This window comes from Pleurodeles waltl, chromosome 6, assembly GCF_031143425.1.
Source record: "Pleurodeles waltl isolate 20211129_DDA chromosome 6, aPleWal1.hap1.20221129, whole genome shotgun sequence".
Taxonomy (NCBI): Eukaryota; Metazoa; Chordata; class Amphibia; order Caudata; family Salamandridae; genus Pleurodeles; species Pleurodeles waltl.
Genome location: NC_090445.1, coordinates 784,877,252 through 785,021,430, shown reverse-complemented (window position 1 = coordinate 785,021,430; position 144,179 = coordinate 784,877,252).

Genomic DNA, 144,179 nt, shown 5'->3' with positions numbered 1-144,179 from the left:
ATGGGCGGTACATTGTCTGCCGCCTGCCTGTTGGCGGTGACCGCCGCGCTGTTTGTTTGTACCGCCGTGGCGGTCGGAGTGTTAAAGCGGCGGCCTGTGTTGGCGGTTCCCGCCAGGGTCAGAATTCATATTTTTGGGCCGCCAGCCTGTTGGCGGGTTGGCCGCCGCTTTAACACTGACCGCCAGGGTCAGAATGAGGGCCAAAGTCTCCTCCAGTGCTGCCACATCAAAGGGGCCCCCAAGCATCTCTGGCGGCTGCACTAGTCAGGGGTACCTGCACCCTCGAGAGGCCACAGCAGCCAGGGGCCACCTTCTCTGAGCCTGTTCGCCCCAGCCTCTGTCCAGCTCTCGGGGGAAGGTATGGACTGCCAGCACGTCCCAGCCACTCAGACCCCAACAGCCACCTCGCTGTAGTTGAGGGACCACTCCATTGCCAGTAAGGAAGAGCTAAGTGAAAAGAAAAAAAGGGAGGATTCAGTGTCCTCTTCTGGGACTCACCAAGGGCCCTCAGCAGACTCCAGATCTGCAATGCTGCAGTTGCCGAACTTGGGGAAGACTTCTGTTGCCCGTGGCCGCTCTTTTGCGGCCGTCTTCTCTGTTGGTAGAGAAAGGGGGGACATCTGCCTTGTGCCACCACCTCAGGTGGCTCAAAATGCCCTCACCACCTTCTGTCATATAGGTTGAATCTGTGCTGAGCTGCCACCCGCCTGGCACCACCACTACTCAGATTTCAGTCCCCAGCGGGGAATGGCGCCGCACTGTAAGCTCATTACACTGGGCCCACCATCACGCTGTTAACGTCTGGCCAAGGGGGATGAGAAAAGGGAAGCCGTGCGACCTGTTCACCTCACCTGCTCCCCGGCACTTGATGATCCCTGCTTCCGAAAAGTGGCTCGTCTCCCCATGGCCACCATCTTGACAGAAGCTGCACACTCTGCCACTTCAGGGGAGAATCTGTGCACCCCTCCTGGGCTGTCCGTCAGCTCAATTCCTTTCTCCACATAGTGCCAGGATGTTAGTTGCCAATGAGCCCCACAGCTGGGGCTCCGACTATTGCAATAAGGCATGGGTATTGCAGGATTTCAGTCAGACCTATTGGAGCCCAACGGAGATTCTACTACTCACCCATCTTGCTGGACATGCCCCTGATCACTTATAAACATAAGGCTAAGTACACTGCTTCACTCTACCGGTTAAAGCCCAAAAGCATTCTTAGACTTATATCTGGAAAACGTAGCATTAAAATATGATATAAGATGTTTCTCAGATCCACAAGGATAGCATAGCAAAATCAAAGGTGAAACTGTGTGTCTTCCCTCTTAACATGGATTTTTTTTAAAATAAAAAAATGTTTATGTTTTTAATAGTTTTATAGAAGCTTACAATCATAAGATGGGATAACAGAGCCACTGAGACATATCTCGGTCCGTGTAATCCTGGCCTGGATGTTAAGTACATAGAAGCTGACTTATAATTTTTGAGGTCAAGGTACTCTTTTGCAAACGTGACAGAGCACCATGCCCACCAAACTGATGCCTCTGCCCTATTTAGGATTGGGAGGTCTGCCAGCTTTCAGCCAATGGAGACCTCATTGACTCTGTCGAATGAAAGTTTCCTGCGATTAGGGTGTCCCTTACCACCAAGTAAACCGTGATGTCCATCACCATCCAACTATCTACATATCAGGCCCTTAGTCAAAGAAGGAAATTTGACATCAAGGGCCTTCTTGATGCTGATGGTTGCATGGTCAAAGCCTAGGTCAAAGAACGTGGTATGAAGGTTGAGACTGGGTATATTATAACTACGTTTTTGCAATATCAACAGATGTGGAGTGTCAGCCAGAGTTGTTCGTCAAAAGACTTTAATAACAATTTTAAATATATACACAGTAAAAAGAAAAACAAAACAGTGAAAATGAAACAGTAGAAAAACACATTCATATAGAGGATGCCAGTAACAGGGTATCTATCAGGTTTATGCAAATATCCCACCAGCCCTCCACTTAGTTTCCCTGACTCATTCAGAGTGTAAGGTATCAGAGTTTTTATAATACAAGTGCCAACATAGATTTTGTCATCAGGAAAACAATATAGCTGATCTGATGATTGCGAGAAAGGCATGATAGGGTCCATCCTATTTAAGGCAACTCTCCCTTCTTTCTCACCAGTGTCCATTCGGTTGTAGTCTGATATGGTAGTCTCTGACAAAAAAAGTTTAGGAACAGTCTTCCACATGCTGAAATATTATTTATGGTATTTCTCGAGAAAGGCATTGTCTTAGGAGTCTGCCTTTGGATTTATGCATGGCATGGTGGACCTATTTTCATAATTCTTTCTCCAGAATAAGGTTCGACTGTGCACACAGGAGCCACTTGAGGAAAAATATATTCAATAAACCGGTAGACATCTTTAAATTTACCAAACATAAAATTAAGCCTGAAGTAGTAACTCTCAATACAAAGTTTCAACAAAGGGTGTCCGAATTACAATCTAAATATGCGGTTTGTAACAAATAAAGTATTGCCATGGGGTGCTCAACAGTCAAGACTCATTTTATCTGCTCACATTAAACTGTTTTGGTCACTCCTCACCCTCAGCCAATTCCAGGTAAGAGGTTCCAGGTGACCATTTTTGTACTTCTTGAGCATCCTGGTGTTTTCCGCAAAGGCAAGATCAGCAGCAAGGTAGCCCAGCAGAGCATCAGTAGGTCCTCATTCTTAGCCAAGAGGGAAATGTACAGGCATAGCTGTTGATTCAGGAAGGCACTGTGAGAGGGCCCATCAGGTCTAGCTGAGGTAAAATCCTTCAGTGACCTTCCAGGTAGCTCTGTGTATTGCATTTGGGCAGTAGTGCCCTACAAATCACACAAAGTGCACATGTATGTTTGAAACTCCAACCACTATTGGACAAAGTTTTCCCGCGTTTAGTTATGGCCACCATAAAACAGTGTCAGAATGTTTTAGTCAGAAATATCATCTGACATAATCAGTGTGCCTTAAAGTTTACTTAAAATATTATACCAATTTCATATTGTCCCACTCAGTGTTTCTATTATTAACTCCAATTGAGTGATATTTTTGCAAACTATAGTTAGAGCACAATAGGCAATGTTAGGTGTTCTTCAAAATAGGGATTCATCACGCCATGCCAAAAAATTTAACAATAAAGGAGAACATCTGGAGATGAAAGAATTGCTGGATTGAACAGATGTGTATCTAGCATGTGACTTTCATCTTTACTCATACATAAATTAAGCATAATATACAAAGTTTCTAGAGTATGTAGTGAAGTGTAGTTGTACTTCCCTTACCAAACGAATGCCAACTGAATGCCAAATATGGTAGCCCTCCTTTTTAGTTGTAGTAGAAAAGATGTGTCTATTTTCCTTTTTGATAATGAAGTATCCCATCACTAGCCAGGAGGAGGGGAGAGATGCTGCAGACGTACCTATGTGTTTGCTGTCTCTGCTCCAGTGTTGGTAGTAATAGACACCTCAACCCATGCATAAGCAACCAACCTATTTAGCAACTCAGGCTATCAGCCTCACATAAATGTGATCATCTGCAGGGCACTGATACACCCCCTTTGTGCTGAGATTGCAACTCTGAGTTTCCATCCCATACCTATAATTGTTTTTCCAGCACCGCACACTAATTATAGCTCTCTGGGAAAGCTTCTCATCAGCAACTGGGTCCACCTGTGAGTTTTCTAGTTTATGTGCCTGAAGGTGAGTCAGGATGTTATGGCACAGATCCACAGTAATCAGAAGAGCCTTGTCATGTTCTGTAGTTTACCTTCCACCACACAGAGGGCATGTGAGAGCAATACTCCAAATTCAATTGACTATCTGAGGAAGGTAATTCTGGCAGTGGTCCTCAAACATCAGTGAATATCTGGAAGACGCACTTTGTATTGGTGCCCGTACACACACTAGATTTCTCATGAGGTGAACAATCATTTTGTCTGGAAATGAGGGCAGCCATTTTGAAGTTATCTGATATGTGTTTCATTGTGGTTCATTGCATATTAGTAGGTAATCGACATACATTGTTGCTGCAGCCAAGGACCGTGCTACCAGAACAATGAAAACCTTGGAGAATGTTTGTTTTGGTTTGAGAATGAATATGGAAGCAGGCAGCAGAATACATATATCTTAAAGATTTAGATCATCTTTGGAGTGAATGTTAATTATTCAAAGTAGTGAGTATTTTTGCTTCACTTAAAATGGATCCTAGTTTACACGAGGAAATGGGAAGGATCCACATCACTTTAAAAGACTGTAGCATTATTCACAGCACACTTATGTTACATTTATTGTATTAATGAGTTAATAGGGGGATGAATAATTGGCATCAATGCAAGCTATATAATTATGTTGAATGTTTATATCAGAATTTCTGAAAAGATCACTTGAAGATATATTAGTAGAGTGCAGGAAGCGTATTTCTCAAAAGAGTAAGTGTTAACGTGTCAGTCCTTATTTGGTCTTTATGTTAATAGATAAGGGGACGCGTTATAGGTCGATGAACCTTTTGACTATGCTTAGAGTGATTCCACCATAAGTCTCTAAACTCAATGCAAATACATCATCATAATCAATAAACAACATCAAGTACCTAAGGAGTCAGGAATCTTCACACACCATGACCCATAAGGCCACGAATAACCACACCTTTATGTAAAAGTTAGAAAGTGTATTTCCCTAAATTAACAAGGCTAATATCACGTAAATTAATTTTAAAACCATATAGTATACATACACAAACAACACTGGTTGACCAAATCTTCTAAAGAATCTCAATTTAGCTAGTGTATTGGCTATCAAAAACTCTAAAATCACCGTACAAATCAACAACAAGAATAACTGCAAATTTGAAATTACATGCATTTAGGGTCAGCCAATGACATCAACTCATTTGGTAATTAATCTGTGAGCATTTTCAGTGTTTCCCTCCCCACCTTCAGATTAGAATAGCTTGTCTGTGCTTCATGCAAAACAGTTTCAGCCAAACGTTTAGTTTGGAAAACATCTAACTATGGCTCTAGCAAAATAGCGGTTGGTACCTAGAAACAATGAACGTAACCTACAACAAGAACAATAGTATTTTGTTATACCTCCACTCATAAGGATCAGCAAGCTGCGATTATCTTCATCAGTTGGGCATCAGTCTGATCTTCTTCAGCAAAAGGACAATGAAAGGGAACGGTTCAGACACAGGGATTTCTACACAATCTGAACCATTTAAAAAACAAGATCTAAAGGCAGCATCAATTCCATTTAGCTATCAAGCTTCAAAGTTAAAGTTAAGAATAAAGTCATCAGGAACTGCTCAGCTCCCAAAAAGAAATAGAATAATCCTCTATGGAGGAAATCAAAATAGGAAAAGGCACACTCCCCTCCCTGCAGTTGGGCTAAGTTAAAATCGTCTAAAGAACTTCCCACGTTGTCTTTGGTCAAGAAATCATACATTTACAATTAGTCCAAGAGAAATAAAAGATCAAATCTAAGATATAACTAAACCGTCTTTCACACGTCGATGATTGGCTCCTCTTGTCCTCTTCTCACCCTCAGGCTCGTCAGGTAACATTTTTGTATCCATCCGTATTCCAGTCAGTGCATCCATTGTTAGCTCCTGGGAACATCGCTGTCCCACATATCAAGCTATACAGTGTAACAATGACTAATTCAAGATATTCTAGCAGTCAGTTCTTATGAGAAAGTTAAAGACATCTGCTAACATTTGGTCAACGCAGAGTGTACAATGCATGAATTGGTTTATCTGGACATATATTCCCATGATTTTATTAAACAGTGCAGCTTAATATGAGGCTGTGCAATACTAGGCCCAAACCTCACTAATTTATGGCCTACAGTAGTATAACACATTACTACAAAACATTTCAAGAAATATTCTTCGAATAAACATAAGTACGCGTTTGATAAAATGTTATGTATTCAACGTGGCCACTCAAATGGGCACGTTTTCCAAGTCGCACATTATTTTCTATATTCGTTAAATTCTATGCCAATTCATAACTCATACTACATGAAAATCATTAGTAATAAATTCAGCATTCACATAAGCAGGTACCTTGTTTATAGGAAGAGCGTGAGCTTATACCTAAAGACTTAAATAACTCTGATAAAGTTATATTTTGTTAAGTTTCAGTTTCGGGAGTATCAGTATTCCACTTTAACAAAGAGACTGACCCATAGAAATATTCTCAAGGAATATAATTTCTATATGTGTGCAGATGACTCTGCAACACAACAAGGTACTAAAGATATCTGTCTTGTCTTTAGATATCCATTATGACAAATAGATCTCAGAACAAGCAGAGTCATGATTCACAAAGGTGATATTCAGTGTCTCTGTTTTCTCTCATACCATTTGTCTTACCCCAATGATATTGCCATTATTTATGGTTGGCTATGGGGCGTGGCCGTGCGATCGAAGATGGCGCACGCATAAGTTACGAGCTCCGTAGGGGCCTACAAATAATCCTGTTAAATCTGCACCCATCCCTGGGGGCAAACCGCAATCGCAGTGCTGGAGAGCTGTGGATGACACTGCAAAACAGTGGAGCCCGAACGGAGCGAGGCTGAGAGGCCCCGATGCAAGTTGGTGAACTGTAGAGCTTTCTATTTGGTGGGCCCAACGCAACAGGAACAGGAGGAACCAGGAGCGGAGCGACTTTGCGAGTGACGGCGCTGGGGCCAGGGGGTACTCGCTGGACTGAGGGAGTACCGAGAGCGTGCTGCAGAGACCCGAGGAGCGTGCCCTAAAGAAACACAGTAGCAGGGAGCCGAGTGGAGCCAGTGGGCCCCGTTCGCCGCACCTACGCCCGGAGTCGGGGCAGTGAGAACGCGTGATCTGACCCTCTGGACACATAAGAAGTACGCGGGGCTGCACTGAGGAACAGAAGGGAGAAGGCGGAGGCCCGAAATCGGCGCACCGGAGTGGGGTGAGTGTTCCACGTGATTCCCCTGGCACCCCGGCGGAGCCCCACTGGAACATACCTGCGCCCCCAAAGATCAGATCAGCACCCTGAAGGGGGCCCTTAAATAAATAAATAAATATATAATAAACAGAGAGAGAGAAATCCCGGCGTACGGCGGCGGAACCTGGTCCGAACAGGAGAGACCGAGAGAGGGGCGTCCTAGCGGGTGACGGCGCTGGGCCGGGGGGCACTCGCTGGACCGAGGGAGTGCCGAGGGCGGGCAGCGGAGACCCGAGGTGCGGGCCCCAAAGAAACACAGCAGCAAGGAAGCGAACGAAGCCAGTGGGCCCGATCGCCGGACAATCGCCGAACAATCGACACCTACGCCCGAAGTCGGGGCAAAGAGAATACGGGACCTAACCCTTTGGACACATAGGAGGTCACTGTGCTGCACCAAGGAACAGAAAGGAGATGGCGGAGGCCCAAAATCGGCGCCCTAGAGGAGGGTGAGTGTTGCAATTGATTCCCCTGGCACTCCGGCGGAGCCCCACTGAAACACACCTGTGCCCCCAAAGATCAGCACCCTGAAAGGCACAAATAAATATAATAAACAGAGAGAGAGTAATCCCGGCGGGCGGTTTCGGAACCCGAACCAAAGAGAACTCCGGCCTCGGGCGGTGACGAGTAAAGAGACACTGACCATCTGAGCGACCCCGGCGGACCTGGTACGACAAGTGTCCGCGGGGTGCCGGAGACAGAGAAGGAAGTGAGAGGTCAAAAGGAAACCTGCGAGATCCCAGAACTCGGCCCAGCCTGAGTGGGTGGCCCTACCCGGGTGCCAGATGTCCCCTAAGAATCGCCACAAAGGCAAAATAATCGGCAATATGACACCCATTGAACGTAAAGAGGGAGAGCCGCTGGACCCTCCCCAGCTTAAAATGCAGGATACCTTAGATAAGATCTTGGGTGCAATTGAAGACACTAAAACTACTCTACAACGTGACATTACCCAGGTCGCAGTTGAAGTTGGCCTGCTGAGGGCGGATCACCACAAGTTAGTGGATAGAGTAAAAGACACGGAGAATGTCCTGGCTGAAATTGCGCCGCAACAAAAAGACCTAAAAGCCGAGGTGACGTGCCTTGTGGATAGGGTTGCACACCTAGAACAAAGAGCAGAGGATGCGGAAGGCAGAAGCCGCAGAAACAATGTGCGTGTGGTGGGGCTGCCGGAAGGGGCCGAAGGAGCGAACATGTTGAAGTTTCTAGAGGAATGGCTGCGGACGGTCGTGGCCCCGGAGTGCCTGACCCCATTCTACACCCTGGAGCGGGCGCACCGGGTGCCTTTGAGGCCCTTGGCGCCGGGCCGTCCTCCGCGTGTGGTGATCGCCAGACTCCTCCACTATAGAGACAGAGATATTCTTCTACAAAGAGCCAGAGAAGCGGGCCCTTTTAAAGTTGCGAACGGGGAGGTGACACTTTTCCCCGACTTCACACTGGATGTTCAAACCAAGCGAGCATCATACTTGACAGTCAAAAGGGCCTTGAGAGAGGAAGGAATCCAATACTCGCTCCTTTTCCCGGCAAAACTAAAGGTGACTATGGATGGTAAGACCACCTTTTTCCAGACTCCCGAGGAGGCGTGGGACTGGCTGGAGGCCAAAGGGACCCAAATGGTGTGACACGCAAACGAGGGAGTACGCTGGGGCTCGGGAAGACGACGAAACAGGATCTGACCCCGCTTGGCACCAACCCAGTCAAAAGGAAATGGGGAAAAAAGCGGCATTAGAGGCTGCTGCCTCCATGAGCAGAGAGGAATCGCCCCCCAGGGACTCAGGCGGAGAATCGGACAGCACGGTGATGTCCTCGGTGGACGGGTCGGGCTGCTCGGCGCAGGTACCAAAGTTGACCCCCCAGACGGCGGATGAGCTCAGGTAATCGAAAAAGCAGTGCAGCCCTGAGATGGAGGAGGACAGCGATCTGATGGCCCCTCCGGGCGTGGTCCCCCCAACAAGAATCTCGTCCATTCCGACAGTATAGTGAGAACTAGAGTTGACAGTTTGACTGAGTTGCACAGTTGCACAATATTTTGGGCAGCCTTCTGTTTAGGGGGCGCACTGGGGAAGGGGAGTTGGGGTTCAAGATTGTTAGTTCTGATGGCGCTCTGCAGTAGGTGGGTTGTTAGGATTAGACATACAGTCAGACACAGAAGGTTTCAGGCCAACGGGACGGGCCAAGAAGGAAATATAGTGAATGTCCTTCCAATATGGCAGAATATAATATGCTAACATGGAATGTGTGGGGGTTGGGGACACCAAACACACGACAAAAAACTCTGTCCTACCTAAAGAGGAGGGGTATCCAAGTGGCGTTGCTACAAGAGAACCACTTAGCATAGGGGGAAGCGGCAAAGATAAGGCGAAGATGGAGGGGTCAGGTGTATGCCACGGAATATTCTGCATATGCTAGGGGGGCGCTGATATGGATACGTGCTGGGGTTCCCTTTGCAGTAGAATCCACCAATATTGACCAGGAAGGCAGATACGTGGTGTTAGAGGGAAGGTTACACGGTGTACCAATTACCTTGAGTTGCATTTATGCCCCTAACAAGGACCAGATCCCCTTTATGACATGGCTATCTGGTCAACTCACGAGCCAGCGGGGGGAGGCCTCTTGATAGGGGGAGACTTTAACAGCGTGTTAGATATAGATCTTGACCGCTCCACCCCACCACTGTCGGGGGCAATGACAAGCAGAGTAGCCCAAAAACTTAGAGAATGGCTAGATGCATGGGAACTATTAGACGTATGGCGTGAGCAACATCCTGCTGAAAAAGATTATTCATACTACTCAGGACTCCACACGGTACACACAAGAATTGACAGGGTGGTTTGTACAGCAACACTAATGCAGGGGATGGTCCACTCTGAATACCTGGGACATACACTCTCTGACCATAATCCTCTTCTGCTGACCTGGAGAGTGAAGGAGGTTAGGCCCCCCATCCCGATGTGGCGATTGGCCCCTGGAGCCTTGGAGGACCAGGTGTACAGGGATGACCTTCGTCTCTTCCTGGCTGACCATATTAAAATTAACGAGGGATCCACTGACTCTAGATCTGTTGAGTGGAAGACCCTTAAGGTGACAACCAGAGGATACTGTATGGGACAGACGACGGGGTGAGACGAATGCTGGAACGTGAACTGACCAGACTCGAGAAAGAAATACATGAGGGGGAACGAAGACAGGGAACAGATGAGCAGGAAGGGGAAAAGTATGCCCAGGCACGGAGAGACCACTCCCAGGTTGAGGAACAGCTTAGATGCCATAGTGGCAAAAACTATATGGCCTCATTACACTCCGAGGAGGGGAGGTCAGGCAGAATGCTGGCGTGGCTGGTAAGACCTGGAGGGGAAGGAGAGCCTATAACCAAGGTGATAACCATGGAGGGAGAGGGAAGACACAGTCTGAACACTATAAATGACGCTTTTATGGAATAGTATGCTCATTTATATAGGAAACCCGGGGAGCTTGACGAACCGGCTCTTGAGGCGTATCTGCAGCATCTCTCATTGCCAACGCTGACTACTGAGGAACAGGAGGGGCTTGGGGCAGTTGTGACAGCAGATGAGATAAAGAATGCCATATCGCAATTAGCGCCCGGGAAGACACCGGGACGGCTTACCTATGGATTTCTATAAGAAGTACAAAACCTTACTGGCCCCCAGACTGGCGGTGGTGTACTCTGAGGCATTGAGCCGGGGTGTGTTGCCGGCCACGCTGAGGGAAGCATTGGTGGTCCCACTGCCCAAGTCTAAAGCCAGAGAGACATCTGTCGCTAATTTTCGCCCCTTGCCAATGCTGAACAATGATTTTAAAATACTCAGCAAAGTTCTGGCCAATCGGCTGCTCGGCCACATGCCCAAACTGATACACGAGGATCAGAACGGGTTTGTCCCGCACCGGAGCACGTCCCTTAACCTGAGACGACTATTTGCCATTCTACATATGCCCAGGGAAGCGAAACCTTTGACTGGGGTATTACTCGCCGTGGACTTCGAAAAAGCCTTTGATTCAGTTAGATGGGACTACCTGAGGATAGTGATGAGGAAGATGGGGTTGGGAGAGGGTTGGGTAAAGTGGGTGGACCTGCTATATGCATCCCCCCTGGCTAGAGTGAGGACAGGCAAGACGGTATCCGACACCTACCCAATTCACAGGGGCACTAGGCAGGGTTGCCCTCTATCGCCACTATTATTCGCACTGGCCATCGAGCCGCTGGCAGCCCAGCTACGAAAGGATGGCAGGGGCAGAGGGATACAATGGGGACAACCGGAGCACATCGTTTCCCTTTATGCAGATGATATACTCATCTACCTCGGGGACGGAGAGACGGGACTCCCCTGGGCTCTGGATGCCCTGGAGCAATTTGGGTCCTTATCGGGATTGCGTCTCAATAGGGGCAAAACATATGTTTTTCCCATACTGGCGGGATGTGACCGGCCCGCATCGTGCCCCGAGGATGTAGGCTGGGCACTGAGGACATTTAAGTACCTGGGGATACAGGTGTTCCACGAGGTGGGGGACCTCCGGGATGGCAATCTTGGGAGGGCACTCCGCTCCCTGTGTTCCTCAGTAAAGTTCTGGCGCTCTCTAAGGCTATCCATAATGGCCAGAGTTGCACTGTCCAAAATGATACTCCTGCCCTGGTTACTTTACTATTTCGCGAACATGCCGCTGCAGATCAATTTGGCGTGGTTCCGTGAACTTAAAACGCTGACCAGGGAGCTTATATGGGACGAAGGCCGTAGACGTACGGCTCTTTCGATTCTCTGCAGGCCGACACACATGGGGGGCCTGGGAGTCCCTGACTTTGAGTTTTATTATTTAGCATCACAACTGCAATGGATTGCGGCGTGGATGAGAGGAAAGGGACAATTGGATAGATACACTGTTCAAGGAGAAATTGGAATGGAAAGAACCATTGCGCAGATGGTGAACATGAGAGTGACCAAGCGCGCGGACAGTATGATGACGAGAGTAGCGGCAGCATGTCGGAAGAAAAGTGAGAGAAGAGTAGGGGTGGGACAGCCTTATTCCCGGGAGCTCCCACTCTCAGTACTGGGGGAAGGAACAGATGATAGGAATCTGGTGGGCTTTGGCCTCGGACCCTGGAGGAGAGCGGGAGTAGAGACAGTCGGAGCGCTGTTTCAAGAGGGGGTGCTGAGGTCCTTCTCGGACCTAATAGAAATGGGAGTCCCAAGGGGACAGTTCCTCCAGTACAGGAAACTAACACACATCCTCAAAGAGCACTGGGGAACGGTAAATGCAGAGCCCCCAACCCACAGAGTACTACACTTACTACTAACGTCTGGTGGGGAATCTCACTTAATAGCTAGGATCTACAGATCCCAAAATGAGGAATCACTGGACGCACTACAGCCCCGAAGAGAACAGTGGGAAAAGACAGTGAGCAGGGAATTAACAGATGCGGAGTGGAGCAGGGCATTAGCCTATCCTCGGACGGTATCCAGAAACACCCGGTTGAGATACATACAGTATAACTACATGCACAGAACATACCTCACCCCACACAGACTGACAAGAATCTATGGGGGAACCCCCAAGACATGCCCTAGATGTGGAAATGTAACTGCAGACTTTGACCATATGGTATGGAATTGCCCAGAGCTCCAGAGGGGTTGGGCTGTGGTTCTGACAGACCAGGAGTGGTTGCTAGGGGTGGAGATTGGGCTATCCCCGGCGTCATGCTTACTGGGTTTGAGAGCGCATGCGCCTCTAGGGAAAGTGAGGGGACACTTCCTGGACCTTGCACTTGCCCTCTATAGGAGACGAATCACGATAGGCTGGAAATCTCCCAGCTGCCCATCGGCGAGCGAATGGAGGCGGGATGTGTCAAGATGGGCCCGAGCAGAATTGCAAGTGCTGAAAAGTGAGGAGGCAAGTGGTATGCGCTAAACCCCCATTGCCCTGGCGTGGGAAGAAATACTCCTGAGATGGGATAGTCAGACTAAGGTAGGGGGGGTGGCAGTGGAAACCCAGAGTGACTAATAGGGTAGAGCACAGACAATGGGGCATGTTGGGGGAACCAAGAGAAAAGGAGTGGAAAGAGGGTGACCAGGACCAATCGGAACAGGCAATTAAGGGGATAAGATGACTGAACCCCAAGAGACAGAACATGGATGTTCCCGACCCCCAAGCACATCCGTCTCGGTATGAGGAAACAGAGACAATAAGCATAGGAAGGTACCGACCTGGTCTCAATTAATTGAAAGAAGGGAGGAAAAAAAAAAAGCGAAAAAAAATAATAATAATCTAGGCGCATTGCATCCCCAAGGAACCTATGCACGTCTAGGATAAGAAGAAATGTGGTGGGAGCATTAGAAAATGAAAGAGTGTGCTGTATATTTAATGTTCAATTATATGCACTAAATGGAAATCTGTCGATGCCATGAAAAATGTTGCAGATGTAATGCAGTGAAAGTTAATTAATAATAATAAAAATATATTTAAAAAACAAAATGTATGGTTGGCTATAAACACAGAGAATTGTGGAAATATTAATTGCTGTTGGACCATGAGCTTAGTGCTTTTTAACAAGCTATTACACATAACACGACCAATAACTACTGAAACAAAAGCCAAGACACAGCCCCCACTTGTGAGTTAGGAGTGTCAAAGAAAAAAACAAAACATTTTTAGCAGTTCATCAGATTATACCAGAAAACCCATTTATTTAGGTGAGTTAAGGTGGCATGTTAACTGACAAGGGCATCCACGTCAGCCATCTGACTCATCCTGAGGCTGAAAAACAGCCAGTATTTATAAAATCTCTATAGTCAGAGTTAATTTGGTTCTCTGTAAGTTGAGACCTGTACAAACATAGGGGGTCATTCTGACCTTGGCGGACGGCGGAGGCCGTCCGCCAAGGTACCGCCGTCAGAACACCGCACCGCGGTCGAAAGACCGCGGCGGTGATTCTGACATTTGCCCTGTGCTGGCGGGTGGCTGCCAAAAGACCGCCCGCCAGCCCAGGGCAAATCAACCTTCCCACTAGGATGCCGGCTCAGAATTGAGCCGGCGGAGTGGGAAGGTGCGACGGGTGCAGTTGCACCCGTCGCGTATTTCAGTGTCTGCTGGGCAGACACTGAAATACTTTTTGGGGCCCTCTTACGGGGGCCCCTGCCGTGCCCATGCCATTGGCATGGGCACGGCAGGGGCCCCCAGGGGCCCCGCGGCACCCCCTACCGCCATCCTGTTCATGGGGGAGAGCCGCCATGAACAGGATGGCGGTAGGGGGTGTCAGAATCCCCATGGCGGCGGAGCGCGCTCCGCCGCCATGGCGGTAATTACCGCCATGGTCAGAATGACCCCCATAGTGTTTTACAACTTGACAGGTGACCAACATACCTCAAACAAGGCTTCCTGCAATTAGTAAAATTAGTAAAATGTTTCTCTTTAGCCTTGTACAGTGATATAGAGCAAGCAATGTGCCCTGCTAGTCATGTCTCCAAGCAAGAGGCTTGCATTTTCTAGAATCAGCAAAGAAGGAAATATGACGTGCACAGATGTTCCAGGTGCCGTGCAGAGGGCCATGAGTCAGGAGGTTGCCGGACACAAGATTAGTTGTGCACATATGCGTTTTTCTCATCATGGGCACTTTTATTGTTTTTTTTATCTTCCACATAAGTAAATATATGTGCAGACTCTGAGAGGCAGGAATCGCCAAATACATATACTGATATCATGATTTAAAACCAATAGAATGGGGAATAACTGTGTGGACCTGTATATTCTCTCAAGACCGCATAAAGGGCCACATTCAGCAAAGTCCGATATTGCGACTCGGAAATTGCGAGTCGGTGTGACTCGCAATTTCTGAGTCGCAATATTGGATGCAGAACGGTGTCTCAGACACCATCTGCGACTCGCTATGGGGTCGCAAAGACCCACCTCATGAATATTAATGAGGTGGGTCGCATTTTGCGGCCCCATAGCGAGTCCCTGCACTCACAGGGATGGTGGCCTGCTGAAGTGAGCAGACCTCCATGTCTGTGACTGCTTTTTAAATAAAGCAGTATTTTTTTTCATTTTGCAGCCCGTTTTCCTTAAAGGAAAACGAGTTGCAAAATGAAAAAAACTACGAAACTATTTGGTTTCGTTTTTTCAGTGTAGGCAGTGGTCCATTGGACCACTGCCTGCTCTGAAAAAACCTTTTTGCCCACATTCAAAAAGGGGAAGGGGTCCCCTGAGGACCCCTTCCCTTTTGCGAATAAGTTACCACCAGTGTGACACTGGTGGTAACTGCGAATCCCCTTCCTATTTGCGAGTCGCATTCACAATTTGCATCATGTTAGGCTGTCTGCATGGCGCAAACTGCGATTTTCGCAGTTTGCACCATGCAAACGGCTTCCTACATCTGGCCCAATGTTCCCAACCCGGTGGAGCTTAATCCTTCCATTTAACTCCTGTTCAGAACAGGATTTACATTGGAGCAGGGCTTCTGTGTGGTGTGGGTGTGGAGAAAGTGGTGCCAGGAGAGTAGGGGAAGGAAGAGGAAGGTTAGTAGAGACAGAAGGGAGCATTGAATCAGGATTCATAATCCATTGCTTTCTCCTGTCAACCATCTAAATTATATTCTGTCTCATACCACTAACTCTACCCTAAAACGTCTTGGTTAATACATTTTTTTCAGTTTTGGGCTGGTGACTCCCAAACCATCGAATCAAAGCATTTTAGATGTAGATCTGCTGCTTTTCTTGCTCCCTCATCTAACTGTAGAATGGCCTCCCTCCCACTCAAATGAAAACAAGTACAGCAGATGCCTTCCCATTCTCCCAACGTCTGTATGGAACAAATTTGCACGTCAAAACTGGATGGCCAGGCAAAAACATCAGCATCAATCTTTTACTTTCCACTATCTTTTGGAGGCACTAGAGTGGGCAAGGATAAAATTACTACCAGCAAGATCTGGCACTACTTACTTTTGCTGCTTCTAATTTCATCTCCTTAAACTTGAGGGTATTCACTTGGTTAATTTGGTCTAATACTTTTTAAATTTTCTCCTCTTCTTTCTCCCTCTGACTTTTCTAATCTTCTCCATCTTATGTTGTTAATTTGAACGCTCCAACACCCTGCTCTGCAACCTTTGCAAAAAGGTGTGTAAACTTTACTTCCTCAGATTACTGAGGCCTCTTGAGTGGGACCTCAGAGACAATGGTTCCTGGTTAAGCGTGGACTACATACTGCAGTCGGGAGCAGCATCAGTGAAGCTACTGTTGGAGTATTCAGTGAGAGAACTGGAATACCCAGGGGCCTAGCTTCAGGCAGTACTAGGGGTGTGAGACAACCTGCCCCCCAAATAACTGCATTGTTTACTTTGTAGTTGAGTCTTGGGACACTGAGCTGGGTCTATTATATTTATGTTGGTTTCTCTTGTTCTCATTCCATTGAGCGGTTTTAATGTCTTCATTTGTATGGTCTGGCTTGACAGCGCTGCTGTCACTAGACAGTTATGTGATCATCACCAGACAGGGGATTTTGTTTTGCCCCCACCTGTTATGATTGGGCAGAAATTGTGCGCTTCCACAAAAAAGTGCTTGGCCTCCTCACAGCTGTGATCATTTTGTTTATGTATCCAGCTGCCTTAACTTGAACTTTCAGGGGCAGAGGCATGACATTGGAATGCTATTAGTGCCATAGATAGCTAGGTAATTTATGTTGTTTTTCTCTGACAGCACCACAAATAAGAGGAGGGCAGTCATTAATCTACATGGATAGCCATAGGTCTGCCGGGCAATTGTCACCATACTTTTTAACCTACACTAATAATATTCTGAATTCTTTACTTCTTCTCAATTGCATTTCCCTTGTTTCTGCTATTTCCTAGTAATACTTCACATTACCATACAGCATTCCTTTAAAGCTAGGCTTGGTTAGATTGGAAACTTAAATATATATATTATGAGTGGCTTATCAAAAACGTAGTAAATTTGTATCCATAGAAGTATATGTTGACTGGAGCATATTTATTGCTTTTTGGAACTCACAAACATATGCATTAGTAGCCTAGGAAAGCTACAACATTGTCCGGTTTCCTGACAATCAGACACCTAAAAAGAGATGAGACAAATGCTTGGAAATTGTCTAACCACTGTAAACTACTTGAGGTAGTATTCTAACTAGGCCAGAAAGAAAATTAAATTGCACTGGCATAATTTCGGGAATTTCCTGTCACTCTTGTTACACAAGATTCCAAAAATAATGCTGTTACACCAGTTTGCGTAATTATACACCATTTGCAGAAAATGTTTACAGCGAATGGTGCAAATGCAGCAAAAATTGATTGTGAACACATAGGAACAACAGAACTTGAGAGGCTGTGTTCATGGTGCTCTTATTTAAATGCATTGTGGCACCACAATTGACGTGATGATGCATTTTGCTCTAAATTACAGCACAAAATGATAGATGTGCATTTCAGATAATTATGCATCATTTCACTGTAATTTCATGCAATTGTGCAAAATCTAATTACAAAACTTTTGCACACCTCTCATTCCAACCTGTTGTTTTTCACCTACTATTCCACTTTAGACAGAGTTCCACCTAATGCAAATCAGTATTGACCCTGTTGCTCACTTGGACAGCCAATCCCGAACCTTGGTCATCTCGGCCCTTCGCCCTATGGCCCATCACTTTTTAGTTGGGACTTTAAGATTATCTGCTCCCATATCTCACTGACTAAGCTTCGCCCTGGGGAATACCACTAGTATCTGCATCTGAGGTGCCTGTGGTATTACCAGCCCATGTATACGAGGAACTTCCAACACCTGGCTGTGGTGTGAACAGGATGGTCTATCTAAGTGACTGAAGGTCCATACATTGGGTCTCACATAACATTTTCATCTCTTCCACAGTGGTGTTCCTCAGGGAAGAGTCAGTTAGTGGGGAGTGTTCGTTTTCAAAGAGGTGAATAGAACTAACTCAAGTGTACAACAAAAAGTATGTTATTGCCAAAAGAAAACATAAAATAGATTTGCCGAGGTGATGACTGGCTCTCCTAACTCCAACATGGTACATAGAGGTTAAGGGCTTTTTGTACAAAACACTTCCTGTCTGGTAATAGAGGCAGATTTGGAGGCATTGATTGTTGTTACTCGAACACAGTTGTGTCTCCTAAACCCATTACAAGACAATTTGAACTCAAACAGCCTTTGCTGTGAGAATAGAATACCCATACGAACTTCCTTCACAGAGATGAGTGCATCTTTTTTTGTTGAGCAAACCTTTGTTTACGTATCTGTTATCTGGTCATTTCCTAAAGTCTTGAATCCAGTGACTCCACCCCCTTCCTACCAATGAGAGGTGATTTAATTGGTTCTAGAGCAGTCAAGGGGGGTTGGGCAGTATTTATGCTTCGTACGTTCATGAACAGCGGGTTCCTCCTTCACAAGTACTAGAGCACACTAGCTCAAAGCCAAGTGAGAGCCATCACTTTAAAGAAGAAAAATTAATAAGCTACAGATAAATAAAATGGGTCAGTAAACATTAAGATATACACAAATGTTGATATTTCTATTACGTTCTGGGATCATGATACAACAGAGCCCAACTATTTTATTATATTTAGGCTCTAGTCATTTTTTACCTCAATCCTTATCGCCGAAAGTATTGTAAGCAGAAAGGTTTGGATGGTCTCAACAGCCTTTGGAGAACTTCATGTTTACTGCAAAGGTGCCACACAGAGACATAAACTGTATTTAGTTGAAACAGATCTGCGTGTCCTCTGCCACATTAGCATGTTATCTTCAGGGGAGGCTCCTCCATTAGGACGGAGGAGCGTCACCCCCGCCAGCAGCGACAGCTGCAAACCTGTTCCTAAAAAACAATAATAAACAGTGTTTATTATTGTTTTTTGGTAAAAGGGGTGGGGTCACGGGGGTGACGAGCAGTGAGGGGGGAGTGCACAGCAATCCCCCTCAGAGCACATGTGTGTTTGGCCTGCTGTCTCGGGTCGGCCAAGCACACATGTGCAGTAGGCTCTCTCCCATTCAGCAATACAGTTGCTGGGCTGAAGTGAGCCTGCACAGGCTCCCAGTCTGCCTGGGAGCGCCCTGGCTGGGCACTCCCAGCTAATCCTGACGCTGCTTTGAGCAGCATCATGATTGGCTGCAGGGCAGGGTGGGAGCCTGTGCCTGCAGCCTGGAACTACGAGAGAAAGAGGAGCGGTGCGGCATCCACAGAGGAGGTAAGTGATTTTTATTTTTTTGGGTTTCATTTTTATTTATCCTCCACGTGTGCCACCCCACCGATTCTGTTTGCTGCGAGCTGCGACTGGTTATCCTGTTAGTCCTGAATGTAAGGTAAGTCAACTCAGCATGTTTAAACTCATGTGCCTGAGCTTCACAGCAAAACAGACCTGGAATAAACAGCAAAAATCAATGCCTGCCACACAAGTCACACAGGTTACTTGGTGGTGATAAAGGTAAGGGCAGATTCTGTTGCTGATGGGATATCCACTGTCCCCAAAATTCCACAGAGAATGGGAGGTAAAGCTAGTATCCAGGTGCACCTATGAAGCATATTTCTAGAACTGTAATGCATATACAATGTGAGTAGTGGTCCCAGATTCAGAGTTACCAACTCTGGCAAATGGGCCCAGCCACAATCTGGCAGAGTGACTGGATAATTTGTGTTGTAGCTCTGGGGAATTAACAGATTACAGGACTCTAAAAGTCATGCTTATGGGTGGTGGCTCATGACTTCTCCAGCCCCTATTCCTTTCTGCGGTCCCACCCACTGTTCGTGTCTGACAGGCTGACCTGACATCACTTTCTGTGTGCCTGTCAGACTTCTGCTTTGTTCTGGCCCTCGTTTAGAACTGTTTGGAACCTGCTCCCTCAGTATGATGTAATTTCTGGAAGTTTCCCCTGGCTCAGAGCTCTCTGGATAGCCTCTATCAGCACTGTGCTATTGTGGAATTCTCCTTTCTACAATGGGTCTTCCTGTGTTTGTGTTGGTGGGCCAACACATAGGCAAGGTAATTGGAGGCCATATTTACAAGAAGGTAGCGCATCAGTTTTGGTGCGCCACTTTTCTTGCTCCCCCTTTGCCCCCCTGACAACATGTGTGCGCTGTATTTACAATACAGCGCACAATGGCTCACGTTAGGATCATAGTGTCAAAGATTTTTTACGCTATTGTCGTCCTTAGCACTATTAGCTCCACAAAGTGTGGCGCTAATCCTGCAAAGTAAAGGGAGGCCCGTTGAAAGTAATGGGTACGTCATTTTAACACCTGCCTTAGGCAGGTGTTAAAAATGACACTAAAAAGGGCACAGTAAAATGTTGTAAATTTCACTGCACCATTTTTACGGGCCTCCCTCCGTGGGAATGCTCTCTTGCATACATTATGTCTGGCACAGGCATAATGTGGTGCAACGGGTTACAAAGTAGCGCAATGTATGTATTGCACTACTTTGTAAATATGGCGAAGGAGAATGGCCTCTTTAATGCCACATTAGTCTAAAAAAAAATGCTGCTAGTGTGGTGCTAAGAGGCACTAGGGCTGTGTAAATCTGACCCTGAGTGCCTTGTTGCAGGTACACAATAGAACTGGCACCCTCTAATTTCTCCACATTCCCTTATCTCACGCTCTCAAGCCTGTATTGGAAAACATATTGTGCACTTGAGCCAGGGACAGCTCCTTCGCAATGGCGAAGGAGCGTTGCCCCACTGAGCCAGCAGCTGGAAAATAAAACAATATTTTACTATTATTTTATTTTTCAGCTGCTGGCTCAGCCAGTATGTGCATGGAGGGGCGGGGCTGGGAGGGGTGAGGAGGAGTGGAGTGCACTAAGTGCACGTCAGTTTGGCCAGCCGTCTTAGGCCAGTGAAACTGGCATATGAACTTAGGTGCAAAACAGCTGGGTTGGGGATACTGCACAGCCCCCAGTGCACTGTCTAAGTGGCAAGCCAAGACAGTCAGACCAATCCTGATGCTGCTATCATGCTAGACATAGCACAAAAGCAGCACCAGGATTCCATGGGGAGCCTGTGCTGGTGTCCCAGGGACCGCTGGGACACCAGGAGAGCAGAGGAGCGAGGCGGCAGGCAGCATCGGCGTTGGAACGCTAAGTTAAAAATTATTCTTTTATTTCCCCCTGCTCCTCCCCTTGAGATTTGCGGTGGCTGCTGCTGACATGAGCATAATTGTCGTGTTTGCCCTTGCAATCTTATTGGTTCTGGCAATTTGTTTGCTTGTGGCATGTTCCTATTCCTTCTTACCACGGTCCTTATGATAAAGTTCCAGTGGCCTTAACTGATACTTCTTCACACAGTTTGTTTTTTTGATTTAGAACTGTGCACCCATGTCTGGCCAAGGAATTACTTACAAATGGTGTGATCTATGGCTATCTGAAATAACCTATTACCTGAATGGTAGAGCACCTTCCCAGGAGGTCACTTCTCCTGTGGAATGACAAGCATTTTGTCTTTCATAAGGTGAGCTATCTTGGCTACTGACACCAGTTTCATTGTATTCATGGTACTAGTGGTGCAGCTAACAAAGGGTAGCTACTTGTAGAACTATTGTGCTCTATCTTGCTACAGTGGCATTTGCTGTATCTTTGAGCAATGTGTGGCAGGCAGCATCTGGTGTGTAGGTTAAGGTACTGTTGGTGCATGTACAGGGAAATGTGTGTCCTGGGATGTTACAGGGAGCAGTTGACTGCTGGAATCTATTGGAGCTGGAGGATTATCGATCAAGGTGGTGTTCAGATTTCTTAGAGCGCTTCTTTCCGCTCTCTGTGGAGCGGTGCATTTCAGAGCTTAATTTGTGAATAAAAAGGTGCCGGTGCCCAAAGCCCTCCTCTTAAACGTGCGGCTGCTGCAATTAAATGTGCGAACACAGAATACTGAGTTGCCGTAATCCTGAAGCCATCTCGGGCATCTTCAATCCATATAAAGCCACTCCCTGCTCCTTCAGCTCACTCTTGCAGATTACTACTTTCTCCCTTTGTGACGCTTTTTCGTTTTTCCTTTCCTCCGTCTTTCCCATATGTGTCTTTTGCTCGCAGCAAATGCTTGAGGCAGAAGAATAAGCCCCGGCCCTCAAAAATAAGTGCTGGTGCTCAGCACCGGAAACCACATGCACAAATTAAGCACTAGTGCATTTGGATGTATTACTGTTTTGGCCGTCTTGTCTTTTCATTAATGGCACTGCATGTATCCTTCATTAACTGATTATGCTTGGCTGCAGATGTGAGGGCATGGATGCAAGCAAGAAGTTGTGCTGGAGTCTGTGTTCACCATTTCTGAAATTCTTTGCCACTTGCACTTTGGAATATGATGGATATGGTCGCAAGCCATTCCTACATGCAATTCTACAGATAATTAGGCACTTTAAGGGGTGATTCTTGTATCTCAGTCGTTGAGTATAATTAAATAACCACAGACATTGATTGTATGGAGCTTTGTTAGTCGACAAGGAGTGATGATAAGGAGCAATCATTTACATCAAACGCCATGAACAGTGAAGTTCAATTGGGTCTTCACAAGACTTGACAAAGAGATTTGGTGTGATTCTAAAGGGTTTTAGTAACAAATTCATTCAAGTCAGTGTATTAAGTTGTTCATCGTTGTTACAAATTCAGATAATCCATATGATGATATTTTAATATCTATATTAGTAAGAATTACAAATAAATTAGAGAAAATGCAGCAGATATGTTCCATAAACGAAAGCCCCTAATCTAAATGAATGAAGTTTGGATATGAACAGGCAATTCATTTTGGCAAGCAAGATAAGGGGGCTCATTAAGAGTTTGGTGGACGGGAAAGGCCGTACGACCAGCAATCCCGTGTGCCCCATTACGAGTTTCCCGCTGGCCCACTGGGAAACAGCCCACAACTTTGACGCTGGCTCACAATTGAGTGCTGCTGTGCATACGGTGCACCAGCACCCGTCGCAGTGGTCAGTTTTTTCAGTTTGTTAGTTTGTTGCAATGTAATGAAATTGGAGTTGTTTTCAGAAAATTGATTTTGACGCAAAGTTGTTTGTGAGGAAGGTGGTAGGTTTGGTTTTTGCAGAAGAATATCTGATGTAGCTTCTGTATTTTGATGGAATAGTCATGTCCATTTACAGCATAGTGTGGTTGAGCAGGCCATTTGAATAAGTATTCTGATGAGTGTGTCATGCATCAGTAGTTCCTGCGATTAAATTAGTGTTTCCTTCACACTCATCGAATCTTCTAGCTCTGTGCTCGATTGCTAGACCTGAACTTTTGAACTTGGTCAATTTTTTTTGTAATTAACGGATGGTTTTGCTGATAGATTTAGTGACTGATCGAATATATCCATATAATTTAATGTCCATATTCCCACATGCTGAGGTCCAGAAAATGTTCTATGCAAGTTTAAGCTTTTAAAATGGTAGTTCACTACTCCAGAGTGGGGCTAACCAGCTCTGATTTAGAAAGCTTCTGAGTACATTAAGGCACATATTTATACTCTTTTTTGCTCCACATATGCATCATTATTTGACGCAAAAGCGGTGCAAACTTACAAAATACAATTATATTTTGTAAGTTTGTGCCGCTTTTGCGTAAAAAAATGATGGAAATGCGGCGCAAAAAAGTATAAATATGGGCCTAAGTTTTTATAAGTCCTTTGAAAGCGGTCTGCCTCTTAGTGCCACAACCTCCTACCGTGAACTGCCACCCTAAAAGCATCCAATTAAATTACATGTTGAAAACCCTGTGTATCTCTAAAAAGATCACGTACAAACTATTGTAAATGGCGACCTGGAATTTATATCCAACTCCCCGGCTCCCATTTATAGCTCTATCAACACAAAGGGAGGACTTTCGAATTAAAGAAATCCATCACTTAACAACTAACACTAAACGACATTGAAGCTGCTAAAGAAAACAATAAAAGGAAAGAAGTTCCCTGTTAAGCCCATGACTATCAGAAGTACCATGTGTGCCTTGGCACAGCACAGTGTGTTCTTAGCAGCTCCTTGGCGCGCGCCACTGTGCTAGGCAATGGGGCGCATATTCAGATATGAGCTTCCGCATGGAAGTTCCTTCCCATTATTGTTTGCCGTCACAATGGTGCTGTGAGGACAGGAGGCATTGACGTTTCCAAAACTGAGACTTAAATGCATTAGCTTTGGAGAGCTATCAGCCTCGGCCTCAAAATACACTGACTTTTGCAACATGTCCAGGCGGTGTTTGGAAGCAGACGCTAATTCACAGGATGTGCAACTCTGTATTGCTTGCCACTCTACAAGGCAATGGGGCGCATATTCAGATATGAGCTTCCGCATGGAAGTTCCTTCCCATTATTGTTTGCCGTCACAATGGTGCTGTGAGGACAGGAGGCATTGACGTTTCCAAAACTGAGACTTAAATGCATTAGCTTTGGAGAGCTATCAGCCTCGGCCTCAAAATACACTGACTTTTGCAACATGTCCAGGCGGTGTTTGGAAGCAGACGCTAATTCACAGGATGTGCAACTCTGTATTGCTTGCCACTCTACACCTTTCGGAAAAAGGCACTCTGTAGTCAGTAACAGTCTGCTGCAAAGATCTATGTTCATCCCAATGGGCGCAGGTGCGAACCACAATGGGTCAGGTTGATTCTTTCAATGGTCCAAGGCCAATATAATGTCATTTGGTAAAAATCTATATTGCAGTTTATAGCACAAGAAAGCAGCTCAATGGTTACAAAAACAGACTGGTGCTCTATCCTCTGCCATGATGTCACATAATGATGTGATGTTCTCCTTAGTATTCCATAGGTAAATCACTTTTGCTCACAGTGAAAAGCAAACGACAAATGTTCTTGATGTGCAAGGAGTTTTCTTGCCAGTAAAGGATATTTTCACATTTTACTTTCCAGGACTGTTATACCTTGCATTATGGTCCCAGGAAGGAAATATCAGTAGCCGTTGCCTGGCCCTAAATAGTCCAGGTGACCACCACTGTAAGCCTGCAGTCCAGAGGTGGCGGACCAGCAGGTCAAGCGTTTCTGTTTGCATATGCAGCTGAGGCCCCGCCAGAGACAACCCAGCAGTTGGCAATGCAGTAGGTCCACCATTTTATGGTGAAGTGCCTGCTCCACTGAACTCTAAATGACAGTAGTACTGCCAGCAAAGGGTAGGTGAAGGATGTTCCACAAGGAAGCTGTGCCTGGCCCTTGCAGATTCTTCCCGAGGACAGCTAACGCTCCCATTGGGTTATCTGAAACTCGGTCCCTCTACCTCTTGACCTCTTAAACCACTAACCCTCATTATCCTGCCTGTTCCCTCCACTGATTTCCTATTTTGACTCCCTGTCCCCAAGAAACCCTCACTGCCACCACTGCTCCAGATGCTCTAGCCCACTGCGGCACTACCCCGCCTCCACCTCTGTGGCCCATCCGCCACAGGAAGGGGTATGAGAGTGACTGGGTAGCCAAGCCTCCTCTGGGTTCACACAGGCTCTTGTTCAAAATATCAACTCCTCCACATACCCGCAGATAGCCTTATTGAGAACATGCACCTCAGTGCATAATTTGTGCCCGATTGTTTCCGGTGCTCAGCACCAGCACTTATTTTTGAGGGTCGGCACTTATTCTTCTGCCTCAAGCATTATCTGCGAGCAAAAGACACATATGGGAAAGATGGAGGAAGAGAAAAAACGAAAAAGCGTCATAAAGGGCGAAAGTAGAAAAAAGCAAGAGTGAGCTGAAGGGGCAGGGAGAGGCTTTATATGAATTGAAGAGGCCCCAGATGGCCTCGGGATTACGCCGCTTCAGTATTCCGTGTCCCCACATTTAAATGCAGCAGCTGTGTGTTTAAGAGGAGGGGTTTGGGCATCGGCACGTTTTCATTTACAAATTAAGCACTGATGCACCTTTGATTAATTCAAGTCTCTAATAATTTTCAAGTAGGTAAAAAATGCACCATTGACCGGATAAAGGCAGATGGCAGCGTGTTTACAACGAAAGGTCCTCTCCTGAACTGCCTTATGTAAAAATACAAGATTTAACTCTCAATTGCCTGAGTCAAATTTCATGAGGCGCTATCATTGTATCTAAACAATAGCTTGATGTACATTTTGGTAAAACGTATGTTCCTACACGCCCTCCTCCTGTAAGACAATGTTTTTAATAACACACTAAACCGAAGCAGCACTCACTAGCCTCCCTTTCAGAACCTGATATGCGCTGCATCACAGCTGTTACATCATCAGCAGGCCTTCGGAATAGCTTGACATGCAACTGTGCAGCACAGTGATGTCATCAGTAGAGAACTAGGTCCTGGGGAGGAGATTGTGTTCTCTAAAAAATAAGTCTTACTTTATTACTTAAATTTAAATATGTTTTGTCAGCAAAGGTGAGCATGTATTGTCACTGCACGAGTCATGAAAAGGTAGAAAGATGGGATCAAGCAACAGGTTTCTCTGTCTAATCCATTAATCAGAATGTATCTGTCTAAAAAAGGAACTTTATTGCTTGATAAATTAAAACAATTGTGAATATGTTAAGAAAGCGTCAATTGATATATTCATCAGTGGACTGAAAAACAGAAACTTAAAAAAACGTTAATAACACTGGGAAGACGAAAACATAAGAATAATAAACAACATGACTTAATAACACAAAATAATATTCTATTAAAAACCGTTTTTTGCGTCCATTTTTCAGACCACATGTGAACTTGCCAATTGACTCTTAACATTTTACAATGGTAATCAAGCAATAATATTCTTTCAATCATTCATTCATTCATTTAGTCATACCTCTGCATTTCCCATTTTGATTGTGCAGTATCAGAGTATATGTACTATTGCAATGCAAGCTTGAGGCTCACAAGCAATACCTGCTGCACACCACCTTCAAACCTGGTCCTAAGTTCAGTCCCAGATCCTAAGTGTACCTTTCCATAAGACACAAAACCCTGACCTACGTTCAGTGACAATGTCTCTCCTTAAGCGTATCTCCTGTAAGAGATGGAACCCTATTGTCTGTAGCCATTAAATGTTATGGATAGCTTAGTCTATGTGTAAAAGCAATTGTGAAGCTCACCGGTGTCCATGTAGGGTGTGGTCCATGGTTAAGGGAAAATGTAGTATAAGTAAATAGTTATCTGTAGTTATTGTCCAAATAGCTTTCTCAAGCAAAACGTTTATCAGTCAGGATTTATTATTGATTTATAGACCTGCTGCAGAAAACTGTGTGTACTGTAAATATGTGTTCTACCAAAATATTGAGTGTTTAACATGGAGCTACAAGAACATTCCACGCAAGATCTAAACTATAATGCTATGGTCAAGGTGCATTTATAGAACTAACTATAGATTTACTGTTCTTAAGACATCATTTATATACCTTGGCTATATATATATTTATATATATATATATATATATATATATAGCTTCAAGGTGCATAGATGTGGAGTTAAGACTACGAAATCTACGCCTACTTTTATATACTTACGTTGTTAACACAGTTGTAGTCGACAATCTGTACTCAATATTATTACAGGTTGATATATAGTCACTCGATATTACGACATCCAACCAGGTGAACTAGGGCTGAAAGAGCAAATAACCTGCTGGACTCAGCCTTACCTCCTTCTGAGGTTGAGACAAACTGTACCATTGAGTTTGTCAGTCACTGACAGGTTGAAACCCCTATTAGATAATCCCACACTTGTTTGGCATTGGCCCGTGACACTTTCAGCTTTGACTAGCCAGCCAGTAGCACTTTCCCGACTGAGACATGTAGTTCTGTTTTTTCTAATATAAATGTTGATCGAGTACTGTTGGCAAACAAATGGGACTGGATAACAGTGGGCCTGAAGCCAAGAGTCCTGTTGGCAGCTACAGCCTCATATAATTGCATTTTGCGTTTGTATTTGCCTTGGAAGAAGGCAGGTGTTATGCCTCTGAGGCAAGGTCTTGTGCCTTTGGTGTCACGTGGCCTTCCAGTATTTATTTTGAAGCATGTGTATCAAAAGCGGTGTGCATGGTGACACGGCCCAATATTAGGTTATTAACGGCTAAATGCTTACAGGAATCAGAGCTGAACTTGGCTGGTAGTGGGTATCAAACATTGATTTTTTAAATCTCAAAATCACAAACTGCATTTCGAAATCATTCGCGTGTTGGCCTCGTCGGCACATCAGTGAAAGAAGATTTCGTGCATTTTTGAAAAAATAGAAGCTAAAGTCGAGCCCGAATGAGACAACCTTGGATTGAAAAGTAGGAAGGAACAGTGCGGTTTAGAATCGGCGTTTAGCTGCCGCTCTTCATCCCAGAGATGGGATCTGTAATGATGGCGTCTGTCGTGATCGTCATTTCATTATACGGTCATTATATGCTGTCTGGAGACTGCAGCTTGAGTCACTGCCCCGCCACTGCCTGTGACTGTGATGAGGTGGGCGCCAGGAGGTGGAGAGACGGTCTCACAATGACCAGGCCGCGTGGCCCACTTCCCCGTAGATTCATCAGCTGGAATTGGGCCATAATTTGCTGAAGAAAAATGACGCACATACCGAAAATGCGTGTGTGACAGTACTCATCAGAGGGCCTATTTGCGAAAATCATGACGCTCCACACTTCCTGCGTTCAGTTTAGATGCCCACCTTTGGACGTCACGCTCATTTGAGCTGTGAGGTGTTGACAATTCTGACAGAGATCTCTGGCTTCGGAAGGTGAAGTGCGTGACTGAAAACGTGTCTGTTGAAAATGAAAAGGCATTTTATACGCTGCGCCTGTACGCTGAAGGCAGTGGATTTGACTTTAAAGAGTGTAACTATTCCAGCTGTCACATATTATGAGCTCATAACCATGCAGACGCGGTGCATTCAATGGCGAGTCTTGTAACCAAGTTTTAGGTCCTCATGTCAAATCCGGGTGTGCTTGCAAATTAAGATCCCACGTGCAACCAGCTAAGCAATTGCAAATTGGTACCTAGCAAACTCAAATCCATGTATTCCTGTGTAATTGCACAACTGCTTACAAATTAAACAAGAGCAGCCTCTATGCAAGAGATGGTCAATGGGAGAAGCAACTCATGATTTATATTGTGAGTTTATGAAAACTCACAAAAGTGAGTCGGAGGACTTTCCCCAAATGCCTGTCTGACTCTTTACCACACTAGTGTAATAGCGAAGAAACCACCTGGGAAACTAAGTGCTACAGTCAAAGTGTACTAAGTCCAAGGCCATTTTCAGCGCCCAACGGCTTTTATTAATATTGTCATACTATTCCGAATCCACAAGACTATGGCCTCTTTCTATAGGGTTATGAACCAGGCTCTGACTCCAAAGGGATAGTACGTAGGAGCCCACCTTAAAAACACAATACCATCTAAGACACCTTACTGCTCTACAATGCAAGCCAGTACACTGACATCCCTGAGAAATGCTCCCTAGCCCTAAAACTGGGCATTATTTGCACCATTAATCATGAACTAAAAAGGGATCACTAACTTTGTTGATATTGATCAGATATTTCTACAGCTTGGTGCACACGGCCCCGTGGACGGCAGAATTAACAGATTGGCTAGAAAAGAAAGCCCCAAGTTTAGCCCACTGGAACACAAAATCTGATTTTTTTACAATCTCTAGCAAGTACTAAGCCCAGCACCTGATTATACACAGCCCTTTCAGCTTTCAACTGGAACTTCAAACTAAAGTGCTGCGTTGTGAGAACAGTCACAGGACCAGGAAACACCTACTTTGTAAATCGCTTGTAAACTGCTGCCTGGTGAACAAGTCTATTCCAGCATATAGAAGGAGGGTAAGTAACTTTTTATACGCATCGTGTTATTTTTTGCATGTCGTTTAAATCTAGAAACAGATCATGTACATCTGGTTTGGAATATTTTGAATTAAAAAGGCTTAAACACAAGTCGAAGAGATGAGGTGGACTGTTCACGGCCTGTCAAACCTACACCTTCTATGTGGAACACCGAAGGAGGCTAGAACAAGCGAATGTGGGTTACTGCTCTTGGAGATTTTTCCCTTATGGGGAAGCTGCGTGCCAGGGAATGAAACATCATTAAGGTACAGAACCAAAAGCTGACCAAGGATCCAGAAAAACGTGTTTTTCATTCAGTCACTTCAGGTGAAGACTATTTATGCCTGACTAGAAGATCTTGTTTCTTTCACAGAATTTGTGGTGCGCACTCTAGGGTCATTTCGGACAACCAGTTTTGAAGAACACAGCAGCGGTAAAGAGACTCACTAGCATGAAATAATGTTGTGTAAGTCTTAGACAGTGGATGAGGCAGTGATGCAGAGAGGGAACATTTGACCCAGAGCATGGCCCCACAACCAGGCAGTGTCATGGACTCTAGCCTGGGCTACCGACAATGTTTTCAAAATAAGACAATGCCCTCTGCAAGGAGCTTCCTTCCAAATTACGCAACACCCTCCCATCTCCCCATAGGGAAATCATAAAGAGGGGCAAGGCTGTGATGATGTGCATTGTAATGTTTTAAATGATAGTTGATGTGCGCTGTTATACTTTGAAGTATGTTACCACACGTGTTGTGAACAGACAGTGGCGATCCCCCCACAACCATGATATGGCTGTTGGGATCCAGACTGGCAGGAAGTGCCACATTGTGGGTGCTATGAAGACACTGACGATAATTGGAAAGGAAGAAGATGTCTTTATTCCAAGAACTCCTCGCTCGCCATCCGCCACTTCACAACTCAGTCAACTCAACATTCTAAGGTAAGCTCCTGGTTGATCCATTCGTCTCTGCATTCTAAGGAGACACCAGGAGTGTACCCTTGATTGAGTGTTAATGCCTAAGAACTAAAGACTAGTTTTGTTAACTGTTATCAAACATTATAACTCATATAAATTATAGGAAAGGCCTATATACAAAAGTGAAGTTTGACAATTACGTTATACCTCAAAATAAAATAGAATTGCCTTTACATTTATTCACGCTTATAACATATCTCCCCTCCTTAATGTGGAAATACAAAGTCCTTGTGCCTTTATGGGCTTCTTTTGGTCCGGGTACTTCTGTTCCTGTTCTGTACATCTACTGGACCAGAGTCATTTCCTTCCACATTTGAGTTCCAACCCAGCTTAGCCACTGGTTCTTGGTGGTTTACAATACGGTCCATGCTCCAGATTCTACCATCCTCCAATTTAGCAACATTTTTGTAAACTTCTTTAATTCTAAGTGGTTTGGAAAACTTGCTGCAAGTATTTTGCGTGGGAACAGGGAGCTTGACCTTGACCCATTGCCGTACCTGCCATAATCTTTCCTTAGTACTATGTTTATCATTGTACCATCTTCTGTATTTTTCCTGATTTTGTCGAACATATTCAGCAATCACCTCCCTCTGCTCACACACTTGCTCCCCTCCCTTCAACCAGTTAGGATTTAGCTTGGTTCCAGGTTGCCTTCCCTTGAGGGACTGGAATGGCGACACCCCCATAACTGTATTAGGAGTGGTATCAATCAATCAATCAATCAGAGAACTTATTAAGCGCACTATGTACCCGTCAGGGTTTCGAGGCGCTGAAGGGGGGGGGGGGGGAGGGAGCTGCTAGCGTTCGAAGAGCCAAGTCTTGAGGAGTCTCTTGAAGGTGAGGAGGTCCTGGGTCTGGCGTAGCGAGGTGGGGAGAGAGTTCCAGGTCTTGGCGGCGAGGAAGGAGAAGGATCTGCCGCCAGAGGTCTTGCGCTGGATTCGGGGGACGATGGCGAGGGCGAGGTTGGCAGAGCGGAGTTGACGTGTGGGGACGTAAAAGTTGAGTCTGGTGTTGAGGTAAGTGGGTCCGGTGTCGTGTTGAGCCTTGTGAGCGTGGATGAGGAGTTTGAAGGTGATCCTTTTTTCCACGGGGAGCCAGTGGAGGTCTTTCAGGTGGGGGGAGATGTGGCATCGGCGGGGTATGTCGAGGATCAGGCGGGCGGATGCGTTCTGGATGCGCTGGAGTCGTTTGATGTCTTTTGTTGGGATGCCTGTGTAGAGTGCATTGCCGTAGTCAAGTCTGCTACTGACGAGGGCTTGAGTTACCGTCTTTCTGGTTCCTATTGGAATCCACTTGAAGATTCTGCAGAGCATTCGGAGGGTGTTGAAACAGGAAGAGGAGACGGCGTTGACCTGTTTGGACATGGTGAGAGCGGAGTCGAGGATGAATCTGAGGTTTCTTGCGTGGTTGGCTGGGGTGGGTGGGGGTCCGAGTGCAGTGGGCCACCAGGAGTCGTTCCAGGCCGAGGGGGAGCGTCCGAGGATGAGGACTTCCGTCTTGTCGGAGTTGAGCTTCAGGCGGCTGTTGTTCATCCACTCGGCGATGGATTTTAGTCCCTTGTGGAGGTTGGTTTTGGCGGTGAGAGGGTCTTTGGTCAGGGAGAGGACGAGCTGGGTGTCGTCGGCGTAGGAGATGATGCTGAGGTTGTGTTGACGGGCCACTTTTGCAAGGGGGGCCATGTAGACGTTGAACAACGTTGGACTGAGAGAGGAGCCTTGGGGGACGCCGCAGATGAGGTTGGTGGCTTTGGAGCGGAAGGGGGAGAGCCGGACTCTCTGGGTTCTGTCGGAGAGGAAGGATGAGATCCAGTTGAGGGCTTTGTCTTGGATGCCGGCTTCGTGGAGACGGGCCAGTAGGGTGCGGTGGCAGACTGTGTCGAAGGCGGCTGATAGGTCGAGGAGGATGAGGGCTGAGGTTTCGCCGTTGTCTATTTGTTGTCTGATGTCATCAGTGGCGGCGAGGAGTGCGGTCTCGGTACTGTGGTTTCGTCTGAATCCAGATTGAGAGGGGTCTAGGATGGAGTTGACTTCTAGGAAGTGGGCGAGCTGTGCGTTGACGATCTTCTCGATGACTTTCGCTGGAAAAGGGAGGAGAGAGATCGGTCGGAAGTTTTTGAGATCGTTGGGGTCAGCCTTGGGTTTCTTGAGGAGGGGTTGGATTTCTGCGTGCTTCCAGCTGTCCGGGAAGGTGGCGGTGTTGAACGAGAGGTTGATGATCTTGCGGAGTATGGGGGCGATGGTGGCGTCGGCTTTGTTGAATGCGTGATGTGGGCATGGGTCCGTGGGAGAGCCTGAGTGGATGGAATTCATGGTTGTTAGGGTTTCGGCGTCGTCCACTTGGGTCCAGGCGGTCAGGCGGTGAGGCGGCAGGCGTGGGCGTCGTCGTCAGGGGTGGGGTCTGGCGGAGGAGCGGTGTTGAAACTGTCGTGGATGGCTGCGATTTTCTGGTGGAAGAAGGTGGAGAGGTCGTCGCAGAGTTTCTGGGAGGGTGGGACGTCGTTGATGTTGGCGTTAGGGTTGGAGAGTTCCTTCACGATGCCGAAGAGTTCTTTGCAATCGTGGGCGTTGTTGTTGAGGCGTTCAGTGAAATGGGCGCGCTTGGCGAGTCGGATCCGTTGGTGGTGATCACGGTTGGCGTCTTTGAGGGTGGCAAGGTTGTCGGGAGTGCGCTCGAGGATCCATTTCTTCTTGAGCTTCTGGCAGGTGCGTTTTGAGGTGGTCAGTTCTTCTGTGAACCAGGCTGGTTTTTTCTTTCCTTGGTTGGTATGGTATGACCATAACATTTGTTTAAGTGCTGATTCCCCCGACACACCAGAAACCGATGCCATTTGAAGGCACTCCTTAATCATTCTGTTCACTCTCTCAACCAGACCATTCACACGGGGATTGTATAGAGGAGTTCTGAAATGACGAACACCCCACCTCTTAAGGAACTCCTTCATGGCATCAGAAGTGAATTGCACACCATTGCCAGTCACAAGCATACTGGGAACCCCTTCTCTCATGAATGTTTCTGATAAAAAGATTCCAGGGTTGTTATCTGGTTCACGATTTTGATCATTGTCCAATGCGAATGATAATCTACCAATGCAAAGATATAACGTCACCTGCCACTCAAATTGTTTACAGGTCCTAATATATCTAATCCTAGTTTATCCCAAGGTTTCACAGGGACACTCAGAGGTGACAAAGGCGTCCTATGTGTCAGATTTGTTTTATCGCTCATGGCGCATGTGACACAATCTCTCACCATGCATTCCACCAACCGATCCATTGTGGGAAACCAATATGTGTCTCGCAACTTGTTTTTCGTGAGACTACGTCCCAAATGTCCTTCATGCGCTAGCCCCACCAATTTATCCCACAACTTGCTAGGATGTACAATTCTCTCTCCTCTCATTACCAGTTCATTAGAAATGTGAAGTTCCGATCTGATATCCCAGTACCCCTTTAAATCTTCTTCTACATCCTTTAGTTTATTTGGCCACCCTTTGATGATTTTCTCCTTGAGCAATTGTAATACCCGGTCATTCCTGGTCTCTTCCACCCATTCCTCTTTCGTAAGACCTGCTAGTTCTACTAATAATACCGGTTCTAGTGCCTGCATCCCTGACTCACAATCCTGTACTTTCTTCTCTATCAGACCAATCCTTGGAGATCTGGACAGATAATCGGCTATAGTGTTCTTACTACCTGGGACTTACTCCACATCAAAATTGTAACCATCAAGGCCCATCATCCACTTAGCTAAGCATGGAGTGGCACGTTCTCTACCTTTGGTAGTAAATATTTTAATCAGAGGTTTGTGATCAGTCCTGATCGTAAAAGGTAAACCCCACAAAAAGAATTTAAAATGGGATATGGCTCCAAAACATGCTAGGGTTTCTCTTTCAATAGTGGAATAGTTTTCTTCTGCCCCCCACAATGATCTAGATGCAAATGCTACAATTCTTTCTTGTCCGTTCACACTCTGAGACAGCGTCACATCCAAACCTTAGCCACTGGCATCCGTTGTTACCCACGTTTTTTTTTTTGAGTCAAAGTTTCCTAAATGTGGGGACTGAACAATAGCTTCCTTCACCTTGCTGAACGCCAATTGGCATTCTGTATTCCATTCAAATGGAACATCCTTTTTTTAAAGTATCCTCTTAGGGGCCGTGACAGCAGCAAAATTCTGCTCAAACTTCGCCATGTATTCAGCTAAACCTAAAAATGATTTAAGTTCCTGTTTGTTAGTGGGTGCCAACGCCTCCTTCACTGCCACTACTAAATCATGTTTAGGTTGAACGCCATCTTTTGTGATTTTGTGTCCTGGATATTCTACCGATTCCAACAAATTTGACATTTCTCTCTTTTAATTGTCATACCGGCTTGTCTTAGTGCTTTGAATAAAAGGTATTGTCATGCTCCTCTTTACTAATACCATATATCAGTACATCGTCTTGAAAACATAATATTCGGTCAATGTCATGTAAAATGCTTTGCATAATACACTGGAACATGCCCGCTGCAGATGCTAGGCCAAATGGCATCCTGCAAAATCTGAAAGCCCCGAACGGTGTGATGAAAGAGGTGAGAGAACGTGAAGAGGGGTGCTATTCGACTTGGTGGTAGGCCGAGGATAAGTCTATGACGCTAAAAAACTTGGCTGGGCCCATGGTGCTTAACATTTCATTAATCCTAGGCAAAGGAAACCTCTCCACCCAAATATTGGCGTATAAATCACTCAAGTCCACGCACACACGTATACCCTTATCGCCGGGTTTCCTAGCTACCACAATGGGAGCCAGCCATAAGGAGCTTTCAATCGGTTCAATGGGCCCCAACTGTTCTAGTCTGTTTAATTCTTGTCTCAAGGGTTCCTGCATCAGGAACGGAATAGGTCTGACCTTGTGAGCCACTGGGACTGCCCCTTCCTTTACAATGATTTTATGTTGATAGGCTGTCAACCGACCCAATTTATTTTCAAATACTTCAGGGAACTCCTTACACACACCATACTCACAACCCAAAGCATCTACTAATAGAACCGGTTCCTCCAGGTTAGGGTCTAACCGTATGCCCAAATCTCGCTGATGTTTCCAACCTAACAGATTGGATCCCTTGCTGGTAAAATATACTTTGCCTGTGGTTTGCCTGCCCTTAAATGTTATTTGCATGCATAAAATCCCTTCAATGGTATGGGATCATTATTATACCCACCCGGAGAAATGCCCACAGGTTGTAACACATACCCTTTCTTCCGAAAACTGTTTTCATAAATGCTATAATTTATGAAGGTGAACGGGGAACCTGAATCTGCAAACACTCTTACATGCTCACCATCCAGAGTAATATCACAAGAAGGTTATGATTCATTTCCACACTTGATCTCACCACCCTCTTTTACTTGCAACACAAATTTGCCCTGTAGATCTTGGGAGTCTTACACTTTATGCACCACTTTCCTTACATTGCGTTCATTTTTGTCACCCTTACATACCCGAGCATAATGCCCCCTGGCTCCACATTTCCGGCATATGCAGTTACGAGCCGGGCACACTGGGTTGTTAGCTAGATGTCTACTATTACCACACCTGAAACACCTATTTTTTACGCCTTCAGGATTATTTTTTTTAGGTATGACTTCATGGACTCTAGCATCATCCTCTAGTTTAGGTTCTCTACACTACTGCTTGGAGCTAGATTTGATTTCCTTGACTTCTTCCTCAATGGAGACATTTTTGATTAACTTCATACACTCTGCTGTGTGTTCTATACTCTTGGCAACATCAACAGCCTCTTTTAAGGCAGGATTTAGGATCAATAATTGTTCCTGTACCTTAATATTATTGGTGCATCTTACCAATTGATCCCTAATTAAAGAGTCCTCTAGGTTTCCAAATTCATAAGTGATGGCTAACCCTTTCAAGCATGCAACATAGCTAGAAACTTTCTCATCTTTGCCTTGCGTTCTACTAAAGAACCTGTGCCTCTCTAAAACAACATTAACTCTTAAACCAAAGTGACATTCTAATTTCTTGAGTGTTTCTTCGTAATCATCTAATTCATCTCCCTCCTCCTCCTCCTCCTCCTCCTCCTCAGGAATCGATAAATTATCATAAACTTTCCATCCATGAATACCTAAGTTATGTAGGAGAATGTGTTGTTTTCTTAATGGTGATAATTTCTCTCCTCCAATAGCTATTAGATAAGATTCAAATATGTTTATCCAGCCTTTCCAGGGTAGACTAGGTTCCCCTACCTCATTTAGGAACAGAGGAGGTTGGGACATACTAGCAACTGCCATGCTATCAGTTATATACTTATACAGTAATACGTATGAAAATCCAAACTTACTGAATATAATTCCCTTGAACAATCTTGACGTGAAATTGTACTAAAGTATTAACTTATCCCCACATATGTGAACTAAACTCATCCAACCTGAAGTAAACATTTAAAACAAATGTCATACCCCCAATGGGACAGTTACAACGGAGATAGACCCCTCTTTCAAGTACTTAAAATTAATGGCAATTCTGGAAACAGCTCCACTTACTAGACTTCACCTAAAAATTGTCTTAAACTTTAATCAGGAGTTTGTACCGTACTAACTTGCTAGTGCGGTGACATCGCAACTCCCTTAGCCATAGGGAACATCACCAAAGTCCACCACGATGTCCGTTTATTACCAGATGCCGCTCAATCTGCCTTCATTTACAGGTCGCGTCCAACTTCAGCCGTCAGTTGAAAGCACGCCTGTATACGCCCAACAATAAACACAGAACACGAAGCAAGGAAATCAACCTCTCGCTGCTTGCGTCATGCGCAGGTGTTTTGGAAACACACCTTATCCACACGCCGCCCTGCTCTGCATCTGAAGTCCTTACCGTCCGCAACGAGCTGAAGACGTACACGGAGCAACAGCACCCATGTGACTTTCCAACACTGCCGTACCAGAGACAGATACCTTCTCCACACGTTAGGCTTTGAAATAAATGCTCTCAAATGCCCACTGGGGGAAACAACGCAAATTCTGACTTCAGCAGCTCTGTCCTTGATACTTGGGCTGCTGATACGACTCCAATTCTTCAGACGATGGCAAAGAATATCAGGGGCGAGGAGTTCAACTGCCCCCTGCGCAGTATCCCTTCCTCGTCGCCAATTTTCGTTGTTGTAAAGACACTGACGGTAATTAGAAAGGAAGAAGATGTCTTTATTCCAAGAACTCTTCGCTCGCCATTCGCCACTTCACAACCCAGTCAACTCAACATTCTAAGGTAAGCTCCCGGTTGATCCATTTGTCTCTGCATTCTAAGGAAACACCGGGAGTGTACCATTGATTGAGTGTTAATGCCTAAGAACTAAAGACTAGTTTTGTTAACTGTTATCAAACATTATAACTCATATAAATTATAGGAAAGGCCTATATACAAAAGTGAAGTTTGACAATTACGTTATACCTCGAAATAAAATAGAATTGCCTTTACATTTATTCACGCTTATAACAGGGGACAATCTACATTGCTTGGATTTAATAAACATTCATCTCTTACTTGATGGTTTGAATGTCCTTTCTCCTCCAAGAAGACACCACAAAGGCAAAGGGGGAAGGTATGGTGGTAGCACAACCCAAGGGAAGAGGGAGTTATAGCAGTCCCAAGAGGAGAAGGGTCTGGGCTGTATGTAATGCGGCTGTTAACACTCTAGCCCTGTCTTTTGCAAAGAGGACAGTCAGTGCATAAATGTGGAGAAATGTAAGGCATCCAGTTATGTCCTGTCTTTTGTGTTTCTGTACTATATCTTGAGGTCTTGTGAATGTTCTGTTTGAATAATGTAAGTTGGAACGCAAGGGTGAGGGGATTTGCCAGAGACTGTTGTGACTCTTAGAGGAGAAAGGGATCTTGTTGGGTTGCTGCATTTGTGCTTACAGATGTTCCTTACTTAAGCTTACTGAATAACTATTCATTTAGATACATTTTCTACATGGATTTTACATTGACTTAATACATCCTTGATGAAGGCATTTGTATCTTTCCATAATCTGTAGCACCATCGGAAACCAAAATAGAGAGACAAATAAAAAATTGGATAGAAGTTGGACTAGTCTAGACCCAGTAAGGGGGCATATAGCTCCTAGCTCTACTTCACTCATGTAAGCCCATCGTCCACCTTCTTAAACCCTCTTGTACAGGGAGGGATGTATACTGGAAGCAAGAGATATGGACACTGCAGTAGAGACAGAAAGACAATAGGATAGTGAAATAAATACACTGGGACAGGGAGACAAAACTATTGAGACATGATGGTAAGACCGCTGGGTCAAGAAGTCTCAGATATGAAAGCATAGGGGCACCTTCCTATCAATCAGTCACCCTCTCCTAACCACTCATCTGTTAGTGCCACTCACTCTATCCACACCGCCCACATCTCAACTCACCATGACAGCCGCCCATGCACTCATGCACCCCAACCCACACAATCGCTTCCCTCCTCCAGTGGCTGCCAGCGAAAATAAAACTGGAGGGGTGAATACTTAATCCACTGCCAGGCAATGAAAAAAACAGCAGTGCCTTTAACCTCAACGTTAAAGCTCTGAAGCGGGGTCTGTTTTAAACAGTGTTTATAAGGGGCCACAATTGAGAGCTCTGGAAATAAGGCTGAAGACACCGCAAGATTCTCACAGTGCCTGTCAGTGAGGTAAATTAATTTAAAATAAACAAAATAAAAGATTTACTTACCCACTGCCTCGTGCTCGTAGCTTTCATCTTGGCAGTTGGTGGTTGGAGCACAGGCTCCCACAGCCTCTTCCAAGTACCCTCTGCCAATCCAGGCACTGCTCTGATGATGCTTCAGGAGCATGATAGAAGCACCAGGATTGGCTGAAGTGGGCTAGATGATTCTTAAAGAACTGGTGGCCTGTGCTTGTTTTCCACACAGCTGTCTAAAACTTCTCGATTTGGAGTGTTTAAAGTGAGCATGTCAGGATGGCTGTTGCAAGTCAGCCAGCCAAAGTGACATGCGCACTTTAAACTAAAGTGCACAGTCGCCTCCTCTCCTTGCTGCTGACCCCGTCCTCAATCTCAGTTGCTGGCTGCCAGCATGAAAAATAAAATGGTAATAAACCTGTTTTATTTCCATCTTATTTTTCATGTTTCCTGCACTCAAAGTGGAGGGGTGATGTACCTCTGCCCTCATTGAGGCACCACCGCTGCTCACCTCACACATTAATGCCACACAACCTGCATACCTCTCAAATCCACATGTACCCTCATGTACCCTCATGTACCCACTACCCATCACTTCACCATCTACCTCACAAGCATATATGCTTTGGAAGATCGCTAATCAAAGCCCTCTGCAGGTTCCACCACAATAAAACACAGAACCAATAAACACATGACTCAATGAATGCACATATCTGTGTGTTAAGAAAGGTATCAAGAGCTACACCTCGGGGGGCATTCCCACAAAAAGCAAAAACTTTGCTTACAAAGAAGTGATCCACTAGGCATTCTTATGCAGCTGTTGTGATATTAAGTAGTCCCGATCGCCTCCCTTTTCATCCCACAACAGAAGTATCCAAAAGGAAACGCACCAGTAGAACATACAACTCTCTTATGCATGATAGCTGTCAACTTCAAGATTCTGTGACATATATTGAGAGTTAGAAAGGACGTGAATAAGAAAACATCAAGAGGACGAAACCATCCTAGATCTTAGAGTGCAAAGAAACGCAGACTGTGAGCCATGAAGTCAATCTGTGTAAACTTAGTTAAACTGAATCCAAAATACAGTGTAGAATTATATACTATACTGACAAATCCAATAAGTGTAGCTATAGAACGAAGCTGGAACAAAGAGTCACAGGACATATTGGCACGCATGCACACGTCACACACATACATGCACACATGCAGCCACACGGACCTACACTTACAGAAACCCCTGCACATACAGACCAACACATATAAATGCTCTTTGTTTCACTTTCTTTTCTGCTTCTTCACGCTTCTTGGACAGATCATTTAAGAAGAGAGGGAGTGCGCCAAGAGCATGCCACACAAAGCAGATTGCAGGAGAGCTCGTGAAAGTGAACTGAGACAGTATCATGGCAATGAGCGCCATTCACAACTTGCAAGCTCCAAAATCACGAAATGTAGAACCTTACCAACAAGAAGGTTTGGCATTAATCACTGTTAAATACATTTTATACATTTCCAATGGGAACAATGCATTTTGTTGTCGCTACCAACCTACCCTTTTACAGTATACTTTTGGTGTGAAACCTATCTGAAGAAACTGTTGAGATTAAACAAAAATACTGAGTTCTTCAGACAACGGTTTTCAGACACAGTAGAACAGGCTCAATAGTATTAAGCTACTGGTAGAGCATAGATATCTTGAATATCCCACACCAACAGACAGCCATAAACACTGTTTGCTAATAATTGTATTGTATTGTAGTGCAGCAATTATATAGTGATTACGACCCCTATGTGGGGCCTGAAGCACTTGCATACATGGGCAGCATGCTACAATGTGTAGGGTGTATGGTTGGAAGGATGTTGTCTTTGCTTTGATCCTACGTGGGAAGTGTTACCATGTTGTGCATGATGACCACCCGAGGTATGGCTACCATGTTTGGGGAAGCAGAGTGTTGTGGACTATGAAGTACGAGAGACAGGTGCTCAGTTTAGTGGTTTAAAGTTTGCTGGTAGTTTTGAACGGCTCTGCAGGTCCTTTTATGGTATTTCTCATGATCTAGGCCCTAATTACAAGTCTGGCGGACCTGGGACCGCCAGACTCGCGGTGGCGGTCTGGCACATTATGACAGTGGCAGTTCGGCCACGGTCGGACCGCCAGCACTGCCACTATTCACCCACATGAAGGACTGGCAGTGCTGGCGGTCCCAATCCGCCAGGGCAGGGCTGCATGCAGTGAGAGGACGGTTTGCAGTTTCTGTTGGTATGAAAGGTATGAGAAGTGCTGTAGTGTCTACATTGTAAAGTAGGTAATTTGCGGCATCAAGGAGACATCTGAATCCATGATTACTTCTAGGTTTCTAACTTCTCTTCAAGATGCATTAGCATTAGCATGCCCCCATGTTAAGAGTTAGGGTTATACATTTATCTTTGACCTCCGGTCAAATGCTTACAATCAAGCATTCCGGATTAGACTCTCTACATATAAGATATACCCAAATGTTTTACTATGGAAACAAAAATTCAAGCACAGGTACATTATCCTTGTTCTGGCAAGGATCATGTGGAGGCAGGCACGGCCTGTCCTTTAGGGCGGAGGGGCCACGCCCCCCACCTTTTGCGCCTCATGAAGAGGGTCTGTCAGGCTGAACAAAGGTCAGCCTGACAGACACTCTTCATGTTCAGGTCAGTCAGCCAGGAGCAGACATGCGTGATTTGCGCAGACTCCTGGCTGCCTGAGCTGAACTTTGCTGGTTTGAGGAGGTCACAGCTCCTATGGGCGTGACCTCCTTGGCTCAGCAAAGGTGCCTCGAGGCCCTCCCCTGGGTGACAAAGAAAGCGTCACCCATTGACTTCGACCTCAGCGCTTCCGGTTTGAGCCCTGAAACGCCCAGGGTGAGTGCCAATCAGTGACACTTTGTCAAAGAGTGGGGTGGGGTCAGCAGTCTCACTGACCCATCCCACTCTGTGACGAGGCTGGGACTGCTGCCTTCCCTCATTGGCTGATCTTAGGGAAGGCAGCAGTCCCAACCCTCCTGGGACCTCCGCGGCTGAAGGTAAGTGTGTGTGTGTGATGTTTTAAAATGAATGTTTGGTGCGTGCGTGCATGTTTGAATGTTATGAGTGTTGTTAATGAATGTACGTGCATGTGTGAAAGAATGAGTGTGTGATCTTTTAAAATGAATGTTTGGTGCGTGCGTGCATGTTTGAATGTTATGAGTGTTGTTAATGGATGTGCGTGCATGTGTGTGAAAGAATGAGTGTATGTGTGTGTGTGTGTGTGTGTGTGTGTGCTTACCGTCCGCTCCCCTCCCTCCTAAAGCTGCCGGCCGCCACTGTGTGGAGGTGCAAAGACTGCAATTCTCTAGCAGATAAATCACAACAATAACTGGCTACAACCTCAGCTTATTTTTGGGTGGGTTAAACTCATCTGTAAGTGTCCAGAACTCAGCAACCTAGAACCAGTCCATGATGTAAAAAAGTTAGGCAAATGCAAGATCTAAGATAAAAAACATTACAACTAAAACTAAAACAGATTTTATATTTTAGAAGATGTCTAGCTGGGAATAAAACATTTTATCAGTGTTAAATTTGGTACTGAGCTTGGTCAGCACATATGCATAAACACCATAAACAGTATGAATGTTTGACTTCCTGATCATGAATAGGAGACCATCCAAATTAACATATAACACACCGGCAGTCGACCAAGGCTCCTCTACAGTTTAGGAAAACTCCACAGGGCAGCTGTGTAGGCTGCACTATTTGTTTGTGACTAGCCAACCTGAATACACTGGATATTTCAGTTTTTCAGTAGGAATTTTTATGCACATTATACCACATATGTCCAGCAGAAAAGAAAAGAACGCTTTATGCTTAACTAAAACTCCAACTGCACCCATTACATAAAAGTAAGCAGTTCTAAGATTCATCTGGAAAAAACTGTAATTGTTTCCACAGAAGTTCATTACCTGCCCAAAAATACAGATGTCAGCAAATGGCTGCAGAAGAAAAAAACGTGTCCTATGGTCTAATAAAATTCAAACTCAAATCATTAAATACAGATACCTAGTTTCAATATTCACCTGAACTCAACTGGAATTTTCTCAACAGAAGTTCATTAACTGCCCAATAAAATATATTAGAAACTGGCTCCAGTAGAAACCATGTTAAACTGATTATCTGAAGAAGCAAGATGGGGCTTTGCATATATTCTTTCCCACAGTGTGCTAGTTGTCCTTCTACACACACTGTTAGTACAATCGCCCAAAGATTTTGTATCCACTCATTGGTAATTAGACAGCGTTTCAGAAAGGATATGCAAAAATGTATACTTGGTAAAATCGGGCTCTTGCTTGAAAATCAGAACTTTCTGGATGTTCTTCATCATAAAATCTTGAATTTCACCTACCACTGAAGCATGCAACAACGAAAAATGAAGCTAGTTCCATTAGACCCATTAGAGTTTTTGACAAGAGAACTGATGTGTTTATCCAACCATTTTCTGTAAGTAGTGAGAATTTTGCTCGCACAATGCAGGACTTGCACCATACGTTCAATTTCAACATTTCCATGAGGCATTTCTGATCCAACTAAATCTTGCATTGAAATACTTCCATTTTCTGTAAGGCGAATTTTCTGTAAGTCACATGAGAATACTCCTAAAACAATTAAATTCATGAGACATTCATCAAGTTTCATTGTTCCTGCAAGATGTTTCTGGCTCAGCAAAATCTCTCATCAGCAAAGCTATCCGGGAAGCACAAGTGTGAGAAAAACATGAAGTTATAATAAATATAGATGGACCAATAATTTGAATCTATCTGAAAATTTAAATTTTCCTGCATAACAAAATCCACACACCTGTCTAATTTTGAGGCAAAGTCGAAGAAACATTTCAATTTATAAAGCACGCCATACCCGCTGTAGATGTTTTAATCAATTTCACCCACAAATCAAGGCTTTGGGGAACGCTGTTCACAGACTATGGGAAATCTGCCTTCTCTGTATGGGCACCCTAGATTTTTCGGCTTTTGCTGGACCCTAAATTTTCGCTGGCTTTAAAACTCTGTCCACATTACCCTTGCTAACCAGTAGTAAAGTGCCTGTGCTCCCCCTTTAAACAAGGTTGAATTGGCATATTCCTAATTAGAATATTTAATTTGTTTATAAGCCCCTGGTATATGGTACAAAATGTACCCAGGGCCTAAAAATGTAGTGCCAGCCATAGACTGTAGCATTTGTTGTGCCATCTACTACAGTGGCAGTGCAAGAAGGCTTCAGGGCTACCTTATGTAGTCTTACTGTAGCAGTGTAAAAACTGCAATCAACCTGTCAAACTAAACCCTTTTGGCAGGTCAAAGCGTTGTTTTAAATATTATTAGCTAGAAAAAAAATTAAACAACTTTTTACTAGTTATTAATGATCCAATTGAATGGTAAAGTCAATTATTTTAAAAAACATATTAAAGAAAGGTAATTTTTAGAAAGCTACATTTTCCCTGCCTGAAGTTCCTGGAGGCTAATTTGCATTTGCTGTCCAAATTCTCTCAGCCAGGGATTAGTATTTGAGTAGGTGTGAAAAAGTTGTGAAATGCTTACCAGGAGTTACACAATAGGTCACTGTGACTGACAGGCAGGCCTGAATGCACAGGGGAGACTTCTTTGAACTCAGCAGAAGAGTGGGGCTGTGAGCATCCTTTTTGACACTACACCATCAATACTGCTCCAGTGTGCAAAGCCTGCTTGACAGGTCTGCTAGGTTTACCTATAACACTTTTGGTTGCAATTGAAAGGAGGAAAACAGGATACCAAGATAATTCTTGGGCATCTCTTGCCTGGTTGCTGGAAACTCCTATTTTTATCCTACTAGACTTCTGCCTCTGGGCTTTGTGGGGTGTACTGGCTGCTACCAACTGGAACTTGGTGTCACATGTAGGAGGGCACTTGGATTATATTAGTATACTTCCCATATACACCACCAGCCTTCAGAGTCCAAGTTTGGTGTGCTGAAAGACTTTCACTATCTTGAAAATTCCTGAAGTGGGTATGGTTGGCCCTGGGAACATTTTCCCCATTGTATAGGGTATGCCCAGGAGTCATTCCCACCCACTAGCTCGTGCCAGGCATAAATATGGCACCTCCAAGCACCCACTTCAGAACACTGCTGAACCTGAAGAAGAACAGACGAGGATTGGATCTGCTGTCTGTGACCTGAGAGGAGCCCTTAAGGGCTGGACTTGCTCCTTCTTGTACCAAGGACTAAGAAGTGGACTTCAAGGGTCAAAAACCTAACCTTCTGTTCACTTTTCGTGGATACAACAAGCTAAAGAGGCATGTCCTGAAACTTCTAAGCTGATCCATAAGAACTAGACCTGAACTGGATTCTACTGTTGTCCTCTCCCAGACACCCTGTGAGTCTCTAAGTGCCTACCCTTATGTTCTAGGGGGGTTTAGACGTGCACTCCTTTGGTGGAATGGCACTTAAAAGACTAAGAACCTGATTTAGAACTCTGCAGATGTGTTACTCTGTCACAAACGTGATGGATATCCTGTCCACCACATTATGATTTCCATAGGAAATAATGGAATCGTAATACAACAGATGGGATATCCGTCACTTTGTGATGGAGTAAACCCCTCCGCCAAACTCTAAATCAGGCTTTCTTTAGTTTATACTTTAAAATCATACAAAATACAACATCATCATACAAAACATTTGTCATTTAAAATAAACAAAAAAATGTCACTCAGTTCATAAAAGCCAATGCAAAAAAGTGGGTACAATTCATATTTCACCTAAAACTCTTCTTTCTCTCACTGCACCTGCAGACTTTCATGTCCAGTAAGAGCTGTAATTACAGGAGTGTTGGCCTCAGCTGTTTAAAGTTGAGCATCTTCAAAGTAGGGTGAATAAAACAGCTCCTTAGTGCACTTAATATTAGACAGAGCATTATGGTCTCTATGCTTTAAACGGGTTAGGTCAGCGCTCTTGTATTTACAGCTCTTACTGGGTATAAGATCTGTCACTCAATTGCCTTGTTTCTTGAGGGTGCACTGAGAGAGAGAAGAGTTTCAGGCGGTATATGAATTGTGCCCAATTTTTAATTTCATTTTGATGTATTGGCTTTTATAAACTGAGTGAGAATTTTAGATTTATTTTAAATGACAAACATTTTGTATGATGATGTTGTACTTTTATGGTTTCAAGGTATAAACTGACTAAAGTTTGATGTTGATGATGGTAACAAAAAACAAGTCAAAAGTTAAAATATTTGATCAGGACAAGCCAAGTGAGTGTATTTGGCCCATACTCCATTGCAGTGAGGTTCTGATCTAACACGTCCATTGACTACCATTAACACTTTGTGCTTTTCACTGCTAACTCAACTTAAAATGGTGAAAATTCAGATCTCCAGTTTTTCTAATTAGATGTTCATCATTTTGGTATGATTTTGTTTATTAAATTTTACTCTCTTTTTCTTATTAGGGTTAGGACTTTTATTGAGTTGCAAATTGACTTTATTAATGTTTCAGTATTGCATAAATACTTTACACATTGGCCTCATTTACGTCTTTCCACTCTGTGCCACAGCTACCAGGGGGTGAGCTCACCCTCAATTTAGTGACTTTGAAGGTTCACCCTGACAAGTGCTGTGATTATTCCTTGAAGTGAGTAGTTACTGACATCAAATAAATTAAACTTTGTCTGCCATGTACAGGCTTTCAAAGATTTTTTGTTAGTTAAAGACATATTTCACCCTGCTTGTGGCTCATTCTTATAATGCAGACTGTGAAACACAACCACCTCTTTCCCTTTCTCCACTTGTGACCCGGGCAACTTATCTCCTTTCGGTGGACCCTTTGTCATTGTTCTCTTAAGAGTCGAACTTGAACCTTCTCCTTGTTCTGTGGTGTTTTCTCTTGACGGACCTGCAACCGATTCAGGAGAAGTCAGATCACATTGACTTTGATCCACCTCAACTCCTTCCCCTTCTGGGTCTTTGCCTCTCAAGATCGTCTGCTTCTGGGAACGCCCTCCTCTGACTAGGTTCCCCTGCTTCCTCAGTTGAGATAGGCTGTCCGTCACTCTCTGGGAGGTCTTCTCCCTCGTCTCTTACAGGAGTGACTGAACCGTCCTCAACGGTCTCAGATTCGGACTCAGTTCCCCTTTGTTCTCTTTCCGGCCCTGAGACTTGTTTTGCTGTTGTCGGTACACTCAACAACTCTTCTCCTTCATTATCCAGTGGACATGCCACTTCCTTCATGTGATTCGCATGAATCCAGTTCGGAATCCCAACACACTTCACAGCTGTGGTAGTTGTCAAAACTACCTGATAAGGTCCCTTCCAATGAGGGTCCAAACACGTTTTCCTCACCCGCTTTTGAATCACAACCCAGTCCCCAGCTCTCAGGTTGTGTCCTGGGTCATGGATCTGTGGCAGTGTGGTAGCTTCCACCTGCTGAGAAAAAGAGCGAACCACATCAGCCAGACCCTTGCAGTAATCCAACACCATATCATCTGTAATGTTGACAGGTGCATTTACAGGTACCACTGGTAACCTCATTGCTCTGCCCATGAGGATCTCATGCGGCGACAATCCTGTCTTCTTGTCAGGTGTGATTCTCATTGACATCAATACTAAAGGCAATGCGTCAGGCCATTCAAATTTGTGGACGCACACATCTTTGCAACTCTTGACTTCAATGTACCATTCATCTGTTCCACTAGTCCTGATGCTTCAGGGCGCTAACTACAATGCAACATCTGCTCAATATTCAATGCTGCACACAGTAATTTAATTACTTTATTGTTGAAGTGACTTCCCCTATCGGATTCTAAAAAGAACAGAAACCTGAAACGCAGTATCAGTTCCGTAAGCAGTAGTTTTGCTACTGTAAGACTAGCATTCCTTTGTGTAGGGTAAGCTTCAGTCCAGTAACTAAAGATACAGACAATCACCAGCACGTCTCTCAAACCTCTACACACAGGCATTTCAATAAAATCAATCTGTATTCTGCTGAATGGACCTCCTGCTCTTCCAATATGGCTCAAATTAACCACTGTCCCTTTCCCTGCGTTTAGTTGTTGGCAAATGGCACATTGATGTCAAACTGTTTCAGCAACTTGTCTAAACTTTGGGTTGAACCAATCATGTTTAAACAAACAAACCATTGCATCCCTCTCAATATGTGCTTGACCATGATAGTACCTCGCCATTTGAGACAACAGGCTATTTGGTAACACCAATTGACCCTCTTCTGAAACCCACAATTCGTATTGTCTTTGCACACATTTCATTTTGCTCCATGAACATTTTTCCTCCCTGTCAACATTATTCTGCAACGCTTTTAATTCTTCCAAAGTGTCAATTATTTTCAATGCATAGCTTGTACATGTTTCATCTTCTTCAGGTAACAGTTCCCACTTGTCTTTGAATGATATACAGTTCAATGCGCAAAACCTTGCAACTTGATCTGCATATCCATTTCCCAATGACACATATTCCTGCGACTTCAGATATGCACTGCATTTCACCACGGCAATCTTTTCAGGCATTTGAATGGCATGTAACAATTCTTTAATTCTCTCACCATTTCTCACTGGTGAACCAGAAGAGGTCAGGAAACCTCTCTATGGCCACAACTGGCCAAAATCATGGACTATTCCAAATCCATACTGGCTATCCGTTTAGATTGTAACTTTCAGCTGAGCAGAAGCCTAGCACGCTTTAGTAAGGGCTACCAGTTCCGCTACTTGGGAAGAATACACTCCTCGTTGCCAAGAAGCTTCCAAGGTACCAGTAATTGTGCACACAGCATATCCTGCTCTCAGACTCCGTGTATTGTCTCTCAGACAAGAACCATTGACAAAGATAATTTGGTCATTTTCTTCCAATCGGGTATCTCTAATGTCAGGTCTCGGTTTTGTGCACAAATCAGTTACTTCAAGACAATCATGCTCAAAATCTTCCTCTTTTTCAAATTCAGCATTTTCACTCGGAAGTAAGGTTGCCGGGTTCAGCACTGTACATCTTTTCAATTATATATTTGGTGACCCTAGAATACTCATTTCACATCTGGTCAACCTCCCACCAGTCAAATATTGGGTTTTCGTCCTTGTGAGTAGAATCTCAATAGAGTGAGGGACCATTACAGTTAGGGGATGTCCCAACACAATGCCTTCACACTGGATAAGGCTCTGACCAACTGCGGCAACTGCGCGCAACCAACCCGGTAAGGCTGCTGCAACTGGGTCCAAAGTAGCTGAAAAATATGCTACGGGGCGATTTACACCTCCATGGACCTGTGTCAAGACAGCCAGAGAACATGCATCACACTCATGACAAAACAATGTGAAAGGTTTTGTGTAATCAGGCATATCTAATGCTAGAGCCCTACACAAACTCTCTCTCAATTCAGTGAACGCTTTAATTTCATCCTAGTCTTCTAACATTATGGGATCGGTGACTTCTTCATGAGTCAGGTTCTGCAATGGTCTTGAAATGACTGAGAAATTCGGAATCCATTGATGACAATAACATACCATTCCCAAAAACATTCTGACATCTCTCTGTGTAGTCAGGGGATTTATCTGCAATATGGTTGAAATCCTTTCTCCGGATCTCTTTCTTGAACCCTTTTAATCTGGTGACCCAATTATTTCACTACTTTCTGACAGTACTGCAGTTTAAGCAGAGACACTTTATGACCATCCTTCACCAAATGGTTCAACAGGGCAATCATATCATACTTGCACCCGTCCCTTGTTTTAGACGCAATTAGTAAGTCATCAATGTACTGCACCAAGGTCGATTGGAAAGGCAATTCCAACAACTCCAAATTGTTTTTCAAGATCTGATTGAATATGGACGGTGACTCTGAAAACCCTTGAGGAATTCTGCATCAGCAATAAACTCAATCAAGGTATTTGAAGCAAAAGAGACATTGACTATCCTCATGAAGAGGCACAGGAAACAATGCTTGTGTCAAATCGATGACAGTGAACCACTCGGCATCACATGGAATCTGGAACATTATCATAGCTGGATTTGGCAACAAAGGACAACATTTGACCACAATCTCATTTATTTTTCTCAAATCGTGAACAATCCGAACCTTCCGACAAGTATTCTTCAAACTCATTATTGGTGAATTACATGGGCTGCTCAATACTTCTTTCAGAGCCCCTTGCTTTACAAAGCCTGCAATCATCTGAGCTACTTTCATAAGGACATCTTGCAGCATGTGGTACTGCAGAAGTTGAGGAAAAACTGCATTTGGCTTCACAGTAACCTTAATTTTCTCCACTCCCTTCATCAAACCTACTTCTTTTCCTGTCAGATCCCACACCTTCTCTTTTACCATTCCCTGCAAATCAGGATGAAGCTCTTTCACTGTGAACATGGGGAAAAATTAAATCAAAGGGTAGTTTCACACTATCTCTTGGGCTTGTTTTTCTTCATCATCACTATTCATCTGAATCCCAATTCCATCATTTGAGCAAGTAATCAAACACCATGTTTTACACAACAAGTCTCTTCCCAGTAGGGATACCGGACTTGAATCGCAGACTACAAATTTATGTAATCCCTGAAAGTTGGCAATCTCAACTTGAACTGGATCTGTAATTGGGTTTGTCAAATACTGGTTCGCTACTCCCACAACTTGTACTGTTCTACCTGACAGGGGCAAATTTGGAACTTCTGCAACTTCTCACTGTAGAGCGTGTAGCTCCTGTGTCACCCAAGAATGAACCCTTGTGACCCATAACCTTTCTCTTCACATAGGGTCCTCTTTGATCCACGTCTAAGGAAGTCGCAAGCACACATGGCTCCACATCTGACCTGTTACTCATCCATTCATCATTTATTCCATTCTCACTGTGTAACGGGAATTGGTGCACTGTGTTACTACTTCTGTTATGCCTCTGACCTGTAACCTGTTGAGAAAGCATCATCTGTTGATGCTCCATCGCGGCTTGAGGTATTTGAATTTGCTGTCTAGGTACCATGGGAACCTGCTGTTGAAATGGATGCAACTGTGACATTTGTGCACGTGGTATTTGCACCTGCTGCATGGGCTGAAAAGTTTGCACTTGATTCACATTATTCTGAAAATTTGGATTGCGACCTCTCAGTCCTCTCACATTCTGGAATGAATTGATGTCATTACTCTGCTGAATAACACCTTCCTGCACCATCATTGGAAACTCCTGTTTCCAATGTACAATGGCTCCGCAAATGTGACATGGCATAGCTTCTTCATTCCCTGCACATCATTCTGAACCACTACAGTATTCAAGTTTGGACCAGGATTCATATTTCCTCCGTGATCTCTACCTCTCATCTGTGGCTGAAACATCTTGTTTCCCTGATGCTGCTGTGGCAATTGCTGTGAAAAATTCCCTTGCACTCTTGTTTGAGTGACTTTATTCTGCATCACCATCGCCTTCTCTTTCAACTTTTTCTGCTTCAACTCAATCTCATCACTACAGTATTTTGCATACTGCAACACCTCATCAATCGGCTTTGCTTGCCAGCAAATCAAATGACTCTTCATCATCTGGCTAATCTCAGGTCTCAACCCTTCCACAAATCTGAACACAAAGTGAAGCATGTCTTTCGCCTCAATTCTCTCTGTATCACTGTAATGCTTGAATGCTTGCAACAATCTATCATAATACGCATGTATCTACTCCTTTGCTTCCTGAGCTGTCCTATCAATCCTCTGCCAATCAATATTCTTGGGCGAAGTTCTTGATTTCAGAAATTCAGTCACCGTATAGTAATATTTCATTACCTCAGGATTCTTGTCTCTCTCTGGTTCACTTGTATGCCAATCTACACTCCTCTTACACTCGATCCACAGATCAGCTGGAACCACTATCTCTAGTAATGTGTTCAAGTCCTCCCACAAACACTTCGCAAGTTTCACAAACCTGTCTGTCTGCTGATACCACTCTACTGGCTTTTCTCTCAATTTTGGATAATCATTTGTAAATGACAGAATGTCACTTCTACTCCATTGGACATGAACAAAATTTTCCCCTGGAATCTCCATCATTGTAGAATCATTACTGGATCTTTATCCTGCTGCACATTTTAAGTCAGTTCCAAAGAATCCCTTTTTCTCTTGTCTCTTTTCTTTACCCATCTGCCTTCCCATTTGTCTAATGCTCCCCAGGTCTGAGCACTTTGAAGCACTTCCTTAAGGTGTGCCTTCATTCCGGCAGATCTCATGTGTTCAAAATCTTTAGCTTCAAAATCTAATCTGTAACTCCTTTTCAAATGCTTTGTTTTCTCTATTTCTATGCCGTACTTTTCTGCCAAGTCTGCTAATCTCTGATGCACATTGCTCACCTCTTTCATAATCTTTGGGCATAAGTATCTCAATTCTGCATCTGTGTAGGATTCCAACCTATTCACCCCCATCGTTCCTTCAATGAGTTTACCCGCTTCCATGCCTAGCCTAGTATAATTCAAATGCTCCTCTCCTTTAGGGGCACTTTGTGGGGTATTCAGCTTGTCTAACCATTCAGTTAATTGCTGAGCTGTCAAACCTTGTAATGAAATGTTACTCACTTGGACCGTTGGCACCTGCTGTGAAAGTGCATTCAGGATCTGCGGTGTCAATAATATTTGGCCCTGTCATTGTATCTGGAATTGCCACAAACGGACGAAGGTCTAGCAATGATCTTGATCCGTCAAAAGTCTGTCCCACAGGAGAGACTACTCAAGCATTTTCATTATGTCCTCCTCATTAGGTTCCGGGACATTGCTCCCTGTTCACCTACAGTCAGTTTCTTATGTGCAAATAATGGTATTGCTGGACCAACAGTAATAGGTAGTGATATAGCATCCAGGGCTGCTCTGGCTCCTACGCTCTGTGGGAGAGCAACTCCCATATTCTGTTTCATCATCAGAGTCAAATCTGACTGCGTCCCTGTCACTGGCGTAAATCTTGGCATTACCTGCAGCTGTACTTGGGGCAATAAAATCGGAGTTGGCTCAGTCTGAACCAGTATCTCGGGTAAACCTGTTCCGTTGGCACCACTAAGTTCAAAGTCATCGCCATAATGGGCACATCAGGATAAATTCTCTGCACCTGTGGGGGTTGCACCTGGGTCTGCACTACAAGAGTGGTAGGCACATTAAGACTACTTTGCACCATCTTCTGTGTCAGCATTAACCTGCACCGGACTCCCTGTCCCATTATCCTGTGTCGGGGCTGTCGAATCAACACTGGTACTTGGACCATTCTCATGTACTGTATATGGTGGTGGTCGATCTCTCAATAAATGTGTAATAAACTCCTCATAGTCCGAGTCCTCCTCTTAATTTGAAGACTTTCTAGCCTCCTTACTCTTGAACTGACTTTTACTAGTTTTCCTAGTAGCTTTCTTTCCTTCCTTCTCATTCTCCTGCGTAATTGCCGGAAACAACGTAATCCCTTGCAAAGTCTCTATTCTCCAGGCTTCCTGAACCCAGTCCCAGTCCCATCTAGCCTCTGATAGAGCCTTTTCTGCTTTTCTCATCCTCCTCTCAAATTTCAGTTGCTGTTGTTGTCTAGCTACTAGCTACCAAGTTGCAAATGCCTCAAACTGTGCTGGTCTCGGAAGGGGCTTCGACTCATATAGCACCATCCACAAATGTTCCAAAAAAAAAAAATTGAACGTCCCATTTGTAGGAAACGCTAAGTTCCCATCTTTTTCTGTCAATTTGCACCATTGCTTTAGCCAAAGACATGGTGCGACACCCTTCTCTCCCATTACAATGTAGACTGGTGTACCTTCTGGCGGTGTAGCCTCATCTACACTCATTGTAATATACGTATCTCCCCTTAGGGCACTTTTTAACGCTTTGAAAAACTTCATCTTTTCTACCTTTTGTTATTCCAAATCAAATCAGGAAGTGACTTTTAATCCCAAGATTCCTTTCACCTACATTCTCAACCAATTGCCTCTCACGGACAGCTGCCAATCCATGCGCGGCCCTTTCCACTAACCGGCCTTTCCCAGTGCGGCTCCAATGACGTCACACTCACACGTACTGCGGCTGACAAAAGTCTTGCGGCTCATCTTCCTTCACTCCGGTTCACACAAAACTAATGTCAATATTGCGAGCACTAATCAAAAAAACAAAAACAAATCTGCTGGTTTACTACAGGAAAGGTAACACAATCGCTTCAGAAAACGTAGGGATTTTTCACTCATGGCTCTTCCCGCACTTACAGCTGCTCCTTCTTTCTGGGTCTCCCAGATTCGCAAGGAAAATTCGACCTGCAAATTTTACTCTCAACTGATCAATGGGTCTGTCCTGGTGCACATAGGACTCGCCAAATCTCAGTTGAAACTTTTCTTTCACTCACTTTAATTCACACACTGACTTGTTGACCACACCCAATCAATCTACTAAACCAAACAGATTACAACCTAAAACCAAGTGTCTCATACACTTTTTCTATATACTCCGGAGTCTTATACCACTCAGGATCCGTACATCAACAACCACATGGACAATTTTTGAGCACAAAGCGCCACACGTATGAAGTTCGACGACTTCCCTACTCTCACATTGCGGAGTACACACACTCCTACTACAACTTCATTTGGAGTACGCAAACTTCCTAAAACCCTCACAAACCCCATAATTCACTTGCGATTTGCATAAGCTGTGCAAGCGCAACCTATTTCATTCACCCAGTCACTAGAACGCCAGGAACATCCTCAAACAACCATTAGCAGGATCCAGGATCTGGAAAAGTCATTTCTGGACTTAAGGGAACATTAATTTCTCTCCAATTATCTTCATTGAAAAACAAACTCCTAATCTCAATAATAATGAACGCTCAAAGGACCAACTCATCAAACTGCTACCACGTCTGTTTGTCTATTATTCTATACCGGACTTCTGTGGTAAGCTTTTAAGGAGACAAACCATCAGTCTGCTACCATGTCTATTAGCGCGTCTGACCTTAATAAGTAAACTTACAAGGGGACGCAAATAGGTTGATGAACCTTTTGACTCGCAATTAAGATGTTCTTACCATGGCTCCAGTACATAATCAATAACCAATACACAATAATCAATAATCATTAGCAGTCAATAACATCAATAATCAATTGATTCAGTAATTGTCACGCACCATGACCTTTCAGTCATGAATAACCACACCTTTTAGTAAAAGTTTAGAATGTTTATTTCCCTATATTAACAATGCTAAGGTCATGTAGATTAATCTCAAAATCAGATGAAACACCTACAAAAACAATACTAGTTGTCCAAAGCGGCGGAAGAAACGTAATCTAATCAAAGTTTGAACAACAACACATTCTAATGTTATAGTGAAAATCTATCAAAACAACGCAGTTGGTACCTAGAAAGAAAAAGCAAATATGCATAATAATTACAGTTTAGGTTATAGCAAGCCTCAGGGTGGATCAGCAAAGCAGAATCAGTCTTAGTCCTCAGGACATTAGTCGATCAGCAAGGCATCAGGCTTCAGCATCAGGATTTCAGGAAAGGCAAAATCTTTAAGCATTAAAGTTAAACACGTCTCTTGTCAAAGCACAATATGGGCAATATTAAGGACAGAATCTCTCAGAATGTCTAACGAGGAAAATGGGTAGTGGTCAGAATGCCTGTCTTCTCTCTGTGTACTCTTGTCAAATCAAAACTGTTAAAACGACCCCCAAATCCCTATTGGTAATTTCTTCGTATGTTCACACTTTGTCCAATAAAACTAAAATCCCATATCTATGAATTCTAATATTACTCTGTTCACATGTCGTTGATTGGTTTGTCTTGCAATGTCCTCATCATCCGACTTGTCAGGTAACAATAGTGTTGCAGCTTCTACTCTAGTCAGTATCTTCATTGTTCTTCTCCTGGGAAAGTCAGTTTCACACACATTACATATAAAATGTTGCATTGCCAAGAAAATCATCTCCTAGCAGTTGGTTCACACGAGCAGCTTCCGTTATGAGCACATTTAAACAATACAATAGAAATTCACAGTTTCACTTTCTTGATCGGCTATTTTATTAAACGCTAAGAAATACAGCTTTTACATGAGGGCTGGCAAGTAGACCAAGACACTCGCTAAGTTAAGGCCTACAATTAATAAGGCTAAAGCTTAATTCATAACCCATAATATGATGTATTACTACATTAGTCTAACATATATTCAACATTTCATAAGTATTAAATCATTGATTTAGTTAACATTGGTGGACATTCTTCGTGATCACATTTTCAAATGTGTGCATTATTTTTTATACATTATTTTATTTTCTACATAAACTTATTATTCAAAATACATAAACATTCATTAATAATTTTTATTAAGACACCTGCGCTATCAATAGTGTAGTCACATTATATTTAGGCTAATCATTTTGTTGGGGCTTGAAGTTGCCAACTGCAAAAGACTCCTTGATCTCATAAAGCAGACAGAGAGAAATGGATGCTAAACAAAAGTTAAAGATTGAGCCGCCCTCAATCGAAGACTTTTGTCCTTCTATGAAACCCCTTCACCCTGCCAGCAAGTCAAAGGCATCCATAGGCTGGGATGGGATCTCACTCCCAGCCAACCAGCAGCATTCTTCAAACAAAGCTGTAGCCATTGGCTTCCATGGAATTTTGTGAATAGTTTCTAGGTTTTGACAGTTTCAGGGCTGGGCTCCTGTCGTTTGAGTATATGCGTTCCACTTGATAACATAGGATAATATTGAGTAGTTCAGGGTAGTGGTTGCATGATGGACATGGAGTCCAATGCCTGCACATCATGTTTTTATGATTGTCCAGAATAGTCCATAGCTCAGTAGTATCCTCATGGAAAAGTGTAGAAAGAGTGTGACTCAATGCCCTTCTGTTCTCCTTCTTCAGTTCTTCTTTCTTTTGAATCTCTTTTGACAGCTCAGCATGAATGACTGGAATGCAAGTTCGTATTACAATGAGGCAAAGTCTTAGAATTTAGGACATCTGCTACTTTAGCACATTTTGTGGAAAGCAAAGGCCATTACTTATACCCTTTATTCCACCAATAGTCAGTGGAGTAATTTGAAACTGCTGAAATGTGTTTATGTTCTTTCAGGTTGAAGCACAGTCCACCATTTTGTTTTCTTACTTCTGCAATTTCTGGACCCACGCTTTGGAAAGGTCCTAGTATGCATTGATCAAGGCAACTTGAAATAAATGTGTAACAAGACTGACGAATCCGCTAGGAAACCTGCCTCTGGCGGGACTTTGGGGTAACTGTGAGAACACAGGTTAGAGTTCAAGTGGTTAATGACGCCACACCACCGGAAGCTCCAATCACTTTATCAGGCATTGAGAGATGAGGAATGTCACAGAAGCCGAAGCAAAGGAGAAAAGAGTCCTTTGTGGAGATTGTGTCAAGAGGAGAGAGAAGAGATTGGAACCTGCCAATTCTACCAGAGGACTGCAGTACACTGGAGTACCCAGTTGTGCATCCGAGGAAGCAGTTCACAGTCAGACACCAAACCCAGAAGCGGAGATGTGAGAAGGGAGTGAGCCACCTGGAAAGGAGGAGAAAGATCACCCAGATGAGGAGCCCAGAGCACCCCCGGAAAAGGCAATGTGGGCGAGGCCACCACTGCTCTGGAACAGAGTTGCGGCCTCAGGCAAGTATTGCAGAAGAGCTTCCGCATCCGCCTGTGGTCGAGGGTGGGCGGGGGTATTTAATTGGCCTATGAGGTAGTTGCGATTTGATATTTGGCTTACTTACAAGATTGAACCACAAAGCAATAAACAGTCTGGTGGGAACACACAGATGGCAGTGATGGGCAAAACCTCTGTTGAATAAGGAATGCTGCGTGATCCAAAGGTTTAGGGTCACAAAAGGGGCACTAAAAAGAGGCACTCTATAGTTCAAGTCCACAATATTCTTGAGACAAACGTTACACCAGGGCATGGTGTTGGTAATTCCTTTGTTTCTTTGTCTGCCTAAGTACTAAGGCCTGTTCCCCTTTTTTCCCCAAAGGCTAGCCATAAAGAGGACGCAAAGAAGCCACAACAGTTGGGAAAACCTGACTAGGATGCCAAGAATCACTCATAGCCACCTCTTGTGAACTGATATATACTTAATAAACCTTCATAAATCTGAACCTTGGTTCGGGTCACTCTTCACATCCTGTTACAAGGTGATTTTACAGCTGATACGTTTTCAACATAAACATGGATTTGCTGCATTTGTCGCATAATCCTGTTTCCTCTGCATAAACTGCGGATTTTAACCAAAAACATTGTTTCTAGCTTAAACTGATCAAAAGTTACTACAAATGCAGCAACATGTTGCTGCTCAGTGGAAGGCCTTTCCTAAAGGATGCCTGGTCACCTTTCTGTAGCTCATTGCTGTATTTGGGTGTTAAACTAGTATTAATGAGGTAACATTTGTTTATACAGTGTTCAAATGTGTAAAAATGACAAAGATATAGAGTGATACCAACACAAAATATACTCTTTTACTTCACTTAATTTACCTTTAGTTGCTGCATAATTCAGTCAACCCTGCCACAAAACTTGATCCTCATCTGTCGTGTGATTCCAGTGGCCTGACAATGATACAAGTTTATTCTTTAAAGAAATAGAGATCTTGCTCGCCCTGCGTGATGGCTAGACTACAATGAGTTCTGTCCTTAACAAGTAGAACTGATTGTTCCCTTCCTTGAACACATAATATAACTAGGAAACGTGGGAAAACTTATTTGAGCAGTCAAATATGATGCCCCTATTTTTATCCTTTTCACACATGAATTTGGATGCTGCCAAAAGACTGGGACAACCGAAGAGGAGATAATCAATATGTCCTGATGGTGGAATTTGTACTTGAAAGACACACAAAAGTAATGGGCGGAGTGCTTGAACCAATCTCAGCTACGAGTAAATTACTTAGGCCTTATTCCAGTAGGTCATATTTTCCTTACTGTACGAACAGAGAAAGACACCGACTATCAATCAGTCTCATTCCTTTTTATTTAGGATCTGTCCACCCTAATCTGCTAGGTTACAACCACTCTGGCTAGGAAACCAACCCCAGACATTAGTGGGATGCAGCGTGTGGCACAATTAGCATATGATCCATGTTTACACACACTCTTCTAGCAGTTACAGAGGTTGCCTGAAAAACTAATTTTGCGTGGAATGCCTGAAATACTTTTAGCTACTCTTCTCTTAAATGCTCTAAGCTGCATGTCAGTTCATCATTTTTGTCACTGTGCCATTGCCGAGAGGACAAACCATTTATGAATCACCTTCCCCAGTTTCAAGAGGAACGCTTCAGTTCAAAGTCTTAGGCCACACCCTCTCTGAAGGTAACACGAGCAATAGCAGCCATCATACTAGTCTTATGCAGGCATAATTACTCGCACAACACCTGTCTAATGAAAGCATATTTACCTGCTCAGGAAATCAAATGTCTAGTATTGATTGATTAGTGGTACAATAATGATCCACTATGCACACCGGTGCTTTACAGGAATCGTGATCCTCAGGGATACTCAAGTGCTATCTTGGCGCTCTGAAAATCTTGCATGACAATACGCTGCATCACATCCATTTTTAATTAAGTGACCTTTCATAGTACAAATATACTCTGAAAGGCACTATTGAAGCGATGGATATTCATGTTTTCCTTAATTGACCTTTCGGTGAAATGCATAAAATGTATCTCTGAGCTGTTTTACTGAGTTTTTTTAGATGCCATACATAAATATTATGATCTAAAGGGATGTAGAAAAATACTTCTTAACTCAAAAACATTACACACGGAAAAATGATAATATTAACAGAAACAATCTAACTCCAAAGGAAAACGATAAAAATAAATAACATATAATGGAAGACTTGTCCTTAACTGTATGTGAAAATGGGCAACTGCTTCTCCCTGTCATTAAGAACCTAAAGACTTGATGTTTAACAAATGCCTCATAAAAACGTTTCTTTAAAAAAAAAGCACCACAGAATCTCAGGAGGCAGCTCACATCCTTCGCAAAACATACAGTACTGCCAGGAAACACCCACTTGTTTTGATAACATCATGATGCATTTCCGCTTCTTCGGCCCTGCAGAACATTCTTCAGTTAGTTTTTCACAGCAGGGCGTGATTTGCTTCAAACAAAAACGCAAAAGACGTCCAAGAAAAGCGCTTTAAAGAAGATATAGGCGTTATCTGGGCCCTAAACAAGATTTGGCGGCGGAAACTACTTTAATAAAGGTGTACATGCTGCATCTCGATACTTTAGGCCGCTCTCCTGCCCTTCAAACTCTTTGGTTCCCTCATTCTATTTGTAATCATAGGACGTGCTAAATTTACTCTGACAGATCATCAGCTGGTGTAGATCTTTGACCTGCTGGCCTGTCCCTACCTTCCATCGTGAGATTTCCCTTCCCAAGACTGTCAGGCAGCCTCGTGCTGGACAATCCATCGATGGTCCCTGAAAGCAAGGAGTAATCTCCTTAGGAGTCTGGGTCATTTATGTTTACATTTTCAAGAACAAACTTCAGCTTTGGGAGTTTATTATTGAAAAACCCAAGAGTTTGATGAGCTGGGGCATCAAAAATGGTGCCCACTGGGCAAACTCTTCTGTCTTCAGAGTCACCTCAGGGGCAGTTGCTTTCAAAATCATAATTTAAAAAAAAAATGTTTTGAGATCCCTGCCACCGTGGTCCGGATCTCTGAATAAGGAAGGTTGTCCTCCACTAGGGTAGTGAAAACCATACCCTCTGCTGGCCCTGCGATCTGGCTGACCACTCACCAGGGTCAAATGGCCTTGTTTGACCAGAGTCAAATACCTCAATTTGACCTTTACTTGAGCTGTTCAATTTATTGAACACCCAGCAATAAAGACAGAAATACTCACAATATGCCTTATAAAGAGGGAATGGTAACGCCAAACGGGCAGACTTATAACTGAAAGTGTCTGAATGCTTACAACCATGGTATTACTCAGCCATCTGTCCATATACCAATTCACAGGTCATCCAAGTACTTAGTCACTCATTCTTGCAGGAATACATCTGTTTTTGCACCCACTGACTCATTCTTGTATCCACTCCCATACCTATAAATAATAACACACACACAAAGTCATCAATCAACGAAGGGGAACTTTCGGGTATCCACTGTAGGAGTACTAGCTTTCTTGCTCATTTGTGAAGGGTGTGAGTGTGCTTTCAAAAAGTGCGTAACTGTTGGTTTTGTAGGGGTCTGACAATGATGTTAGCACTGTGAATGAGCTAGTGTGAGGGGTGTAATTGTGCTATCAGCCGTGTCAGAGTGCTACTGTATTAAGGGTGTGAGTACTGAAAGTCGTGTGTGACTACCAGGCTGTGAGGGATGTGAGAATGTGTGTCTGCTAGTGTAAGACTGCTACCATGATGAGAGTGGGGTGGATGATGGTAGCACGAGACTGCCAGTAGATGAGGGTGTAAGAATGCTGCTGGTAGAGTTCTCTTGCTAATCTGTGAGGGATTTAGTGTGTTCTGCCTTCCACTATAAGGAATGTATCAGTTACCCTTGTGGTTGGAGGCCATGGTTTTAGACATGATGAAGTTATTTAATGATGGATCAATCTTACTCTTGAAAGAATGTGGCAGCAATCATTACTAAACTGAGTCAATTTTCTCCACTTGTGAGCCTCGATGGTCTGCATTTCCTGATGGGAGTGCCCAACAGTGGGGGTGGGGCATTAATGACACAGGCTGTTCATTTACTTATTTTTGAGAAACCTTTTCCACTGACCACTAGCACGCCCCCCACACACCAACCACTTTGCACAGATCACTGTTCCCTAAATTATGTGCACAACTGGTTGTGTTTACTGTTTTACTAAGCACCAGCTACGCCAAAGTCTAACCCTCCCCATCCCCGCTACCCAAGCCATTGAGTGCCCTAAGGCACTCATCCTCTTCACTGGGACCCTGCCACTGACCTCACATGAACAGCTCTTCCGCAGTTTCTATGAGCTGCTCTTAATGGCCGACACAGATCCCATTGCACCAACCCCAAAGCCAATCCTGCTCCACTATGTCTGCCCAAGTGCAACAAAGGACCCATCCCATGTGTTTGGTACAGTGAACTTGACAAGAGCAGCTGCTTTGCTGGAAAACAGAATCACTAAACCAAGCACATTCTAAACAACACGAATTTGCACATGCACCATAGAATGCCAAACCTATGCAATAGATAAAACAACATCCCACAGTTTGGACCCCACATAGCATGTCATCACCCACTGGGATTGAGCTGCAGCAGCTGTATCCTGGTATTGGTGAAAACAATACAACATGAGATCACCTCTAGGGGAGAAGCAGGATTCACACCACATAGACTGAGACATTACTGTGACCCACATTGCTCACCAGCTTGCTCCATACACAACTGAAACATTTTGCCTGGAAGCATCAACCGTCTTAAGAACAGAGAGACCACAGGATGTCACCCTACATTTATCTGGCCATGCTGCTGTCATCTGTAGCATGATTATTTATAGAGATTTTATCGTCATCAACCAGCACTGCAGCTGTTGGAGCGTGCGATGTCACAGCAGAGAGTGCAGGAGAGGTCGCGAGTAGCAGGGCTTATTTTCTTCAGGTCAGTGAACGATAACAATTCACCTCTGTTGCAGTTCCTTTGGGAATGTGGAAATTGGTTCATGAGGCCCCAAGACAATCAGGAGTTACTGGGCTCCAGTTGCGCTAACCAGAGTCTTTTACCCATATTGTCTAGGGGCCCACCTTATTGCGTGATCCACTCTTAGCACCAGGTTCATCTAATTAGTACTTAACACTCAGGGCAGTGATGCAGAGAAGCCCAAGGTTTACTAAAGGAGGTGGAATGGGTTTGAAACTCAGAACCTCCCAAACTACACAACACACGTAATAAACCAATGTCTTGCCACTGCTTTCACTTTAAAAAAGAAAATGTACTTTTATTCACGCACAACTAAATACTAAACATAAAAGCACACATTTACACATGAAAACAAGAACTCTCAAGCCCCTTCTAGACAAAGGTTGGTCACATCCTCTCCAGTCCAGTAGCATGCACAAGAAAACAACACACGTGGCGCTTGTAGTTAACCTTATTACTCATCATTGTACAACATTATACCAAACTCTCAATATCCCAATAACCCTTAGAGACCACACCATAACCCCTTTCAGTTGGATTACGTAAAGTCTTTCATAAGTCATGGGGTTCTATCTCTTACAGTTTTAATGATACTACATCTCCTCCTTGTTAAATAAAAAAAAACATAGACAAAAGACATGAACAAAAAGCATCATTACAATTCCTCAATCAGCTGTCTAGGTGGTTGCATGGTTCGGCTAGACCATTTGGTGTGAGGGAGCTGTACCCAGGTGGGACTCCAGAGGTACAGGTTCTAATGTCTGATTAGAGTTTTCAGATGGAGCAGTTTCTTCTGAATCTGTAGGAGCTGATGATCGAAGAGACAGATGTCTGAAATGTGATGAGACCCTTGTGATGGATTTGCATGGATGATGTGCTGTTATCATGTGTCCCTTTCGTGTTGAAACTTTTAAAGGCTTAACATCAAAAGGAGGAGCTGTCTTTTGCTTCCACTTTAGTTTGATGAGAATAAAGTCACCCTCATTGAACATGACCTAACAAGTTTGACAATGTTGATCAGCATACGTCTTCATATGATGCTTCCAAACAGTGTTAGTAGCAAGAACTGCATTATCATGTAAGGTTTGCTAAGGAGTCCACTGTGGTAGTTTGGTTCTCATGGTTCTCCCAAACATTAGAGTACCAGGACTCTCACCTATAGTGGAATGAGGAGTTGAACAATAAGCGTGAACAGCTTGGCAGAACGCCTGACTCAGATCATCATCTATTAATGTATGTTGTATCACCCTTTCAGGGTCCCCATAGATCGTTCCACGACTCCTTTAGCTTGAGGCCACAAAGGCATGCTTTTCTGATGTCTGATGTTAAGGCCGACTAGAAACTCCTTGAACTCCTTACTGTTGAATGGTGGACCATTGTCAGACTTGAGGGTGTCCAGTATGCCCCAGACTGCAAAGTTGTTATCTAGCTGCTGAATGACTTTGTCGTAGGTTGTGAATGACATGTCTTCTACCAGAGGAAACCGTGATTCAATGACCACCATAAAGTTGTGTCCGTTTGCCACAGGCTCAAATAAGTCAGTGGCCATTCTTTCTCACACATACACAGGGAGATCGTACATTATCAGAGAATGCTGGATCACCTTGGGAGACAGGCTGTTGCATAAATGACATCGATTTAGTTCCCTCTCCATTTTCTTGTCCAAGCAATGAAACCGCATGAAATCCCTCAAAGCCCTCTTGGTGGCCACAATGACTATGACCTTCATGGGTGAGTTCAATAACTTTCTGTCTCAAACTCTCCAATATGACAATCAGGATCCTCTTAGCACAATCCCTTCTTTAGTGACAGACTGTTCATCTTGTACATTGCAATAGTTTTGAAATTCAACATTGTCACTTAAAGGTCAAACACTGTCTCCATGAATAAGCTGCAATAATGGGAGGGGGCATCTTGAATTTTGGATTGCCGAAAATTATGTTTAACGCCTGGTGGTCAGTGATGATCGTGAAATGCTTTCCATACAGAAACACATGAAAATGTTCACAGGCCAATACCACCGCCAGACTTTCCTCTTCCGGCTGGGAATAGGCACGTTCTGTGTCTGACAAATTTTGACTGGTGTATGTCACAATGTGTCTCCGAGCATTTGGATGCACACTATGCTGAGAAAGGACTGCTCCCAACCCCTCCAGACTCACATCAACAGTGATCTCAGTGTGCAATTCAGAATCAAAGTAAGCCATCTCAGTCACATTTTCAATTGCATGTTTTATATTTTTTAAGCTGCGGTTACATTCAGTGGACCATCGGAATTGGACATTTTGTTTTATCAGTTCTTGCAAAGGAGCACTCACTGTGGCAAAGTCATGAATGTACCTCGAACAATAGCTGGCCATGCCCTGGAAAGACTGTACCATGGAGACATTTTGTGGAGGACTGGTGGCTGATCATGCTTGTACTTTGTCAGGATCAGGAGTCATGCCTCCATCAGAAAATATATGTCCAAAGAATTTGAGCTTTGTTTTGTGAAATTAACACTTTTCGGCATTTATGGTGAGACCTGTAAGTAATTGACACACTTGTTTGAGGGCTTTATCATGCTCCTTCCATGTTGCACCAGTATATCATTACTGTAATTGAAGGAATGTGTCATAGGCTGAATAATTCTGTGTATAACATCTTGGAATATGTCTGCAGCAGAGGACACTCCAAAGCTTAACCTCTTGTTTCTAAATAAACCAACATGAATCAAAAAAGTGGAAATGTACTTGCAGTTCTCTTCCAGTTCAAGCTGATGGCAGCTCTTGTTCAGGTCAAAACAGGAAAAAACTTTGGCGCCCTTTAACTGCATGATCATATCTGCAATGTGTGGACCAGGATGTCTCTCTCTATCAATTGCTTTGTTGGCTTGTTGCATAACCAAGAAGATGCGCACTGCAACTCCACTGTCCTTTTTTCTGCACTACAATGATGAGTGACACCCATGGTGTGGGACTAGAGAAGCACTCAATAATGTCATATTTCAGCAAAGCTTCTAGCTCCTTCTCAACCACTTCCTGTAGATGAAATGTTATCCTTCTGTGTCACTGTGCAACAGGCCTGATGTCTTCATTAATGTGAAGTTGCACCTTCATCATTTTGAGCCTTTGTCAACCATGAAACAGAGACAGGAACTGACTAAATTTCAAGTTGTGTATTTAAGTTGTAATAGGTAGATATCGGCCATGTCAACAGCAGTTGCAAAGCTAAGTAGGCATGCACTAGATAGAGTACCTTGAAGAACATGAATTGGTTCCTGCACAGACATCTTCTTTTGCCGCAGGGTTGTCATGAATGATCCTTGACTCAGCAACGGTTTGGAAGCAGCCCGTGTGTACACCTTCGCACTTGACACTTTGAGTCGTGGTACAGGCAATAAACTATGAAATTGTTCAGCTGACATGATGTTGATTGATGCACCACTATCGATTGCAAAAGTTACAGTGACATGATTTTCTCTTTGATTTTGGGGCAATGTCCATCTGAGTTCTTCTGCTTTCTCTGCTCACTTGCTTCTGACCTTCTTGTGTCTTCCATGAAAGCGGCAAGGCCTACTTGTGCATGTAATTTCCTTTTATCCATAATCATCTCAAATTCATCCTCTTCACTGTTGATGGTTACGACAGGGAGCTCTTGCAGGATGAACTTGATGATAATCAACTCCCAGTTGAGGTTGTTTTTTGTCTTTATGGGTGTGGTGAGACTGCTTTTAGAACTGTCTGGAAGACATTTTCTCATCCTGTTGTGATACACTTGGTTTTTCCTTTGCTTTACAAATGGTTATGAAGGGGTTCTCCTTTCCACACCCTTTAAACGTTTGTCAAATAGCTGGACATTTAATCTTGTATCAAAATCAAAATCCACATCAGAAACGGGCGGAAACCGCCCAAACACCGCCCCGCGGTCAGATGACCGCGGGGGACATTCCGACTTTCCCGCTGGGCCGGCGGGCGATCTGCAAAAGATCGCCCGCTGGCCCAGCGGGAAAGCCCCAGCAAAGATGAAGCCGGCTCCGAATGGAGCCGGCGGATTTGCTGCGGTGCGACGGGTGAGTAGCACAGGGCTCCACCTGTTAGATGGAGGCACTGAAACCTGGCCTTCAGGAGGCCAAAGGTACGTTCAATAATCCTTCTTGTTCACCCATTGCCTCATTGTAACATTCCTCTGCCCTTGTCCTGGCCTTCCTCATAGGAGTCAATAGCCATGATAGGTTTGGGTAACCTGAGTCACCTGAAAATATCGAGGGACAACTGTTAGCCACACACTAACCCTTGTGGCCCACACCATACCCATACACCAACATTCACTGGGTGGGAACCAGGGCTCACCTATTAGCCACACCCTGTGCCTCTCTATTTGGCCCATCAATTTTGGGATGCTGCTATTCCTCAGGATAAAAGCATCATGCACTGAGCATGGATACTTAGCATTGACATGGGAGATGTACTGGTCCGCCAAACACAGCATCTGCACATTCATCGAGTGAAAACTTTTTCGATTTCTGAAGACCTGTTAATTTTGCTGGGGGGGACACAAATGCAATATGTGTTCAATCAATCGCCCCAGTGATGTTGGGGATATGTCCCATTGCATAGAAGTCAGCCTTCACTGTGGCCAAATCCTCCACTTGGGGGAAAACAATGTAGCTGCACATGTGTTTAATCAGAGCAGACAACACTTTGGTCAGCACTACAGAGAACACTGGCTGTGACATTCCTGCGGCAAAGCCCACTGTCACTTGGAAAGAACCTGTTGCCAGGAAATAGAGCACTGATAGCACTTGCACAAGAGGAGGGATCCCAGTGGGGTGACGGATAGCAGATATCAGGTCAGGCTCTAATTGGGCACACAGCCCTGTGATTGTGGCCCTGTCAAGTCTGTAGGTGAGGATGATGTGCCTGTCCTCCATTGTTGCCAAGTCCACCAGTGGTCTGTACACAGGGGATGTCTCCATCTCCCTGGGGGTCTACGGCAGGTGGAGCACCCACTGTTCGAAACGGGGGGATGACCTGAGACGCTGGGCATGGAAGACGGCAGAGGCCCAGCTGGGGATGGCCTCCCAATGCGAAAGGGGTGCCCGTCAAACCCTGTCCCCTCTGATGGCCCGCATACTGGCGGTGGCCTATCCGGAGCTGGATGGGCACTTGGGGCAACACAGCAGCAACAAGGGGGTGAGTACAGTACCCTTTATTACTACATATGCCTGGTGGGGTGGTATCCGGGTGGGGGATGTTTGCCTGTGGGTGCCCCTAGGCCAGGCCTGACATTGCAGAGTAGGTCCCATGTCAGGCAGGGTTCTGATGTAAAATTCCTCCAACCTAGCTATTAGGCATCCACTACTGGGTAGGGGTGTATGGGTCCCAGGTATGCTGCAGTTGGCGGTATGTGTCCCTCCCCATGCCCTCGTGACTAGTGTTGTAACTGGTAGTGCATTGCCTAGAGGGTAGGGCTGTTCCCTGTGTGTGAGCGTGTTGTGTACGCAAACGGTGGTGTTGGTGTCGCCATTGACCAAGTGTATCCTTTGTCTCTCCCCCACCTATTTCTAGTTTTATCACCCTGGCCTTATGTGCATTGGCATCATCTGGCCGAGGAGCAGAGGCACCGGCGATGGAGGGATCTGCATCCCACAGGATCCAGGAGGCAGAGTCTACCGACGGTGAACAGCACCAGTGGGACGGAGGGCGAGGGGAGCACTACATCGAAGACTGGAGGGGAAAGTTCAGACACGGATACCTCCTCCGATGGAAGCTCCATGTTGGTGGCAGACACCTCTGTGCCCACGCCAGCTACAGTTACAGCCACCACCCCCTGTACCAGCACCGCCCTCCCAGCAGCCCCTCAGCAAGTTTACCGTACCCACTCACCCAGGAGGGTGGGCATCTCCTTCACCTCAGGCACCTCAGGCCCCAGTTAGCCCTGCGGCCCTCACTGAGGAGGCTATTGACCTCCTGAGATCCATCTCTGTTGAGCAGTCAACCATTGTGAATGCCATCCAGGGACTGGCAGCCCAAATGCAACAGACAAATGCATTCCTGGGGCGCATTCACACTGGATTGGCGGCCTAACAGAGATCAATCCAGGCTCTGGCCTCCTCTCTGATGGCAGCCATTGTCCCTGTTTCCACCCTCCCCACTTCAACTTCCTCTTCCCAATCCCATTCCCCTCAACCCCAACCTATCCCAAGAACACAGTCAGACGAGCATGCACACAGGACAACACACAAGAGTGGCACAGGCAAACACAAGCACCACACATAATCCCACAGGCACTCACACAAAAAACCATCCAGATGCAGACATTCCAACATCCACTGCCTCCACTGTGTCCCCCTCCTCCTCCACCTCCATCCCAGTGGCGTCTACACTCACACCTGCATGCACTACATCCTCATCCACTACCTCCATCACCAGCACACACATCAGAACACACACCACACTGGCAGTCACCACCCCAACAGCCATGCACATGTCTCCTGTGTCCTCTCCCACTGTGTCTGTGCCCCCTCCTCCCAAAGTACGCAAACACAAGCACTCAGACACCCAACAGCCATCCACCTCACAACAGCATCCAGCCCATGCACCTGCACCCAAACAAAGCAGACAGACACCTGCTACAACCACTCCCTCTTCCTCCACTCCCAAACCTTCTCCCTCTTCCCACCCCAATGTCCCTTAGAAGCTTTTCCTCTCCACTGTTGACCTCTTCCCTACCCCTCCTTCTCCCATCCTTCATGTCAGTCTAGGGTGGTCAAAACCTAGGCAGGCACCTCAGCCACCCAGTCCATGGGCCCAGTAGTATCCCCAGCAACTCCGGGTGGGAAAGGATCCCGGGCACCAGGCAGCCAGACGGAAAGGGTGCCTGCCCCAAGTGCTGCAAGGAAGGGCAAGGATCCATCCCCAGCTGCTGCAAGGAAGGGCAAGGAGCCACCCCCAGCTGCTGCCAGGAAGGGCAAGGAGCCACCCGCAGCTGCTGCCAAAAGGAGCAAGGAGCCATCCCCAGCTGCTGCCAAAGGAGCAAGGAACCATCCCCAGCTGCTGGATGGAAGGGCAAAGGGCCTGCACCAACAGGAAGTAAGGACAAGGAGCCTGGTGCTGGGACTCAGACGGAGCCCACACCACCAACCATGGTGGTGCAGCCATCCGAGGCTGCAGGGGATGTGCAGGAGATTCCCCCCACCACCACCACCAGCACCACCACCAGCAGCAGCAGCACCAGTGGGCAACCGTCCAAGGCTGCCAGGGATGGGCTGAGGCCTCCCCCCACAACTACCACCAGCAGCACTAGCACCAGTGGGCAGCCATCCGAGGCTGCATGGGATGGGCAGGAGCTTCCTGCCACCACCACCATCTCCTCCAGAAGCAGCAGCACCAGTGGGCAGCCGTCCAAGGCTGCAAGGGATGGGCTGAGGCCTCCCCCCACAACTACCACCAGCAGCAGCAGCACCAGTGGGCTGCCATCTGAGGCTGCAGGGGATGGGCTGGAGCCTCCCCTCACAACTGCCACTAGCAGCAGCAGCACCACCACGGAACAGCCGTCACCGCCAGCAGACATTGTGTAGTCTTGCCTCCATGGGCTGTTGTCTGGCCTGCCCCCTGCAAATCCTTTGGGATTGACACCCAGCTGAGAGACTGTGACCCTGCGCTCCCCAAGATCTGCCTCACTGGGCACGATGCCAGCTCCAGAACCAGTGAGTATGGCGCCCACTCACCCCATCCTCCCCAGGATGAAGATCACAGGGCACAATGCCCACTCCAGAACCAGTGGAGAAGCCATCCACTCACCCCGTCCTCCCCAGGATGAAGCTCACTGGACATGATGCCCCCTCCAGAACCAGTGGAGAAGCCATCCACTCAACCCATCCTCCCCAGGATGAAGATCACAGGGCACAATGCCCCCTCCAGAGCCAGTGGAGAAGCCATCCACTCACCCCATCCTCCCCAGGATGAAGCTCACTGGGCACGATGCCCCCTTCAGAACCAGTGGAGAAGCCATCCACTTGAGAAACTGTGGCCTTGCACTCCCCATTACAGAGTAATGGGCATGTTGTCCCCTCCAGAGCATGTAGGCAAGTCACCCACTTGAGAGACTGTGGCCTTGCACTCCCCAGGACAGAGTGCTGGGCATGTTGCCCCCTCCAGGAGCAGTGGCGTTGTTCCATTTGCCAGCTGAGGTCCCCCCCTTCCCCATTCCCCTGAGGTGCTGGCCTATTTTCTCACTGATGCCCCTGCAGTGTTCTCTCCGTGTTGTTGCAGGAGTCAAGTAGGGCCTTGGACTTTGTAATGTGGCCCTGTGGCCCACAAACATTGAGGACTGGGCAGTGTCCATTCATTTGTAAATATGTATATACTCTTTGATTTGGATGCACGTATTGCTACTATATCTATCTTATTACACTCACTTTGATCTATTGGAGTTGTCCTTGCATTATTCCCGAGGGGCACAGGGTAAATATGTTATGTTACTGCATCTGCTTGTGTGTATGGTGTTGGGAGTGGGGGTGTTGCGTGTTGCGTGTGTCACTCTTATTTTCCTCCCTCCCTCCCCTGTGTGCTAGGCGGCTGACCTCACCGTGGTTGTCTTCGCCATTGTTGGTGCTCATGGTGGAGCAGGACTTAAAACAACATTGGGAATATGTGTATCTCGGGCTCCATGGCGGCGTGGTTCTTCCCTGAGTCTCCACAGGTGAGTCCTTTGACTTCTGAGCTCTGTTTCTGCCAGGCTTTTGATGTCATGGGTACCGCCCCGGAAAAGTGGCAGATTGGACTGTCATAATACAGTGGGCGGAACATTGGCTTCCGCCTGGCTGTAGGCGGTTACCGCCGTGGTGCCTGTTGATTCTGCCCTCGCGGTTGGTGTGTTAAAGTGGCTGTCTGTTTGAGCTCTCTCCGCCATGGTCATAATTTGGCGGTATTTACTGCCAGTCTGTTGGCGGTATTACCGCCACTTTATCACCAACCGCCAGGGTTGTAATGAGGGCCTATATCTGGTTGCCACTGCCTGTGTTGTACCTGGTTGTCAGTTGGTGGGGTTTTCCAATGGTGCTCACTTTTGGGTCCTTTACATTCTCCACGAGGCCTCATTCGAGCTGAAGTGGCATTTGCACTCAACATACGCCAACGTCAGGCTGCTTTGTTTTAGCATGGGTGCACGTAGCACACACAAATAGTTTGCTATTTCTTGCAAACTCTCAAAGAGAGCACTTATGTTTCTTTGGGGCATGTACCCCCTACTCATCACCAGTTGTCATATCCTTCCCAGCCTGGTAGCATGCACAACAACAGAGCTCGTAGTTAATATCTTTACCTATCAGCGAAAAACATTCAACTGAACTCTCAATCTCCCAATCCCAATAACCAATGAGGCCACACTGTAACACCTTAGAGATCAATTATGTAAGGTGCTTCATTAGTCCACCCCTAGTCATGGGTCCAGCTCTTACAGTTCTAAGACATTATGGAGCTTTGTGTAACAAAGTGTCTCTGTGTTAAACACGGAAACACCCATTCTTAAGGTGCTCGGTGTGGACTTCACAATGTAAGATTCATCCTACTGTATTTGTGATAGGGTTACATCATGTAAACCCATTCCTACTATATTTTACACCGCATCCATGTTAGCAATGTCTTTATAGTTTATGAGCAGTGGAATTACTACATCAGCTGGCTAACACAAATGCTGCCCAAATAAATGCCTGCAAAGAAAAGATCAACAAAAGGGTGCCCACACATACTCTGTATGACCATTAGTGCAGTGACCAGATCACAGTCTGCTCCTCATTTCTTCATTCTGACCTTTAAAATAGGCTTTGCAGGAAGCTTGTGTCAGGAGTACATTGACAAGCATTCTACATTTTTGACAATCCTCCCCACCAGAGTATTAGACTCTATTGAACAATATGGGTACACCCAACATGCTCATTGTAACAGAGAAGACTACCAAACTTATGGCCAGGTCATGGCATGCCTAATTGTTGGTGGCCACTGATTAATAGTCTTGAACGTTTCACTGTCTGTCCCCTTGTGCTTTTCCCCGTCCATGCAGAACCCACTGTAAGCCCAAGTGCATGTTAAGGTTTGAAATCACATGGTCTTGACCTGAGCAAGAAGATTATTTTGTGTTCACCTGCTGTCAACCACGGTTAAATGTAGCACGTCAGCCTATGGCCTAAGAGGAACAATATTTGAGCAAAGACATCCCCACATCCAGTGTCCAGATCTTCAAAGATGCCAGGATCCACCAATAGAACCTGAGTAGCCAGAGCTTGCCTTGTCCCCAATCTACAAGAGAGCGACAGCTCCATAGCAGCCAGTTGCACTGCGCTGTGGCACACCTAGAGGAATGGTCGTTTTCACTGAACTCTACCCAAAGGTTGGTATGCAATGTAGAACTTGAGTCACCAGTTGGTTTCCAAATGTCACTGTATTGGATAGAAGGTGACACCTTTGACTTGTCCAGTGTCATCCTTTTATTTGGAAAATCTGTCCACACCTCAGTAGAGGAATCTTAGCAATCTTTCCTTCAGGGTTAGGGAGCATCTCTCAACACTAAAGAAAATACTCTGCTGCTACAACCTGCACATGAAAAAGGAGGTAGACTGCCTGTGTGTAGAGGATCGCCTCAGTAATCCAGAGTGTCTGCTTAAAGAGCTTGAGAGGACTAAGGCAGTGGAGCCTAGAGACCTGTGGCCGCTGCCCTTATTGACATGTCATCACACCTTTATTTGATGCTGATGCCAGAATGAAGGCAACTCAGTAAGCTAACATTAGTATCGGACTACTGTGGTTCCAGAGACAAAAGCAATATATATATTTTTTTTTATTCCTTTATTTACTCAAAGTTTTAGCCGGTCCAAAAACTGCACAAATTATATAAAGAAAAGACATAGAGAAGAATAAAAATCAATAGCATATATGGTTTTACAATTTTCAAAGAGCTCAAAAGAGCATATACTTACAAAAAGAAAAGAAAAAAAACAAAACACTCAATCGATAGCCATGGAGCACTGAAGTGGAACTTACTTCCCAATTCAAATTATTCACAGCTCTACAGTCTTGTAGTATTATATCCTTATGTGGATGGATAAGAGCTTAATACCCATTTACCCTTAAACTTGCATAGTGCACCCATATGTTGAGCATTAAGTTGATCCTTGGAGCGTACATATTTCATTTTCGCCTCTCAGCCCGCCTAGGATGGTGATAGAGGCGAATTCCAAGCAAGAAGAATTAATGATTTGGCAAACAGCGAGGCTATAAATAGGATTTGCTTTGCCCAAATGGTTAGCTCAGGGTGGCTGGTGATGCCAAACAAAGCTCCAGCGGAGTCTGGGTTGAGAGAAGCCTTAACCTTCAAACTAATGCACTGGAATATTCTATCCCAGTAATCTGCAAGCTTGGGACAAGTAAAACATAAGCCAGTCACCCTGAATGTTGCTACAGTGCGGACAGAGGCCTGCAGTGTCCGGAAATGCTTCCTTTATTCGAGCAGGGGTGTAATAAAGCATCCATTTTGAGTAGAATGCCATTCTCTTAAAGTTACACCCCTTATTGTCTTGTGAGATAGAATATTATAAGTCCTCCATAATTGAGGGTCTATCTTACAACCTGTTGTATTTTCGATCTTTGTCAAAAAGAGGACTATTCGAGATGCTGCCTGAGAGCTCAATATCCAATACCAATTACCTATTGCCTTCTGATTCCCGTATAAAGTCTGAAAGATTATGGAAGAAGATGGATCAACAATTTTAACGACTACAAGCAGAAAATTATGAATTTGGAGATGCAAGAATCTAAGAATATCCGGAATATATAATCCGTCCCCTTGACATTGCGCCCAAATCTTAATTTGGTTGCCTAGTATAAAGTCTGAGAACCTAACAAAGCCCAACTGTTCCCATTGTCTGACGTGAGCCGGGTTCAGATTTAAACCCACCATCCCTGCCTCACAGAGCTGTAATGCTGGGTGACGGCTGGGAACCTGATATTTATCTAGAAATTGCATGACCCTGGCACAGATTATAGTGTGAAATTTAGATTTGGTGCGTTTAGGATGTTGTGGAATCTTGAGAAAGGTGCATGCTATACTCTACTAGCATAGTCTTAAGATAATAGTTAAGGTTAGGAGATAAAGCTGCCCTGGTAACCCAATCCATAAAAGCAGCCTTGTAGTGCTTCCTAAAATGCGGTTTGGCTAGCCCTCCATCATCGACCGCTTCGAGTTTCAAGCTGAGCTCGAGGTTTTTTCTATTAGCCTATATACTGACAAAGCATCGTATCAAAAACTTTAAAGGCTTTTCGGGGGATTTTGATGATCACATTGGAAAATGCAAACAGAAAAAGAGGAAGAATCATAATTTTGACCAAAGCTACCTGTCCACTACTTGACAATGAACATGCTTTTCATTCCTGCCAGAGGCCTTACGCTTTCTTAAAGGTAGATAGGTAATTCAACAAAAAAAGATCAGAAAAGTTGTGATATATATATATATATATTTGTCTTAACGTAGAGCTGCCGCTAAAGGCTCAATAAGGAGTGCAAAAAGCACCGGAGAAAGAGGGCAGCCTTGACACGTACCTCGACAGACTTGTAAAGTCCCTGCTATGCGTGCATTAACTACAATTTTTGCTTGGGCCTTAGAATAGAGATTACGAAGTACCTGAATAAACTGCCAGGGAAACTTGAACTTATCAAGAATCATAAACAACACCTCCCATTGGACGAAGTCGAACACTTTCTCAGCATCCAGCATTATGATAGCGGCCGGCTTGTTTTTGTGGGAAAAATAGTCAATGGCCTGAATTAGACAATTAGTATTAGTCGCTAAAAGCCTGCCCAGAAGAAAGCCACACTGGTCCTCGTGAATGAATCCTTGCACCACAGAGGCCGTTCTTTGCGCCAAAATCTTTGCTAGAAGTTTATAATCATAATTAAGTAAGCTGATCGGACGGTAAGAGTCCGGTTTCTCAGAAGGCCAATCTTTTTTTTCTTTTAACTAACAATAATGGCCCTTGTAAAGGAGGCTGGGATTTGTGCCCCCTGAAGTCTATCATTGAAGAGACTAACCAGAAACTCAGCTAGTTGGCCTAGAAGAGCTTTGTAAACTTCGTCTGGAAGGCCATCTTATCCACAGGCTTTCCCACTCGGTGACGCCATAATCGCCTCTTTCACTTCAAAAAGAGAAATAGGTGCTAATAAATTTACCCGAGATGTCTCATCTAACACTGGTAAGTTAAGAGCATCTAGATATTGATTTATCAATTGCACATTAGTTGGAAGTGAAAAGGCATATATTTTCGAATAATGGGATAAAAAACCCTTTCAACATATTTAGAATGATTGATGAGCAGACCCTGTTCCTCATCAAGTATAGTCTTAATAATGTTATTATTAGACTTTTTTTCCCACGGACCAGGCCAAAAAGTTGCCCACATGCTTGTTCTCTTCATACAGTCGCTGAGAGCTTGTATGCTGATTAACTATCTCACAGGATATATAATAATCTCTCCGTTTTCCCTGCTCCTCTTTCAATCTAAGAGCCACCTCTAGATCATGGGTAGTCTGATAGATCCTTTGCGTTTCGTCAAGTTGCTGTTGAAACTCTGTGGCTTTCTCCTTGGCTAATTTGGCCATGTGGGATTTACAAAGTATTGTTTCTCCCCTTAGGTGAGCCTTAAGGGCTTCCCAAATGAAAAATAAGGAAGAAGAGCCTTTGTTAATATTTAAAAAGTCGGTAACCAATGTTTTGAGAATCACAACCCACCATTCATCTGCCAGAGGGGACCTTTCAAAGCTCCTGCGGGGATGATCTATCCTCTCACCACGGAGACTCACAATAACCTGAGAAGCTGAGTGATCAGAAAAAGGATTGGGAAGAATAGAGGAGCCACACCTCGCCAAGAAAAAAGAGGCAAGTATAAAATCAATTCTAGAGGTTGTTTTATATGTTTTAGAAAAACAGGTAAATTCATTGTCCAGGGGTTGTCAGCCCTTCATGTATCGACTACCGCCAAATTGGAAATGACTTTGCCCAGCCAACAAGATACTCTGGGACAACAGCAATAGTTCTTAAACAAATTGTCAAAGTGCCCCTGAGTTCCACAAGCCCCGCAAAACTTGCTAGACTCTACTTCTCTCTCTATCACCTCATATAAACTCTCCATTATCAAGCAGTCTGTTCTGTCGGAAGAAAGTCGGTTTTTCAAACCACTGTCACACTTCGCTTCACAAAAGTACTAATCAACTGACCACCAATAGATATGGGCTCATGGAAGGGGTTTTGTTTCTACTTGCCAGCTTGAAGTATACTGCTGTGTGTTGGCAGCAGGTATTGCAGTGGGTGCATGGTATCAGAGAAGCCATTGGACGTCAAGTACAACCAATGAGAAGACTGCTGGGATGCTTTATCAACATGTAAGGTATGGAATGTAAGGGGATGGAATACTCACAAGTGGAATGTAGAATCTTAAAGGGAAAAGGAATGTATGGAAGGCGGTTAGCTGGATGGTGAGAGGCGAGACGGTTGCTTTATTGCCATGTCCTGCTGTAATTGAAATAAAGTTCTTGAACTCACCTGGAGTCCGGATCTCAATAAAGACACGTCTTAAACACAGAACAGTGTGAGGACGGTCAACGAAAGCGCCTCCCAGTAACCACTGGCAGTACCTTCCTCTGGACAAAGCTGTGGCGTTGGTGGGGTGAACACATACTCAAGCCACAGGTATTTATACTGCGGATGTCTCGTTTTAGTGTATTCCGCTTCCACGCGTGAGCTGTTATCGCAGACATATGTACAAATAGTTGACTTCAGGCTCCTTGTGTCACCTATGATAGTTACTCCTGATAGAGCGTTCCATACTAATAGTTTACCTATTCTTGGGACGCTCTTTTGGCCGATGAATCTTTTGGCTAAGTGGGACCCTCTCCACCCTTAATCAGTCAATTTCATTAAATCAATAATCAATAACGAACATAAGCAATGCCCTGATCAACATAACACTTAACAATTAACCCAGAATACATTTCGGCGAACCATGACCTTTCGGTCATGAATAACCACACCTAGTTTATTCAAAGTTAGTGAATTTATTTCCCTATATTAACAAAGCTAGCACAATATATATGTGTCTCAACACCAAATGATAAACGTAAATGAACATTAATAGCTGTCCATAACGGCGAAACAGGTGTAATCTATGCAGCATTTGAATAACAAGGCATTCGATAATAGCAATGCAAATCACCAATACTATAATCTGTAATGAACTAATTGCATACATTTAGTCAGCATAACAAGGTCTCAAATTGCATCGTGCAACAAAAGGAATCCTCATCTAACCTCAAATTAGCATCAGCATGTGGGACTTCATGCAAAAACAATTTAGCAACATTAATTTGAAAAACTCCTAACTAGGGCTCTTATCCAAAATCAGCAGTTGGTTACCTAAAAGAAACGCAATGCAATTTTACAATTTCCTTTCATATTTACCAATTTCAATCAGCATTCAAGGAAGTCTTCGTCTCACAGGTACCGTTTCTCGATCAGCATGGGACGGGGCAAAGGGGCAGGGTGGACGGGGCAATTGCCTCACGGCGGCAAGATAAAACTACTACTTCATGCAAGGGATCAAAGTTAAAGTCTCTAGGGCAGGAATCATTTAAAGTCTCTTTCTCTCGATTAGAGAAAGTATCAAAGTCTCTTTCAAAATGGCGTCGCAGCAAGATGGGCCATAATGGCTGCAAAATGGCGGGTATCGGGCTGGTAATGGCGGTAATGGCTGCAAATGGCTGCAATAATGGCTACCTTCTTCTCGTGCACCTGGTTTAAATAGACAACAGTTCAAATCCAGTAGGGTCTTCCATTGGAGGGTTCATAGGTTGGCTTCAAATTATCCAATCAAAAACAACAGTTCTCAAGCTTTTACTTAAGCATACATTATCCTTGGAGACGGGTACGCAAGTTGCAACATTTTATACCAATTAACTCACTTTCAGAGCTTCCATTGTCCGCACCTACAGATTGACCTTGGAGCAAAGAGAAAAAATGCCAGGCTGGCACGAAACCTTAAGATAAGCATGTGAACGATCTCAGTGGAAAAGTACAGCTTCAAGCAAAAATACACGTTTATTAGCACATTGGAAAAATACGAGCATCTAAATCGTGAGACCAGGCAACTAGGCCGAAGCCTCCGCTAAAGTTATGCTAAGCTAAAACATTTCAAACAAGCAAATCGTAGCACACGTTTATGATTATGTCGGATTAGTGCAATTCTAATACACCACGTTATATAAAGCACGCTTATAAATGTTGGCAAACTACTCTGAGGGCACATTTTGTCCCCGTACAATCTTTATTAGTTCGGTTAAAGTCACACATGATTATTTCAACACTACGTTTAAGCGCTAATAAATGTAAAACCTTCATTTCAGCTTCATCAATCCCTCCTCTGATGACTACTTGTCATCACACAAACTATTCCCACAAATTTTATTCCATTAAAATTCTGTCAGTTCTCTTTTCCTTTTAATTCCCCTAGTTTTTGCTTTGTATTCTTCTGCCATTCTTTTCATCATTTTCTCTTCCTTTCTTCTTTTAATTCTTTCCATTATCATTATTATTCCCCTTTTTATTCCCCAAATTCCAAATATGCAAATCAGTACTATTAATATTCCCTGTATTATTTTTAGTAATATTCCATTCCAAATTCCCCCAATCCAATTTCCCACTGAAGCAAGTCCTTTTCCAACCTTCTCCCACACTCCTGGTTCTTTCAGTTCCTTCAAATCTGCACTCTCTTTTGTGAGATTAGCAAGCATAGTTTTAATTTTCACACTATTATCTGGAATATACGTACAACAGTGTCGTGCACCAAGCATTTTGCAAACGCCGCCATCCTTTGCTAAAAGAATGTCTAAAGCAAGCCTATTTTGAAGAGTCATAGCTCTTTCCGCTGCAAGTTCAGCATCTATCAGGATTATAGCACCTGAAAACTTTGTCAACATGTTATCCACTATAGTAGACAACTTTCTTATTTTGATGGAATTCAACACAACTCCCAATGAAGGAATCATGGCTCCAAATATATCTCCTACCACAGCAGCTGCGGTCTCTCTTTTCTGAATACGATGGGATCCAGATGTCTTTTGAATCATCGATAGGTCATCCAGTTGATAAACCTTTGGGAACACTATACCCAAATAACATCTCCCCCACCATCCCTTTGGAAGACGATAATAGGCATTATACCCACAAATGTAATATACACCTGGTATGACAGGGTCAAGTCCGTTCATCATGAATGTCCATTTGGCCTTAAAGATAAAAGTATGTTTACACTCACTCGCTCCTACAAAAATGTTGTCATAATAAGATTCACCTCGATATATACAAAATTTCCCTACATGCCACGCATCTAAAGCTATTCTCCCTTGTGTTTTTATTGCAGCAAAATCATAATTATCTACTGAAGTCCTCTTGTGTAGCTCTTTTTCTAATTTCGCATTCATTTGTGCCCTTCTATCATCTGTGCGATCTAAAAAGCTTATTTCTACTGCAGAGAGCGAGCAGGTAAGGTTTTCCCTATGAGCGTGAGCCGATTCAAAAGGTTGCATTGGCTCGAAAAATTCCCTCATTATTTTAGCATCCCAATCTTTAGCAATCTGGCTTAGCTGCGCTATTATAGGAACATATGCAAAGGTAACATCATAATTTGAGTAAAAATACTGTATGTTAGTCTGACCATAAAATCTAGACATTACTATACTACATGTAATCCCGTATGTAAGAGGCATGTGGTGATAAGTCACCCCTTCCTTTACTGATGTCGGTATCTGTGTACACACATAACAATCTTTCGCGTCCATAGTCTCAACATATTCTGTTAATAAGCGATAGAAAACATTATACGAAAGCATTTTCTTATCATGCAAGTGTCTCTCATCTAATTCTAGTCTTTTCAGTGCAGTTAGTTCAGTGACAGTAACAGGAGCAAAAGTAGAAGCATCAATTCTTTCATTCTCACTCTTTCCACGTGTAGCGAGCACTATTCCCACTATTATTAGTACACATGCAATTATCAAGCCTATACACGCATATTTACAATATTTCTTTCTACTGTTTTGCGTCATGATCTGTATAGAATCAGAGAGCTAGAAGCACTTATAAGGAAACTATTTAGCAATTCAGTTACAAAGCTGAACGAGCGCAATGTTCACACAGTTTTCTTCAGGAGGCCAAGTCACTTATCGGTTAGCAGCATTTGTCTCAATTCGGCAATAACTCAGTCTTTTATCAGTTCAGCAAAAGTCTCATCCGGTTTAGCAATGTCTCATCTGGTTGTTTGTATCACGTTGGATTGTAGCAAGCAATATCATTTATTACCCTTTCAATCGACAGAGTCCATAAAACTTTTCTTTTCTATGGGTATCTCTTCTTCTTCGTTCTCGAGGCTTAGAGATACAAACTCGTCAGTCCAATCGTCATGAACTACATATGCCCATTCAGGACCGGAATATCTTCTGTTCGGTATCCTCTTCCTTTTCAATTTTGCATCCCTTTTTGACTCTGCCTCACTGGTACTTTCCACTTTTGTCAAGTCTTTTTCTTCACTCGAGGATGGTACCACGACAGGCACTTCCTTTCTTTTCTCTTTCACTTTTGGCCTTTCTTCGTCATTCAAATTTTCTTTAGTCCTCTGTTTTATTGGTGATATACTTAGTCTTCTCTTTGCACCATGTCCATTTGATGGACCTGCGATCTTTTCTGTGGAAGCTTGAACTGTTTCGTTCTGTTCTACCTTGTCCCCTCCTTCTGGGGAATCAATCACGTTCTCTTTTTCTTTTTCTGTATCGTTTGTTTCTGGGAAAGCCCTCCTCTGATCAGGCTCTCCTGCTTTTTCACCTTTTTCGAGCCCTTCGTCACCGTTACTTTCGTCAGGCTCTTTATCACTTTCAGCTGCTTCAGGTTCTTTGTCACCTTCAGCTGCTTCAGGCTCTTTGCTACCCTCAGCTGCTTCAGGTTCTTTGTCACCTTCAGCTGCTTCGTCGCTGTCTGAGCTTTCTCCTTGGTCTTTCCCAAGTGAGTTGATCGCTTCGTCCTCAGAGAATATCTCTCTCTCTTCCGTTCCTGTCTGTTCGCTTTCAGTTTGGTTTTGCTCTGTCTCAGCACTCAGCACTGTTTTATCAGGCACTGGCAGTTTCAGCGCTTCAACTTCCTCATCTGTGGGACACAACACTTTCTTTGTGTGACTGGCGTGAATCCAGTTGGGAACCCCCGCGCACTTCACAGCGGTAGTTGTCGTCAGGATCACTTGGAAAGGGCCTTTCCAACGGGGTTCCAGACACGACTTCCTCACATGCTTCTTTACCACGACCCAGTCACCTGCTTTCAGTGCGTGTCCTGGACCTTGGATCGGTGGCAAGGTGGTTGCTTCCACCTGGTGAGAGAAAGAGCGAACCACGTCAGCTAGACCCTTGCAGTAGTCTAACATCATATCATCTGTAATATTCAAAAGCGCGTTTGCGGGAACTGCAGGAAGTCTCATAGCCCTGCCCATGAGAATTTCGTGCGGAGACAATCCAGTCTTTCTATCAGGGGTGTTTCTCATTGACATTAGCACCAAGGGCAATGCGTCAGGCCATTTCAAATTTGTCGATGCACATATTTTCGCCATTCTTGATTTCAGTGTACCATTCATCTGCTCCACCAGTCCTGATGCTTCAGGGCGATAGCTACAATGCAGTTTTTGCTCAATGTTCAGCGCTTCGTAAAGTAACTTTATCACCTCATTATTGAAGTGACTTCCCCTATCTGATTCTAAAGAGATCGGGAATCCGAAACGTGGTATCAACTCTCTCAACAATAGCTTTGCAACTGTAAGGCTGTCATTTCTACGTGTGGGGTATGCCTCAATCCAGTGACTAAAAATGCACACAATCACCAACACATACTTTAGACCTCCATGCACAGGCATCTCAATGAAGTCCATTTGCATCCTACTAAATGGGCCACTGGCCCTGCCAATGTGGCTCGCGTTCACAACTGTTCCCTTTCCTGGGTACATCTGCTGGCAAGTGACACATCGATGGCAAACTGCTTCTGCAGCTTGACGAAATCTGGGGTTAAACCAATCAGTTTTGAACAATCTTATCATGGCATCTCTCCCTAGGTGAGCTTGCCCATGATAGAACCGCGCAAGCTGTGATAAGAGACTATTTGGCAAAACAAATTTTCCCTCGTTTGAAACCCATAACTCGTCTGGTCTCTTTATACATTGTGATTTAATCCAGGAATCTCTTTCATCCTCCCTGACGTTATTCTGTAATGCTTTTAATTCATCTATTGTATCTACGACCTTCAAGGCAAATGCTTCAGCTGGTTCGAGTTCTGGTTCACTTATCGAATTCCATTCATCTCTAAGTAATATACAGTTCAAGGCACAAAATCTTGCGACTTGATCCGCATATGCATTTCCCAGAGAAACATAGTCCTGTCCTTTTGTATGAGCTCTACACTTTACCACTGCAACTTCGGCTGGCATTTGAATGGCGTGTAACAATTCCCTTATTCTCTCCCCGTTTTTCACTGGGGATCCTGAAGAAGTCAGGAAACCTCTCTGTGACCATAGTTGTCCAAAGTCGTGCACAATCCCAAACGCGTACTGACTATCAGTGTAAATGGTGACTTTCATCAATGCAGACAGTTGACATGCTCTCATGTAAGGGCTACAAGTTCTGCTACTTGTGCAGAATAGACTCCTTGAAGCCAGGACGCTTCCAAGACACCTGTTACAGTACATACAGCATATCCTGCTTTTAAAATTCCCATCCCATCTCTTAGACATGAACCATCAACGAAAACAATTTGGTCATTTTCATCAAGCTTAGTATCCTTAATGTCAGGTCGAGGTTTTGTGCAAAATTCAGTCACCTGAAGGCAGTCATGTTCGACGTCTTCAGCGTTCTCAATTTCAGCATTTTCACCAGGAAGCAAGGTTGCTGGATTCAGCGTAGTGCACCTTTTCAGCTGCACATTCGGTGAGCCCAGAATTATCGTTTCATACCTTGTGAGTCTTGCTCCAGTCATGTGTTGCGTTCAGGAGCGGGTCAAAAGTATCTCAACTGAGTGAGGGACCATGACTGTTAATGGATGTCCCATCACTATTCCTTCACTCTGAGTGAGGCTGATACCAACTGCTGCTACGGCGCGCAAACACCCTGGAAGTGCTGCTGCGACCGGATCCAAAGTAGCTGAAAAATACGCTACTGGTCTGTTTATGCCACCATGGGCTTGAGTCAAGACAGACAGAGAACATGCATCACGTTCATGACAAAACAATGTGAAAGGCTTTGTGTAATCAGGCATACCGAAAGCTGGAGCCCTGCACATGCATTCTTTCAATTCAATAAAAGCATCCATCTCATCTCCTTTCAGCTCAATTTGATCCAAGGCATCCTTCTGGGTCAGCTTCAGTAAAGGCTTTGCTAGAGTTGAGAAGTTGGGAATCCACTGACGACAGTAACCCACCATTCCCAAAAACTTCCTCACCTCCCTCCTTGTCTTTGGTGGACTCATTTGAAGTACACTCGTTATCCTTTCCTTCATTATTCTCCTTGACCCTTTCTCTATCTGGTGACCCAAGTATTTCACTTTCTTCTGACAGAACTGCAATTTGGAAGGAGACACCTTGTGTCCATTCCTTCCCAAATGGTTCAACAGAGCAATAGTATCGGCTGTGCAGCCACTTTCTGTCTTTGATGCAATCAGTAAGTCATCAATGTACTGTACTAGGGTTGACTCGAATGGCAATTCTAATGCTTCCAAATCTTTCTTTAGAATCTGATTGAATATTGACGGTGACTCAGAGAACCCTTGAGGAATTCGACACCAACTGTACACTCTGTCTAGGAATTTGAAACAAAAGAGAAATTGGCTGTCCTCATGAAGAGGCACCGAAAAGAATGCTTGTGACAGGTCGATGACTGAGAACCACTCGGCATCGCAAGGGACTTGAAACATTATCACAGCTGGATTCGGTACGACAGGGCAACACTTGACTATGATGTCATTTATTTTCCTCAGGTCCTGTACAATTCGGACCTTTCCACTCGGCTTTATTAGTCCCATGATTGGTGAATTACATGGACTGCTTAACACTTCTTTCAGTACTCCCTGTTTTACAAACTCGTCAATGAGTTGGGCAACTTTCATGAGGGTGTCTTGTGCCATGTGGTATTGTGGGGTCTGGGGAAATGTTGCATTGGGCTTTACAGTTACTTTCACTGGTTCCACTCCCTTCATCAATCCCACCTCTTTCCCTGTCATATCCCACACTTCCTTTCCGACTGTTTCCCGTAATTCAGCTGGAATATCTTCTTCAGTTATCATCGGGAAAAGACAAATCAGAGGATACTCTTCATCGACAGTTTCCATCTCATCCCCCTCTACACTGTCCTCTTCTTCCCCATCACTGCTCGTCTGGATTTTGATTCCCTCGTTCGAACACATAATCGAACAACCCAATTTGCACAATAGGACTCTCCCTAACAGTGCTATCGGGCTTGAGTCACATACCACAAACTGATGTAACCCTTGATAGTTACCGATGCTGACTGGTACCGGATCTGTAATTGGGTTTGTCAGGTGCCTGTTTGCTACTCCCACCACTTGAACTGTCCTTCCTGAGAGTGGCAAATTTGGTACTTCAATGCTCTTAACAGTTGAACGTGTGGCTCCTGTGTCAACCAGGAATGAGACACGATGACCCATTACTCTTCCCTCCACGTACGGACCCTTTTGATCAACTTCCAAGGATGCTGCAAGCACACAATCTCCTTCCTCTCCTGAACTTTCACTCTCCCATACATTGTTTATTCCACTCTCACTGTGTAATGGGAACTGTTGTACAGTGCCATTTGTATTCATTACCTGACCCGAGACCTGTGGAGGAACCATCACTTGCTGCTGACTCATTGGTGCCAAAGGTATTTGCATTTGCTGATTAGGTACCATGGGAAACTGCTGTTGTATTGGCTGCATTTGCGTCATCTGCATACGGGGCATCTGCATCTGCTGCGGCTGCATGGGCTGTAATCCCTGTAGCTGATTTATGGTCTGAAAATTTGGGTTTGGACCTCTCATTTTCGGTCCTCTCATTGTCTGGAATGCATTGACATCATTGTTTTGCTGACCAACACCTGCACCTTCCTGCACCACCATCGGGCACTCGCGTTTCCAATGACCGACAATCCCGCACACGTGACACGGCATCACCTTTTTCAATGCCTGCACACCATTCTGAGTCACAACAGTGTTCAAATCCGGACCATTATTCACAAAACCTCCTCTGCCTCTTGCCTGTGGCTGAAACGCCATATTTCCCTGCAACTGCGGCTGCGGTTGCGGTACCTGCTGTTGGAACCCTTGCAACCCTTGCAAACCTTGCAGACCTGTCTGAGCTGCTTTAAGTTGCATCATCATCACTTTCTCCTTCAACCTTTTCTGTTTCACTTCAATTTCGTCGCTACAGTATTTCGCATAATTCAACACCTCATCAATCGGTTTCGACTGCCAACAAATCAAGTGCGACTTTATCATCTGACTTATCTCTGGTCTCAGCCCTTCCACAAATCTGAACACAAAATGAAGCATGTCCTTCGCCTCTATTGTTTCCGTGCCACTGTAGTTCTTGAACGCCTTCAACAACCTCTCATAGTAACTATGAATCGACTCTTTAGCCTCTTGGGCCGTTCGATCTATTTTCTGCCAATCCACATTTTTCGCGGCAACTTTCGTCTTCAAATGCTCAATCACCTTATAGTACAGGCTCATCACCATAGGTGATGGTGCACCCGTATCCCTGTCTCTCTCCGGTTCACTTGTCGGCCAACCTACAGCTCTTTTGCAATCCTCCCACAAATCTGCCGGAACCACAATCTCAAAGAGGGTGTTCAGGTCTTCCCAGAGACATTTTGCAAGCTTCACAAACCTGTCAGTCTGCTGATACCATTCAATCGGTTTCTCTCTCAGTTTGGGAAAATCATCCGTAAAAGACTGAATGTCGCTTCTATGCCATGGTACATGTATTAATTTTCCCCCTGCTGTCTCCCTCATTGGTAACATGGTTACTGCATCACTACTCTGTGGTCTTTTCTCGTTGAGCTCTGGGACACGGTCTTTCCTCTTTTCCTTTCTCTTTACCCATCTGCTTTCCCATTTGTCTAAGCACCTCCACACTTGTGCACTCTGCAACAATTCTCTAAGGTGCGCCTTCATGCCTGCTGACCTCATGTGTTCAAAATCTGTGGTCCCGAAATCCAACCTGTAGCTCCTGCTCAAGTGTTTCGTCTTGTCTATATCAACCCCGTTTTTGTCAGCTATTTCTTGCAAACTTCTATGTACCTTGTTCACTTCTCTCGTGATCCTGGGACATAGATACCTCAGCTCTTCTTCCGAGTAGGACTCTAACCTATTCACACCCATGGTCCCTTCCACCAATTCTTGTGCTTCCATGTTCAACCTGACCCTATTCAGATAGTCTTCTCCCTTCCCACTGGCTGAGCTTTGTGTGGAATTCAGACTGTTGAACCACTGTGTCAGCTGTTGCGCATTCAACCCCATCAGTGTAGCGTTCACATCGACTGCCATTGATGGTTGCGGCAACTTTTCAGTATTCGATGACAGCGGTATCACCAGTGGGGGACTCGACCTCACCAGTGTTGACTGAGCACATATGGGACTAAACTCCATCAAGGACCCAGATCCATTTGGCTGAGCCGCTATCGGAGTTATCCCCGGAGTGTTTTCTATGCACCTCCTTTCTGTCCCATTCTGCAGCATTGATCCCTGACCGCTCATACCTAAGTTAGGCTGACTGTACAAAGGTACCGGTGGACCTACAGTAATGGGTAGTGATATCGCATCTGGGTTCTGTCCATTTCCCATGTTCTGAGACATGTTCATTCCCACACTATGGGTCATCATTGCCGGCATGCCCATCTGGCTCCCCGTCATCTGAGCATGTGCTGTCCCCCCCTGCATCTGCTTTTGAGGCATCAAAAACTGTGTTGATTCGGCTTGTGCCAATGTCGGGTTGTGACCATTCTGTCCTCCCATTGTGGCTGGATCTAGAATCATTCCCGTACTATTGTCACTGCTGTAGTACCTTGGGATCTGCGGCTGATAATTTTCTGCTGGTTTCAACATGGGCACATCTGGATATATTCTCCTAACCTGCGGTATCTGCGGGGTGAACAGCAAACTTGGGTCCTTAGACCCCGATGATGCTCCTGAACTCTGAGTTTCACTGTTCTGTACCGGTGCCGGAGGGGCAGAACTGGTACTTGGACCTTGTCCACTCTCCGCATAAGGGGGTGGACGGTTGTTCAGCAATTGCATGATTAACTCCTCATCCTCTAACTCCTCTTCTCTTCTCAACTTTTCCTCGTCCTCTCTATCCTTGGAACACCTCCTGTTTGTCTTACAGGTAGCTTTCTTACCTGTCTCCTCTTCTTCCTTAGTAATTGCGGGAAACAATTTTATCCCCTGCAATACATCTGACCTCCACACCTTCTGTGCATTATCCCACCTAGCGTCCGCCAGTGTCTTTTCTACCTTCCTTATCCTAGTCTCGAACTTATTTTGCTGTTGCTGTCTAGCCATCAGTTCCCAAATTGCTAGAGCCTCAAACTGTGCTGGCCTTGGTGGTACCTTCATGTCGTACATCGCGAATCTCAAATTTTCTAGGATCCTTATATTGAATGTCCCATGGATCGGGAACGCTACGCTCCCATGTTTCTCTGTCAGCTTGTGCCATTGCTTTAGCCAAAGGCACGGAGCTACCCCCTTTTCCTCCATTACAATGTAAGCTGGTGTGCCTTCGGGCGGCGTCTCCTCTCCTACGCTCGCTTTAATGTAAGACTCCCCCTTCATCGCACTCCTAAATGCTTTAAAAAATTTCATTTTCTCGTCTTTTATTTCACAAAGTTTGTAATCAATAGGTGACTTTAATTCCCGGAATACTCTTCGCTTGCCTTTCCCTTTCCAATCGAGCCCTACGGACTGCGTCCAATCCGTGCGCGACCCTTCTCTGCCACCAACCTATCCCAGCGCGGCTCCTAGTGACGTCACACTCACACCCACTGCGGCTGACAAAGCCTCGTGGCTAGTCCTCCTTCACTCAGCTCCTCTCGTAACAACTTCTGGCATGTATCGCGAGCTACCAAAAATTATAAAACAGATCTGTCGGTTTACTACAGGAAGGGTAACACAATCGCTTCAGGACCTTAGGGATTTTTCACTAGCCTCGGCAGTTATTCCATCTTTCTCGGTCCCCACTTTCGCAAGTAAATCTGACCCGCAGACCTACTTTCAACTTGTCAATGATCTATTCTAGTGCACTTAGAATTTGTCAAAGCCCGAAGTCGAAATTTCATTCACTCCTTTACACACGTACCGACTCGTTGACCACGCCCGATCAACCTACTAAACCGACCAGACTACAACATAAAACAACATACTCCGGAGTCTCTTGACCTCGCAGGGCCCGTCTCAATAACAACAACCACGTGGACCTTTTTATGCACGAAGCGCCACATGCACATGAAGTTCGACGACTTCCCTACTCTCACACTCGGAGTCGCACCTCCGCTACTTCTATGAAGTTCGACGACTTCCCTACTCCTACACTCGGAGTCGCACCTCCGCTATTCTCTAAAATCCTCGCAACCTTCTCACACAATCTGCGGCAATAAGCTGTGCAAGCGCAAAATCCTAACTTCACTCATACCATCACTAGTACCACCAACGCCGATCTCACATCTCCGTTCTCTCCATTCGCAAGCTCCGAGATCCCGGGAAAGTCGCGGTGGACTTAGCCCATCATCATTCTGTCAATCTATTTTACCCAGGAAAAATCTAATTCAACTTCTCGAGTGGGGTCTCAAAGGGCGTAACCGTTAATTCAACACCATGTACTTTAAGAGTACGGGGTCCCAAAAGGCGGAACCATCCTCTGCTACCATCAACTGATAGAGCGTTCCGTACTAATAGTTTACCTATTCTTGGGACGCTCTTTTGGCCGATGAATCTTTTGGCTAAGTGGGACCCTCTCCACCCTTAATCAGTCAATTTCATTAAATCAATAATCAATAACGAACATAAGCAATGCCCTGATCAACATAACACTTAACAATTAACCCAGAATACATTTCGGCGAACCATGACCTTTCGGTCATGAATAACCACACCTAGTTTATTCAAAGTTAGTGAATTTATTTCCCTATATTAACAAAGCTAGCACAATATATATGTGTCTCAACACCAAATGATAAACGTAAATGAACATTAATAGCTGTCCATAACGGCGAAACAGGTGTAATCTATGCAGCATTTGAATAACAAGGCATTCGATAATAGCAATGCAAATCACCAATACTATAATCTGTAATGAACTAATTGCATACATTTAGTCAGCATAACAAGGTCTCAAATTGCATCGTGCAACAAAAGGAATCCTCATCTAACCTCAAATTAGCATCAGCATGTGGGACTTCATGCAAAAACAATTTAGCAACATTAATTTGAAAAACTCCTAACTAGGGCTCTTATCCAAAATCAGCAGTTGGTTACCTAAAAGAAACGCAATGCAATTTTACAATTTCCTTTCATATTTACCAATTTCAATCAGCATTCAAGGAAGTCTTCGTCTCACAGGTACCGTTTCTCGATCAGCATGGGACGGGGCAAAGGGGCAGGGTGGACGGGGCAATTGCCTCACGGCGGCAAGATAAAACTACTACTTCATGCAAGGGATCAAAGTTAAAGTCTCTAGGGCAGGAATCATTTAAAGTCTCTTTCTCTCGATTAGAGAAAGTATCAAAGTCTCTTTCAAAATGGCGTCGCAGCAAGATGGGCCATAATGGCTGCAAAATGGCGGGTATCGGGCTGGTAATGGCGGTAATGGCTGCAAATGGCTGCAATAATGGCTACCTTCTTCTCGTGCACCTGGTTTAAATAGACAACAGTTCAAATCCAGTAGGGTCTTCCATTGGAGGGTTCATAGGTTGGCTTCAAATTATCCAATCAAAAACAATAGTTCTCAAGCTTTTACTTAAGCATACATTATCCTTGGAGACGGGTACGCAAGTTGCAACATTTTATACCAATTAACTCACTTTCAGAGCTTCCATTGTCCGCACCTGCAGATTGACCTTGGAGCAAAGAGAAAAAATGCCAGGCTGGCACGAAACCTTAAGATAAGCATGTGAATGATCTCAGTGGAAAAGTACAGCTTCAAGCAAAAATACACGTTTATTAGCACATTGGAAAAATACGAGCATCTAAATCGTGAGACCAGGCAACTAGGCCGAAGCCTCCGCTAAAGTTATGCTAAGCTAAAACATTTCAAACAAGCAAATCGTAGCACACGTTTATGATTATGTCGGATTAGTGCAATTCTAATACACCACGTTATATAAAGCACGCTTATAAATGTTGGCAAACTACTCTGAGGGCACATTTTGTCCCCGTACAATCTTTATTAGTTCGGTTAAAGTCACACATGATTATTTCAACACTACGTTTAAGCGCTAATAAATGTAAAACCTTCATTTCAGCTTCATCACTCCCTATACACCTTCGACTCGTAAGTGATGTGTGTAGCTTTGACCTGTTGCTCCCGTTTGACTGATGGTGCCTGGTCCTTAGGCCTGGTGCCTGCATCCGGCATTTGATTCATACTTCCTTTTCTGAAGGTTCTTCGCTGGCAGAGCACGGGGTTTGCCTTAGAGCAAGTTTGTTTCTTGTTAATACATTTGCAATCCTTTTCTTCTCATTTCTGTTGTCATTCCTTTCCTCACTTATTGTCAATTGACACTTCTTACTTAATTATTTTTGGACTCCTATTAACTAACATTTTTTTCTGTCTGCGCAGATTTACAATGAGGAACAAGAGCTAATCGTTTTCAGAAGTGTTTCCATGGTGGTGGTCCCTGGTGCCACTGACTGTTTTGAGTTTTGTGTTTTGTTTTCGCAGCTTTTGTAAAAATAAAATGGCATTTCTAACCTTATACTTCTGCCAATAGGACTTGAACCATCATAAACAGACCACGCCATTTTTTTTATCAATGACAGCATTTCTATTGTATAAACATAACCCAAGTCCTTCGTAGGTGTACTGACATAACACTTACATGAAAGATACAATGTGCATACCATGACAAAAAAGTAATTAAGCGATCGACCGACTGCCTTCAAGGGGATGGATCCTTTTTAGGATGCTACCCCGAGTTCCAAGGCTTAATTTACTAACCAATTATTCCTCTTGCTTTGCAGGTCTACCATCTTTGATCCAAGAGGTAGGGGATTGGGGTGCTGTGTCTAGCCCGAAGGGGTTCTTTTCTTCTTCTCCCCAATTATCACCGACATTTGGCTCTATGGGGATCACTGAGTTGAAGGCTGCCACCTCTTGTCTTATCATCCTTATAACCTGGGAATTGGTACCATATTATTGGTTGCTCGAATCCAGTCTAATCATGACCTCGTTGTAACAGGTTGTGTGCAAGTGTTCATTAATCATTTGTCCCTAGTTGTGGGTGGGTGCTGATTTCTTTTTCCCAACTGTGGGGTTAACATGAGCATCCTCTTAAATCAGCCCCACTGAGTCTCTGAGGATCAGAATCTGTGGCCTCAAGGCCAATTCATCCAGGATGTTGTGTGTTCACCAGTTGTGTCTTCTGGACTAAACAGGGTTTCCACTTTGATGGCGGCTCGGCTACTCTTTCTGACATAAGCAGCGGCAGCACACGTCTTTTGGGCTTACAGTGGATTGGCGGACAACAGGTTGGAACTTGGTTTTGTACAATTCTTGGTGCACTTCACACAGGAACAGCTGTGAGAGACTTGGTGGGCCACTCCCAGAATGAATAACTCCTGGTTTCACTATTTCTGGTAGTCAGATTTCTCTGGATGCTCCTGTATAGTCTCTTCTTCTGCAAGGCTGGGTACACCCCTTCCTTCTCTTAGCAGGCAGACAGGGTTCTAGGCATTTTGTCACTTCCTCAAAATACTACTGTGGAAAGCGCTGATCTCAGGTGATGTCCCCTCAAGTCTGAGAGACTGGCTGTCCGGCAAACTCAAACCATGGTTACTCACCGACTCTTTGAGTACTCCCTTCCTAGGTTAAGAAGAACTTGGGAGTAGAACAAAGTGGAGTTGTTTGGAGTTCACTTTTTTTCCAAGCATGTGGTGTAAACACACTGTCTAAGGCTTCACATCGATTTGGGTTGGTTCTCTTTTGAATGTCATTTTCTGGTCGCTCTCGCTGCAGGTAGAAATGGGACTGGCTTCAAGAAGGAGTATGCAAAACATGGGCACAAAATAGGTACAATAAAGTGGGAGATCTCTGCCACTGGCTATCAACAGCCTTCATTAGCCACAATCAGAGACACACAAAAGGGTAGGCCCTGCCTAGAAACTCCCTCACCTTGCACAACAAACACTGCAGTACCAACCCTCAACCCTACCATCTATCAAATAGTAGTGTTTGACAAGAACTAATGAGCAGCCTATTGCCAACAAAAGAAAGCCCTGTCTCCCTCCTCCTCATGTCATTGTTTGGCTCTCCAGCCACCTGAATGCAGGCAATACACTTTTACTATCTAGGAAGCTATCCCCCTCCACCATCCTGTGCCATGCTAGGAGCAGGGACATCCAAAATGGATCCCACAGGCCTCAGTACTCATTCCTAAATACATACATTGACTTCACACACACATGTACTTGATATGCTTACAAGATGTCAGCAGAAGGTTTGGGAGGTTCCAGAAGGTTTGGGAGGTTCATGTGACAGCAAAGATTTACCATAACCTCTCTGACACAGAGAAATAGTTTGGTCAGAATAAAGATTCACAAAACTCGGTATGTTGCCACCACTGCTTTATGTTCTCACTTAGGCATGGGCAGTAGTCATATGCCCCCACTATGAGGGCATGCTTGGTTCAGCCCCCAAGATGACAGGTTATGGAACTTGAATTGCATTGGCTAGGTCTCTGCACACTCATTAGATTATCAAAGCACTAGGGACAAACAGAAAGCCAGACTACCAGTCTTATATGTAATCAGGTATTGCGAGCAGGAGTAAACACCCTTTTACCATGCAGTGGACATTTCTGTCGTAAAAATCACTTTTTAATTCTAGCATACATCCCTTACTTTTGGCAGGCTTCTCTGTGCTTTGCATTTGAGCTTACTTTGAGGGCCACACCCAATTTACTGCACCACATGTGATTTAACAGTGGTCTCTGGACCCTCAAATGCGTTAGCCCTTTGGCGATCTTGCGTGTTAGACCTTCACTATTTCTCAACAACCGTATGCTTGCTTGCTGCTAAATGATACTATTTGATTCAGCTTTGCAGATTCATTGTCAGGCAGTCGACACAAGGAGGGATGTTACCCATTCCCTCTACTCTGCCTCCATTTGTGCTCAGAAGTGGAAGTTCTCCTGGGAGCGAAAGTGTCATGGTTAGTTTCTGGGGAACCTCAAAAACCACCGGGGGCCTGTGCTACATACTATTTATTGAAGGAAGCTGATATGGTAGAATGTGAATGTAGTTTGTTTACATTGCTGTGAATAATTCTGACAAGGGTGGACTCTTTCATGCATATGCCTACAGAGAGACGTGGATCATATTGTAAGGAAAACGATATAGAAGGAAACGTAAACTCACAAAAAATTTGCTGAATGTCAGATATAGGTAAAATTGTACACTCAAATGGGGGTGCATTACTTCTGCAGCAGCACACCTAAAACCAGCACCATAAACCTACAGCACGCACCATGTTTCTTTTTTCTGTGGTAATCTGCAGTAGCAGAAATTGCACATCTACATTTACACACATTATTATATGTTTGTGTTGAGTTTTGGTAGAGTGCTAAATCCCTTAGAGTGTCCAAAAGGAATAGGCGCCAGTGGCGAGCACTATGGGGAAAGCAACACATACCACAAGCAAACAGATTCTGACCCTCACCAATGTATTATTCTCATTACAAGGGCATCGTATAGTGTCACCTTCCTCAAATAAATAGGCCAAGACCAAGACATGATCAGTCTGCTGCAGGACAAGTAGCGTGGGAGCACCAGTATCCACATCAGTGCCACAATCTTGACGAGGTGCTCTCTACCATTGAGGATCAGAAGCTCCATCCTAGCACCCCCTTGGAGTCGGAGCACATATAGTCCACATCGTCACTGCACATCAATGACAACCTGAGCATCAGTAGCATCGTGTTGATTCAGGAGAGCCACCTGATACTTCGAGGCAAAGGTACTAATTGGAAATAGGAGAGTCAGCTCCACTCTGAATGATGCATCATGGAAGTATTAAGGCCTGGTGGAGGGTTAATTCGTGCCAATTCACCCTGCAACATTTCTAACCCTGAAGCTGCCTTAGCCAGAGCCTGCCCTAACCATGTTTTGAATCACCTACATTAGGGGAAAATAGGAGTGAAGGGCATGAGGAAGGAGAAAATGTCCTGAATGCATCCGGCTTTTGAAGCAAGAGCGTGTAGTTGGTTAGTGACAAAAGAGTAAGAGCACTGGTTCTTGAGTTTGGGACTTTTCTCATGAAGGTCCTCCCGCAATTCCACCATCTCTGTATTTTGGGAATATTAGAACAAAACGTTGCAGATACTACTTTAGTATGGACAGTCTTTACAGAGTTCATTTCTGTCAAGCTTCTTTCAAAAGCTCACCCTTTCTGGTGGGTCACCACACAGCTCCCTCCCATACACCATCAGAAAGGAAGCGAAGAAGTGCAAACAAGAAAAAAACAGAAAAACAGTGCCACAGCCTTTCAATATGTATTGTACTCAGGATCTGGATTGACAACCCCTTCCATCACTCATCTGGACTGCCCGACCCCACACTAATGTAGGAAAGGGCTGAAGACAAACTCTCTAAAGGACACTGCATCACAACTCAGTAAATGTCCACTTCTTCTCTCAGAACCCGGCTACTCCCCCTATCACCAGTTGACTATGCCTTTGAGCTTGTGCAGCACTCTTCTGCCTTTCAGCTAGTTTTACGTGGAATACATACCAACATACATATATATATAGATATGCAAAAATGTTAAATAAGATTTGTTGGCCACCATATGCTGTGTAAACCATGTTCCGGGTTCCTGTTGCCAGGCAAGATACTCTTTTTCCTGAACACTTAGGCCCATATTTATACTTTTTGACGCAAAACTGCGCTAACGCAGTTTAGCGCCAAAAAAATTCGCGCCGGCTAACGCCATTCTGAAGCACCATGCGGGCGCCGTATTTATTGAATGGCGTTAGCCGACCGGCGCTGCCTGGTGTGCGTGAAAAAAAACCACGTACACCAGGCAGTGCCGGCGTAGGGAAAAATGGCGTTTGGGTGTCCAAAAATGGGGCAAGTCAGGCTGAGGCAAAAAAAACGTCTTAACCCGATTTGTGCCATTTTTTTGGGGCGCCTAGACGCCATTAACATGACTCCTGTCTTAGTAAAGACAGGAGTCATGCCCCCTTGCCCAATGGCAAGTGTCACTCACATTCAATAAGGCCAAGAACCTTTTGAAGAACCAATTGTAGACTGATTGCCCCTTTTCAACGTGGGTGCACAAGAGCTGCATCATTGCTTCATTTTCAAGATAAGAACTCCACCTAAGACAGATTTTCAAAAGGTCATCGTAATAGAAATAATTTACATAGTCAATGGCTGTCCCCCTTGTGGCCCTGTGTTGTACACCCCTGGCCTAGATAAATGTGTTAGTCTACATTAACCAGCTTGGATTCCCCTGGATGGGGTCCATTTATGCAGTGGGTAACCAGTCTCGTGGCAAACCTTCCTTTGTTAGTCAAGCTTCTCATTCAGACGGTAGAGGGCGCGTTAGTTCCAAACTAATGCCTTTTACTTTGCACTTACTACAAAATAGGACTTTTCATAATTCCACAGGAAAGCGATTAGAACAGTTTGTGGACTATGTCAGCTAACTTGTTATTACTATCATTATGCTTTCAAAGAACCGATTCCCATTAGGATGAAACCATGGTGAGGTGTCCTGCCAGTACTGAGTGGGCTGTATGCTCCATGACATGCTCGCCGAGTGTGACGGCGCCTTCCCTCCAAGGGAGAAGGAGCTTCCTTCCGTCATGTCACAGTGGAACGGTGCAAGTGAAGTCTATTGTTAGGGGCAGGCGCAGGCCCTTTGCCAAGAGCTGAAAAGTACCTTTGAAGTGAGGTACATAGTGAACATATCTGACTGCCTCCGTCTCAGCCGGCTGAGTCAGTACTTCCTGGACTATGTCACATCCGTGCCGAATATACTTCACCTTATGAGGCTCTATCAGGAGATCGCAGACACAACATAGCCTTCCTTGTGACGCAAAGGAAAAACCTGACGCTGTTGTGGCTTCTAATGCGCACTATCCAAATGCTTTGGCAATAAAAATAGCACAATTAACAGCGTAATACTCTTTCTGGAAGCCTTAAGGAATTTACTCCTGCTTATTGATTAGTCCTCATAAGCACTAATGTTGTTCTCGGACAAGATGAAAAAACTGCAGCTAAACCTCGGCAATCATTTCACTCTAAGACCATGTAGTCAGCTAAGGTCTCTCCTCTGGGTTGGGCCACACTGCAGCTGAGGAGAGGATAGCCACATCTGAGCCAGGCCAGTGGCTGAGCTGTCACCTGACCTCAGTGGGACAGCTTTAGCACTGATTAAGAGAGCCCCGCTCTATAGTGTGGCTGCTTGCGACTGGACACGAGAGTACACGTTTAACCAGAATGTCCTCCCCTCAGAGTGAATAAGTTAGTAGCAGGCACTTTGTAGTGTGGAGAGTACGCGATACACAACATTTACTTTGAGAAGAAATTGCTGTTGTAGCAATTCGCCTTTTGTGACCCCTGATGCAGAAACCAGTCTCGGCCTCTTTGTCGACACAGCAAGTCTTTACCACACACTGTTTCTAAATACCCCCTTTTCTTATGGTAAGCAACTTATAGTTTCATTCAGAGTGCAATCTTCTCTGTGGCAGACACAACTCAAGTCAAATGAGAGTCTGTGACAGGCTGTTTTGTTACATCATGGTGCATGCTGTGGCTTGGCACATTCTCAAGCACAATCAAAGAGAAAGAGGGGCTACAGGTTGTGGGACAGCCTCTTTGGCTGTTGTCACAACCAGGGGCAGGTCAGTGAGTTAGCTTTGTCCAGTCAGGTTAGGGCAGAGGTTTAGTAATCCACCGTGGGGTGGAGTGGGGTTGTTACTTAGATAGAGCAATGTTTTAGCAATTTTTTGTCATCATGTCTACAAATCGGGTAGTGGAAGGACTCTAAGTCCTGCACGATGTAGGCAGAGAGGACTTACTCAAAGTGGGGGAGGGTTAGGTGGGTCTGTGGAGATCTAAGAGGGTTTTAGCAGAGGGTGGGAAGAGCTGCGGTGGTGACGATTCACTGCTGCATCAAAAATCATCAAAAAGCAAATTAAACAGAAAAACAAAATCACTTGTGGCACATAAACTCTTGACGGGCCTCACCAAATCTAATCTTGACATTTCACTGGTGCGAGAAAACATTGTAATCTCTCATGGTGCAGGAAATGAAGCCGGTGCAGAGGGAGCTTCTTCAGGAGTGCATCCAGGCAGAGGGTGGGGTTTTGCAGTTGCAACTCCTCCTACAAGTGTTATGACAATACTCGAGCAACAGAGGGTGTATCTTAGGGCAACGACCGATGATGTGCTGGAAGATTTTGGAGAAAGGCAGTTGGACATGCCTAAGATGGTGGTCCCATTCATGTTATTGGATTCGGAGCCACAAGGGCTTCTGGGTGAGTCAGATAAGGCTACATCTCAAGGGGGAGCTAGTATTTTGCAGCAAGGGAGTATTGTAGCTGCAAAAATTGCTTAAGGGCCAATACCAGTAGTGCCAAGAAAGATATCACCTGTTATTAAAAAAGTACAATGATGGGAAGTAGCCAATAAGGATGTGACTCCTACCAGGGTAAGTGGTTTTGCTTTCAGGGTGCAAGAGCAGATACCCATGGAAGGAAACAATTGTCGCCTGGGAGGGCAGGGCGCAGGGAAGCAGGCAGCAGGACAATGGGTATCGTTATCTGGTGCTCTTTATAATGCAGGGAGGAGACAGTCTGGGGTGAGAGGAGGGGTCACTGGTTGTGACGCACCATTCAAGTCAAGCGTTCTAGGCCGGATGGCATTGTCAAGGCTGGCAAGTGAGGTCAGTGATAGTATCTTGCCCTGGTCAAATTTAGGGTGGCACCGGGATGAAGAAACAGATGGGCCCAGGGAAACCGTCCTGACGTTGGATCAACACCACCTGATGGAATATTTGGATGACAGCAGAATTGGAGACAGGGAGTTTCATAGTATAGCACAGGAGTTAATGTTGTAATGGATGCATTGCAAAATATGAGGTATCTCATGTTGGACTACGATGATGAACATGATTCGTTGGAGGAGGATGAAATTGTGGATGATTGGGGGGGTGGATCCAGTTGTTGACAAGGGTTTTAGCGCTGCAGTGGGAACAGGGGATAACAGAAGTCAGAGAGTTGATGTTTTTCAGAGGCCTTCTGGAGGAATGTACTGTACGTCACAAATAAAGTTTGCCTAGACAGGAACTTTGTCATCTGTTGAAATAAGGTAAGGATTCTGGGATGGCTGGGGATAGTGCAAAAAAGGTGGTTGGGCAGAAAGTTTTGATAGGGTGTCATCTGGCGTTGGGAGCAGTTCGTTTTTACTAAAGCAAGAGGTGCCTGATACTAAAACAGGAGCTTTGACTAAAACAGGAGGTAAGAAATCTAGGGACATTGATGCATCTGTACAGGTGAGGTTCAGTAGTTGTATACAATGTTTGAGAGTTTGGTGATCACAACACAATACGGCAAGTAGTCTTCTGGAGGTGCCAGGGACAAAGTTGAACCAGGGGATAGTGTTAAGAACAAAAAGTCCTTACTTGGGGGCATCTATGCCCCTCGGTTCTTACCTGATCCAGACAACTAAAGAAACGATTTGGAGAAGAGAGTTTGTTAATATTTTCAAGCTATTACAGAAGGAAATTCAGGCAAAAGAGGGGTAAAAGGCAGCAGAATAGGAGTTGACAAGGAGACATATTGTGCCCGCCACTAGTGAAAATTGGACTTCGGCCTTTTTGATCTAAGTTAGTGTTTATTGGGAATAACATCCGGAGCAATATGTCACATTATTTAAATATACCGATCGGGTATGGAGAGCAAACAGGGATAATGGTGGTTTTACAAGGTTCCGCTATGATGAGTAATTTCTGCTCGTTTGGCTGTTACCCCGGATTAGGAAAGGGAGGATGTTGATAATGAACAGTGGATTTGGTGGATGACTAAGGCACGCCCAGTTTCATTAGTGCATACCAGAAGTGGTTTACTGGTTCCTTATAAGCCCTTTCAAGGTTATCCCAACCAAATGGGGTAGAGATTTTTAGTGGACAGTTAGAGAAAACTTTCCTCAAATAAAGCATATTGGTCATTTAACCAAAGCTCGTGCATAAGAGTGCAATATAAGTTCAGGCACAATGCTCCAAATGTGGGGGAAGATGCAAAGTTATCCAGTGCTTTGGAAATCTCCTGTATGTGTAGCGGGGGGGGGGCAAGAGCAAGGTAGAGACCAGCAAGCTATTGTAGGAAAAGGGACCTTCACCAGTTCAATTCTATTGGTTGTGTTGGTACTCAAAGAAGGTAAAAGTGAAATTTCTCACTTCTGGATTTGCAGTTTGACAGTGCAATTTATGTAGATAGGATGCTGTCAATAGTTGTTCGATTTCTTGTTTCCTTTTTTAATTGTTAATTTCTTTTTTACAATGGTTTTTCCAATTTAGAAGTGGTTTTAAGAAAGTTACACAGTACTTAGATGATTTTGTGTTTTTTGGGTAATCAAATTCAGGGGAGTGTGGCAAAGTTTTGGAAGCCTTTCACTTGGTAATGGAGGACCTTGGTGTGCCACTAGCTCCTGATAAAACTGAAGGCCCTCTGACCAGGCTGACTTTCCTAGGAATTGAATTTGATTCCGTTACCACGGAGGTGAGTTTACCAGAAGACAAAGTACAGGTTTTGTTACAGTTGTTGGAGGAGGCTTCTGTGTCCCTTTTAAGACATTGAAATTTCACCGGTAGGATGGTGCGAGCGGGATGGGCTTTCTGTAGATGGCTTAGGATTTTAGTGGCAGGCACCACTTTGCTGCGCCACCAGGTCAGTTTGGAAGCAGACATCTTACAAGCCAAGCAAATGTGGATTACATTTCTGGAAGAGTTCAATGGTATCTCTATGGTATCTTTGAAGGATGACTGGTTATAACAGGTTAAGATTTTTCTGATGCTGCGGGTGCCCACAGTTTAGCCCTTTTTTTTAGATGAACATTGGGTGTCAGAACAATGGCCAGCAGATTGGTTGGTTGCCAGGAGAAGCATTGCCTTTCTGAATTTCTTTCCTTTAGTCATAACAAAGGTTTTGTGAAGCAGCTGTTGGCGAACGAAAGGGTTACTTTTAATGTTGACAATCAAACTGTTGTTGCTTTGGTTAACAAACAGAAGGTGAAAGTGAGAGTGTTTTTAGCTTACTCAGAGATTTTCTGTTGGGTTGCCTAAAATTTAACATACTTTTTAGGACGAGATATGTTCCAGGGAGAGATAATAATATCACAGATGCATTACCTCATTCACAGTGGCAGCGGTTCCATGAGCTGACTCCCAGAGCAGATGCAATGAAGAGAAGGATGCTGTGGGACCTCTGCCAGCTGGGAACATAAGAGTACTGGATCTCATTGAGAGGTCGGTAGGAATTTCTACCAGAAGAGCATACAGTGGTACCCGGAAAAGAGAGAGGTGTATGAGAATTTGGTATTGTGCTCCCCAAATGCTGTATGTTTTAATATGTCTCAATTTGCTTTGGGTTTTCGAGCAGTTATCATTTCGGGCAAACTGGCTGGCATTTCTTTTTATGGAAAATCTCTTTGGAAATATGATCCGTTGGAAGGTGAAGTTTGTCTCAGAAATGTGGCTGGTTGGGTGAGAGAAGGTGGATCCAGAATAGATAGAAGGAGGCACATTTCATTGGAAATGTTGTTTGAGATCATAGCAAAGTTACCAGATATCTGTTTTTCAAGTTTGGAGGTGGCTCTGTTTTTCTGATGCATGGTTTGGTTGTTCCATGGGGTTTCTGCATTTCTGAATTATTAGGTTTGAGTGGGCAGGGTGGTTTGTTGAGAAGACATGTTTCAGCTTCTCCTGCGACTGTGAGGATTTGGTTGTCGAACTGTAAGAAGGATCAGTTGGGTAGGAGTCAGGAGATTCTGTTAGAAACAACAGTTAATGCTGCTTATTGTCCTGTGCAAAACTGATTAAATGTTGTGTAATTTATGGGTGAGGCATCATGTCCAGTTTTTATCCATGAGGAAGGGTCAGCCTTAATCCCTTTTCAGGTTCTGAAAATTTTGAGATTAGCATTAGTTGAACTAGGTTTTCCATCTAATCAGTATGTGACTCATTGATTTGTATTACTGTTTAATATTGATGTTTTTCCTTTCTTTCCTAGGTTGTGTGCCAGGTCCCCTCAGCAGTCTTACAGATGTACATTCTTTGATTTGATGAGCTGCCAAGCAAGCAGTGAAAACGACATATGGGAGGCAGCTGGGATCTGGTGGAATCTGTGTGATGGTTTCTTGGAGGAAAAAGAGCAGTATGCATTGGGATGAAATGTTGGGCTTTTTGTCTTAACATCTATATGGAAGAGCTTGTCCTGATTTACTAGTCTTACATCTTGGTGAAAATTATCTGGTGCAGTTGTCAGGTGTCAGTTTATTGGAAGCAATGAAATTGGATCTTACCCGCATTAAGGAGTGTGGGTTAGGCACTCATGTTTTATGGATGGAATTAAAGTAGAGAGGTGTGATCAAACCAAGTGCCATTGAGAAGCAGCTTCAAGAGTTGAATAGGGAGATGAGTTTTTTTTGTCTGTCTGTGGGTATTTCAGTGCTTGAACAAGAGAAGATTGTAGAGGACGATGTATTTTTCGCCAAGATGGTGTACAATTATCCTTTTTGTGGGGGTTGAGTACTACCTAATGGAGCTGCAGCTGTTGGTGGCTCGATTGTTTGATGAAAAGTTGTGGGTTTGAGGTTGAGGTTTTTCGGTGGGGCAGGAAAACGCCTCTGGGTTTTCCAGAGTGGCGATGTCAGAAGGTCAATTTGTGGTGATGGGGGAGCTCTCGGGGCAGGTGACCACAGCACAGTGCGAGTGTGGATATGGTCAGGGAGCAAGGGGATTGAATAGGACAGGGGAGCGAATGGTGACATCAGAGGGTGCATGCCGAGTATGACAGCTTTGGGCTGTGAAGGGGTAGGATGATATATATGGAGGGGAAAAGAAGAGTTTACAAGGGGTGATTGGGGTTTAGGAGGTCAAAGTTGTATTAGTGAGGTTATCAAGGTTTATTTAGTTTTGTAAGGCACTTTGCCGAGGTGACGCTATGATGAATTTCCAGACCCGTTTTACTAAAGCAGCCTTTTACCCCTGATATAAAGTGGGAAGTGTCCTACTTGTGCGTCATCTTGCCCGATGGCTGCCACACCAGCATGTGGGTCATGTGAAGCAATACATGCATTGCATGAAGGAACTGCATGTGTCTTTAAAAATGTGCCTTCGGTGAGGGTGAGGCAAAGTGATTGTGAGTCTGAGCTGGGAGGACACAGAAGTGAAGCAGATGAGAGAGAGGAATTAAATGATGCGGGTGGAGTGGTGGAAGGAAGTCTGACGAGGAAACAGACTCACTGATGTTTAGGGGAATGGGAGCGGAGAGACAGACAGGCCATTATGCTTACTAGGATATAACGGATAATGGGCAAAATGCCTGTTAGGACATTATGAAAGCTGGTTAATATTTACTAAAGGGAACATTCGGAAAATGTGTTCTTACTGACACTTTATAAATACTGTCCAAAGTGTACTAACTTAAGCATTGTGGAAACTAGGAGATTAGTAAACCTAGATAATGTGTGCCTAATGGGAAATTGGGCAAATTCTGCTTGCTCACATTGTGCAGAGAGTCACAGAGCTTAATTTGCAAAACAACGAGTGCCAGTGCCCAAAGCTCTGCTTAGAAGCCCGTAGCCAGCGCTATTACATGTTAGTGCATTGAATACCAAGGCTGAGTGGTCTGGAATCCACACCAGCCTCTTTAATCCTCTACCATACACTTTCTCACCCTCCATCTCACTCTTGCAGGATACTGCTTTCCCCCATTTCAAGGTTTTTTGGCCTTTCTCTTCCTTCTTCTTTCCCCTTTGTGTGTTTCTAGGGTCGAGCCTGCGCTAGCATGCGCTTGCGCATGCGTATCGCTTGAGAGATGCTTTAGTACTTAGAAAAGGGCTTGGAGACCCGTCCATGTCACGTCAGTGTCTTTCATTGGTTCGTGGGCTTTCCTTTTAAAATCAGCTTGCTTTCATTAGTGGAAGGCATGCATACGTCATGCCTTTTCTGGTGGTTAGCCCTCCTTGAGTGCAGCGACCAAGTTCTGAAAACATACAAGGCTCGCTGTTTTCTATCTGCTTTGTGGACAACTTTTTATCTCTTTTCGTAGCGCGATCTCACTTGGCAGAAGTCGAGCACTTTGCATGACATCGACCCTGTTACATAGTTAATTGCACTTTTGCTGGTTACGTAGATAATTGCACTTTTGCCGATAGGTTTCACTACAAGTGAACTGTAGCAGCGTGATCACGCTCTTTTTTTCCATTAAATGTGGCAAGAAAAGTCCGGTTGGGAGTTTACAAGTGCTAATAGCTCTAATTCAGAGAAATGCGAGACCCGTTGCATTGCAAATGCCTGTTCTCTCTGTTGCTCATGGCCACAGTCTGCTGAGGAAAAATAAGTGCTAGTTTCCAAAAATGAGTACAGGTGGGCCCCACCACCAACCACCAGCTCAAATTAAGCACTGCAGACAGCAATATGCTTAGAGAAGCACAGAGGAGATAGACTATTAATGTCATTATTTAGAGATATTTTGCTTCATTCTGCATAGGGACAATCTGTATTACAGATTTCTGGCTGCTGGAGCAGTCATGCATTCATAGTATGGTCAGTACGTGCAGTTATTGGATGTACTGTAATGATCACATGGAGCAATTATGTGGCACTTTGGGTCTTTATGTGCTGACGTGTACATTGTGCAGGTATTGGAATATTACACACATTGTGCTTCAGAATGACAACCCTGTCATCGTGGAGCACTGGCACTGGTATTTTGTATTACTGGATGACTGTTACTTATCGGCAGAAGTATTCCAAATCTGAGAAAAACTATCTGAAAATCTGATTAAATATTTTCTTTTTCGCACGAAAAGGATGGCCATGTTAATTAAAACGAGCGTTAATATTTCTCCAATTAATCCAAGCATATTGATGCAAAGTTGTAGCCAACTCCAGTAAATGTAAACATGTCCTCATGTTCAGAAGGCAGGTTACCCGAAACATTAAGGGTCTACCTTAGACTCACACAAACCTCTCTTGGCACCTCTTAATTCAGTCCCCTTTTGTGTGTTTGTTACTAGCAGAGCACTCTAGTTACTGGTAGCAAATCCAGGGCACTGTACTCTGGGCGATTGGAAACAGGATCCGTTAGACTGCAGAGGACTCTGGCTTGAAACTTCCTTGCAAAGCTTCCTTGTCACACAAGTAAGTGTAGGATTCTGGGGAGAGGTGTTGGTGGTCACTGTGGTGTCACTTTAAACATTATTTTTCTGTCAGAACAGCCATTGCAACTCTAATCTTCATGATTTTTTAATTACATGTGCTTCGCTAAACATGCGGTGTGTCACTCAATTTCCTAAACATTATTTCAAGTGCCCTCAATTCCACCCATACAGTACTTTTAAAATCTTATCACATTTCGGATAATATGCCAGGCGTAATATCCGTTAATATGGGCTAAATGTGCACTACTTTTCAAAATGTGTGCTTGTATTAGAACTCTACTCCCCACCTTGCTAAAGTGTGGTACCAGAACATATGTGTGAGAATGTCATGTGACATATATATTGTGCCCTAAATGACGTCTATAAAAATACTACACCATTGGATTTAATAATAGAAATGTATACCCAACGGGACAGTATTTTTGTAAACGATATTTAGGGCATAATTTCGGATTACAATATTCTGATATACAATACCTCTTAAAATTGTGGGCTTTAGGTCGTATCCTATTTTGATCAGCGATTCTGGACCACAGGGCTTTCAAATTCATCACTTGCCACTGCATATCCCAAAAATGTATACTTTGGGAAAGACTCCCTACTTCCCCACAGACACACACGCGCCTTGTAAAGGGATAGACAAATAAGAGCAAGTTAATGTTGCGGGTGTAATGGCTGAAGAGCCAAAGAGAAGTATTTTACTCAAAGAGCCCAAAGAAGGCACCTCGATGGGGCTTATTCATCAAAAATAGTCACCGACATTTTGACATTAGCACAAAGTCTCTGAGAGGGGGGTAAGCCTTTGCTTTCCCTTTGCTTTTCCTATGAGTTCAATAAAGAGACAGTAATAAAAAAGGGAGTGTTTGGAGGTGTTGATTTCAAGCTTTCAAGCCTCAAGGCTGCAGAGGTAGACCTCAGGTGGTGAGACTCCTAGAGTTCTCAAAACAAGCCCTAAGGGTTGCAAGGACATAAAAGTTTCGATGCCCACATGACTCATGGGGTACGGTTGTGCGTAGGCAAGACTGGAAGAATGAGTTGGAAGATAAAATGGTTTAAGTGTGGATCGAGCAGCAACGTTGATGAACTCTTTCATGGCAGAGGTAAGCCTTAAGCAGTGTATTGTCATCCAGGACCGGCGGTCTGAATGGAGCAGAAGCAGATCCCTGAGGAAAGGAGAAGGACAAGTCAAAGAAGTATTAAATGTCCTTGCTCTCAAAATCTCCTCCCCCTTTAGATGAGATATTGAGCACATGCACCATTAGGTCAAGCCTACCACACTGCGTCTGTCGCAAAAGACCCATTCTGTGCTTAAAAAGAACTTACATCCCAGATATTGATTACCATTGGTTGGTTTTACTGTGACTCTCATTTGTGGCCATGGCCCGTCCTTTAGGGGGGAGGGGCCACCCCCCCCCCCCCACCTCTTGCTCCTCATGAAGAGTGCCTGTCAGGTTGAGCAAAGGTCAGCCTGACAGACACTCTTCATGTTCAGCTCAGGCAGCCAGGAGCGAGACATACGCGATTTGCGCAGACTCCTGGCTGCCTGAGCTGAAGTTTGCTGGGATGAAGAAGTCACAGCTCCTATGAGCGTGACCTCCTCGGCTCAGCAAAGGTGCCTTGAGGCCCTTCCGCTTGGTGACGAGGGGAAGCATCCTCCATTGACTCTGACCTGGGCGCTTCAGGATTAAGCACTGAAGTGCCCAGGGCGAGTGTCAATCAGTGACACCTCGTCACAGAGTGGGGTCAGAAGTCTCACTGACCCCATCCCACTCTGTGACGAAGTTGGGACTGCTGCCTTCCCTCCCTAAAGTCAGCCAATGAGGGAAGGCAGAAGTCCCAACCCTCCTGGGACCTCCGAGTTGAAGGTAAGTGTGTGTGTGTTTTTTTTAAATGAAGGTTTGGTGGGTGTGCGTATGTTTGAATGTTGATGAGTGTTGTGAATCGAAATGAATGAGTGTGAGTGTGCTTTTCGCCCACCCCCTCCCTCCTAAAATTACCGTCCGCCACTGCTCATTGGCTTTCTTCTTAGTTGATGCCTATCCTTGTCCAACTTCTGTTTGTCGTTCCTCCCCTGGAGTGAAGCTTCTTTACCATCCTCTTGAATGGATGACTTCTGTCCTCCCAAGGCTCTATTTTATGCAACTAGTTTTTCTTGGTGGTTAAGCACTCCGTTAGAGTGCATGTGTTTTCCAGCTCTTTCCCTCTTTTCTTCCCGCATGATACTCCCTTGTGATCTGTGTTTGCGTTCTCTCTTTGGTCTGCTCTCTCTATACCGTGTTTTACTCCTACCTACATCCGTCTGGTTTCCCGGCTGCAGTCTCCGTCACGAGCTTCTCTCCCCCTGTTGATGTATACCTTGTGTGCTTCTCACTTCAGCCTCTGCTACTCTTTCCCTTGGGCTCCCTGCCCACTCCCCATTACATTCCTCCCAACCTTATCACCCCATCCATCTCCCCTTTGCTCCCCAGCTTTACCATTCTTTTTCCCAAATATAGTTACTGATGCTGATCAGCATCACCAAAAAGCACGGCAAAGGCAGTTGGGCTGAAAGGAGTGTCCTCTTGGTTTTGTTAATGTTTATTTTCCAATTTGGAGAACCTATTCCTAGTACTGTGCCTCTAGTTGTTCTGGTCTCTAACTTGTGTTTGATGTAACAGTATTTTGGCAATGATTAATATTGAAGGCTGTTGCAGAAGCCTCATTACGAGGATATCTGTTTACCATGTTAATACTCTGCATAGTGGGTTCATTTATTCAGTCCTCATGCTTACATTTCAAGGTGCAGAAATGTGTTCCTTTGGGTTCAAGCCATATTATTGTCGTCACATCTGACATCGCTCCATCTGTGCCAGATGAAGCAGCACGTATGATGTGCACTTTGTCACATTTTTCGTTACGCATACTAGTGTCTGCAAGACTGCAACCACAACTGAGAAGATACGGCCTGGATAGGAAGTTAGTCACACAGCTGACAGCCTACTCAGCTAGAGAAACAGGAGATGCTCTCCACCGGATTCGAGGAAGCGGGTTAGATGCCTATGCGCACTAGTGCAGTATGGGGTGGGACATCTTGATTATCAACTTCTTTTTAAAGAGGAACCCAGTCTCATTCAAAAATAAAAATTGTAAGTACCCACGATTATCCCAAATCTGTATAAAGTATAGTTAACAATGAGATTTATTGCTCTTTATCCCTTCTCTTGTTGACTTACTTGACATCGTGGCTGCATCCTAACAATATCCCATTCAAAATCTCACTAAATCTCAAATTCCGTCTGGAAACCAGCACAGGATTGGTCATAAGAGGAACAACAAATGCTCAAGAGGCCAGTTGTGGACCTTTTCCTCGGCCATGGTGCCATGCTCAGTCACATCAAGATAATACGACCCCACTGTCAAGTCCAGGATGCCTACTAAGTAGGTGTAACAAAAGAGGTGCCAAACAGGCAGAGAGGGCACACACGCTTCTGAGAAGCCTAATTGTTATTCATTAAATTACAATCAGCTGGATAAGCTGTGATAGCATTCAGTCTCCGGGTGCTGTCCACAAAGGGCAGGGCCAGTCCTTTCTTGTTCCAACTTTTCCCAACTTTCAGCAGAGTGTGGTTCATAAGTGGATTTACTATTGGATGTAGCCGAGAAAGGTCAACTTGGGACTGTATAACAGAATGTGCCCTGGGAGTGTAACTGACATATGTAATGCCCCTTACTGTGGACCAGAGGGGCCCACAGATGCTTCTACAGCCCCTTGTATAATACAGATCCTGCCAACACACATTTATGATGACGTAATCACAATGGTATGTTCCCCCATTTGTTTACAGTGTGACCTCATGCAAATGAAGAATCGTTTTGCCTCTACTGCCATGCCGTATTGCACACATGGATGCATAGGAAAAATAGATGTCAGGAGGTGTGGTGATAGTGCACTACACAGAGGTGGTGCACAGTTAGTTAAGTCCCCTGAGTGCACTTTTTGGAGGGAAAACTGGTCCTATGGATGACATCCCCCTGCAGGCAGGGCAAGTTGCACTCATTCATTGCACCCATCTAGAAAGAGATCTTTGCCCCACTTTGAAGTGCAGGCTGGTTGCCGCCTGCACAGTGAAAGACAGACCTGTGGCTTCTCATAGCCAGTCAGTCTTTCACTACAGCAATGCCTTCAGGGCAGGAATGAGCTCATGGCTACATTGAGGGCATCGCTTTTACAGTCATTTAGTGCTCTGTCTCAGTCTGAGTTTACTCGTTTAATGGTGCGCTGCAGCACAAATATGGACAGTGGGCACTCTACGTAACACAAGCCCAGGTCTCTGTACTAGGCCTGCACTTTATGCCCCTCATGTCCTCAACTCTTTACTCACCAAGAGCCTCTGAAATGTTGCTGATGGCCCACCCACCTAAATATCTCCACAAGCTCAAAATCAATTTGTGAAGGTTGTTCTGCTGCTCTCACCAATTCACCAGTGAACATGCAGCAAGAAGGAAAAATGAAAAAAAGGAGGAAAGAGGAAAGGAGGCGAGAAAAAGAATGAACAATGGAACAGTAAGAAATTAACAAGAGGAGAGATGCGAAGGATCAAGTAATGGTAGGAACAGTGAAAAGGGCAGGAAAATATAGGAGTGTGATCTTCATTAGTGTATCAGGGGTTGTGGCCAGTGCTTTAAATGGGCTGTCCGGTACTGAGTACCAGCACTTTTTTATTTTGAGCGGGAGAGTACCTGCACTTCTGAAGAAAAACGTGATACTTTTCATTGGACAGCAGCAGGACTTCTCAGAATCAAGCAGGTACTCTGACACAGAGTACCTGCTCTTCTATTTTTCAATTTCAAGGACTGGATGTGGCAGAGGGGTCCAGAGGTCTGAGGGCACACAGTTATGTATGACATGAGGAACACCTCCTACCATACATTATAAGGTTAGTGCAAATCATAGAGGAGATCCATGACCATAAAAAGAAAAGAGGCCGAAGGCTGAATTCCTTTATAAGGTCATGGTACTCCGAGGTGACTTGGAATATCCTTAAAATGTATGGCTAGGGATACTTTAATTCTTATAATATCTGATCACTCCAAAATCCTTCACACAAACCAGTTAAAGCCTTAGTGTAGTGTTTTTTCATTTGAAAGAGAATATTTGTAAATATGAAGGATGCATTAGAATCAAACCAAACACCCCAGGAAAAGTTGCTGCAAAAACGATTTTAGAATTAGTTCACTATACCTCAGATGGAAGAAAAAAACACACTGCAGCTCTAAAGTTGTAGAAACATGTAGAGATTCTATCTTTCCATAAAGCATGGAAAAAAACAAACATGTTACCATAAAAGTCTTGTTTCTGTTTATCACTGTTGATCTACAAAAACAGAGCAGAAAAAGGAAAAGCCAAGTTTCGTGTTTAGGTCAAGCTTAGACAGAGCTTGTGCTGTCACTTATCAACCTGTTGTATATGCTTTGCGTGGTACAACTAAGTCCATTGGTTTTCATTTGTCTATGTCAGTTTCCTTTAAAAATCCTTGCTTGCTTTTGGTCAATCCTTCCTCTTCGTCCCTCCTTTCTGTCTTCCATTTCCTCCCACTAAACAGGGACCAAGTACTGTATCTTTGCGCTTTGATTATTTATCAGTTCCTTGGGGGAAATACTTTTTTTTTATTTGTTTCCTGGCACCAGTAGTTGTTTGTTTCTTTTGTTTCTGGGCACCATGGGAGGGCTCTACTTCACACAACTCCTCCTCCTGCCGTTCTAATTCCAGCGCAATCGAAAACAGGCCTGAGGGTTGTAAATCTTGGGCCTTTCTTTTATTACTATGGGGCACGCTTTCATGCTTCACCATCATGTGCATTTAGGGCGCCCCACAGCTGGTCAGCAGCACTGCAAGGACTTGGAACATAAAGCCTCAGCCCCAGGAGCCTACGCGCAGGTGCCTCTTGTTTATTTTGTACTTAGTGTTGTAAACTACTCTAGTACCTTTGCTTAATGGCCGCGCTATATAAAAATGCATAACTTACTAAATAAATGTGCCATTTTGAATCGTACCATTATGAGCACGGTGATACCAATTACCTATTTGCCACCACAAGTCTGTCATCCTTGAAATCTGGCTGCGCAGCCAGGCGTTGAAGCAACAACTGAACTTGTCTGCTTTCTACCCCCTCTTTTCCTCCCCTCCCATATGCAATGACATAGCAATACATGCTTTCTCCTCTTCTTAGTCACATGGTGCCCTTGTCTGTGATGGTGAGGGCAGGGGACAGTGGAGCACTGAGTCCCCCGTCCCTAGCTCCTTCTCTGCCTCCAGCTTCCCCACCTCCTCCTGTGTCAGCTGGAAGCTCCTGAACAAGAAGTGCGCTCTCTGCCCTTTGCCTATCCTAGAAGCCGAGCGGACAGAGGAGGCTAGGGGGGTCTTGCCGTCACCCTAGCTCTGAGGATCCCCTACTGGGGAGAGGGCACCCACATCAATTGACAGGGGATGCTTGCCTGCTAGCCCCTGTCCAGGTGAGCGCACACACGACAGGGGATTCTCGCCTGCTGCCTCATCTGCCACTTGCTCCAATCTGTCGCTGAGTGCCACAATCCCGCAGAGCCCCCTTGTATTCACACTACCCTATCTACCCCCTGATGCACCTCCCTGAAGACTGCTCTCCCTTCAGGCACCATACCCTCCTGCGACTTGCTATATACATTGATTTTAAATAGGTTTACCTCTGTGTGGTTTGTCACCATGCATAATACAGGCTTGGGGTTTGAGGGTGTTGAATGGTTCCATCTTTATGATCTGTTAGTGTGTGTTGGGGGGGGAGTCCTCAATAACCCTTGCCCCTTCCCGTAACCCATGATTTCTAAGCCCACATTATCTCATTATATGCTGCGCTGTTCGACATGATTTACGGTGCTTCCACACATCAACTGTACAGAACTTATGTTGTATATGAGGTACCTTGGTATGTTTTAGCCTCCTGCATACCCAGTATTGGCTAAATGTGGAGGTCCATACTGGTTAAGGGTGGAGGTTCAATTATTGGTTCAACTTTAGATCTTTTAACCTATTGGGCTATTCCAATGGGACTGGATTCTGTGGCTCACCCCAATCCCCTCTAAAACATGCTGTGCACAGATCTCTCTAGTAGGCACACCTGCCTCCTGTGCGATCTTGAATTAGAAACTGGAGGTTGCACCTAGATCTCTGCACCTCTTAACTATTTCATTAGCGTTTTTCCCTCTTAAATTGACATGCACCGTTTTGGGTCTCACTGCTTCCAGTCATGAGCGTTTATTTCTGTGCACTTTGAAATATTGCAGTTATGGACCTGTGAGCATTTATTCATTTATTCATGCTGCATTTTTCTATCTCTGTATGATGAAGTAAATTAAACTCAGCCCAATCCCACTTCAGTTTAACTGAGCGTGTTTTGCTCTCAAGTTCTAAAAAAATATTTCTTTATTGCTTTCAGCCCCCTAAATTATTCTGAGTTTGAGTCAAATCAATTAAACCATTCATTTGAATGTATTAGTTGTTTTATTCAAGTGATTTCCCACAGCAGAGTGTGATCTATGCCGACTATTAATAGATTAACTTCATTTTTATAGCTAGAACCATTTTTGACTGTATTTTAATTATTACTATTGGTATGTATATACTGTGCATCTCCAATTGTGAGATTAAATCACAGTGTTAGGCAACTCTTAGTCTTATCACTTTCATCAGATGCATTTACATTTTATACACTAATAATGTTTCTTAGTATCACTTCTTTAGCTACACATTTGTTTTAAAGTATGGTTTAATGTGTTATTATTCCATATATCACAGTGGTACAGGAGGTAAATAAATCTAGCACATATTCTGGGGTCATCAATAATGGCGTCGCTTTGGAAACTGGCATTTTCATGTTTCTCAGTGCTTGATGACATCAACATACCAATATCAATCAATCAATATATCATCCAGGATAATATGCTGCATGGCTAAATACTATATGGTCTCAAAGATGAGACCTTTTGACTATGTCAATGCTTGTTTAAGGTGTGACTTTCATTATGCTCCGTGACCTGCCTTTCTTCTCAGCTGCTGGCTCTGGTAACAGGCATTGTGCCGCTATTACACTGGCTATGTAAACTTTTTAATACAGGAGACTAGTTATATCAATTGATTGAGATTATTGTACATATTGCAGAGTTCTGTGTGTAATTTACAGGTCACTGATTCCGATCCCTCAGAGACAGTTCAATAGGTTAATATTCATATATTGGTGTGTATTATGCAGGACTCACATTTAGTTGACACCTGCACCACATAGCCTGTTTGTAATCTATAGAACAAAAATGTTAAACTTAGGGAGATGCAGCTCTTCAACAGTACAGTGAGACTATGAGCTCTATATTAGCAACGTCTCTTGGTTAAGAAGACACATCTTAGACCAGAAAGATTAAAACATTTGCTTCTCAAATAAATCAATGATGTGTCCAATATCACCTGAGATTTTTTAACACAATAAGCTCTGCTCCTGTTCCTCCACAACCTGGCTTCATCCAGGGCTCTCTTTTGATCTTGAGTACACACCATCTGCCTTCAATCCATCTTAATCAGGTTGAGGTGTATAAGCTTAGCTTCAGAGTACACACTTAAGAAGATTGAGGAGTAAGGAACATCTACAAACTTTGGAGTCCATGGGGCAAAGGGAAAACTGGGGTTAATGGAGACAGTCAATCAATCAATCAATAAATATTTTTAAAGTGCTACTCAGCCATGAGGGTCTCAAGGTGCTGGGGGGGGGGGGGGGCGTGAAGAGACCTCATCCAAAGAGCCAGGTCTTGAGGTTCTTCCTGAAGATGGAAAGTGACGTGCTTTGTCTGAGGTCCAGGTTGAGGTTGTTCCAGCTCTTTGCTGCAGTGTAGGTGAAAGATCGTCCTCCGCCGGTGGTTTTGCGGATGCGAGGGACGGTGTCCAGGGCCATCTGGGCAGAGCGGGGGTGTGGAGGAGATGCGGTCGTTCAGGTAGGCTGGTCGTGCATTGTGTATGGCCTTGTACGTGTCTGTAAGAAGCTTGAAGGTGATTTGTTTCTCGACCAGTAGCCAGTGGAGGGAGATGTGTTCTTGACAAAAGAGGACCAGAATGAGTCTGGCGGTGGTGTTCTGGATGAGTTAAAGTTTTTTGATGGACCTTAGTTGGGGTGCCGGCATCGAGGGCGTTGCTGTAGTCGAGCTTGCTAGTAACAAGGCGCCGGTGACTGTCCTGCGACAGTCTACTGGGATCCATCTGAAGATCTTCCGAAGTTTGAGGAGTGTGTGCCAGCAAGAGAAGGTGACAGAGTTTACCTGGCTGGTCATGGATAGGGAGGAGTCGAGGATGATTCCTAACTTGCAGGCGTGCTCGGTTTGCTGATGGGGGCTGTTGAGGGATGTGGACCACCAGAAGTCGTCCGACACCGAAGATGATAAGCTCCGTCTTGTCATAGTTAAGCTTGAGGCATCTTTCTCTCATTGAGGTGGTGACGGCTTCTGTTCCTGAGTGAAAGTTCCTTTTGACAGTGTCCGGGTCTTCGGTGACGGAAAGCTTAGATGAGAGTTCTGTGAAAGTACTTGCAAGATTAAGGGAAATGTGTAAATTAGTACAATGGAATTTTACAAAAAGGCCCAGCCCAAAGGAACTTCCACAGGGTGGAAAAGGTTTTTTTTGTGTGAAAAACCCTCACCCACCAGGGTTACCCCTTGGTAGCATGCTTCATCTTTGGGTTTCCTCCCGTTCTGCTGCAGAACGAGGTGTGCTGCGACCGACGGAATACGTGGGAGCACTGTTATAGTTTTGTCAACGTGAATACTAAGAGGGATAGGAGTGGTGGGGGTCTTAGGTGGGTTAAAAATACCTGCCTCTGGATGGTATTACCTCCTGGTAGGCCTATTGTATCTGGAATTAATTCAATTTTGGAACCCTTGTCCCGCTTTGCCAATGCCTTCCTTAGACCCATAGTCCAAAACACGGACACATACCTTAAAGACACGAAAAATGTACTGTGTCTTTTGCAAGATAGAGCTTTCGACCCTACCAATGAAACACTGTTAGGTTTGGAGGTGGAAAGACTGTACACCATTCTCCCTCACTCTGACACTTTATGCATAATAGAGGAGGTAATTTTGGATATAGACTGGGAATACCACACACCACATAACTTGGTTATGGAATGTTGCTTCTGGGCTTCAACCAAGAACTTTTTTGAGTTTGAAGGCAACCTGTACCTTCGGAAATATAGGACAAGCATGGGAAGCACCTTTGCTCCTAGTCTAGCCGGTCTCTACATTTACCATCTTGAAAAAGAGACAATTCTAACAAGCATTTGCAATGCAACGGGTCTCGCATTTCGTCAAGTTAGAGTTATTAGCATTGTAAACTCCTAACCAGACTTTTCTTGCCTCATTAATTGAAAAAAAAAATGATCGCGATCGCGCTGTGTAAAACACAGTGAGATCGCGCTGCAAAATAAAGAGAAAAAGTAGTGCAGAAACCATACGGAAAACATGGAGCCTCGTATGTTTCCAGTAGTTGGTCGGTGCGCTCGAGGAGGGCTAAACACCGGAAAAGGCATGACATATGCATGCCCTACACTAATGAAACCAAGCTTATTTTAAAAGGCAAGCCCACGAACCAATGTAAGGGACTGAGGGGACATGGTGTGGTTAGAAGCCCAAAGAGAGATTACATCAGGGGACGGAGCGCTTTGCGCTCACCACTAAACCATATAGAGAAAACATTGCACTATGGAAAAGATACATTGATGACATTTTGGTCATCTTGAAAGGGGAAGAAACACAAGTGGGACCTTTTTTAGAGTGGCTCAATAGACAGGACCAGTTCCTGAGATTCACTCTGACAAAGAGCAAGGAACAGTTAGTTTTTCTGGACCTTAACATCATAGCAACCAATGGAGCCCTAAAAACCACCACCCATGAAATACCCACACCAAAGAACTGTTTGTTACTTTTCGACAGTGCCCACCCCGCCATTTGGGGGAGAACCTCCTGTTTGGACAATTTCTCAGATTAAGGAGGAATTGTTCCGAGGTGTCTGACTACAAAAAACAAGCCCAGTACCTTGCATCGAAATTGGAGGCAAGGAAATACTCCCCCCAAAAATCATCAATCGAGCCATGAAACGAGCATGCAACAATTACAGAGAGGCCCTCTTGGACACTCCTCCCCAAAAGGGGAAAGAAGAAAGACCGATTTGTACCACGACATTCAGTGTAGCCTCTAATCAAGTGAACAAGATTATAAACAAGCATTGGCACATTTTTAATAGCGGCCGTTTGAACTTTCCCAAACCAATGTTTTCCCACAAACGTGGCAAAAGTATAAAAGACATTCTAGTACACACCCGCCCACACCTGTCCAAGAGAACATTGGACACTACCAACCTCTTACCACCACCCATAGGACACTATCCATGTGGGAATTGCAGCATGTTCCATTTGACAAACGTGACCAAAAGGGTCATTTTTAATGACAATACTTTGTGGGAAACCAAGGACTTCACCAACTGCAACACTCAGCGAGTAGTCCATATGATTATGTGCTCATGCAATTTACATTACATAGGAATGACCACCCGCAAAGTGAAAACTTGCATCGGTGAACATCGTAGTAATTTGAGATGTGGCCGCGCCACCACAAAAATGACCTCTCATTACATTAACAGTGCACACACAGTGGAGGATTACCGATAGGTTATCCGTGAACATCACAAAGAGGTTAAGGGCAAATCCTTCCAACGTTGGGTCCTTAAATTATGCACACACCAACGTGGCCTTAATGAAAATATCCCCTGGGGCCAGTTAATCAACACTAACATCGGGTTTACCCTGAAGAGCGTGACGCCATAACATTTAGCAGGTCACCTTTTCCTTTGACAAGGCTAGTTATGCATGAAACCTTCTCTCCTTACACCTTCTACAAATCCATTACAGGGAGTCCTAATATTCTTGCTCCCCTGAGATAGTAGAGCCACCTGTCAATTACACCTTTTACAAGACCATTAGAGGGAGTCCTATTATTTCTTACTCCACTGAGATAGTAGAGCCACCTGTCACTTTTTACAATTCTTCTTTTTTCCCCTGATTTCAGATGCCCGCGAAATATCAGGCATTTCTGAGGGACACCTAAGAAACGGGCCCTCGCAGCCCCTCTTCGGCACACGGATGACTGCCATTTTGGATGGTCAGCGGTCTAGTGCCATGCGTGTCCACCAGCGGTGACGCGAGAGCGGCATTAAGCATAGATACCAGATCCCTACGGGGACCACGGTGTTTCAGACCCCGGGTACATGAGCATTAGACAGAAAGCGGGAGTGTTGCTTTGACGAGGTAAGTGCGCTTAACACTTTTGACCTTGCACAGGGGTATCAGCCATTCGGTGAGTCTAATTATGCTGCATATATTTTCAGTGTGTGACTACAAGCACACACACCTCCCGGAGGATCTATGATGCAAGAGCGTAGACACTAAAAAGTAGGTCACGCATGCACCATGTGTGTTTCTTAGAGGTGCCTCCTGAGTTGAAGTGTGTTGATATGTTTTTCTAAATGTAGTATGTTTTGTATTTGTCTATTTTATGTGATTCACAAGTGCCTTTTTCTCACAAGCAGGGTGTGGTTGTAAGAGCTCCACACCCATAAGTAACACAAGTAGCAACCTTTATTCTTTTGTTTTCCACAGGTTTTCCAGAAGGACATCGTTACCAATGGGTATTACTTTACTTTAGTTGTATGTACCACATCCTACCACAGAGCATTTAATATTAGTGCTTTCACTAGTGGTAGTAAATCAAAAAGTGACACTAGGAAGTCCACCTTGGTCCGATAGAGGAGTCTAGGGGTAGACTCCGAAACATGTAGACCATTTAGGAGATAAGGTACATAATATACCCCACCTCCAACACCCTTCTTTTAACCATACCACCCCTGTGAGATGGATTAAATTAGTAATACCATCCAGAGCAGGTATTTGTAAATCACCTAAAGACCCCACCACTCCTATCCCTCTTAGTTTTCACATTGATTAAACTATAACAGTGCTCCCACGTTTTCAGTCAGTCTCAGCACGCCTCGTTCTTCAGCAGAATGGGAGGAACCCCAATAATGAAGCATACCACCAAGGGGTAACCCTGGTGAGTAAGGGTTTTTCACACACAAAAAAACATTTTTTCCACCCTGTGGAAGTTCCTTTGGGCTGGGCCTTTTTGTAAAATTGTATAGGCTCTAAGGAGGACAGACCTCCTTCGCCCTCTTTGTTAGGACATTAGTAAAATAGGGCAGGGCCAGTAATTGTGGGGAGGGGTGGCAGATAATTACAGATAATTAAAATGAACAAAATATTATGGGCCTGATTTAGATCTTGGCGGGAATGGTCCCACTGTCGAGTTTTTGACTGAAAACCTGTACGGTGTCTTGACGCTCTGTCTGCCGTTTCTAAATGATGGCGGTCCCAGAGACTTTACACGGTCAAGCATTCCCATCGGCATTGACGGCCCCAAAGTAAAGTGTGGCTGACGGTGGAACTCCAGCCACACTTACCACCAGGCAGATTTGGGTGTGCCGTACCACCAAGCAAAAAGTGACAGTCTGACCTCCACTTCTGAGTTGGCGGATTAGGAGGAAAAGGGAGGAAAAACTCAACTTTTCTCCTGACTCTACTTCTGTTTCTGACTGAACATGACTGGACAGGACCCTCTGTCACTGCTGCCACCGGACAACAGAGAAAACACAACCCTGCCATCACTGGACATGAAGGTAGGCAATGCGCATTTGCTGAGTATGTGAGGGGGGCCACTGCACATGAAAAAGGGACTACTGCAGACATATACTAGTCACAGTATTTTTTATATACCACTGTGACATGCATATGTCAGGGACACGCATGGGTCAGACACGGATGGGGACAAACTGATACATCACACATATCGCACACATTCACAATTGTAGTGATGGTGCCATTATTCATTCTAATCGCTAAGAAGAGCGCTCCATTGATACATCTAAATACGGCGGGTGGAACACCATCGACTTGACAGTCTTCTCAGGGCCTACGTGGCTTGGCAGTGCAACTGTCAAGATCTAAATCAGGCCCCATGTCACTATTTTGATGGTGTTATCATGTACAGGTACCTGAATACAAAATTTAATGCAAACACCTTAAATGAACAAGCATTGGAAAAGTCAATACGTCTCACCTATGCAAAAGCTATTGGCTTTGCCAATATGTTTTAGCATTGTTGCACAGTAGAGAATAGTGTCAAAGAGTGGAATAGAGTAGAGTGGAATTTCGTAGAGTTCAGTTCCATGGAGGGGAAGGGCATTGACTGGTTTGAAGTTTCGTAGACTGGAGTACAGTGTTGTGTAGAGTTGTGTCATGGAGTGGAGGGGCATAGAGTAGAGTGGAATATCTTAGAGTGGAGTGATGTAGAATGGAGGGGTGTAGAATGGTGTTGCATAGAATGGAGTAAAGTGTTGTAGAGTGGATTAGACTGCACTGCCATTGAGTGGAGTGTCATAGCGTAGAGTGGAGTAAAGTGCTGTAGAGTTGTGTCACTTACAGTGGAGTGGCCAGGAGTGAAGTTACGTACAGTGTTGTAGAATGGAATGGCATAAAGTGGCATAGAGTGGAATGGAATAAAGTGTTAAAGTGAAGAGTAGCGTCATTGAGTGGAGTGGCCTAGAGTGTTGTGGAGTACAGTAGAGTGTCGTTGGATGGAGTGGCTAAGAGTGAAGTGATTTAGAATGGAGTGGGGTAGAGTGAAGTGGTGTAGACTAGAGTTGAGTAGAGAGGCATAGAGTGGAGTGCACAGAGTGGAGTAGAGTAGAACGGCTAAGAGTAAAATAGCATGCAATAGAGAGGAGTAGAGTGTATGCATGTTGTGGCAGCGCACTGCCATTACAGACAAACATTTTCAATTGAAATTACCATTGCATTTGCACAAACATACAGTTTTACTGATAAAACTATACTGCGCACAAACAATAGTGTGTAGAAATGGCATTACCAAGTGTGTTGATTTATTTTGAATATATTCAAATATTTGTTTCCACCACACGTCAGAATTACAAGAAAATGTGGTTAATTTGCCTTCCTAATTAAGATACATTCTGAAATATTTGCACAGTTCATTTACAGACATTTAAAGTTTGTTGTGTGCATCCTACAGCCTTTCCAGTCACATGGGCACTGAGTAGGATTGTCATTTAAATCCCCTTATTTTGATGTTAGAGAAAGATAAGTGAACATCAAGCTCTCTCAGAAGACAGAGCCTGAGATTTGACCACTGTCTTTGAATGCACAGCAAATGGGACAAAATGAGAAAAAAACTTTAAAGGCCTGTTTACAAAAAGTAAACACTTGTGAAAGAATGCAAGGAGCGATGGTGAACAGGCTGTGCTCCACAGTAGAGACAAAGACATGCTGGTCAGCCTAAAACAAATAACACCAGGAAATATAAAGTAAACATAAGGTGAGTTACAAACCACAAAGCCAATGGTAAGCAGTGGGCAGAATGCATTCCCATAAAGTTTCCCTGAGATGTATTTACACACCAGAGAGCTGAGCTGTCTGGTAGGCTTCGACCTAATGAACATATGAAATACCTTATACAGAAAACTGTGTGTACCTGAATCAGTGGTGTAACTCATAATGATAGCACCCCCTTGCAGAATTTCTCACAGATATTGATAGCTCCGAAGCTGAATGGTGCCCCTCTGCACCACAGGGTCTTCAGCAGCCTGCATTATTTCCCTGACCTCTAAGTGTTGCATCAAAGGTTTGGACCAGCTCGAGAAAGTTATTAGGGTTGGCAGCACTAAGGCCGAAAATCAGGAAGAAGCAAGTAAAGACATTGAAGGCCAAATGGTAGCAGAGTTCTGAGAGTTCCAACTGGATCCAATAAAATACAAGCATTTGCAATGCAATATGTCTCACATTTGCCTGAGTTAGAGCTATTGACATAAATGCATAACTGGACTTTTCTTGCCACATAAATCGGTCAACCCTGACTCATAATTTGGTCCTCTCTGCCACATAATTTCAGTGGCCCTGCATATAACTAAAGCACTTCCATTTACCTTCTTCCTTTATCTGCAGCAAAAAATGAAAATATTGCCATTATTTATTATATTTTTTTATATTATTATTTTGGGTTCCCCCTCAACCTAGTGGGGGGACCCAGAGATTACTTAGATAGAGAGAGCACATTGTGCAGTGAGCTATAGGCAAAAAATGTTTTATAAAAGGAATGCCCCACAAAGCCTTACAGGGCGAGTTTCCAAGTGCATCGAATATTGTAGTATCTTGTATATATTTTGATGGTGCACCACTTAAGAATAGCCAACCAAGTCCAATGATTCAATACTGTTTCATATATTATCTTCTCTTTATTCTTTTTTTGTTCTCTTTTAAAAGCATATCATAACAACATCAGCCAATGCGTTTCGTCCTTAACACAGGACTTCTTCAGGGCTGTAATAAAATGAAATAAATGTAATATCCCAACATTAAACACCCACAAACATCCCATTTGTTCTGTATGAACAAGACACACATGTTATTACACAAACACATATTTTCTAATAAATTAACATCCAAAAAACAAAAAAACAAAAGAAAAACAAGGGACACCCACAACCTTTATACCCATTTTGTAAAAGACCAACATGTACAATATACAAAAACATATTACAAAAACCATAATATAATATACCTTACACACAATACTACCACAAAGTCCATATATACAATACATAACAAAAAACAACAACCACAACCTATGCACCCATTTTTTAAACAACATATACAATATACACAAAACATGTCACAAAAAACCATAATATAATATACCTTCCACAAAATTCTACCACAAAGTAAATATGCACAGACAAACTCTAAACAAATAGTAAAAGTAATAAATAAGACACAATGCACATGCACAGTCACTCATACATTTCTTTGAAGGCACATCTATGTATACAGGAAATCAATGAAGAATATGTTGAAAAACCCCAGAGAAACTTTTCCTAACAATTTCTACCACAAATAAGGGTATTATCTAACCTCATGGTCATGACTATTTAGTTATTCCCATAACATATTTAGCAGAATAAAGTTCCTTTTCGGGATGGCATCTTGGTAGCAGGTGTTGTGATGTGTGCACATATCATTACAGAAATTACATTTGTGACGCTGTATCTGTTTAATATGTAATAGGTGATAGAGGTAAGGTGCATTTCTTTGTAACCCGCTGCCAATCTTTTCTAATATATTGTAGTATCTTGACTCTAATGCTCAGAACAGCATTTAGTGGGCACCACTATACAAATAACAATTGTAAGAAATATGGTTATGTAACCATATAGTCAGCCCGTAGAGAGCATAACCACATGAAAACAGAACAGCAGAATGTAATGCAGTGTAACCATATATTTAGCCCCTAGAGGGTGCAGTGCGTTAAAGGCCCTTAAAAAGCAAACTACTCCCAACTGTAAAAGAAAAGTTCCAGCTATGAGAGAAGTTAAAAAGACACTGACTGGTGGGAGGGATTGTTATTTTGGGGACCCCCCCCCCAACCAAGCGGGGGATCCAGAGATGGCCTAGATGGAAAGAGCACGTCGTAAAAGGAATGCCCCACAAAGCATAATGGGGAAAGTTTCTGAGTGCTGCGAATATTATAGTATCTTGACTGTGATGCTCAGAACAACCAGTAGAGGACACCATAATAAAAAATAGCATTTGTAAGAAACATGGTCATGTAACCGTCTAGTCAGTCCCTAAAGGGTACTACAACAGAATGGCAGAAAGTAATGCATTGTAACCATATATGTAACCTCTAGACAACATAGTGCCTTATACATTTTCAGGGCTGGCGGGCCTTTTGCAATACTACTAGCTAAATAATTCAGCCACCTCTGCCACATACATTTGCCTTCCATTTGCTGCATAATTCCAGTGGCCCTGATAATAGGTGATCTGAAGAGAAGAGACAGATGCACAGCAGATGAAGCAGGCAAATACACTTGTTAAAGCATTTATTACCCTGTAAATTAGTACAGAAGGTAGGTGATCAGTCATGTACTTGGCATGGTCCCACCAGCAGCGTCATTTCATCACCTCATTCCCAAAGTAGCTTCTTCTGTTTTCAGCTGACATAAAAAAAAACCTGAGGAACCACATGGCACCACACACAAAACCATGACAAGACATGACTCCAGGACAAGAAAAGGACCAAAAGACAGACACAAGATAAAACATATATATTATCTTTCCACCATTTGTTTTGAACACTTTTGTCTTCTGTATGCCGTCATCTGACGCTGTGGCACCCCTTCCGCTGTGTTCTGACAGTTCTCACTAACTGGGATAGTGGTGGTCTGGGCTCAGTGTCTTAGTTCAGTGACGGCCAGTCTCTTCCATGCAGTGATGGTGTAATATATAATTCAAAGGCTCAGGTGGTATCACTCTGGATGATGAAATGCCAAGCTAGCCCCTCTGGGAATCAAATAGTTGATCCTTTTTGCCACACAGATCTTTGCTGCAGACAAATTAGGCCTGAGGGCTACCTTGGCCCATATTCAGGCTACCTTAACTTAAATGCCAGGACCTCAAATTTCAAATATTTTTAATGTGAACAAAATGTGTGATGTAATTATGTAAAAAAAAAAACACTTGATGTGCACTATTTCAATTAGAAAGCCACGGTGTCCCCGTGCAAGCCATAATATAGTAACCTAACAATGTTGTGCCAGCGACAAATCTGGACTTGTCATAGCATCTATTTGTAGTCTTTTTTTGTTATCTTATACAAAAAAAGACTTCAGTCACAGCGACACATTCAGGTTACATAAGTGCAAGCAGTGACTGGTCCTGGTGGCAACAGTTTGTGAAACAACAGTTCACCTATTTAAAACATCTCCTGCCCATGGAGTCTTTACTGTTACTGTCCAGGATTGACTTTGAGATATAGTCCTTGGGGTGTGTACCCATATCAACAAACACACGTATATTCCTATAGACATGGGGAGGCGTGGTGAACCACAGAGAGGAAACCCACTGGAAGTAGAAGTGAGAAAAGAGCCACTTGATAGGGTCAGAAAGATATTTTCTTGACATTGATTTTCCATGTACTTGGTGACCATGGCAATCAGAAATAATGCATAGAGTTTACATCAAATGATGCATGAGAACTTAGTGGAGTGGTTACATGAAGCATGGGTTGGAAGGGAGGAGAGCAGGTTAAACATTACTGGACTGTGGCAGATGATGCAAGAATCATTATACACAGGAGTCCAGAGAGTGATGGGGACGTGCTCTGCATCTGTGACAGTGGCGAAAGACATACTGTGGGGTTACCAAAAATCATAAAGGTGCTCCTAGCCCACCAGTTCCTTACCATTGGTTGCTTTACTGTTTGTGGGGGGTATTCGAGGTGGGGCCTCTTTAAACAGGAAGCAGTGCTATTTGAGCGCTGTATCACAGAACGCGCTCCCGGAAGTGGTATTTGCAAGGCCACAGTAACTGTGAGGGGACTGTCATCAAAGCCACGACACCAGTGATTTCTGAGAATAGGGATGGAGTTAGGTTAATTTTTGTGTACTACGATATGCTGCTCCTCCAACTGTGGCACCCTTGTGTTAGCTTCCTTGTGCTACAGGGTTAGGAAAATGGCTGCCTCTAAAAACTGAACTCTATTTGAAGAGGCCCAATTTACATCCAAAGGCTAGATGTTTTTTGCTATCAGGCTTGAGGCCATGAAGTGCTTGGGTCTGGAGCCACGACTCCTTTTCCACCATTTTGTAAACACCTTTCACCTTCTTGTTGCCTAGAACTAACCTATGTGCTTGGTTGGTGACCCTCCAGAGGTTATAAAGAGCACATGCTATTGCTTAGTGTTAAGCTCTACTCAAGCCAGTTGGTTAATGCACCCACTGCAGAGGTCTTGACAGAACGAGAATGTCACAGATTTCAGTCCTGACACAGCTTTTTTTTTACCTCTTCATCTCTGCAGGGTTGATGCAAATTAATTATAACGACTTTGCCGCGCTCTGAAATGGCAGAACATGTATTACCAAGCGCTATATATATATATATATATATATATATATATTTAAAAAAAGTTATTCCCATACTGCCCCAACAGGCACAAGACAAAGAACCCTAGGGGAGAGGATGTGGCGTAAGGGCCAGAGCTGCTGACTTTGGAGCTGGGAAACACAATTCGAGTCTAGGCGCCTGCTTACCAACCTGTGATTCTGGGCAAATCACTTGATTCCCCTTGCTACCAAAAATGAATGTGTTCTTGTGTAATGTAACCAGTGCTCATGTAAAGTGCTTTAATACCTTTGTAACCAGTTTGCGCTTTATAAAACTTCAAAAAATAAAAATAAATAAAGCGCTCCAATCCCTTTGTGTCGAGATTGCTCTACATATAACTGCAAAAAAAAAAACACCAGACATTTTAAAGAAACAGCAGGATGCCCGAAAACAAGAAAGAGGAAGAAACAACATACTGCCATGAGCGTGAAGTAGCGAGGCAAAAGACAAAATTAGTGCACCACACTACAGTACATTGCCGATCGCACAATAATCCATGCAACAGGGTCGGTCTCCAAGGCGGTGACAAAACATCCTCAAGGCGGGACAAACGTAAAGCATTTACCAACAACGTCAGGGGTTTTTGAAAGGAAGGCCCAGGAACTAATTAAAGTTATGGGCGTGAGATGGATGTGGTTAAAGCCCACAGAATAAATCACAACATGTTGATAAGCAGCACTTGCACACTGCTATGCTCGACCTAAAAAGAGAGATAGATTCAGAAGGAAACTAATTTGTTCTCACAACCAATTTTCTAAGGTGACAAGGGCAGAGAATGGACATGGCCAGACTGGAAATCAAAACCAGTTGTGGCTAAAATGTTCAAACTAGCCTGACACAGAAAGAGACAACAGCTAGAATGGGGCCATGTGGACCTTTCATGGTTAAGTAATTACAGTCCATCCAGCTGTGAAAGCTGCCACCTTGTGAACGTCAGTAGCCTAAAGTGGCAGTATCGCCATGTCTGCCCTTAGTATGGAAGATATAGAGATGAAGGACTGCCAAGCATGATTAAGAGATCACACCAAATAGAACAAAGATTTCAGTCTGGCCTTCATCAACAGCAGTTATGAAAGACTGCTTGCTTATTGCAAGACATAAATATGGCTGCTGTTCATACCTGGTCTGGCAGTTCCTGCTGGACTGTTCCCATGGGGAACAGGATCAAGACTGATTTGCATATGGCTGGGTCCAAACTGGGGTGGCAAGGTGAGCAAAAGAATGAAGGATTAAACCCAGATCTGTGACTGGGGTTGAGTGTTTGAAATGTTTCAGCACTCCGTCCATCATCCTTTTGTGTTGCTGTTCAAACTCAGCAATCGCTAGATGTACCTGGAATTTGTAGTTCCTTTAATTTTGTTTGGATTTGAACTATGAGCACCTGCCCCAGCTATGTGGGAAAAGGCACACCATTTTGTGATGCCATTTTTCTGTGCAGCTTTGCTGCTTCTGTGTCATGGTGAGGCCGCTTGTTAGAGGAATTGGGCTGAGGACTGTCCTGAAATATTGAACATCCCAAGTGACTAGGATAGAGAGAGGAGACCTGTCTAAAAGTCCCTGACAAAGAAAACGAGGTAGAACCCAACCATACTATAAGCCTGCAGCCAGTGGAGCACCTGTTGTAACAACAGACCTTGGAGACATGATAGTTCACTGGCATTTGGTTTTCGGGTGACTATTTGGTCGTTTGTAGGAGTATTTTTTTGGGCTGTTTGGCTCACCTTGATGATTTTTTACAGACACAAGGTTCAGCGGTATAGTCTGTGAAGCCACACAGTTCAACTAGCCGAAAGGTGCAAAGGCTGTGGATAAAGTCGTGTTCACATGAAGCTTAGCTTTGTGTTGATGAACCAAAGTAGCAGAACAATAACCTCAACATTTCACACTATTCTGGTGAAACATGATGTCACTGTTTTTTATTAATTATTTTGTTGGATTGCAGGTGCTTCACAGAAGACAAAAATGTTGCATCAGTTTTATGAATGCGATTTTGAAAATAGTCAACAAAGTTATCTATTCCAGCCACAAGTGTCCTGGACCCCTGTAAGCGGGCACACAACTATGTAGCCCTGACGTTTTAAGTTTTCTCACAATTCACGGTCCACGTGCACAATGACGCATCTAACACTGTGATTTCGAACTGGAAGAAGAAAAACTACTGGTGCGAAAGTGCAAATGATAGGGAAGTAGCTTCTTCTGAGCAATTTCACAATTAAAACTGCGGGGCTGCAATTGAACGTCTCTTATCCTGGCACTGTACTTTTAGTACTGGTCAACTGCTTTGTAATTATCACACTCTTCCATCAGCTCCAGTGCTATGATTTGCGACTGAAAAGCGAAATGTGTTCTGGGACTTGGAGTTCTTTCCTTTACGTTTATGAGAGTTGATCTGCCTTGTTAACTAATGCAATGTGCTGTTGTTTAAAAAAAAGGACTGGCTCGAGTTGTCACATGTAACTTACCAATGTCGGCAGGTGCAGAACAGTAAGCATAGAACACATCATATGTAGGTAATCTCGCTGAACTGGGTTGAGAAGTTATACTAAAAGCAGAGAGCTAAAATGGTTGAATCTGTGTCCAATAATTTTTCGAATGCCTAGCACATAGTATGGCACAGCGGAGGTGAGTGCAGGGAGGAAAAGGTGAAGATTAACAACAGACAGAAGTAGATTCTTCTTTCTTGTGTGTGATGCTTATTAGCAACAAGAAGAAACAAACAGAACTAGTACCTGGATTCCAGCACGAGCAGCAGAAGGCCAGCAGAGAGGCCCTACTTAATCAGCACTTGGTCTGTGCGCCACAGCAAGAAAAGGAAGTGACGCACAACAAACGCCGCCCAATGAGAAGGCAGCCAAGAAGAGTTACGTGATGCCAACAAATGCCAAGCTATGGGCAGGTTCTACGCCCATCATTGTGGAGATGGGCGGTTATACTTGCCCAATGGAAAAATGCTCCAGGACCCAAATACCGTAGAATAATGTTTATTCCAAGGAATGGGACTCACGACAGTGAAAGCCACAACCATCCGAGTCGAGAGTCTGTCACCAACTGACACCAGACCCGAACACTCGAACACAGAGTGTTTGACTACGCTACGTGACTCGAGAACACAAAGTCAAAGTTAAAGGAAAACAAGAAATTAATGCATAGTAAAGGAATAGTAACAACATAATAACAAGGCATGTTACATCACCTCCCTTCCTAACAAAAATGAAACAAAATTCAATTCAACAGGTAATCTCGAAATCTAGTAGGCGTCTTAATAGCACGTTTGAACCTTGTGCGTTCTTGTTTGTCTCCAATTGCGTCAGTATTAACACCCAGATTGGACTGGTCAGATGGGATGGTTTCAGCTTGTGTTGAAGTAGATGGCGTAGTGTCCAGAGAAGTCTGTACCGATGTTGATGGCATGGAGTCTAACGTTGTCAAGATAGCACCCGGTTCAGTATGCACATTACTGTTACCAATAGAAAAATCTGCGGAATTTGAGGTAGCTGGAAATGAAGAACTACTTTGATCAGGCTCAGAGTAAACTTTACCAAATATCTCAGCTTGTTCCTTAGATACCGGAACAACACTGTTCCTATTCCACCATCCCTTCCCTTCTAACAAAAGAGAATTTTTATTAACCTTGATGACTTTAACAGGTAAAGAAAACTTGGACTCCCCTTTCATGACTTTGTGCGTTTTTTTGATTAAAACAAAGTCCTGGGCATTGATATTGATTTCTTTGACTCTGTTCCTGAGGTCATAGTTTTTCTTCTGTGCCAATTGTTTTTTTTCCACTGTACATCTTAATTTATTCAAGTCTATCAAACTTTCCCCTTCATTCTTAGATTTCCTATTCTGTAGAAGCCACGTGGGAGTCAAATTAGTGATAGCTTCCCTTCCACTAAGAAGTGAGAAGGGAGTCAATTCTGTGGTAGAATGAGGTGTGGTATGGTACGCCCAAATCTTTTCCTGAACAAAATGTGCAACATCTACGTTCATGGCAATAGCTGTCTGTATACCCTCCTTCAAAATACGGTTGGCCCTCTCTACCAAGCCGTTCGAGGAGAGACTATACAGTGCTACTTGTGAGTGCCTAATACCATATTTCTTGAGAAAGGCCTCCATCTTATGAGACGAAAAATGAACATCATTGTCAGTAATTAGAGAAGTCGGTGAACCCTCTAGATGGAAAAGTCTCTCTAGAAATATTGTAACATACTCAGAGTCAGCAGATTCAACAAATGAATAATATATCCATTTTGAGTATTAATCAACAAGTACAATCAAAAACTTCATTTCTCTCGGGTAAATGTAGAAAGGCCCAGAAAAATCAATGGCTAAACTGTCCCATGCTTTAGTGGGGAAAGTGACAGGATGCAAGGGTTTAGTGTGACTCTTCCAGTGCTTGTCAGACACATCACAATGTTCACAATTATTGATAAAGTGTGTAACTTGCTCATGTAAACCAGGCCACCAATACGATGCTTTCAGCTTTTTCACTGTAGCTGAGATTCCCAAGTGTCCTAGATTGGCAATTTTAATAATCTTATGACGAAGATCACTAGGAGGAATAAATAGGTCACCTCTCATGCAAATTTCATTGTTACATGATAATTCTCCCGACACTTGTTTGAATGTTCTCATTACATTATCAAGAGTTTTCTCTGTCGGCCAACCACAATTAATGAAATGAGCCACGCGTGACAGTACTTTGTCTGTGGACATGGCTGTTTTCCACTTATCAACTCTGATACTGCCATCACAAGCTGAGAGAGCTTCCACTAAACCAACCACACATTCATCCTCATGACCTTCCGTTTCACCACCAGAAATTTGCAGCGGCATGCGGGATAAACAGTCAGTACGAATATTCATACCTCCTTGAATATATTTGACATTTAAATTGTATTCTTGTAATTTGGATAAAATACGCACCAAACGAGCGTAAGCTTTCCCCAAGCCATTGCCACTAAGAAGGTACACTAATGGCCTGTGGTCAGTGAACACGTCACATTTTCTACCCCATATGTACGTTTTGAACTTTTCCACAGACCAGGCACAAGCTAGGGCCTCCCTTTCTATGGTGCTATAATTTATCTCTGCTTCTGAAAGAGACCTAGAAGCGAACGCAACCGTGTTCTCTCTTCCATTAACCAGCTGCCCGAAAACGGCTCCCAAACCTTTTAGACTGACGTCTACAGCTATGAATGACTCACCCGAAGGTATGAAAGATTTTAGTGAAGGTGCAGATAACACTAAACCCTTCACTTTTTGTAAAGTTGTATCCATCACTTCGTCCCAGATACATTTCTGACCCTTCTTGAGCATGGATCTCAAAGGTTGGACTATTAGTACATACCCGGGCACAAACCGTGCATAGTATTCGCACAGACCCATGAACGAACGCAAAGCATCCTTATCTATAGGAGCAGCAGCATTTTTCATGGCTTCTAGATTGCAGAGTTTAGGTTTTATTTCTTCTGCTGAGATAGTATGACCAAGGTAGTCTACTTGTTCAGCCAGAATTTTGCACTTTTCTGCTTTGATTGTCATACCATATGATTGTAGTATGCCAAAAACTTTGCTCAAAAGAGCAATATGCTCCTCTGTTGTAACTCTGTGAACCAAGATATCATCTTGGAAGGCTACAACATTGTCCAAACCACTAAACAAAGTGTCCATCATTTTTTGAAAGACACTGGCTGCAGACGCCATCCCGAATGGAAGCCTACGATATTTATACGCCCCAAAAGGGGTTACAAAAGTAGTAAGAGATTGAGAGTCTTCGCTCAAAGGTATCTGATGGTATGCTGAGTGTAGGTCAATGGTAGAAAAGTATCTGGAGTTACCTATGCTAGTAATTAACTCCTGAATGTGAGGGAGGGGATGGCTGTCAATTAGTATATTTTTATTTAGTAACCTCAAATCCAAGCATATTCTCAAATCCCCTGATCTTTTCTTAGTAAGGACAGTGGGTGAGACCCACTCAGAGGAATCTGTGGGGGCAATTATACCTTCACCAATCAATTTTTCCAATAACTCTTTCAACTTTTGCCTGATACTCAGGGGTACTGGCCTAACTTTGTGAACTATGGGTGATACCCCCTTCTTGAGCTTGATACTATGTTCAAAACCTTTAACGTTTCCAACTTTGTCCTGGAATACCTTAGGAAATTGAAGTTTCAGATTGCAAAAGACTGACTCGGAAGACAACACCGACAAGACAGGGTCACCAATCACCGGTAAATCAGCGAATATAATGGGCGTATAATGGCCAGGAAATAAAATAATCCAGAGTTTGGCCAAATCCCTCCAACCAACGATATTTCTCCCATTGACAGTTACATAGACTTTGGTATGTACACATCTCCCTAAAATTGATAAATCTGACAAGAAAAATCCTAGCAAGTCTATATCTTGATCACCAAAAGCTTTTGGATTGATGTCGGGACACTGCAACCCAGATGACTCAGGCCATAATGTAAAATATGTTTTAGCCGCTACTAGGTCACTGGGGCTCCAGAATCTGCTATGACCAATAGTCGTTTCCCACCAATACTTGCCTCACATAGGGGTCCTTTGATGTTGGCCTCATTGGTGTCCAAATCTTTGTGTGTGCCTACGGTCAGTACAACATTAGAAAGTCTACTCATGCATTCAGAAACATCATTTTCAGGCTCTGTGGTATATACGTTGCTAATGCGCACTTTGGATACATTGTTGCTCGAACCTGGCTTGGACTTGCCCATTCTGCAAATTTTTTGGAAATGACCTACTTTGCAACATTTCAAGCATTTTTTGTTTAAAGCAGGACAATATGGGCAATTTCCAATGTGCCTGTAAGAGCCACACCTGAAACAGACAGACATGCCCATACTCTGACCAGGATTCCTCTTACCTATCTGGAATTTGTCACTGATTGTACAAACAGAATCTTCTTCTGACACAAAAGCTGACTGCCATATGAGGATTATGACTGGAAAGAACTTTGGAAGACACTATAGACCTTTCACAACTTTTAGCGATGTCCATGGTCTCCACCAATGTCGGGTTGCGACAAGCTAAAGGGCGCTCCTGAATTTTTTTTGAGAAGCAATAAAAGACAAATTGGTCTCTTATGTATAGATCAACATTGGCACCAAAATCACATTTGGCTGCTAGCACTCGTAATGTAGCCACATATTCCTCCACAGACTCAACAGCAGCCTGCTTACACATGGCAAAGTTGAATCTCTCCAATACAACACTAGATTCATCTGCATACTGTCTCATCATTCTCGCTTTTCCTTCCTCAAACTCATTCCACACTACATCATCAGAAAAAGGAGCAGGCACTGGCGGCAAATTGTCAAGGACTCGTTGGCCTGCTACCCCCAAATGATTAAACAACAATGCCATCTTCCTTGCCGGCGAAAATGTGTTGGCATCAATAGCTATGAGATAATTCTCAAATATTCTCAACCACTCGGACCTCTTTAACTCGGGCCTCTCATTCTTCTGTAGGAAGGGCAGAGGCTGGACAACACTTTGAGAAGTATTCATGATATGGCAGTATTACATGCGCATGGAGCTAACTAATAGCACGTAGGGTAGGATTTACATAAAAATACTAGTTACATGCACCATAAACATATGTGGTCTGCTCCAAAGTTAAGCATATGTAGACTGTCCCAAGGTTAAATTAAGAAGTCAACTCCTGGTGCACGGTGCACTCCTCCTCCTGGTGTCCATACAACAGTGAGGACCTGGTGTTCATACAACGGTGAGGAAAGTTCCTAACCGGTCCTTTAATTAAATAAAGCAATATCCCACACTGCGATAAGAAAACTTCCGACTTGTATTCAAATGAAACAAACAACGTCGGCAGTTAGTACGCTCACCGCGGGTAGTACAAATATTATCCTTGGAAAGGTATCGTAAGCGCAGTGTAATGAGGCGGCAACCAGGCAGCAGGAAGAAAAGTGGAAACGTCGGCGTCAACATCCTGCGGCGTTGCTATGTGTTGTTGCTATGCGCTATTGCTATGACGCATGCGCCTGGTTACGCGCTGACGCACGCCGTACTTTGGGATGACGAAACAAGGGCTTGTGGAACATGGGACAATGGACTACGGCTCGTGCAACAGGTGAGTTATGCCGCACGCGCACATCCAACGGTCTGCATCCAAATAACAACAAATATGCTGCGTGAAATAGCCTGATGGATGGTAGTGTAGCTCACGCAAATTGCATTTGTTGCCGTTCTTTCTTTCGCTGTTTCTTTCCTCCTGCGAAAACTTTCCGCTTCCGACCTCCAGAAGAGGTGGGGTGATGGCAACTGGGTCGGTGGGTCCCTGGCCCAGCAACGTGATTCGGAAGTACACCTTTCAACAGCACCCCACTCCTGGTACCAAAATGTGGAGATGGGCGGTTATACTTGCCCAATGGAAAAATGCTCCAGGACACAAATACCGTAGAAGATTGTTTATTCCAAGGAATGGGACCCACGACAGTGAAAGCCACACCCATCCGAGTCGAGAGTATGTCACCAACTGACACCAGACCCGAACACTCGAACATGGAGTGTTTGACTACGCTACGTGACTCGAGAACACAAAGTTAAAGGAAAACAAGAAACAAATGCATAATAAAGAAATAGTAACAACATAATAACAAGGCATGTTACAATCATTAGACACAAGAGTCTCGCAAAGGATAGCACATGCATTAGCGCATGCTGTTGCAGGCTCGACCCAAAAATGAATCCAAGTGAAATTATAGAAATGGATGGTTTTGGTAGGAAAGCTCAGTTAGTAAATGTGATTTCGACATAATTCACATGTCTATGAGTGTAACTAGAGGGGCATAGATCCTGTTTGGGGCACTAGAGAAAAGTGATGCGCATATGTAATCCTACAAGGCCCTCCCTGTGACACCATTGTGAATATTCAGACAATTAATTTAAAAATGTATTGCACACAGCATAATGTAGTCAACACATTTTAAAAACTATGGTCCTCCTTACAACCCTGGTGGTCGGTGTTAAAGCAGCGGAAATACTGCCAACAGGCCGGCGGTTAAAAAAATGGAATCACGACCATGGCGGACACCGCCAACATAGACAGCCACTTTAACACTCCGACCGCCGCGGCGGTAGAAACAAACACCGCTGAGGTAACCGACAACAGACAGGCGGAACACAATGTACAGCCCACTGTATTACAGCAGGCCTATCCGCCACCTTTTCCGGGGCGGTACCAATGCCATCAAAAGTACAGCGGAAACAGGACTTGGAACGGAAACCACTCACCTCTCGACACCCAACGAGGAACCAGGACGCCATGGAGCCCGAGTTACAGGTCCTGCCCATGTTGGTTTACCTCCTCTTCTACCAGGAGCAGCAAAGACGCCGGTGACGACCACGGTGAGTACTGCACCTAGCACACAGGGGAGGGGTGAGGGGGAGGAAAGAGAGAGTGACACACACACACGCAACACCCCCACTCCCACCCTCACCCACAACAACATACACACAAATACATGCAGCAACATGACATTTACACCCCGTCGCCCCCTGGAAGAATGCAAGGACAAAATGAAATGATTGTAACGAGTGTAATCATCAAAAAATCAGATAGGCCAGGATAACTTAAAATCATCAGTATATACAAATATGTACAGCAAGTAGACTAGTTCAGATAGGATTGCAATCATTGTCCGTGGACCAGTGGTCCCGAAATGCATGGGGGCAAAGCCCACACGTGATACCTGTCTCGAAACGGAGAGAACACTGCAGGGGCATCAGATCGAAAATAAACAGGCACCTCAGTGGGAAGGGGAAGGGGAGCACCTCAGCCGGATGAACGGACGACGCCACTGCTCCACGAGGGGGCCCCATGCCCACAGTTTGGTCCTGGGGAGTGCAAAGCCACAGTCTCTCTAGTGGATGCTTTTCGCCACTGGTTCTGGAGGGGGCTTGGTGCCCAGAGTGCTTCATCCTGCCAAGAACTGTATGAGTTGATGTTTTTCTCCACTGGTTCTGGAGAGGGCTTGGTGCCCAGAGTGCTTCATCCTGCCAAGGATTGGGGTTGTGGATGCTTTTCTCCACTGGTTCTGGAGGGGGTTTGGTGCCCAGAGTGATTCATCCTGCCAAGGACTGTGTGACTGGATGCTTTTCTCCACTGGTTCTGGAGGGGGCTTGGTGCCCAGAGTGCTTCATCCTGCCAAGGACTGTGTGAGTGGATGCTTTTCTCCACTGGTTCTGGAGGGGGCTTCGTGCCCAGAGTGCTTTATCCTGCCAAGGATTGGGGTTGTGGATGCTTTTCTCCACTGGTTCTGAAGGGGGCTTGGTGCCCTGAGTGCTTCATCCTGCCAAGGACTGTGTGAGTGGATGTTTATCTCCACTGGTTCTGGAGGGGGCTTGGTGCCCAGAGTGCTTCATCCTGCCATGGATTGGGGTTGTGGATGCTTTTCTCCACTGGTTCTGGAGGGGGCTTGGTGCCCAGAGTGCTTCATCCTGCCAAGGACTGTGTGAGTGGATGCTTTTCTCCACTGGTTCCGGAGGGGGCTTCGTGCCCAGAGTGCTTCATCCTGCCATGGACTGTGTGAGTGGATGTTTTTCTCCACTGGTTCTGGAGGGGGCGTGGTGCCCAGAGTGCTTCATCCTGCCAAGGATTGGGGTTGTGGATGCTTTTCTCCACTGGTTCTGGAGGGGGCTTGGTGCCCAGAGTGCTTCACATGCAGTGTGGCAGCTCACATTCCCTCACCTGGGTGTGTGTGCCACGAGATTGCCTGGGAACAGGTAGCATGATACTCCATGGAGGCAGAGACACACTCCACCCTGCTGCGACTTTGCCTGCCACCTACTGGTACAAACAGTGCTGGGTGTCGTGCCTGATGTACGCTGTGCATGGTCCAGGATGTCTCCTGCAGCCACGGATGGCTGTCCACTGGGAATGTTAGCCATGTCGGCTATGGTGGCACTGCCTGAGCATGTCGCGGGGCTGGTGGCGGTGGTTGCGGCGGTGTCTGTGGCGGAGATGCTGCTGGTGGTGAATGTGTCAGCACCTGTGGAGGGAGACAGCCAGACGTCTCCTGCAGCCTCGGATGTCTGCCCACTGGGGATGATGCTGGGGACTTGCTGTGGCAGCAGACGTGCAGGTGACGGTACAGGTGGCGGTGTCCACTGCCGTACAGCTTGCTGTTCTGGTTGTCAGAAGGGGTGACTCTAGTCCCTCAGCCGGAGGCCCGGTGCCCTGTCCTGACTTCCCCTTCGCCTTGTGTCCCTTCCCCACCTTGGATATCGCTGCTGGTCTCTTGACACTGTCCCCTTTTGGCTTGGAGGAGGCCTTCCTGGGTGGTTGGTGCGGCTTTTCCCTACGGCATGTGGGCACCTTATTCACCTTGGCAGGTGGCGGAATGGGCTGATCCTTGGCCTCGCTAGGTGGCACACTGACAGCCCTGATGGGTGCTGCCTGCGATGTGACCGGACTTGCTGAGACCACAGTGCTGGAAGATTTGGTGGCTGAGGTGCTGGCCTGGGACCTGTACATCCTGGCCCCAGGATAAGGATGGGGTAGAGGTGTAGGGAAGAGGCCAATGTTAGCCAGGAAAAGTTTCTTAGACACACTGGGACGGGAAGATGGAGGGGGTTTGGCAGTGGAGGAAGAGGTAGTGGTTGTAGGAGGTGTATGTCTTCTGAATTTGGGTGAAGGTGCATGGGCCGGCGGCTGTTGTGAGGTGGATGGCTGTTGGGTGGGTGTGTGCCTGCGTTTGTGTACTTTGGGAGGAGGGCTCACAGACACACTGGGAGAGGAGGTGGTGGGGGTGGTGAGTGCACGTGAGCGGTGTGTGGTGATAGGCGTGCTGGTGATGGAGGTAGTGGCTGAGGATGTAGTGTATGCAGTTGTGAGTGGAGACGAGACTGGGAGGGAGGAGGAGGACGTGGAGGAGGGGGACACAGTGGAGGCAGTGGATGTTGGTGTGTCTGCATGGGGATGGTGCTTGTGTGAGTGCCTGTGGGATGTGTGGTGCTTATGTTTGCCATGTCCACTCTTGTGTGTTAATGAGTGTGCATGCTGGTCTGAAAGTGTGCTTGAGATAGGCTGAGGTAGAGGGGATTGGGTCTGGGTAGTGGATGTTGGAGAGGGGAGGCTGGACACTGGGACAATGGCTGCCATCAGTGCTTAGGCCAGAGCCTGAAATGCTCTCTGTTGGGCTGCCACGCCAGAATGAATGCCCTCCAGGTATGCATTTGTTTGCTGCAAATGCCTCTCGACACCCTGGATGGCATTCAAAATGGTTGATTGCCCAACAGTGAGGGATCTTAGGAGGTCAATAGCCTCCTCACTGAGGGCAGCAGGGCTGACTGGGGCAGGGCCTGTGGTGCCTGGGGCGAAGGAGATGCCCACCCTCCTGGGTGAGCGGGCACGGGAAACTCGATGAGGGGCTGCTGATAGGGTGGTTCTGGTGGGGGGGTGGCAGCTGTACCTGTTGTTGCAGTGGGCACAGAGGTGCCCGCCACTGCAAGGGAGCTCCCATCAGAGGAGGAGTCGCTGTCGCTGGTGTCTGCTCCAGTCCCCGACGTGGAGCTCCCCTCACCCTCCATCCCACTGGTGCCTTCAGACTCTGTAAATTCACCCTCCAGGGCCATGTGGGTTGCAGCTCCCTCCTGCTACGGTGCCAATGCTCCTCCGCCAGATGATGCTAATGCACACAAGGACAGGGTGACAAAACAAAAAGGGGGGGAAAGACACAAGAGACACATGGTCAATGCCAGCAACACCACTACCGTTGGCGGACACAACACACAGGGAGCAGCACTATGCACTAGCGCATGCACTAACAGTGCAGGGGAAAAGCACATGCCCATGGGGGACTCTGTCTAGACCCATTTCATGCACAGCTGAAACCCATAGGAGCCTGACTAGGTGTAGAGGGCAACTACCACCTTTGGGGTTGGAGTGGCACTGAGCCTGCAAAGCAATTGATGTACCTTGGCGCATCTGCCCTGACCTAGGGGAACCCACAGCCCACCTCCCCCACCCATACACCTTGTCAAGCGCACAGAGTCAGCTGAATGATACTGTACTCACCCCCTTGTGGCTGCTGTGATGCCCTCAAGCACCCATCCAACTCAGGATATGCCACCTACCGGATCTGGTACATCAGAGGGGGCATGGTGCGATGAGCACCCCTTCCACGTTGGAAGGCCATCCCCAGCTGGGCCTCCACCATCTTCTTGCTCCAGCGGCACAGGTCCTCCCATCTTTTACTGCAGTGGGTGCTCCGTCTATGGTAGACCCCCAGGGTCCGCACTTCCTAGGTGATGGCGTGCCAAATACCCTTCTTCTGGTGGGTGACCTAGAGGAATAGTGAAGTAAAAATGGATGTTACTCCCCCGTCCAGTTCTTCTCACTCATTGCCCACAAACCTCCCACCCTGGCCCAGAAAAACATACACTCACCATCCTCACATGCTGGCCTGCGCCAACCCGTCTCTTCCATCCACGACACTCCATACAATCATGTGGCATCCACCATGTACACAGTTTACTCACCTGTTTGTCTGGAGGACCGTAGAGTAGCGTGTACTATGGGAGGACCCCATCCACCAGTTTGTCCAACTCCTCTGCAGTGAAGGCAGGGGCCCTTTCCCCAGACACTGTAGCCATTGTCGCTTCCAGACGCAGGTCACAGCAGCACTTGCAGTGTAGGTCCTCTCATTTTGAAGGTCAGGTATCAAGTGAGGGAACTGATAGAAAATGGCGGTCACGTCCACGGCGGTGCGTACCGTCACTGCCGGCGTTCATCGTCATTGGCTCCTGGAACCCATAGGGCCCAATGATAACCAATGCTGAATTGCGCAGCAGTCTTTGACCGCCTACCGCGATGCTGCACAACGCCAGTGCAGTTACCTAATTTCCCCTTGTCCCTCCTTACAGGTCAGGCAGCCGCCATTTCAGGTGGCCACATGGCAGGGCAACTAACTGCGTCACAGCAATTTTGGCCAGGAATACGGACAGACAAAGGCACACAAAGATTATTTCACGATTGTGCTGAACAGCCTTGTGAAACCTATGTGGTGTATGACCCTCTGCTCACCCTTCTCCTCCATAGGGCACGTGCGCTGGGGCAGGTGATGAGATAGCGGCATCCTCTGGTGTACAGACCCGTCGTGGACCTGTCGACAATGGAAGACGGACACATCATTATCACTTACAGACTTGATCTTGCCACAATCCAGGAACTGTGTGCCCAATTGGAGCCAGACCTGATGTCAGCTATCCACCATGCCACAGGAATACCTCCTCTAGTGCAGGTACTGTCAGTGCTCCATTTCCTGGCCGGGGGGTCCTTTCAAACAACAGTGGCCATGGCATCAGGGATGTCACAGCCAATGTTCTCTGTCCAGAGTGTTATCTGCCCTGCTGAAACACATGCGCAGCTACATCGTGTTCCCTCAGGTGGAGGATTTGCCCACAGTGAAAGGTGACTTCTATGCCCTGGGACATATCCCCAACATTATTGGTGCCATTGATGGTACACATGTGGCATTTGCCCCCCCCCCCCCCCCCTTGCAGGAATGAACAGGTGTACAGAAAACGCAAAAAGCTACCATTCTATGAATGTGTAGATGGTGTGTTTGGCAGACCAGTACATCTCCCATGTGAATGCCAAGTATCTGGCTCTGTGCATGACGCTTGCATTTTGAGGAACAGCAGCATCCCTTATGTGATGGGGCAACTCCAGAGGCACTGTGTGTGGCTAATAGGTGAGCCCAAGGTCCCCACACAGTTTAAATAGGTGTCTGGGTATGGGAGAGTCCCTAATGGTTGGAGGATGTCTAACAGTTGTCCCTCGATATTTGCAGGTGACTCTGGTTACCCCAACCTGTCATGGCTACTGACCCCAGTGAGGAATCCCAGGACAAGGGCAGAGGTACGCTACAATGAGGCACATGGGCGAACTAGGAGGATAATAGAGTGCACCTTCGGCCTCCTGAAGGCCAGATTCCGGTGCCTCCATCTCACAGGTGGCTCCCTATAGTACACACCGAAGAAGGTGTGCCAGATAATCGAGCCATGCTGTATGCTGCACAACCTGGCTTTGCGACGGCAGGTGCCTTTTCTGCAGGAGGATGGGCCTGATGCAGGTCTTGTGACAGCTGTGGAGCCTGTGGACAACCGATACAACATCATCATGCAATACTTCCAGTGAGACACAGGTAAGAGGATGGCACTGCTTCTCACATCTCATACTACTGTAGGACATAGCATAAATCTGCCTTTTTACCTCTGTATATGGACCCTGACATGTCACTTTGGCTTTCCATTTCACAGATCTGGGTCCGACTTTGTGCCCTCTGCTATGTTTACTGCTGCCCAGCAACTGTGTAACCATGGTATGTGAACATGAACATTGACATTGCTAGATTTACGAAAGGTTGCAATTACACATTTGTAAAAGTACTGACTGACTCCAGATTGATTTGTGATTCAAGGGTGTTTAGTTCTGTGCTAATAAGTGGAGGGGGGTGAGCAATGGGCTGGATTGATAGTGGAGGAATGTCCATGGTAGAGTTCAGTTTCTTGGTCTCACAGGTGCATTGTCCAAGGAGGCATAAGAAGAGGAGCAATGGCAGTTTAAGGTGGACAGAAGGGTGACAATCAGGAGAGTGTTATTTCCTGGCGGGGGTCTTGGCAATTTTCTCTGTCTTGTTCCTGGATCTCAGGGACCATTTGCGGGCTGGTTCTCCTTCTGCAGGGGGTGGGGTGCTGGTGACCTGTTGTTCCTGTGGCGGGGCCTCCTGTCCACTAGCGCCGGCGAAGGTGGAGGGCTGTTCATCGTCCAGGCTAGTGTCAGGGGCCCGTTTGTGTGCCACTGTGTCCCTCATTGTGTTGGCCAGGTCTGCCAGCACCCCTGCAATGGTGACCAGGGTGGTGTTGATGGACTTCAAGTCCTCCCTGATCCCCAGGTAGTGTTCCTCTTGCAGCCGCTGGGTCTCCTGAAACTTGGCCAGTACCGTGCCCATGGTCTCCTGGGAATGGTGGTATGCTCCCATGATGTTGGAGAGTGCCTCGTGGAGAGTGGGTTCCCTGGGCCTGTCCTCCCCCTGTCACACAGCAGTCCTCCCAGCTTCCCTGTTATCCTGTGGCTCTGTCCCCTGAACTGTGTGCCCACTGCCACTGACCCCAGGTCCCTGATTGTCTTGGGTTGGTGGGTTTGCCTGGGGTCCCTGTAGTGGTGGACACACTGCTGATTGACGTGTCCGTCGGAACAGTGGGATGGGCCCGCAGGGTGGGTGCTGTGGTGGTGTCTCCTGAGGGGGGAGGCTCTGTGGTGGCTTGTGACTGTGGCAGGGGAACCGACTGTCCAGAGGTCCCTGATGGGCCGGCCTGGTCATCTTGATTCAGGCATGCAGAGCTGCTGTTGTCACTGTGGGCCTCTTCTGTGGGGGGACTGGATATGTCTGGCACCTCCTGTCCGGTGATGTTGGGTATGGGTCCTGTTGGGGTGTAAATGCATAGTTTTAGTATCTGTGTGTGCCATCTTGTGCATTGGGTGAGTTACCCTCTACTCCTGTGCTTGCCTTGTTGTGTTTCCCATTGTGTGATTAGTGTTTTGGGGTCTGTGTGGGTGTCTGTACTGGACATGCTTTGGAAATGGGTGTCCATGCTTTGGTGTTGCATGCAGGGCTTGGTATTGGGATGGCTGGGTTGCGATAGTGGGGCATATTTGAGGTGTTTGAGTGATAGGGGAGAGAGGGAGGGTTGGTGGGGGTATGTGTTGGCATGCAGGTGGGGTGGGGCAATATGGTAATTAAGATTTGACTTACCAGAGTCCAGTCCTCCTGCTACTCCTGTGAGGCCCTCAGGATGCAGTATTGCCAAGACTTGCTCCTCCCATGTTGTTAGTTGTGGTGGAGGAGGTGGGGGTCCACCGCCAGTCCTCTGTACAGCAATCTGGTGTCTGGATACTACTGAACGCACCTTCCCCTGTAGGTCGTTCCACCTCTTCCTGATGTCATCCCGTGTTCTTGGATACTGTCCCACTACATTGACCCTGTCGACGATTCTCCGCCATAGCTCCATCATCCTAGCAATGGAGGTGTGCTGCACCTGTGATCTGAAAAGCTGTGGATCTACCCGGATGATTTCCTCCACCATGACCATGAGCTCCTCCTCAGAAAACCTGGGGTGTCTTTGAGGTGCCATGATGTGGTATGGGTGATGTGTGAGGTGATGTTTGTTGTGCTGTGTGAAATGTTGTGTTGGTGTGTGTTGTTTGAGGTGCGTGGATGTTGTATGAGTGATGGTGTAGTGTGCTTGTGGATGCTGGTGTAGTGTTGGCTATTCTCTCTCTGTGCTTCTTCCCAAAAATGTCATTGTAAGGGGTTGTGGGTAATATGGGTGTGTGTTTTATAGTGGTGTGCGTGTGTGGGTGTGTATATGTGTATCAGGTGTGTGTATTTAGAATTGTCCAATGTGGGTGTGTTTTGTAAATGTGTGTGTATTTTGAGCGCAGCGGTGTGTACCGCCAATGGATTACCGCAGTTGAAAGACCGCTGCGTTGATTCGTGGGTCGTGATAGTGTGGGCGTATTCCTGTTGGCGTGGCGGAGTGGGTTTTGGTATCGCCAGTTTATCACTGACCTTTGGTGTGGCGGACTTGTGTGGGTGTCTGTATAGTGGCGGACTACGAGCTGTGGGTCACAATACCTGTAGCGGATTTCCGCCGCGGCCACGGTATGTTGGCGCCCTTCAGCACGGCGGTAAGCGGGATTTACCGCCAGGGTTGTAATGAGGGCCTATATCTGCTTCACACAGTATAAGCTAAGCTGCTGCAAAATTAGCAAAAAAAGATTTTAAAGAAAACATTTTCTAGTAATCTTTTGAAAAGGTACATTTTCTTTTCTGGGCCGATAATTTTCTACCCTACCTCGTCTCCTTGAGGATGCCAAGGCCTCGGGGCACACCCTAGACTGTACATTTTGGCCCCTGAGAAAATGTTTGTGAATACCCATGGCTAGGTAGTCAAGGGAAGTTGAGAGGCTGACGAAAAACACTTGGGAAACCATGAGTAGAAGATGCTGTGGGTGGAGGAGGAAAGGCAATGAGGAAAAGAAACGCTAGAAATTTAGAGCCAAGGAGGAATGATCGTAAACCAGCAGGAGACAGAGGGGGGGGCTCAAGGTAGCAAAATAATGTTGGAGTGAAGTGGGGGGGCAGTGGAACAGGTGAGCAGTAGTGTGGAGTCTCCATAAAACA